General features: G+C 41.9%; 1 protein-coding gene and 2 long non-coding RNA genes across 4 annotated transcripts; all 3 read left to right on the forward strand.

Moving 5' to 3' along the window:
* Nucleotides 1-23628: 23628 nt before the first annotated feature.
* Nucleotides 23629-32049, forward strand: LOC123732917 (uncharacterized). The gene is made up of 3 exons (XR_006763492.1): nucleotides 23629-23854; nucleotides 31377-31430; nucleotides 31818-32049. It is a non-coding gene; the product is annotated as an uncharacterized lncRNA (long non-coding RNA).
* An 8798-nt stretch (nucleotides 32050-40847) lies between these two features.
* On the forward strand, nucleotides 40848-110794 carry LOC106595353 (uncharacterized threonine-rich GPI-anchored glycoprotein PJ4664.02-like). The gene is made up of 16 exons (XM_045712235.1): nucleotides 40848-41077; nucleotides 41872-41930; nucleotides 42159-42292; nucleotides 42405-42727; nucleotides 43656-43714; nucleotides 43943-44082; nucleotides 44194-44462; nucleotides 106268-106326; nucleotides 106555-106688; nucleotides 106800-107122; nucleotides 107919-107977; nucleotides 108206-108339; nucleotides 108452-108774; nucleotides 109604-109662; nucleotides 109885-110018; nucleotides 110299-110794. Exons 3-16 carry the CDS (start codon nucleotides 42181-42183, stop codon nucleotides 110400-110402), a joined length of 2232 nt encoding a protein of 743 aa, XP_045568191.1. The 5' UTR covers nucleotides 40848-41077; nucleotides 41872-41930; nucleotides 42159-42180; the 3' UTR covers nucleotides 110403-110794.
* Nucleotides 88655-94665, forward strand: LOC123732915 (uncharacterized). 2 transcript variants are annotated; one of them, XR_006763490.1, is made up of 3 exons: nucleotides 88655-88795; nucleotides 94170-94223; nucleotides 94577-94665. It is a non-coding gene; the product is annotated as an uncharacterized lncRNA (long non-coding RNA). The 2 variants fall into 2 exon arrangements; XR_006763489.1 differs by lacking the exon at nucleotides 88655-88795 and adding an exon at nucleotides 90659-90774 and having other exon boundaries at nucleotides 94577-94653.
* Nucleotides 110795-137500: the final 26706 nt, after the last annotated feature.

Below are 137500 nucleotides of genomic sequence, written 5' to 3' on the forward strand. Positions count from 1 at the left end.
CTATAGGTAAAGATCTATAGACATTTCACTAGAGGTATAGAACACTAGAACTATAGACATTTCACTAGAGGTATAGAACACTAGACTATAGACATTTCACTAGAGGTATAGAACACTAGAACTATAGACCATTTACTAGAGGTAAAGATCTATAGACCATTCACTAGAGGTAAAGAACTATAGACCATTCACTAGAGGTAAAGAACTATAGAACTATAGACCAATCACTAGATGTATAGATCTATAGACCATTCACTAGAGGTATAGAACTATAGACCATTCACTAGAGGTATAGAACTATAGAACTATAGACCATTCACTAGAGGTATAGAACAATAGACCATTCACTAGAGGTATAGAACTATAGACCATTCACTAGAGGTATAGAACTATAGACCATTCACTAGAACTATAGAACTATAGACCATTCACTAGAGGTATAGAACTATAGAACTATAGACCATTCACTAGATGTATAGAACTATAGACCATTCGCGAGAGGTAAAGATCTATAGACCATTCACTAGAGATAAAGAACTATAGACCATTCACTAGAGGTAAAGAACTATAGACCATTCACTAGAGGTATAGAACTATAGAACTATAGACCATTCACTAGAGGTAAAGAACTATAGAACTATAGACCATTCACTAGAGGTATAGAACTATAGACCATTCACTAGAGGTAAAGATCTATAGACCATTCACTAGAGGTATAGAACTATAGACCATTCACTAGAGGTATAGAACTACAGACCATTCACTAGAGATAGAGAACTATAGACCATTCACTAGAGATAAGGAACTATAGACCATTCACTAGAGGTAAAGAACTATAGACCATTCACTACAGGTAAAATACTATAGACCATTCACTAGAGGTAAAGATCTATAGACCATTCACTAGAACTATAGATCTATAGAACATTCACTAGAGGTATAGAACTATAGACCATTCACTAGAGGTAAAGAACTATAGATCTATAGACCATTCACTAGAGGTAAAGAACTATAGACCATTCACTAGAGGTATAGAACTATAGACCATTCACTAGAACTATAGAACTATAGACCATTCACTAGAGGTATAGAACTATAGAACTATAGACCATTCACTAGATGTATAGAACTATAGACCATTCGCGAGAGGTAAAGATCTATAGACCATTCACTAGAGGTAAAGAACTATAGACCATTCACTAGAGGTATAGAACTATAGAACTATAGACCATTCAGTAGAGGTAAAGAACTATAGAACTATAGACCATTCACTAGAGGTATAGATCTATAGACCATTCACTAGAGGTAAAGAACTATAGACCATTCACTAGAGATAAAGAACTATAGACCATTCACTAGAGGTAAAGAACTATAGACCATTCACTAGAGGTAAAATACTATAGACCATTCACTAGAGGTAAAGATCTATAGACCATTCACTAGAACTATAGATCTATAGAACATTCACTAGAGGTATAGAACAATAGACCATTCACTAGAGGTATAGATCTATAGACCATTCACTAGAGGTAAAGAACTATAGACCATTCACTAGAGATAAAGAACTATAGACCATTCACTAGAGGTAAAGAACTATAGACCATTCACTAGAGGTAAAATACTATAGACCATTCACTAGAGGTAAAGATCTATAGACCATTCACTAGAACTATAGATCTATAGAACATTCACTAGAGGTATAGAACAATAGACCATTCACTAGAGGTATAGAACTATAGACCATTCACTAGAGGTAAAGAACTATAGATCTATAGACCATTCACTAGAGGTAAAGAACTATAGACCATTCACTAGAGGTATAGAACTATAGACCATTCACTAGAGGTATAGAACTATAGACCATTCGCTAGAGGTATAGAACTATAGACCATTTACTAGAGGTGTAGAACGATAGACCATTCCCTAGAGGTATAGAACTATAGACCATTCACTAGAGGTAAAGATCTATAGACCATTCACTAGAGGTATAGAACTATAGACCATTCACTCGAGGTATAGAACTATAGACCATTCACTAGAGGTAAAGAACTATAGACCATTCACTAGAGGTAAAGATCTATAGACCATTCACTAGAACTATAGATATATAAAACATTCACTAGAGGTATAGAACTATAGACCATTCACAAGAGGTAAAGAACTATAGATCTGTAGACCATTCACTAGAGGTAAAGAACTATAGACCATTCACTAGAGGTATAGAACTATAGACCATTCACTAGAGGTATAGAACTATAGACCATTCACTAGAGGTAAAGATCTATAGACATTTCACTGGAGGTATAGAACTATAGACCATTCACTAGAAGTAAAGATCTATAGACCATTCACTAGAGGTAAAGAACTATAGACCATTCACTAGAGGTAAAGAACTATAGAACTATAGAACATTCACTAGATGTATAGATCTATAGACCATTCACTAGAGGTATAGAACTATAGACCATTCACTAGAGGTATAGAACTATAGAACTATAGACCATTCACTAGAGGTATAGAACTATAGACCATTCACTAGAGGTATAGAACTATAGACCATTCACTAGAGGTATAGAACTATAGACCATTCACTAGAGGTATAGAACTATAGACCATTCACTAGAACTATAGAACTATAGACCATTCACTAGAGGTATAGAACTATAGAACTATAGACCATTCACTAGATGTATAGAACTATAGACCATTCGCGAGAGCTAAAGATCTATAGACCATTCACTAGAGATAAAGAACTATAGACCATTCACTAGAGGTAAAGAACTATAGACCATTCACTAGAGGTAAAGAACCATAGACCATTCACTAGAGGTATAGAACTATAGAACTATAGACCATTCACTAGAGGTATAGAACTATAGAACTATAGACCATTCACTATAGGTAAAGAACTATAGAACTATAGACCATTCACTAGAGGTATAGAACTATAGACCATTCACTAGAGGTAAAGATCTATAGACCATTCACTAGAGTTATAGAACTATAGACCATTCACTAGAGGTATAGAACAATAGACCATTCACTAGAGGTATAGAACTATAGACCATTCACTAGAGGTATAGAACTATAGACCATTCACTAGAGGTAAAGAACTATAGATCTGTAGACCATTCACTAGAGGTAAAGAACTATAGACCATTCACTAGAGGTATAGAACTATAGACCATTCACTAGAGGTATAGAACTATAGACCATTCACTAGAGGTAAAGATCTATAGACATTTCACTAGAGGTATAGAACACTAGAACTATAGACCATTCACTAGAGGTAAAGAGCTATAGACCGTTCACTAGAGGTATAGAACTATAGACCGTTCACTAGAGGTAAAGAACTATAGAACTATAGACAATACACTAGAGGTAAAGATCTATAGACCATTCACTAGAGGTAAAGAACTATAGACCATTCACTAGAGTTAAAGAACTATAGAACTATAGACCATTCACTAGAGGTAAAGATCTATAGACCATTCACTAGAGGTATAGAACTATAGACCATTCACTAGAAGTATAGAACTATAGACCATTCACTAGAGGTAAAGAACTATAGAACTATAGACCCTTCACTAGAGGTAAAGATCTATAGACCATTCACTAGAGGTAAAGAACTATAGAACTATAGACCATTCACTAGAGGTAAAGATCTATAGACCATTCACTCGAGGTAAAGATCTATAGAACTATAGACCATTCACTAGAGGTATAGATCTATAGACCATTCACTAGAGGTATAGGACTATAGACCATTCACTAGAGGTAAAGATCTATTGACCATTCACCAGAGGTAAAGATCTATAGAACTATAGAACATTCACGAGAGGTAAAGAACTATAGAACTATAGACCATTCACTAGAGGTAAAGAACTATAGACCATTCACTAGAGGTATAGAACTATAGACCATTCACTAGAGGTAAATATCTATAGATCTATAGACCATTCACTAGAGGTAAAGAACTATAGACCATTCACTAGAGGTAAAGATCTATAGACCATTCACTAGAGGTACAGAACTATAGACCATTCACTAGAGGTATAGAACTATAGACCATTCACTAGAGGTAAAGATCTATAGACATTTCACTGGAGGTATAGAACTATAGACCATTCACTAGAAGTAAAGATCTATAGACCATTCACTAGAGGTAAAGAACTATAGACCATTCACTAGAGGTAAAGAACTATAGAACTATAGAACATTCACTAGATGTATAGATCTATAGACCATTCACTAGAGGTATAGAACTATAGACCATTCACTAGAGGTATAGAACTATAGAACTATAGACCATTCAGTAGAGGTATAGAACTATAGACCATTCACTAGAGGTATAGAACTATAGACCATTCACTAGAGGTATAGAACTATAGACCATTCACTAGAGGTATAGAACTATAGACCATTCACTAGAACTATAGAACTATAGACCATTCACTAGAGGTATAGAACTATAGAACTATAGACCATTCACTAGATGTATAGAACTATAGACCATTCGCGAGAGCTAAAGATCTATAGACCATTCACTAGAGATAAAGAACTATAGACCATTCACTAGAGGTAAAGAACTATAGACCATTCACTAGAGGTAAAGAACCATAGACCATTCACTAGAGGTATAGAACTATAGAACTATAGACCATTCACTAGAGGTATAGAACTATAGAACTATAGACCATTCACTATAGGTAAAGAACTATAGAACTATAGACCATTCACTAGAGGTATAGAACTATAGACCATTCACTAGAGGTAAAGATCTATAGACCATTCACTAGAGTTATAGAACTATAGACCATTCACTAGAGGTATAGAACAATAGACCATTCACTAGAGGTATAGAACTATAGACCATTCACTAGAGGTATAGAACTATAGACCATTCACTAGAGGTAAAGAACTATAGATCTGTAGACCATTCACTAGAGGTAAAGAACTATAGACCATTCACTAGAGGTATAGAACTATAGACCATTCACTAGAGGTATAGAACTATAGACCATTCACTAGAGGTAAAGATCTATAGACATTTCACTAGAGGTATAGAACACTAGAACTATAGACCATTCACTAGAGGTAAAGAGCTATAGACCATTCACTAGAGGTATAGAACTATAGACCGTTCACTAGAGGTAAAGAACTATAGAACTATAGACAATACACTAGAGGTAAAGATCTATAGACCATTCACTAGAGGTAAAGAACTATAGACCATTCACTAGAGTTAAAGAACTATAGAACTATAGACCATTCACTAGAGGTAAAGATCTATAGACCATTCACTAGAGGTATAGAACTATAGACCATTCACTAGAAGTATAGAACTATAGACCATTCACTAGAGGTAAAGAACTATAGAACTATAGACCCTTCACTAGAGGTAAAGATCTATAGACCATTCACTAGAGGTAAAGAACTATAGAACTATAGACCATTCACTAGAGGTAAAGATCTATAGACCATTCACTCGAGGTAAAGATCTATAGAACTATAGACCATTCACTAGAGGTATAGATCTATAGACCATTCACTAGAGGTATAGGACTATAGACCATTCACTAGAGGTAAAGATCTATTGACCATTCACCAGAGGTAAAGATCTATAGAACTATAGAACATTCACGAGAGGTAAAGAACTATAGAACTATAGACCATTCACTAGAGGTAAAGAACTATAGACCATTCACTAGAGGTATAGAACTATAGACCATTCACTAGAGGTAAATATCTATAGATCTATAGACCATTCACTAGAGGTAAAGAACTATAGACCATTCACTAGAGGTAAAGATCTATAGACCATTCACTAGAGGTATAGAACTATAGACCATTCACTAGAGGTATAGAACTATAGACCATTCACTAGAGGTAAATATCTATAGATCTATAGACCATTCACTAGAGGTAAAGAACTATAGACCATTCACTAGAGGTATAGATCTATAGACCATTCACTAGAGGTATAGAACTATAGACCATTTACTGGAGGTATAGATCTATAGACCCTTCACTAGAGGTAAAGAACTATAGAACTATAGACCATTCACTAGAGGTAAAGAACTATAGACCATTCATTAGAGGTATAGAACTATAGACCATTCACTAGAGGTATAGAACTATAGAACTATAGACCATTCACTATAGGTAAAGAACTATAGAACTATAGACCATTCACTAGAGGTATAGAACTATAGACCATTCACTAGAGGTAAAGATCTATAGACCATTCACTAGAGTTATAGAACTATAGACCATTCACTAGAGGTATAGAACAATAGACCATTCACTAGAGGTATAGAACTATAGACCATTCACTAGAGGTATAGAACTATAGACCATTCACTAGAGGTAAAGAACTATAGATCTGTAGACCATTCACTAGAGGTAAAGAACTATAGACCATTCACTAGAGGTATAGAACTATAGACCATTCACTAGAGGTATAGAACTATAGACCATTCACTAGAGGTAAAGATCTATAGACATTTCACTAGAGGTATAGAACACTAGAACTATAGACCATTCACTAGAGGTAAAGAGCTATAGACCATTCACTAGAGGTATAGAACTATAGACCGTTCACTAGAGGTAAAGAACTATAGAACTATAGACAATACACTAGAGGTAAAGATCTATAGACCATTCACTAGAGGTAAAGAACTATAGACCATTCACTAGAGTTAAAGAACTATAGAACTATAGACCATTCACTAGAGGTAAAGATCTATAGACCATTCACTAGAGGTATAGAACTATAGACCATTCACTAGAAGTATAGAACTATAGACCATTCACTAGAGGTAAAGAACTATAGAACTATAGACCCTTCACTAGAGGTAAAGATCTATAGACCATTCACTAGAGGTAAAGAACTATAGAACTATAGACCATTCACTAGAGGTAAAGATCTATAGACCATTCACTCGAGGTAAAGATCTATAGAACTATAGACCATTCACTAGAGGTATAGATCTATAGACCATTCACTAGAGGTATAGGACTATAGACCATTCACTAGAGGTAAAGATCTATTGACCATTCACCAGAGGTAAAGATCTATAGAACTATAGAACATTCACGAGAGGTAAAGAACTATAGAACTATAGACCATTCACTAGAGGTAAAGAACTATAGACCATTCACTAGAGGTATAGAACTATAGACCATTCACTAGAGGTAAATATCTATAGATCTATAGACCATTCACTAGAAGTAAAGAACTATAGACCATTCACTAGAGGTAAAGATCTATAGACCATTCACTAGAGGTATAGAACTATAGACCATTCACTAGAGGTATAGAACTATAGACCATTCACTAGAGGTAAATATCTATAGATCTATAGACCATTCACTAGAGGTAAAGAACTATAGACCATTCACTAGAGGTATAGATCTATAGACCATTCACTAGAGGTATAGAACTATAGACCATTTACTGGAGGTATAGATCTATAGACCCTTCACTAGAGGTAAAGAACTATAGAACTATAGACCATTCACTAGAGGTAAAGAACTATAGACCATTCATTAGAGGTATAGAACTATAGAGCATTCACTAGAGGTATATAACTATAGACCATTCACTAGAGGTATATAACTATAGACCATTCACTAGAGGTATAGAACTATAGACCATTCACTAGAGGTAAAGAACTATAGACCATTCATTAGAGGTATAGAACTATAGACCATTCACTAGAGGTATAGAACTATAGACCATTCATTAGAGGTGTAGAACTATAGACCATTCACTAGAGGTATATAACTATAGACCATTCACTAGAGGTATATAACTATAGACCATTCACTAGAGGTAAAGATCTATAGACCATTCACTAGAGGTATAGAACTATAGACCATTCACTAGAGGTATATAACTATAGACCATTCACTAGAGGTAAAGAACTATAGACCATTCACTAGAGGTATAGAACTATAGACCATTCACTAGAGGTATATAACTATAGACCATTCACTAGAGGTATATAACTATAGGCCATTCACTAGAGGTATATAACTATAGACCATTCATTAGAGGTGTAGAACTATAGACCATTCACTAGAGGTATATAACTATAGACCATTCATTAGAGGTGTAGAACTATAGACCATTCACTAGAGGTATATAACTATAGACCATTCACTAGAGGTATAGAACTATAGACCATTCACTAGAACTATAGACCATTCACTAGAGGTATATAACTATAGACCATTCACTAGAGGTGTAGAACTATAGACCATTCACTAGAGGTATAGAACTATAGACCATTCACTAGAGGTATAGAACTATAGACCATTCACTAGAGGTATAGAACTATAGACCATTCACTAGAACTATAGACCATTCACTAGAGGTATAGAACTATAGACCATTCACTAGAGGTATATAACTATAGACCATTCACTAGAGGTAAAGATCTATAGACCATTCACTAGAGGTAAAGAACTATAGACCATTCACTAGAGGTAAAGATCTATAGACCATTCACTAGAGGTATAGAACTATAGACCCTTCACTAGAGGTATATAACTATAGACCATTCACTAGAGGTATAGAACTATAGACCCTTCACTAGAGGTATATAACTATAGAACATTCACTAGAGGTAAAAAAAAGGGAGGAGACGGAGGGATAAGTATAGCTTTGGGAATGCTGTTCATTTTTTGGTTACGCTCGACAAGGTGGCTAAACAGGATGTGAACAGTTCTGAGATGGTTTTGGGGGAAGTATGTGCCTCTGGGTTACTGGGGAATAGATGCTTGATAATAGCCTGTGTGTTTCCGGGTAAGGTTGGGCCCTGACTGTTTGTGTTGTTAAGAGGATTCTAGAACAGGTCAGTTGGTTTCTTATTGTCACATGAGGATGAGGATTCTAGAACTGTGTTAGAATACCCATACTAAAATACTGAATACTACATACTTAATGAGTATATACTATGTACTATTAGTTCATTAGTGCGGTTAGTATGAGTATTCGAAAACAACTATAGTCAGGGATGGAAAGTGAGCTAGCCCCCTAGCCCGAGGCTACCACCTTTCAGACCAGACTAGTAGATCCACTAACCCGAGGCTACTACCTTTCAGACCAGACTAGTAGATCCACTAGCCCGAGGCTACTACCTTTCAGACCAGAATAGTAGATCCACTAGCCCGAGGCTACTACCTTTCAGACCAGACTAGTAGATCCACTAGCCCGAGGCTACTACCTTTCAGACCAGACTAGTATAAAATGTGCCCATCTAACCAGCTAGTAGTCTGAGGATAGTACACAATAGACCATTTACTAGAGGTAAAGAACTATAGACCATTCACTAGAGGTATAGAACTATAGACCATTCACTGAAGGTATAGAACTATAGACCATTCACTAGAGGTAAAGATCTATAGACCATTCACTAGAACTATAGAACTATAGACCATTCACTAGAGGTATAGAACTATAGACCATTCACTAGAGGTATAGAACTATAGAACTATAGACCATTCACTAGAGGTATAGAACTATAGACCATTCACTAGAGGTATAGAACTATAGACCATTCACTAGAGGTATAGAACTATAGACCATTCACTAGAGGTATAGAACTATAGACCATTCACTAGAACTATAGAACTATAGACCATTCACTAGAGGTATAGAACTATAGAACTATAGACCATTCACTAGATGTATAGAACTATAGACCATTCGCGAGAGCTAAAGATCTATAGACCATTCACTAGAGATAAAGAACTATAGACCATTCACTAGAGGTAAAGAACCATAGACCATTCACTAGAGGTATAGAACTATAGAACTATAGACCATTCACTAGAGGTATAGAACTATAGAACTATAGACCATTCACTATAGGTAAAGAACTATAGAACTATAGACCATTCACTAGAGGTATAGAACTATAGACCATTCACTAGAGGTAAAGATCTATAGACCATTCACTAGAGTTATAGAACTATAGACCATTCACTAGAGGTATAGAACAATAGACCATTCACTAGAGGTATAGAACTATAGACCATTCACTAGAGGTATAGAACTATAGACCATTCACTAGAGGTAAAGAACTATAGATCTGTAGACCATTCACTAGAGGTAAAGAACTATAGACCATTCACTAGAGGTATAGAACTATAGACCATTCACTAGAGGTATAGAACTATAGACCATTCACTAGAAGTATAGAACTATAGACCATTCACTAGAGGTAAAGAACTATAGAACTATAGACCCTTCACTAGAGGTAAAGATCTATAGACCATTCACTAGAGGTAAAGAACTATAGAACTATAGACCATTCACTAGAGGTAAAGATCTATAGACCATTCACTCGAGGTAAAGATCTATAGAACTATAGACCATTCACTAGAGGTATAGATCTATAGACCATTCACTAGAGGTATAGGACTATAGACCATTCACTAGAGGTAAAGATCTATTGACCATTCACCAGAGGTAAAGATCTATAGAACTATAGAACATTCACGAGAGGTAAAGAACTATAGAACTATAGACCATTCACTAGAGGTAAAGAACTATAGACCATTCACTAGAGGTATAGAACTATAGACCATTCACTAGAGGTAAATATCTATAGATCTATAGACCATTCACTAGAGGTAAAGAACTATAGACCATTCACTAGAGGTAAAGATCTATAGACCATTCACTAGAGGTATAGAACTATAGACCATTCACTAGAGGTATAGAACTATAGACCATTCACTAGAGGTAAATATCTATAGATCTATAGACCATTCACTAGAGGTAAAGAACTATAGACCATTCACTAGAGGTATAGATCTATAGACCATTCACTAGAGGTATAGAACTATAGACCATTTACTGGAGGTATAGATCTATAGACCCTTCACTAGAGGTAAAGAACTATAGAACTATAGACCATTCACTAGAGGTAAAGAACTATAGACCATTCATTAGAGGTATAGAACTATAGACCATTCACTAGAGGTATAGAACTATAGACCATTCACTAGAGGTAAAGATCTATAGACATTTCACTAGAGGTATAGAACACTAGAACTATAGACCATTCACTAGAGGTAAAGAGCTATAGACCATTCACTAGAGGTATAGAACTATAGACCGTTCACTAGAGGTAAAGAACTATAGAACTATAGACAATACACTAGAGGTAAAGATCTATAGACCATTCACTAGAGGTAAAGAACTATAGACCATTCACTAGAGTTAAAGAACTATAGAACTATAGACCATTCACTAGAGGTAAAGATCTATAGACCATTCACTAGAGGTATAGAACTATAGACCATTCACTAGAAGTATAGAACTATAGACCATTCACTAGAGGTAAAGAACTATAGAACTATAGACCCTTCACTAGAGGTAAAGATCTATAGACCATTCACTAGAGGTAAAGAACTATAGAACTATAGACCATTCACTAGAGGTAAAGATCTATAGACCATTCACTCGAGGTAAAGATCTATAGAACTATAGACCATTCACTAGAGGTATAGATCTATAGACCATTCACTAGAGGTATAGGACTATAGACCATTCACTAGAGGTAAAGATCTATTGACCATTCACCAGAGGTAAAGATCTATAGAACTATAGAACATTCACTAGAGGTAAAGAACTATAGACCATTCACTAGAGGTATAGAACTATAGACCATTCACTAGAGGTAAATATCTATAGATCTATAGACCATTCACTAGAGGTAAAGAACTATAGACCATTCACTAGAGGTAAAGATCTATAGACCATTCACTAGAGGTATAGAACTATAGACCATTCACTAGAGGTATAGAACTATAGACCATTCACTAGAGGTAAAGATCTATAGACATTTCACTGGAGGTATAGAACTATAGACCATTCACTAGAAGTAAAGATCTATAGACCATTCACTAGAGGTAAAGAACTATAGACCATTCACTAGAGGTAAAGAACTATAGAACTATAGAACATTCACTAGATGTATAGATCTATAGACCATTCACTAGAGGTATAGAACTATAGACCATTCACTAGAGGTATAGAACTATAGAACTATAGACCATTCACTAGAGGTATAGAACTATAGACCATTCACTAGAGGTATAGAACTATAGACCATTCACTAGAGGTATAGAACTATAGACCATTCACTAGAGGTATAGAACTATAGACCATTCACTAGAACTATAGAACTATAGACCATTCACTAGAGGTATAGAACTATAGAACTATAGACCATTCACTAGATGTATAGAACTATAGACCATTCGCGAGAGCTAAAGATCTATAGACCATTCACTAGAGATAAAGAACTATAGACCATTCACTAGAGGTAAAGAACTATAGACCATTCACTAGAGGTAAAGAACCATAGACCATTCACTAGAGGTATAGAACTATAGAACTATAGACCATTCACTAGAGGTATAGAACTATAGAACTATAGACCATTCACTATAGGTAAAGAACTATAGAACTATAGACCATTCACTAGAGGTATAGAACTATAGACCATTCACTAGAGGTAAAGATCTATAGACCATTCACTAGAGTTATAGAACTATAGACCATTCACTAGAGGTATAGAACAATAGAACATTCACTAGAGGTATAGAACTATAGACCATTCACTAGAGGTATAGAACTATAGACCATTCACTAGAGGTAAAGAACTATAGATCTGTAGACCATTCACTAGAGGTAAAGAACTATAGACCATTCACTAGAGGTATAGAACTATAGACCATTCACTAGAGGTATAGAACTATAGACCATTCACTAGAGGTAAAGATCTATAGACATTTCACTAGAGGTATAGAACACTAGAACTATAGACCATTCACTAGAGGTAAAGAGCTATAGACCATTCACTAGAGGTATAGAACTATAGACCGTTCACTAGAGGTAAAGAACTATAGAACTATAGACAATACACTAGAGGTAAAGATCTATAGACCATTCACTAGAGGTAAAGAACTATAGACCATTCACTAGAGTTAAAGAACTATAGAACTATAGACCATTCACTAGAGGTAAAGATCTATAGACCATTCACTAGAGGTATAGAACTATAGACCATTCACTAGAAGTATAGAACTATAGACCATTCACTAGAGGTAAAGAACTATAGAACTATAGACCCTTCACTAGAGGTAAAGATCTATAGACCATTCACTAGAGGTAAAGAACTATAGAACTATAGACCATTCACTAGAGGTAAAGATCTATAGACCATTCACTCGAGGTAAAGATCTATAGAACTATAGACCATTCACTAGAGGTATAGATCTATAGACCATTCACTAGAGGTATAGGACTATAGACCATTCACTAGAGGTAAAGATCTATTGACCATTCACCAGAGGTAAAGATCTATAGAACTATAGAACATTCACGAGAGGTAAAGAACTATAGAACTATAGACCATTCACTAGAGGTAAAGAACTATAGACCATTCACTAGAGGTATAGAACTATAGACCATTCACTAGAGGTAAATATCTATAGATCTATAGACCATTCACTAGAGGTAAAGAACTATAGACCATTCACTAGAGGTAAAGATCTATAGACCATTCACTAGAGGTATAGAACTATAGACCATTCACTAGAGGTATAGAACTATAGACCATTCACTAGAGGTAAATATCTATAGATCTATAGACCATTCACTAGAGGTAAAGAACTATAGACCATTCACTAGAGGTATAGATCTATAGACCATTCACTAGAGGTATAGAACTATAGACCATTTACTGGAGGTATAGATCTATAGACCCTTCACTAGAGGTAAAGAACTATAGAACTATAGACCATTCACTAGAGGTAAAGAACTATAGACCATTCATTAGAGGTATAGAACTATAGACCATTCACTAGAGGTATAGAACTATAGAACTATAGACCATTCACTATAGGTAAAGAACTATAGAACTATAGACCATTCACTAGAGGTATAGAACTATAGACCATTCACTAGAGGTAAAGATCTATAGACCATTCACTAGAGTTATAGAACTATAGACCATTCACTAGAGGTATAGAACAATAGACCATTCACTAGAGGTATAGAACTATAGACCATTCACTAGAGGTATAGAACTATAGACCATTCACTAGAGGTAAAGAACTATAGATCTGTAGACCATTCACTAGAGGTAAAGAACTATAGACCATTCACTAGAGGTATAGAACTATAGACCATTCACTAGAGGTATAGAACTATAGACCATTCACTAGAGGTAAAGATCTATAGACATTTCACTAGAGGTATAGAACACTAGAACTATAGACCATTCACTAGAGGTAAAGAGCTATAGACCATTCACTAGAGGTATAGAACTATAGACCGTTCACTAGAGGTAAAGAACTATAGAACTATAGACAATACACTAGAGGTAAAGATCTATAGACCATTCACTAGAGGTAAAGAACTATAGACCATTCACTAGAGTTAAAGAACTATAGAACTATAGACCATTCACTAGAGGTAAAGATCTATAGACCATTCACTAGAGGTATAGAACTATAGACCATTCACTAGAAGTATAGAACTATAGACCATTCACTAGAGGTAAAGAACTATAGAACTATAGACCCTTCACTAGAGGTAAAGATCTATAGACCATTCACTAGAGGTAAAGAACTATAGAACTATAGACCATTCACTAGAGGTAAAGATCTATAGACCATTCACTCGAGGTAAAGATCTATAGAACTATAGACCATTCACTAGAGGTATAGATCTATAGACCATTCACTAGAGGTATAGGACTATAGACCATTCACTAGAGGTAAAGATCTATTGACCATTCACCAGAGGTAAAGATCTATAGAACTATAGAACATTCACGAGAGGTAAAGAACTATAGAACTATAGACCATTCACTAGAGGTAAAGAACTATAGACCATTCACTAGAGGTATAGAACTATAGACCATTCACTAGAGGTAAATATCTATAGATCTATAGACCATTCACTAGAGGTAAAGAACTATAGACCATTCACTAGAGGTAAAGATCTATAGACCATTCACTAGAGGTATAGAACTATAGACCATTCACTAGAGGTATAGAACTATAGACCATTCACTAGAGGTAAATATCTATAGATCTATAGACCATTCACTAGAGGTAAAGAACTATAGACCATTCACTAGAGGTATAGATCTATAGACCATTCACTAGAGGTATAGAACTATAGACCATTTACTGGAGGTATAGATCTATAGACCCTTCACTAGAGGTAAAGAACTATAGAACTATAGACCATTCACTAGAGGTAAAGAACTATAGACCATTCATTAGAGGTATAGAACTATAGACCATTCACTAGAGGTATATAACTATAGACCATTCACTAGAGGTATATAACTATAGACCATTCACTAGAGGTATAGAACTATAGACCATTCACTAGAGGTAAAGAACTATAGACCATTCATTAGAGGTATAGAACTATAGACCATTCACTAGAGGTATAGAACTATAGACCATTCATTAGAGGTGTAGAACTATAGACCATTCACTAGAGGTATATAACTATAGACCATTCACTAGAGGTATATAACTATAGACCATTCACTAGAGGTAAAGATCTATAGACCATTCACTAGAGGTATAGAACTATAGACCATTCACTAGAGGTATATAACTATAGACCATTCACTAGAGGTAAAGAACTATAGACCATTCACTAGAGGTATAGAACTATAGACCATTCACTAGAGGTATATAACTATAGACCATTCACTAGAGGTATATAACTATAGGCCATTCACTAGAGGTATATAACTATAGACCATTCATTAGAGGTGTAGAACTATAGACCATTCACTAGAGGTATATAACTATAGACCATTCATTAGAGGTGTAGAACTATAGACCATTCACTAGAGGTATATAACTATAGACCATTCACTAGAGGTATAGAACTATAGACCATTCACTAGAACTATAGACCATTCACTAGAGGTATATAACTATAGACCATTCACTAGAGGTGTAGAACTATAGACCATTCACTAGAGGTATAGAACTATAGACCATTCACTAGAGGTATAGAACTATAGACCATTCACTAGAGGTATAGAACTATAGACCATTCACTAGAACTATAGACCATTCACTAGAGGTATAGAACTATAGACCATTCACTAGAGGTATATAACTATAGACCATTCACTAGAGGTAAAGATCTATAGACCATTCACTAGAGGTAAAGAACTATAGACCATTCACTAGAGGTAAAGATCTATAGACCATTCACTAGAGGTATAGAACTATAGACCCTTCACTAGAGGTATATAACTATAGACCATTCACTAGAGGTATAGAACTATAGACCCTTCACTAGAGGTATATAACTATAGAACATTCACTAGAGGTAAAAAAAAGGGTTTCCTCGGGTGGTGGGAGGAGACGGAGGGATAAGTATAGCTTTGGGAATGCTGTTCATTTTTTGGTTACGCTCGACAAGGTGGCTAAACAGGATGTGAACAGTTCTGAGATGGTTTTGGGGGAAGTATGTGCCTCTGGGTTACTGGGGAATAGATGCTTGATAATAGCCTGTGTGTTTCCGGGTAAGGTTGGGCCCTGACTGTTTGTGTTGTTAAGAGGATTCTAGAACAGGTCAGTTGGTTTCTTATTGTCACATGAGGATGAGGATTCTAGAACTGTGTTAGAATACCCATACTAAAATACTGAATACTACATACTTAATGAGTATATACTATGTACTATTAGTTCATTAGTGCGGTTAGTATGAGTATTCGAACACAACTATAGTCAGGGATGGAAAGTGAGCTAGCCCCCTAGCCCGAGGCTACCACCTTTCAGACCAGACTAGTAGATCCACTAACCCGAGGCTACTACCTTTCAGACCAGACTAGTAGATCCACTAGCCCGAGGCTACTACCTTTCAGACCAGAATAGTAGATCCACTAGCCCGAGGCTACTACCTTTCAGACCAGACTAGTAGATCCACTAGCCCGAGGCTACTACCTTTCAGACCAGACTAGTATAAAATGTGCCCATCTAACCAGCTAGTAGTCTGAGGATAGTACACAATAGACCATTTACTAGAGGTAAAGAACTATAGACCATTCACTAGAGGTATAGAACTATAGACCATTCACTGAAGGTATAGAACTATAGACCATTCACTAGAGGTAAAGATCTATAGACCATTCACTAGAGGTAAAGAACTACAGAACTATAGACCATTCACTGAAGGTATAGAACTATAGACCTTTCACTAGAGGTAAAGAACTACAGGCCATTCACTAGAGGTAAAGAACTATAGACCATTCAATGAAGGTATAGAACTATAGACCATTCACTAGAGGTAAAGATCTATAGACCATTCACTAGAGGTAAAGAACTATAGAACTATAGACCATTCACTAGAGGTATAGAACTATAGACCATTCACTAGAGGTATAGATCTATAGACCATTCACTAGATGTATAGAACTATAGACCATTCACTAGAGGTATAGATCTATAGACCATTCACTAGAGGTAAAGAACTATAGACCATTCAATGAAGGTATAGAACTATAGACCATTCACTAGAGGTAAAGATCTATAGACCATTCACTAGAGGTAAAGAACTATAGAACTATAGACCATTCACTAGAGGTATAGAACTATAGACCATTCACTAGAGGTATAGATCTATAGACCATTCACTAGAGGTAAAGATCTATAGACCATTCACTAGAGGTAAAGAACTATAGACCATTCACTAGAGGTATAGAACTATAGACCATTCACTAGAGGTATAGAACTATAGACCATTCACTTGAGGTAAAGATCTATAGACCATTCACTAGAGATAAAGAACTATAGACCATTCACTAGAGGTAAAGAACTATAGAACTATAGACCATTCACTAGATGTATAGAACTATAGACCATTCACTAGAGGTAGAGAACTATAGAACATTCATTAGAGGTAAATATCTAAAGACCATTCACTAGAGGTATAGAACTATAGAACTATAAACCATTCACTAGAGGTACAGAACTATAGAACATTCACTAGAGGTAAATATCTAAAGACCATTCACTAGAGGTAAAGAACTATAGAACATTCACTAGAGGTATAGATCTATATAACTATTGACCATTCACTAGAGGTAAAGAACTATAGAACTATAGACCATTCACTAGAGGTAAAGATCTATTGACCCTTCACTAGAGGTATAGATCTATAGACCATTCACTAGAGGTATAGAACTATAGACCCTTCACTAGAGGTAAAGATCTATAGACCATTCACTAGAGGTATAGAACTATAGACCCTTCACTAGAGGTATAGATCTATAGACCATTCACTAGAGGTATAGAACTATAGACCCTTCACTAGAGGTATAGAACTATAAACCATTCACTAGAGGTAAAAAAAAAGTTTCCTCGGGTGGTGGGAGGAGACGGAGGGATAATTATAGCTTTGGGAATGCTGTTCATTTTTTGTTTACGCTCGACAAGGTGGATAAACAGGATGTGATCAGATCTGAGATGGTTTTGCGGGAAGTATGTGCCTCTGGGTTACTGGGGAATAGATGCTTTATAATAGCCTGTGTGTTTCCGGGTAAGGTTGGGCCCTGACTGTTTGTGTTGTTAAGAGGATTCTAGAACAGGTCGGTTGGTTTCTTATTGTCACATGTGGATTCTAGAACAGGTCAGTTGGTTTCTTACTGTCACATGAGGATTCTAGAACAGGTCAGTTGGTATCTTACTGTCACATGTATGCCGGTGATCTGAGTCAGACCTATTATTTAATATATAAAGTCAGCATAAAAAGAAACGTCCCTTTTTCAGGACCCTGTCTTTCAAAGATAATTCATAAAAATCCAAATAACTTCACAGATCTTCATTGTAAAGGGTTTTAACTGTTTCCCATGCTTGTTCAATGAACCATAAACAATTAATGAACATGTACATGTGGAACGGTCGTTAAGACACTGACATCTTATAGACGGTGGGCATATAAGGTCACAGTTATGAAAACTTAGTACACTAAAGAGGTCTTTCTACTGACTCTCATCTGTGTGAATGTGCCTTAGGCATGCTGCAAGGAGGCATGAGGACTGCACATGTGGCAAGGGCAATAAATTGCAATGTCCGTACTGGAAGACGCCTAAGACAGTGCTACAGGGAGACAGGATGGACAGCTGATCATCCTCCCAGTGGCAGACCACGTGTAACAACACCTGCATAGGATCGGTACATCCGAACATCACACCTGCGGGACAGGTACAGGATGGCAACAACAACTGCCCGAGTTACACCAGCAACGCACAATCCCTCCATCAGTGCTAAGAATGTCCGCAATAAGCTGAGAGAGGCTGGACTGAGGGCTTGTAGGCCTGTTGTAAGGCAGGTCCTCACCAGACATCTCAGGCAACAACGTCGCCTATGGGCACAAACCCACCGTCGCTGGACCAGACAGGACTGGCAAAAATTGCTCTTCACTGACGAGTTGCGGTTTTGTCTCACAAGGGGTGATGGTTGGATTCGCGTTTATCGCCGAAGGAATGAACGTTACACCGAGACCTGTACTCTGGAGCAGGATCGATTTGGAGGTGGAGGGTCCGTCATGGTCTGGGGCGGTGTGTCACGGCATCATCGAACTGAGCTTGTTGTCATTGCAGGCAATCTCAACGCTGTGCGATAAAGGGAAGACATCCTCCTCCCTCATGCGGTACCCTTCCTGCAGGCTCATCATGACATGACCCTCCAGCATGACAATGCCACCAGCCATACTGCTCATTCTGTGCGTGATTTCCTGCAAGACAGGAATGTCAGTGTTCTGCCATGGCCAGCGAAGAGCTCGGATCTCAATCCCATTGAGCACGTCTGGGACCGGTTGGATCGGAGGGTGAGGGCTTGGGAAATTTCCCCCTGAAATGTCCGTGAACTTGCAGGTGCCTTGGTGGAAGAGTGGAGTAACATCTCACAGCAAGAACTGGCAAATCTGGTGTAGTCCATGAGGAGGAGATGCACCGCAGTACTTAATGCAGCTGGTGGCCACACCAGATACTGACTGTTACTTTTGATTTTGACCACACCTTTGTTCAGGGACACATTATTCAATTTCTGTTAGTCACATGTCTGTGGAACTTGTACAGTTTATGTCTCAGTTATTGAATCTTGTTATGTTCATACAAATATTTACACGTTAAGTTTTCTGAAAATAAACGCAGTTGACAGTGAGAGGACGTTTCTTTTTTTGCTGAGTTTACTAAACTAAAATATAAACGCAACATGTAAAGTGTTGGTCCCATGTTTGAAGAGATGAAAAAAATATATTTACATCCCTGTTAGTGAGCATTTCTCCTTTTTCAAGACAATCCATCTACCTGACAGGTGTGGCATATCAAGAAGCTGAATAAACAGCATGATCATTACACAGGTGCACCTTGTGCTGAGGACAATAAAAGGCCACTTTAAAATGTGCAGTTTGGTCACACAAAACAATGCCACAAATGTCTCAAGTTTTGAGGGAGCGTGCAAATTGCATGCTGACTGCAGGAATGTCCACCAGAGCTGTTGCCAGAGAATTGAATGTTCATTTCTCTACCATAAGCCGACTCCAAAGTTATTTTAAAGAAATTGGCAGTAGGTCCAACCGGCATCACAACCGCAGACCACATATAACCATGCCAGCCCAGGACCTCCACATCCAGCTTCGTCACCTGCGGGATCGTCTAATCGGGGAGGGTGGCGTGGTGTACTCTATGGACCATTCATGCTGCTCTATCTGACAGTATAGAGAACTGCAATCATGCTGCTCTATCTGACAGTATAGAGAACTGTAATCATGCTGCTCTATATGACAGTATAGAGAACTGCAATCATGCTGCTCTATCTGACAGTATAGAGAACTGTAATCATGCTGCTCTATCTGACAGTATAGAGAACTGTAATCATGCTGCTCTATCTGACAGTATAGAGAACTGTAATCATGCTGCTCTATCTGACAGTATAGAGAACTGTAATCATGCTGCTCTATCTGACAGTATAGAGAACTGTAATCATGCTGCTCTATCTGACAGTATAGAGAACTGTAATCATGCTGCTGTATCTGACAGTATAGAGAACTGTAATCATGCTGCTCTATCTGACAGTATAGAGAACTGTAATCATGCTCCTCTATCTGCCAGTATAGAGAACTGTAATCATGCTGCTGTATCTGACAGTATAGAGAACTGTAATCATGCTGCTCTATCTGACAGTATAGAGAACTGTAATCATGCTGCTCTATCTGACAGTATAGAGAACTGCAATCATGCTGCTCTATCTGACAGTATAGAGAACTGTAATCATGCTGCTCTATCTGACAGTATAGAGAACTGTAATCATGCTGCTCTATCTGACAGTATAGAGAACTGTAATCATGCTGCTCTATCTGACAGTATAGAGAACTGTAATCATGCTGCTCTATCTGACAGTATAGAGAACTGCAATCATGCTGCTCTATCTGACAGTATAGAGAACTGTAATCATGCTGCTCTATCTGACAGTATAGAGAACTGTAATCATGCTGCTCTATCTGACAGTATAGAGAACTGTAATCATGCTGCTCTATCTGACAGGCTGGGTTTCTGTACAGCACTTTGTTACGTCAGCTGATGTAAGAAGGGCTTTATGAATAAATGTGATTGATCCCTCACTTTGTATTTGTTGTTTGTCTTCATCTGGGTTTGAACAAACATCATAACACTGAGGGTGGGGTTTTTGGTTAACGTCAGGGTTAATGTTGTCTTGTAGGTGGAAACATTGTTTTGAAAAGCATGATTGACGCTCATGAATGGCAGTTGAAAAACGAGTCCAGCAAGGTAGAAACAAATTCCAAGTCTCATTTTCCGTCATCGTACAAAACCCCCCCTCTGCCCAGGAGTTGATCATCTTTAGTTCTCAGAAAGAGAGGTGAAGTTATTGGTGCGTACTTTCTCATCCGAGTAGTCTACAGGTCCTAGCCGACACAACGTCTCTGATATTCTCAGGTAAGAAGCAGCTTCGGTGAATTTGACTGTCATGATTGCTTGTTCAAATTGTATTTATATTTTTCTTCCTATTTCAAGACATTAGTAGTCGTAGACCTAACTATGCAATTGAAATCTCCATCTGTTATTAATGGGATACTATAGGTATAAACCCATAGATGTAGGCTAACTGTTGCCATCTGTTATTAATGGGATGCTATAGGTATAAACCCATAGATGTAGGCTAACTGTTGCCATCTGTTATTAATGGGATGCTATAGGTATAAACCCATAAGTGTAGGTGATTGCTTGACGGGATATTTTTAAAGCGGTGCAGAATTATTGATGTAGCTTCACCAGGGCCAATCCGATTCACAATTTAGAGAGAGAGAGAAAGATGGAGAGAGAGAGAGAGAGAGAGATGGAGAGAGAGATGGAGATGAAAGTGAGGTGTGGACGGCACAGGAGGGGAGAAAGAAACAGGTTGGACTCACTTCCATTTAACATTGTTAAGATAATTACCACACTGAATCAATGACTTTAATAAGATAATTACCACACTGAATCAATGACTTTAAGATAATTACCACACTGAATCAATGACTTTAATAAGATAATTACCACACTGAATCAATGACTTTAAGATAATTACCACACTGAATCAATGACTTTAAGATCATTACCACACTGAATCAATGACTTTAATAAGATAATTACCACACTGAATCAATGACTTTAAGATAATTACCACACTGAATCAATGACTTTAAGATCATTAACACACTGAATCAATGACTTTAATAAGATAATTACCACACTGAATCAATGACTTTAATAAGATCATTACCACACTGAATCAATTACTTTAAGATCATTACCACACTGAATCAATGACTATAAGATCATTACCACACTGAATCAATGACTATAAGATATCTACCACACTGAATCAATGACTATAAGATATCTACCACGCAGAATCAATGAGTTTTGAGGCTGGTTAGGATTTACACCTTTAAAGGCCTTCTCTACACCTTCAGAGGATGGGTCGTGCTTCACAAGCTGACAAGAACTGTTGGCTAGTCTGGTAATTACAAGGCTAGAAAGGGGGATAACTTTTGTTGAAGGTGAACTTGTGTGAACTTTTGCACTAGATAGGGCCACCGTTGTTTTGGGTGAAAGTAAACAACCTTTTGGGAATGTCCAGTCACGTCTTTGATAGTTTGATAATGTTGTTAAAAATAAAAGATACATACTTGATTACTGGTAACCTTAGCAACACTTATTTTTTCTGGGCTCCCAAAGTGCGCGGTGGTTTAGGGCACTGCGTCTCAGTGGTTGAGGCGTCACTACAGACACCCTGGTTCGAATCCTGGCTGGATCACAACCGGCCCGTGATTGGGAGACCCATTCGTCCGGGTTTGGCCGGTGTGATGAAAGAAGGGCTTTATCAATAAATGTGATTGATCCCTCACTTTGTTTTGTGTTGTTTGTTTTCAGCTGGGTTTGAACAAACATCATAACACTGAGGGTGGGGTTAAGGTCAGGGTTAAGGTAGTTTAAGAGTCACTTTTTGATTTTGGTTAGTCGTTTTGCGGGTCTTGTAGGTGGATACATTTTTTTGAAAGGCATGATTGACGCTCATGAATGGCAGTGGAAAAACGAGTCCAGCAAGTTAGAAAAAAATTCCAAGTCTCATTTTCCGTCATCGTACAAAACCCCCCCTCTGCCCAGGAGTTGATCATCTTTAGTTCTCAGAAAGAGAGGTGAAGTTATTGGTGCGTACTTTCTCATCTGAGTAGTCTACAAACTGCAGGTTCTTGCTGAAACAACATCTCTGATATTCTCAGGTAAGAAGCAGCTTCAGTGAATTTGACTGTCATGATTGCTTGTTCAAATTGTATTTATATTTTTCTTCCTATTTCAAGACATTAGTAGTCCTAGACCTAACTATGCAATTGAAATCTCCATCTGTTATTAATGGGATACTATAGGTATAAACCCATAGATGTAGGCTATCTGTTGCCATCTGTTATTAATGGGATGCTATAGGTATAAACCCATAGATGTAGACTAACTGTTGCCATCTGTTATTCATGGGATGCTATAGGTATAAACCCATAGATGTAGGCTAACTGTTGCCATCTGTTATTAATGGGACACAATAGGTATAAACCCATAGATGTAGGCTAACTGTTGCCATCTGTTATTAATGGGATGCTATAGGTATAAACCCATAGATGTAGGCTAACTGTTGCCATCTGTTATTAATGGGATACTATAGGTATAAACCCATAGATGTAGGTTAACTGTTGCCATCTGTTATTAATGGGATGCTATAGGTATAAACCCATAAGTGTAGGTGATTGCTTGACGGGATATTTTTAAAGCGGTGCAGAATTATTGATGTAGCTTCACCAGGACCAATCAGATTCACAATTTAGAGAGAGAGAAAGATGGAGAGAGAGAGAGAGAGAGATGGAGAGAGAGAGAGACAGTTGGAGAGAGAGAGAGAGAGAGAGAGAGAGAGAGAGAGACTGAGAGATGGATATGAAAGTGAGGTGTGGACAGCACAGGAGGTGAGAAAGAAACAGGTTGGACTCACTTCCATTTAACATTGTTAAGATAATTACCACACTGAATCAATGACTTTAAGATAATTACCACACTGAATCAATGACTTTAATAAGATAATTACCACACTGAATCAATGACTTTAAGATCATTACCACACTGAATCAATGAGTTTAAGATCATTACCACACTGAATCAATGACTTTAAGATCATTACCACACTGAATCAATGACTTTAATAAGATAATTACCACACTGAATCAATGACTTTAAGATCATTACCACACTGAATCAATGACTTTAAGATCATTACCACACTGAATCAATGACTTTAAGATCATTACCACACTGAATCAATGACTTTAATAAGATAATTACCACACTGAATCAATGACTTTAAGATAATTACCATACTGAATCAATGACTTTAAGATCATTAACACACTGAATCAATGACTTTAATAAGATAATTACCACACTGAATCAATGACTTTAATAAGATCATTACCACACTGAATCAATTACTTTAAGATCATTACCACACTGAATCAATGACTATAAGATCATTACCACACTGAATCAATGACTATAAGATATCTACCCCACTGAATCAATGACTATAAGATATCTACCACGCAGAATCAATGAGTTTTGAGGCTGGTTAGGATTTACACCTTTAAAGGCCTTCTCTACACCTTCAGAGGATGGGTCGTGCTTCACAAGCTGACAAGAACTGTTGGCTAGTCTGGTAATTACAAGGCTAGAAAGGGGGATAACTTTTGTTGAAGGTGAACTTGTGTGAACTTTTGCACTAGATAGGGCCACCGTTGTTTTGGGTCAAAGTAAACAACCTTTTGGGAATATCCAGTCACGTCTTTGATAGTTTGATAATGTTGTTAAAAATAAAAGATACATACTTGATTACTGGTAACCTTAGCAACACTTATTTTTTCTGGGCTCCCAAAGTGCGCGGTGGTTTAGGGCACTGCGTCTCAGTGGTTGAGGCGTCACTACAGACACCCTGGTTCGAATCCTGGCTGGATCACAACCGGCCCGTGATTGGGAGACCCATTCGTCCGGGTTTGGCCGGTGTGATGAAAGAAGGGCTTTATCAATAAATGTGATTGATCCCTCACTTTGTTTTGTGTTGTTTGTTTTCAGCTGGGTTTGAACAAACATCATAACACTGAGGGTGGGGTTAAGGTCAGGGTTAAGGTCAGGGTTAAGGTAGTTTAAGAGTCACTTTTTGATTTTGGTTAGTCGTTTTGCAGGTCTTGTAGGTGGATACATTTTTTTGAAAGGCATGATTGACGCTCATGAATGGCAGTGGAAAAACGAGTCCAGCAAGTTAGAAAAAAATTCCAAGTCTCATTTTCCGTCATCGTACAAAACCCCCCCTCTGCCCAGGAGTTGATCATCTTTAGTTCTCAGAAAGAGAGGTGAAGTTATTGGTGCGTACTTTCTCATCCGAGTAGTCTACAGGTCCTAGCCGACACAACATCTCTGATATTCTCAGGTAAGAAGCAGCTTCAGTGAATTTGACTGTCATGATTGCTTGTTCAAATTGTATTTATATTTTTCTTCCTATTTCAAGACATTAGTAGTCCTAGACCTAACTATGCAATTGAAATCTCCATCTGTTATTAATGGGATACTATAGGTATAAACCCATAGATGTAGGCTAACTGTTGCCATCTGTTATTAATGGGATGCTATAGGTATAAACCCATAGATGTAGGCTAACTGTTGCCATCTGTTATTAATGGGACACAATAGGTATAAACCCATAGATGTAGGCTAACTGTTGCCATCTGTTATTAATAACCTCTATGGGCTAGGTGGGACGCTAGCGTGCCACCCGTGGTGCACTCCATCAACAGCAGGTGCATTTCAAGAGCGGCAAATTTGAATCCAAATAAATGTCAAAATTCAAATTTTTCAAACATACAACTATTTTACACCCTTTGAAAGATAAACATCTCCTTAATCTAACCACGTTTTACGATTTCAAAAAGGTTTTACGGCGAAAGCATAAATTTAGAGTATGTTAGGACAGTACATTTACAAGAGTTGTGTGTAATGTTTTGTCAAGTCAAAGACAGGGTCACCAAAACCATAAAACCAGCTAAAATGATGCACTAACCTTTTACAATCTCCATCAGATGAGACTCCTAGGACATTATGTTAGACAATGCATGCATTTTTAGTTCTATCAAGTTCATATTTATATCCAAAAACAGCGTTTTACTATGGCATTGATGTTGAGGAAATCGTTTCCCTCCAATAACCGGCAGTCAAGTCAGCGTCACAAATTAAATAATTAAAATTAGAAAACATTGGTAAAATATTATATTGTCATTTAAAGAATTATAGATTTACATCTCTTGAACGCAATTAACTTGCCAGATTTAAAAATAACCTTACTGGGAAATCACACTTTGCAATAATCTGAGCACTGCGCCCAGAAAAATACGCGTTGCGATACAGACTAGACGTCATGTTGGGGAGATCTAAAATCGAAAATACTATGTAAATAATCCATTACCTTTGATTCTCTTCATCAGATGTCACTTCCAGGTATCACAGGTCCATAACGAATGTAGTTTTGTTCAAAAAAGCTCATCATTTATGTCCAAAAATCTCCGTCTTGTTAGCACATGATCTAAGCCAGCCGGACTTCTCGTCATGAACGAGGGGAAAAAATATATTTACGTTCGTTCAAACATGTCAAACGTTGTATAGCATAAATCATTAGGGCCTTTTTTAACCAGAACATGAATAATATTCAAGGTGGACGAATGCATACTCTTTTATAACGTATTGGAACGAGGGTACCCAACATGAACTCGCGCGCCAGGTGTCTAATGGGACATCATCGTTCCATGGCTCTTGTTCGGTCAGATCTCCCTCCAGAAGACTCAAAACACTTTGTAAAGGCTGGTGACATCTAGTGGAAGCAATAGGAAGTGCCAAAATATTCCTAAGCCCCTGTGTTTTTCAATGGGATAGGTTTAAAGTCAATACAACACATCAGGTATCCACTTCCTGTCAGAAAATGTCTCAGGGTTTTGCCTGCCAAATGAGTTCTGTTATACTCACAGACACCATTCAAACAGTTTTAGAAACTTTAGAGTGTTTTCTATCCATATATAATAAGTATATGCATATTCTAGTTACTGGGTAGGATTAGTAACCAGATGAAATCGGGTACATTTTTTTTATCCAGACGTGCAAATGCTGCCCCCTAGCCCTAACAGGTTTTAATGGGATGCTATAGGTATAAACCCATAGATGTAGGCTAACTGTTGCCATCTGTTATTAATGGGATACTATAGGTATAAACCCATAGATGTAGGTTAACTGTTGCCATCTGTTATTAATGGGATACTATAGGTATAAACCCATAGATGTAGGTTAACTGTTGCCATCTGTTATTAATGGGATACTATAGGTATAAACCCATAGATGTAGGTTAACTGTTGCCATCTGTTATTAATGGGATGCTATAGGTATAAACCCATAAGTGTAGGTGATTGCTTGACGGGATATTTTTAAAGCGGTGCAGAATTGTTGATGTAGCTTCACCAGGACCAATCAGATTCACAATTTAGAGAGAGAGAAAGATGGAGAGAGAGAGAGAGAGAGAGAGACAGTTGAGAGAGAGGAGAGTGAGAGAGAGAGAGAGAGAGAGAGAGAGAGAGAGAGAGAGAGAGAGAGAGAGAGAGAGAGAGAGAGAGAGAGAGAGAGAGAGAGAGAGAGAGAGAGAGAGAGAGAGAGAGAGAGAGAGAGAGAGAGAGAGAGAGAGAGAGAGAGAGAGAGAGAGAGAGAGAGAGAGAGAGAGAGAGAGAGAGAGAGAGAGAGAGAGATGAAAGGGAGGTGTCGTCGGCCCAGGAGGGGAGAAAGAAACAGGTTGGACTCACTTCCATTTAACATTGTTAAGATAATTACCACACTGAATCAATGACTTTAATAAGATAATTACCACACTGAATCAATGACTTTAAGATCATTACCACACTGAATCAATTACTATAAGATAATTACCACACTGAATCAATGACTTTAATAAGATAATTACCACACTGAATCAATGACTTTAATATCATTACCACACTGAATCAATGACTTTAAGATCATTACCACACTGAATCAATGACTTTAAGATAACTACCACGCAGAATCAATGAGTTTTGAGGCTGGTTAGGATATACACCTTTGGGGGTTTTAGGCTGGGTTTCTTTATATGCACTTTGTGACGTCTGCTGATGTAAAAAGGGCTTTATAAATAAATGTGATTGATCCCTCACTTTGTTTATTGTTGTTTGTTTTCAGCTGGGTTTGTACTAACATCATAACACTGAGGGTGTTTTTTTTTTTGGTTAAGGTCAGGGTTAAGGTGGTCTAAGAGTCACTTTTTTGATTTTGGTTAGTCGTTTTGCGCGTCTTGTAGATGGGATACATTGTTTTGAAAGGCGTGATTGACGCTCATGAATGGCAGTTGGAAAAACGAGTCCAGCAAGTTAGAAACAAATTCCAAATCTCATTTCCCGTCATCGTCTGGTAATTACAAGGCTAGAAAGGGGGATAACTTTTGTTGAAGGAATTGTGTGAACTTTTGCACTAGATAGGGCCACCGATGTTTTGGGTCAAAGTAAACAACCTTTTGGGAATGTCCAGTCCCGTCTTTGATAGTTTGATAATGTTGTTAAAAATAAAAGATACATACTTGATTACTGGTAACCTTAGCAACACTTTTTTAAATTTATTCTGGGCTCCCGAGTGGCGCGGTGGTTTAGGGCACTGCGTCTCAGTGGTTGAGGCGTCACTACAGACACCCTGGTTCGAATCCAGGCTGGATCACAACCGGCCCGTGAGTGGGAGTCCCACTCGTCCGAGTTTGGCCGGTGTCGGCCTTCATTGTAAATAATATTTTATTCATAACTGACTTGCCTAATTAAATAAAGGTTTCATTAAAATAAACTGTATATAGGGAATAGGGTGCCTAAGCAGTGCACTATAATGTATATAGGGAATAGGGTGCCTAAGTAGTGTACTATACTTGTAGAAGGTTAAATAAATGATCGTAATAATAATGATAATGATAATAATGAGATTAATAATAATTACAATAATAATAATAACGATAATAACAATGATGATATCAATAATGATAATAATGATGTAATAATAATAATGATGATGATAATAATAATAATAATGATATTAATAATGATGATAATAATAATAATATTAATAATAATGATAATAATGATAATAATGATGATAATAATAATGATGATAACAATAATGATAATGATGATAACAATAATGATAATAATGATGATGATAATAATAATGATAATGATAACAATCATGATCATCATTATTATTATTAATATTATTATGATAATGATATTGATAATAATGATAATAATAATGATAATAATAATGATAATGATAATAATAATAATGATAATAATGATAATAATGATAATAATAATGATGATAATAATTATAATGATAATAATAATGATGATGATGATGATAATAATGATAATGATAATAATAATGATAATTATAATAATAATGATTACGATAATGATCATGATCATCATCATTATTGTTAAAATTATTTTGATAATGATATTGATAATAATTAATAATAATAATTAATCATAATTATAATAATAATAATAATATTAATAATAATAATCACGATAATGATAATGATAATAAAAATGATAATAATCATGATAATAATCATGATAATGATAATAATGATAATAATAATAATGATGATAATGATGATAATGATAATAATAATGATAATAACGATGATAATAATAATAATGATGATGATAATGATGAAACGAATTATAATAATAACGATAATGATAATAACAATGATGATATCAATAATAACAATAATACTAATAATTATGTAATAATAATAATAATAATGATGATGATGATAATAATAATAATGGTATTAATAATGATGATAATAATAATAATAATAATGACAATAATAATAGTGATGATAATAATAATAATGATGATAATAATATTAATGATAATAATAATGATGATGATAATAATTAATAATTATGATAATAATAATCATGATAATAATCATGATAATAATAATAATGATAATGATGATGATGGTGATGAATAAATATTAAGAAGAATGATAATAAGAATGATTATAATAATAATGATGATAATAATAATAATGATAATAACGATAATGATAATATTAATAATAGTGATGATAACAATAATAATAATGATAATAATGATGATGATAATAATAATAATAATGATGATAGAAATAATAATAATACTGATAATAATAATGAAGATAATGATAACGATGATAATAATGATAATAATATTAATATTAATAATAGCAATAATAATAATGTTAATAATAGTGATGATAACAATATTAATAATGACAATAATAATAATAATAATGATAATAATAATGATAATAGAAATAATAATAATACTATTAATAATAATACAGTAATCTACAGTGAAAGCAAAGCAGAGGGCTGAAGACATTGGAAGCAGGCTGAAAAGACACCTACTGGTAAACACATAAGGGATACCGTTAATACAACTGGAAGTATTATGGGATTGCTTTTTTGAATATCAATGAACATCATATGATTTTGGAATATTGACTAATCTCTAATTAATGTCGGTCAATGACATCATCCTTCAACAGCTGTTAATGGAAGATCCAATGGGGTTCATTTATGATTGATGTTGTGTGGTTCACCTCTACAGAGACATAAAAGGACATGGATATGAAGCCTCTGATGATTCTCCTCCTGCTAGCAGGTAATACACTGTGTGTGTGTGTGTGTATGTGTGTGTGTGTGTGTGTGTGTGTGTGTGTGTGTGTGTGTGTGTGTGTGTGTGTGTGTGTGTGTGTGTGGTGTGTGTGTGTGTGGTGTGTGTGTGTGTGTGTGTGTGTTTATGTTCCTTAGTGGTTAACCTTTCATTAGGTTAAACACGTTCTATATGTCTTGAGGGGATGCACAGCCTCATTCTACCACTACAAGCCAGAAAAAAGGGTTATGTCTTTATCAGCCTATAGATGTTAATTTCATACCCCTGTTGTTGCAGCAAACTTGTTGTGTATTAAAAAAAAAAATTTAAACTACAAAAGTTTGTAAATTTCCTATTTAAAATGTCAGGTTAATGTTGTTACCATCATTTATTCAGCAGGAGCTGTCACCACCAACACTCCTGCAGCAGCTGCTACCAACAACACTCCTGCAGCAGCTGTTACCACCACAACTCCTGCAGCAGCTGTCACCACCACCACTCCTGCAGCAGCTGTCACGACCACCACTCCTGCAGCAGCTGTCACGACCACCACTCCTGCAGCAGCTGTCACCACCACCACTCCTGCAGCAGCTGTCACCACCACCACTCCTGCAGCAGATGTTACCACCACAACTCCTGTAGCAGCTGTCACGACCACCACTCCTGCAGCAGCTGTCACGACCACCACTCCTGCAGCAGCTGTCACCACCACCACTCCTGCAGCAGCTGTCACCACCACCACTCCTGCAGCAGATGTTACCACCACCACTCCTGCAGCAGCTGTTACCACCACAACTCCTGCAGCAGCTGTTACCACCACCACTCCTGCAGCAGCTGTTACCACCACCACTCCTGCAGCAGCTGTTACCACCACAACTCCTGCAGCAGCTGTCACCACCACCACTCCTGCAGCAGCTGTCACGACCACCACTCCTGCAGCAGCTGTCACGACCACCACTCCTGCAGCAGCTGTCACCACCACCACTCCTGCAGCAGCTGTCACCACCACCACTCCTGCAGCAGATGTTACCACCACAACTCCTGCAGCAGCTGTCACGACCACCACTCCTGCAGCAGCTGTCACGACCACCACTCCTGCAGCAGCTGTCACGACCACCACTCCTGCAGCAGCTGTCACGACCACCACTCCTGCAGCAGCTGTCACCACCACCACCACTCCTGCAGCAGCTGTCACCACCACCACTCCTGCAGCAGCTGTCACCACCACCACTCCTGCAGCAGATGTCACCACCACCACTCCTGCAGCAGCTGTTACCACCACAACTCCTGCAGCAGCTGTTACCACCACCACTCCTGCAGCAGCTGTTACCACCACCACTCCTGCAGCAGCTGTTACCACCACAACTCCTGCAGCAGCTGTCACCACCACCACTCCTGCAGCAGCTGTCACGACCACCACTCCTGCAGCAGCTGTCACGACCACCACTCCTGCAGCAGCTGTCACCACCACCACTCCTGCAGCAGCTGTCACCACCACCACTCCTGCAGCAGATGTTACCACCACAACTCCTGCAGCAGCTGTCACGACCACCACTCCTGCAGCAGCTGTCACGACCACCATTCCTGCAGCAGCTGTCACCACCACCACTACTGCAGCAGCTGTCACCACCACCACTCCTGCAGCAGATGTTACCACCACCACTCCTGCAGCAGCTGTTACCACCACAACTCCTGCAGCAGCTGTTACCACCACAACTCCTGCAGCAGCTGTTACCACCACCACTCCTGCAGCAGCTGTTACCACCACCACTCCTGCAGCAGCTGTTACCACCACAACTCCTGCAGCAGCTGTCACCACCACCACTCCTGCAGCAGCTGTTACCACCACCATTCCTGCAGCAGCTGTTACAACCACCACTCCTGCAGCAGCTGTCACCACCACCACTCCTGCAGCAGCTGTCTCCACCACAACTCCTGCAGCAGCTGTTACCACCACCACTCCTGCAGCAGCTGTTACCACCACCACCCCTGCAGCAGCTGTCACCACCACCACTCCTGCAGCAGCTGTCACCACCACCACTCCTGCAGCAGCTGTCACCACCACCACTCCTGCAGCAGCTGTCACCACCACCACTCCTGCAGCAGCTGTCAGCACCACCACTCCTGCAGCAGCTGTTACCACCACCACTCCTGCAGCAGCCGTCACCACCACCACTCCTGCAGCAGCTGTCACCACCACCACTCCTGCTGCAGCTGTTACCACCACCACTAATGTAGCAGCTGTTACCACCACCATTCCTGCAGCAGCAGTCACCACCACCACTACTGCAGCAGCTGTTACCACAACCACTCCCACAGCAGCTGTCACCACCACCACTCCTGTAGCAGCTGTTACCACCACCACTCCTGCAGCAGCTGTCACCACGACCACTCCTGTAGCAGCTGTCACCACCACCACTCCTGCAGCAGCTGTTACCACAACCACTCCTGCATCAGCTGTCACCACCACCACTCCTGCAGCAGCTGTCACCACCACCACTCCTGCAGCAGCTGTCACCACGACCTCTCCTGTAGCAGCTGTCACCACCACCACTCCTGCAGCAGCTGTTACCACCACCACTCCTGCAGCAGCTGTCACCACCACCACTCCTGCAGCAGCTGTCACCACCACCACTCCTGCAGCAGCTGTTACCACCACAACTCCTGCAGCAGCTGTTACCACCACCACTCCTGCAGCAGCTGTCACCACCACCACTCCTGCAGCAGCTGTCACCACCACCACCCCTGCAGCAGCTGTCACCACCACCACTCCTGCAGCAGCTGTTACCACAACCACTCCTGCAGCAACTGTCACCACCACCACTCCTGCAGCAGCTGTCACCACCACCACTCCTGCAGCAGCTGTTACCACCACAACTCCTGCAGCAGCTGTTACCACCACCACTCCTGCAGCAGCTGTCACCACCACCACTCCTGCAGCAGCTGTCACCACCACCACCCCTGCAGCAGCTGTCACCACCACCACTCCTGCAGCAGCTGTTACCACCACAACTCCTGCAGCAGCTTATACCACCACCACTCCTGCAGCAGCTGTCACCACCACCACTCCTGCAGCAGCTGTCACAACCACCACTGCGCCAGCAGCTGTTACCACAACCACTCCTGCAGCAGCTGTTACCACCCCCACTCTTGCAGCAGCTGTCACCACCACCACTCCTGTAGCAGCTGTCACCACCACCACTCCTGCAGCAGCTGTTACCACCACCACTCCTGTAGCAGCTGTTACCACCACCACTCCTGTAGCAGCTGTCACCACCACCACTCCTGCAGCAGCTGTTACCACAACCACTCCTGTTGCAGCTGTTACCACCACAACTCCTGCAGCAGCTGTCACCACCACCACTCCTACAGCAGCTGTTACCACCACCACTCCTGCAGCAGCTGTTACCACCACCACTCCTGCTGCAGCTGTCACCACCACCCGGCACTCCTGCAGCAGCTGTCACCACCACCACTCCTGCAGCAGCTGGTACCACCACCACTCCTGTTGCAGCTGTTACCACCACCATTCCTGCAGCAGCTGTTACCACCACAACTCCTGCAGCAGCTGTGACCACCACCACTCCTGCAGCAGCTGTTACCACCACCACTCCTGCAGCAGCTGTTACCACCACCACTCCTGCTGCAGCTGTCACCACCACCACTCCTGCAGCAGCTGTCACCACCACTACTCCTGCAGCAGCTGTCACCACCACCACTCCTGCAGCAGCTGTCACCACCACTACTCCTGCAGCAGCTGTTACCACCACCACTCCTGCAGCAGCTGTTACCACCACCACTCCTGTAGCAGCTGTCACCACCACCACTCCTGCAGCAGCTGTTACCACCACCACTCCTGTTGCAGCTGTTACCACCACCACTCCTGCAGCAGCTGTCACCACCACCACTCCTACAGCAGCTGTTACCACCACCACTCCTGCAGCAGCTGTTACCACCACCACTCCTGCTGCAGCTGTCACCACCACCACTCCTGCAGCAGCTGTCACCACAACTCCTGCAGCAGCTGTCACCACCACCACTCCTGCAGCAGCTGGTACCACCACCACTCCTGTTGCAGCTGTTACCACCACCACTCCTGCAGCAGCTGTTACCACCACAACTCCTGCAGCAGCTGTCACCACCACCACTCCTGCAGCAGCTGTTACCACCACCACTCCTGCAGCAGCTGTTACCACCACCACTCCTGCTGCAGCTGTCACCACCACCACTCCTGCAGCAGCTGTCACCACCACTACTCCTGCAGCAGCTGTCACCACCACCACTCCTGCAGCAGCTGTCACCACCACTACTCCTGCAGCAGCTGTTACCACCACCACTCCTGCAGCAGCTGTTACCACCACCACTCCTGTAGCAGCTGTCACCACCACCACTCCTGCAGCAGCTGTTTCCACCACCACTCCTGCAGCAGCTGTTACCACCACCACTCCTGCAGCAGCTGTTACCACCACCACTCCTGCAGCAGCTGTCACCACCACCACTCCTGCAGCAGCTGTCACCACCACCACTCATGCAGCAGCTGTCACCACCACCACTCCGGCAGCAGCTGTTACCACCACCACTCCTGCAGCAGCTGTTACCACCACCACTCCTGCAGCAGCTGTCACCACCACTATTCCTGCAGCAGCTGTCACTCCCACTACTCCTGCAGCAGCTGTCACCACCACTAGTCCTGCAGCAGCTGTCACCACCACTACTCCTGCAGCAGCTGTCACCACCACCACTCCTGCTGCAGCTGTCACCACCACTACTCCTGCGGCAGCTGTCACCACCACCACTCCGGCAGCAGCTGTTACCACCACCACTTCTGCAGCAGCTGTTACCACCACCACTCCGGCAGCAGCTGTTACCACCACCACTCCTGCAGCAGCTGTCACCACCACCACTCCTGCAGCAGCTGTCATCACCACCATTCCTGCAGCAGCTGTCACCACCACCACTCCTGCAGCAGCTGTTACCACCATCACTCCTGCAGCAGCTGTCACCACCACTACTCCTGCAGCAGCTGTCACCACCACTACTCCTGCAGCAGCTGTTACCACCACTACTCCTGCAGCAGCTGTCACCACCACTACTCCTGCAGCAGCTGTCACCACCACCACTCCTGCTGCAGCTGTCACCACCACTACTCCTGCAGCAGCTGTCACCACCACCACTCCGGCAGCAGCTGTTACCACCACCACTTCTGCAGCAGCTGTTACCACCACCACTCCTGCAGCAGCTGTGACCACCACCACTCCTGCAGCAGCTGTCACCACCACTACTCCTGCAGCAGCTGTTACCACCACCACTCCTGCAGCAGCTGTCACAACCACCACTCCTGCAGCAGCTGTCACCACCACCACTCCTGCAGCAGCTGTCACCACCACCACTCCTGCAGCAGCTGTCACAACCACCACTCCTGCAGCAGCTGTCACCACCACTACTCCTGCAGCAGCTGTTACCACCACCACTCCTGCAGCAGCTGTCACAACCACCACTCCTGCAGCAGCTGTCACCACCACCACTCCTGCAGCAGCTGTCACAACCACCACTCCTGCAGCAGCTGTCACAACCACCACTCCTGCAGCAGATGTCACCACCACCACTCCTCCATCAGCTGTCACCACCACCACTCCTCCATCAGCTGTCACCACCACCACCTCCACTCCTGCTGTCGCATCAACTGACCCTCCATCTTCTAGTGAAGGAACCCTGGGTCTTCGGTTCAGTCTCGACCAGCCATTCAACTCAAATCTTTCCAACCCGTCCTCTTCAGAGTTCAAGACTCTGGCTTTCAAAGTGCAATCTGACGTAAGTATCAGTGCATTTTCATGCCAGCGTAGGTAGGAAATTATTTCTGGTAGCTCAGATTGATCTGGAAATTCTCAGACTGAAACTTAATTGGGAGGAAGGCTGTTTGACACACGTTTTATTTTTGTATGACAAACCGTTTTTGGGGGGGAAATCGTAGGGCAGCGCTCTAAGGCACTGCATCTCAGTGCTAGAGGCGTCACTACAGACCCTGGTTCGATTCCAGGCTGTATCACAGTGGTCTAAGGCACTGCATCTCAGTGCTAGAGGCGTCACTACAGACGCTGGTTCGATTCCAGGCTGTATCACAACCGGCACTGATTGGGAGTCCCATAGGGCGGTGCACAATTGTCCCAGTGTCGTCCTGGTTAGGGTTTGGTTGGGGGGGTAGGCCATCAATGTAAATAAGAATTTGTTCTTAACTGACTTACCTAGTTAAATAAAGGTTCAATACATAAATGTAAGTGTCCCTTTTAGACTTGTACAATCCTCCTGTAAACCCCTTATCATCAGTGAGCCTGTACATGCCTCCTGTAAACCCCTATCATCAGTGAGCCTGTACATGCCATGTCGTAAAAAGGGTACTATTGAGAGGTCTATTTACTATGAAAGAATTAAACCAAAGCTTCTGTTAATGCCGTCAAGGGCCCTGTTTTCATTGAACCTTTGATCATCCTATCTTTCAACGCAGGTGAACAAGGCTTATGCTGGGACCCCAGGCTTCAATCGTTCTATTGTCAACTCATTCAGGTAAGTGTATGAATTCTCATTACTGATTGACTAGGTTTCTGTTCTACCTTATGTTATTTGTACTACTACACTGATATTGATTACTGCATTGTTGGGTTTAAAGCTTGCTAGAAAAGGCATTTCACTGCACTTGGGCACATGACATTAAAACTTTGACGATTCTGGTGATGATGATTTCTGAGGGTTGTCCATTTCATCTCCTTCTCCTGAGTAGCAGTGGATCTGTAGTTACTGACATGACCCTCGTGTACGACAAGCAGTCTTCGGTTCCCAGCTCAAGCAGCGCACAGACAATTCTCACCAACAGTTCCACCTCCCTGAACATTCTACCAGGCAGCATCAGTGTTGGTAAGTATTCATCTCCAGAGGCGGACTGGCCATCTGGCATTTTGGGCAAATGACCAGATGGGCTGGTCCATTTTCAGTCCAGTGGCCCTGTCTAACGTGTTTTTTTTGCAGCTGTTGCCTCAACCACTCCTGCAGCAGCTGTTACCACCACCACTCCTGCAGCAGCTGTCACCACCACCACTCCTGCAGCAGCTGTCACCATCACCACTCCTGCAGCAGCTGTTACCACCACCACTCCTGCAGCAGCTGTCACCACCACCACTCCTGCAGCAGCTGCTATCACCACCACTCCTGCAGCAGCTGTTACCACCACCACTCCTGCAGCAGCTGTTACCACCACCACTCCTGCAGCAGCTGTCACCACCACCACTCCTGCAGCAGCTGCTATCACCACCACTCCTGCAGCAGCTGTCACCACCACCACTGCTGCAGCAGCTGTCACCACCACCGCTCCTGCAGCAGCTGTCACCACCACCGCTCCTGCAGCAGCTGTCACCACCACCACTCCTGCAGCAGCTGTCACTACCACCACTCCTGCAGCAGCTGTCACCACCAACGCTCCAGCAGCAGCTGTCACCACCACTGCTCCTGCAGCAGCTGTCACCACCACCGCTCCTGCAGCAGCTGTCACTACCACCACTCCTGCAGCAGCTGTTACCACCACCACTCCTGCAGCAGCAGTCACCACCACCACTACTGCAGCAGCTGTCACCACCACCACTCCTGCAGCAGCTGTTTCCACCACCACTCCTGTAGCAGCTGTCACCACCACCATTCCTGCAGCAGCTGTTACCACCACCACTCCTGTTGCAGCTGTTACCACCACCACTCCTGCAGCAGCTGTCACCACCACCACTCCTGCAGCAGCTGGTACCACCACAACTCCTGTTGCAGCTGTTACCACCACCACTCCTGCAGCAGCTGTTACCACCACACCTCCTGCAGCAGCTGTCACCACCACCACTCCTGCAGCAGCTGTTACCACCACCATTCCTGCAGCAGCTGTTACCACCACCACTCCTGCTGCAGCTGTCACCACCACCACTCCTGCAGCAGCTGTCACCACCACTACTCCTGCAGCAGCTGTCACCACCACCACTCCTGCAGCAGCTGTCACCACCACTACTCCTGCAGCAGCTGTTACCACCACCACTCCTGCAGCAGCTGTTACCACCACCACTCCTGTAGCAACTGTCACCACCACCACTCCTGCAGCAGCTGTTACCACCACCACTCCTGTTGCAGCTGTTACCACCACAACTCCTGCAGCAGCTGTCACCACCACCACTCCTACAGCAGCTGTTACCACCACCACTCCTGCAGCAGCTGTTACCACCACCACTCCTGCTGCAGCTGTCACCACCACCACTCCTGCAGCAGCTGTCACCACAACTCCTGCAGCAGCTGTCACCACCACCACTCCTGCAGCAGCTGGTACCACCACCACTCCTGTTGCAGCTGTTACCACCACCACTCCTGCAGCAGCTGTTACCACCACAACTCCTGCAGCAGCTGTCACCACCACCATTCCTGCAGCAGCTGTTACCACAACCACTCCTGCAGCAGCTGTTACCACCACCACTCCTGCTGCAGCTGTCACCACCACCACTCCTGCAGCAGCTGTCACCACCACTCCTGCAGCAGCTGTCACCACCACCACTCCTGCAGCAGCTGTCACCACCACTACTCTCGCAGCAGCTGTTACCACCACCACTCCTGCAGCAGCTGTCACCACCACCACTCCTGCAGCAGCTGTTTCCACCACCACTCCTGCAGCAGCTGTTACCACCACCACTCCTGCAGCAGCTGTTACCACCACCACTCCTGCAGCAGCTGTTACCACCACCACTCCTGCAGCAGCTGTTACCACCATCACTCCTGCAGCAGCTGTCACCACCACCACTCCTGCAGCAGCTGTTACCACCACAACTCCTGCAGCAGCTGTCACCACCACACCTGCAGCAGCTGTCACCACCACTACTCCTGCAGCAGCTGTCACCACCACTACTCCTGCAGCAGCTGTCACCACCACCACTCCTGCAGCAGCTGTCACCACCACTACTCCTGCAGCAGCTGTCACCACCACTACTCCTGCAGCAGCTGTCACCACCACCATTCCTGCAGCAGCTGTCACCACCACTACTCCTGCAGCAGCTGTCACCACCACCACTCCTGCAGCAGCTGTCACCACCACTACTCCTGCAGCAGCTGTCACCACCACTACTCCTGCAGCAGCTGTCACCACCACCACTCCTGCAGCAGCTGTCACCACCACCACTCCTGCAGCAGCTGTCACCACCACTACTCCTGCAGCAGCTGTCACCACCACTACTCCTGCAGCAGCTGTCACCACCACTACTCCTGCAGCAGCTGTTACCACCACCACTCCTGCAGCAGCTGTCACAACCACCACTCCTGGAGCAGCTGTCACCACCACCACTCCTGCAGCAGCTGTCACAACCACCACTCCTGCAGCAGCTGTCACCACCACCACTCCTGCAGCAGCTGTCACCACCACCACTCCTGCAGCAGCTGTCACAACCACCACTACTGCAGCAGCTGTCACAACCACCACTCCTGCAGCAGCTGTTACCACCTCCACTCCTGTTGTTGCATCAACTGACCCTCCATCTTCTAGTGAAGGAATCCTGAGTCTTCGGTTCAGTCTCGACCAGCCGTTCAACTCAAATCTTTCCAACCGGTCATCTTCAGAGTTCAAGACTCTGTCTGCCAACGTGGTCACTAATGTAAGTATCAGGGTAATTCCATGCCAGCGTAGGTGGAAAACATTTTTGGTAGCTCAGATTGTTCTGGCAATTCTCACACAGAAACCTCCTTGGGAGGAAGGCTGTTTGACACTTGTTTTACTTTTTACGACAATCCATTTTTGGGACAATCATAGGGCAGCGGTCTAAGGCACTGCATCTCAGTGCTAGAGGCGTCACTACAGACCCTGGTTCGATTCCGGGCTGTATCACAGCGGTCTAAGGCACTGCATCTCAGTGCTAGAGGCGCCACTACAGACCCTGGTTCGATTCCAGTCTACATCACAGTGGTCTAAGGCACTGCATCTCAATGCTAGAGGAGTCACTACAGACCCTGGTTCGATTCCAGGCTGTATCGTAACCGGCCCTGATTGGGAGTCCCATAGGGCGGTGCACAATTGGCCCAGCGTCGTCCTGGTTAGGGTTTGGTTGGGGGGGTAGGCCATCAATGTAAATAAGAGTTTGTTCTTAAAACTGACTTGCCTAGTTAAATAAAGGTTACATTCATAAATGTAAGTGTCCCTTTTAGACTTGTACAATCCTCCTGTAAAACCCTATCATCAGTGAGCCTGTACAAGCCTCCTGTAAACCCCTATCATCAGTGAGCCGTACATGCCTCCTGTAAACCCCTATCATCAGTGAGCCGTACATGCCAAGTCAAAAAGGATACTATTGAGAGGTCTATTTACTATGAAAGAATTAAACCAAAGCTTCTGTTAATGCCGTCAAGGGCCCTGTTTTCATTGAACCTTTGATCATCCTATCTTTCAACGCAGGTGAACAAGGCTTATGCTGGGACCCCAGGCTTCAATCGTTCTATTGTCAACTCATTCAGGTAAGTGTATGAATTCTCATTACTGATTGACTAGGTTTCTGTTCTACCTTGTGTTATTTGTACTACTACATTGATATTGATTACTGCATTGTTGGGTTTAATGCTTGCAAGAAAAGCCATTTCACTGCACTTGGGCACATGACATTAAAACTTGAAAACTTTGACGATTCTGGTGATGATGATGATGATTTCTGAGGGTTGTCCATTTTCTCTCCTTCTCCTGAGTAGGAATGGATCTGTAGTTACCGACATGACCCTCGTGTTCGACAAGCAGTCTTCGGTTCCCAGCTCAAGCAGCGCACAGACAATTCTCACCAACAGTTCCACCTCCCTGAACATTCTACCAGGCAGCATCAGGGTTGGTAAGTATTCATCTCCAGAGGCGGACTGGCCATCTGGCATTTTGGGCAAATGACCAGATGGGCTGGTCCATTTTCATTCCAGTGGCCCTGTTTAATGTGTTTTTTTTTGCAGATGTTGCCACAACCACTCCTGCAGCAGCTGTTACCACCACCACTCCTGCAGCAGCTGTTACCACCACCACTCCTGCAGCAGCTGTCACCACCACCACTCCTGCAGCAGCTGTCACAACCACCACTCCTGCAGCAGCTGTCACAACCACCACTCCTGCAGCAGCTGTTACCACCTCCACTCCTGCTGTCGCATCAACTGACCCTCCATCTTCTAGTGAAGGAATCCTGAGTCTTCGGTTCAGTCTCGACCAGCCGTTCAACTCAAATCTTTCCAACCGGTCATCTTCAGAGTTCAAGACTCTGTCTGCCAACGTGGTCTCTAACGTAAGTATCAGGGTAATTCCATGCCAGCGTTGGTGGAAAACATTTCTGGTAGCTCAGATTCTCACACAGAAACTTCATTGGGAGGAAGGCTGTTTGACACTTGTTTTACTTTTTACGACAATCCATTTTTGGGACAATCATAGGGCAGCGGTCTAAGGCACTGCATCTCAGTGCTAGAGGCGTCACTACAGACCCTGGTTCGATTCCGGGCTGTATCACAGCGGTCTAAGGCACTGCATCTCAGTGCTAGAGGCGCCACTACAGACCCTGGTTCGATTCCAGTCTACATCACAGTGGTCTAAGGCACTGCATCTCAATGCTAGAGGAGTCACTACAGACCCTGGTTCGATTCCAGGCTGTATCGTAACCGGCCCTGATTGGGAGTCCCATAGGGCGGTGCACAATTGGCCCAGCGTCGTCCTGGTTAGGGTTTGGTTGGGGGGGTAGGCCATCAATGTAAATAAGAGTTTGTTCTTAACTGACTTGCCTAGTTAAATAAAGGTTACATTCATAAATGTAAGTGTCCCTTTTAGACTTGTACAATCCTCCTGTAAAACCCTATCATCAGTGAGCCTGTACATGCCTCCTGTAAAACCCTATCATCAGTGAGCCGTACATTCCTCCTGTAAACCCCTATCATCAGTGAGCCGTACATGCCTCCTGTAAAACCCTATCATCAGTGAGCCGTACATGCCTCCTGTAAACCCCTATCATCAGTGAGCCGTACATGCCTCCTGTAAAACCCTATCATCAGTGAGCCGTACATGCCTCCTGTAAAACCCTATCATCAGTGAGCCGTACATGCCAAGTCAAAAAGGATACTATTGAGAGGTCTATTTACTTTGAAAGAATTCAACCAAAGCTTCTGTTAATGCCGTCAAGGGCCCTGTTTTCATTGAACCTTTGATCATCCTATCTTTCAACGCAGGTGAACAAGGTTTATGCTAAGACCCCAGGCTTCCGTCGTTCCATTGTCAACTCATTCAGGTAAGTGTATGAATTCTCATTACTGATTGACTAGGTTTCTGTTCTACCTTGTGTTATTTGTACTACTACATTGATATTGATTACTGCATTGTTGGGTTTAATGCTTGCAAGAAAAGGCATTTCACTGCACTTGGGCACATGACATTAAAACTTGAAAACTTTGACGATTCTGGTGATGATGATGATGATTTCTGAGGGTTGTCCATTTTCTCTCCTTCTCCTGAGTAGGAATGGGAGTGGATCTGTAATTACCGACATGACCCTCGTGTTCGACAAGCAGTCTTCGGTTGCCAGCTCAAGCAACGCACAGACAATTCTCACCAACAGTTCCACCTCCCTGAACATTCTACCAGGCAGTATCAGGGATGGTAAGTATTCATCTCCAGAGGCGGACTGGCCATCTGGCATTTTGGGTAAATGACCAGATGGGCTGGTCCATTTTCATTCCAGTGGCCCTGTCTAATGTGTTTTTTTTGCAGATGTTGCCACAACCACTCCTGCAGCAGCTGTTACCACCACCACTCCTGCAGCAGCTGTTACCACCACCACTCCTGCAGCAGCTGTCACCACCACCACTCCTGCAGCAGCTGTTACCACCACCACTCCTGCTGTCGCATCAACTGACCCTCCATCTTCTAGTGAAGGAATCCTGAGTCTTCGGTTCAGTCTCAACCAGACGTTCAACTCAGATCTTTCCAACCCGTCCTCTTCAGCATTCAAGACTCTGTCTGCCAACGTGGTCACTAACGTAAGTATCAGGGCAATTCCATGCCAGCGTTGGTGGAAAACATTTCTGGTAGCTCAGATTGTTCTGGCAATTCTCACACAGAAACCTCCTTGGGAGGAAGGCTGTTTGACACTTGTTTTACTTTTTACGACAATCCATTTTTGGGACAATCATAGGGCAGCGGTCTAAGGCACTGCATCTCAGTGCTAGAGGCGTCACTACAGACCCTGGTTCGATTCCGGGCTGTATCACAGCGGTCTAAGGCACTGCATCTCAGTGCTAGAGGCGCCACTACAGACCCTGGTTCGATTCCAGTCTATATCACAGCGGTCTAAGGCACTGCATCTCAGTGCTAGAGGCGTCACTACAGACGCTGGTTCGATTCCAGGCTGTATCGTAACCGGCCCTGATTGGGAGTCCCATAGGGCGGTGCACAATTGGCCCAGCGTCGTCCTGGTTAGGGTTTGGTTGGGGGGGGTAGGCCGTCAATGTAAATAAGAGTTTGTTCTTAACTGACTTGCTTAGTTAAATAAAGGTTACATACATAAATGTAAGTGTCCCTTTTAGACTTGTACAATCCTCCTGTAAACCCCTATCATCAGTGAGCCTGTACATGCCTCCTGTAAACCCCTATCATCAGTGAGCCGTACATGCCTCCTGTAAACCCCTATCATCAGTGAGCCGTACATGCCTCCTGTAAAACCCTATCATCAGTGAGCCGTACATGCCAAGTCAAAAAGGATACTATTGAGAGGTCTATTTACTATGAAAGAATTAAACCAAAGCTTCTGTTAATGCCGTCAAGGGCCCTGTTTTCATTGAACCTTTGATCATTCTATCTTTCAACGCAGGTGAACAAGGTTTATGTTAAGACCCCAGGCTTCCGTCGTTCCATTGTCAACTCATTCAGGTAAGTGTATGAATTCTCATTACTGATTGACTAGGTTTCTGTTCTACCTTATGTTATTTGTACTACTACATTGATATTGATCACTGCATTGTTGGGTTTAATGCTTGCAAGAAAAGGCATTTCACTGCACTTGGGCACATGACATTAAAACTTGAAAACTTTGACGATTCTGGTGATGATGATGATGATTTCTGAGGGTTGTCCATTTTCTCTCCTTCTCCTGAGTAGGAGAGGATCTGTAGTTACCGACATGACCCTCGTGTTCGACAAGCAGTCTTCGGTTCCCAGCTCAAGCAGCGCACAGGCAATTCTCACCAACAGTTCCACCTCCCTGAACATTCTACCAGGCAGTATCAGTGTTGGTAAGTATTCATCTCCAGGGGCGGACTGGCCATCTGGCATTTTGGGCAAATTATCATGTTTTTTTCGGGGGGTAAAAATGATAATTATCTGGCTAATAATTTGGGGGAAAATGAGCCAATATGTTAAAAATGCCAGGGCCAATTTCTGGTCCCAGTCCGCCCCTGTTTCACTGTCACCATACACATCTATAAGAGCAAAGTCAACATTTGAACAGAAACATGAAAAGACAATCCACTTTTGTAATTAACTGAACAATTTCTCTGTTTTTCCTACTTTTTCAGGGTCATCAACCACATCAGGAAGTGCTCCCCAACCCACTGCCTTCTCTCTGGCTGCCTTGCCTCTCAGTTTGGCTCTGTTAATGGTACAGCTGCTGTCTAGCTAATAGCCTGGGGCATAGCTGCTGTGGCTCTGATAGCTGCTAGGCTAGCTAATAGCCTGGGGCATAGCTGCTGTGGCTCTGCTAGCTGCTGGCTAACCAATAGCCTGGGACATAGCTGCTCTGGCATTGGTTTAACCAATCAACGGTTTCCCAGCTCTCATAGATACAGCCTTAAAGCTAGAATCCTTAGTTGCTACACCCATTTTTTGACTTATAAATTAATTATATCTACCCATTGATTCTAGAAGAATATAACATATGAATGCCTCATGAGTTTAGCTCAACTGTCGTACCCCATCAGAACCCAAAATATAAGCTTGTTTTACTCCAATGTTTCTAAACAATGCAAACAAACACTGTATAGCTTTAAAACATTATTAAAACTATAATTCTGATATCATGGATGGTCAGTCCTGGCAACCATAGCTCCTCTATGAATTTGAGAGTGGTCACATTTGTATTACCAAAAACAGAGAGCAGGTGTGAATTTGTTATTGTTTCAGTTAAGGATTCTAGCTTTAATATGAATTACCTGCTTAAGCATGAGAGTACACAACACATTTTAACCGTGTTAGTTGGCAAAATTATATATGTATTTTAGGTACATTCCCCTACATACAAACAAAAACAAAACTAAATGTACTTTTTGATGTCATGTATGATATTTGTGAAATACTTTAAGAATTCTCATAGTTTTTGTTCATTAATATTTATATTTATAGTATTATTAATAAAGGGATATTATTATTATTATTATTATTATTACTACTATTATTTTAAGTTACTATTATTATAATAATTATTATTATTACTATTATTTCAAGTTACTATTATTTAACACTTATAGGCTCTCACAGACATCAATTCATGATGTATTCACACTTGCACACTATTTATCAGTCAAATTTTTATACTGAAAATAACTAAAAGAAACAACAACTTTCCTATTGTACAATTTTTAATTTTTTAATTTTTAAATGTTTTATTTGATCATAGTTCCCTCTTTAATTATTAACTATATTTAAATTTAAATTTACCAGGACCGGGATGATATTTACTTTGAGTTATTTTGGGCATATCACCAAAAATGTGGACCACTACAATGTTTTAAAACTGTTGAAGAGCCTCGCCTGGTTTGTACTTGTCTTGTTATTATTAAATCTAATATATTACGTAACACTCAAGAATGTAGATATGACATTTCTTTCATTAGCGCTGGAATATAATGACATGTCAAAATCATTCTAGGGGTAAATCTCAATATTTTGGTCTAATATCTTTCTAGGGCTACATCTCAATAGTGTGGTCTAATATCCTTCTAGGGGTACATCTCAATAGTCTAGTTTTGTTTCCTCATTGCGGTGCATCTCAATAGTCGAACTAGACTGCCAAATTAAAATGCTCACTAGCAGTTCCACCTGACCCAAATCTAGTGGCAGCATTAATAAGACAGACAACGTACTATTGAGAATCCCCTACACAACACTAGATACTATTGAGACTCACCCCTACACAACACTAGATACTATTGACACTCACCCCTAGACTACACTAGAGACTATTGATACTCACCCCTGGACTACACCAGATACTATTGACACTCACCCCTAGACTACACTAGATACTATTGACACTCACCCCTAGACTACACTAGATACGATTGAGACTCACATATAGACTACACTAGACTATTGAGACTGATAAGAGAATTATCTAATGAAGGTAAATGAATCAATAATCCATTATGAATTAGTAGTTATGTAGCAAAGATACTAAACTGTAAGTCATTGTACTGAACGTTAGTCCCATCAAGTTTAGAAATGGGTGTGTGAGATACCGGGAGTAGCCTTCAAGGTTCTCCTAATCTATGGGGAAAGGAACAGACAGTGCTGGAACAGTGGTGGGAGGTCAAGGAAGAGATACTGTTCACCTACTGTCTGTGCGTATGTGTGTGCATAGGCTTTCTACTGTTGGTGTGGAGGTGTGTGCGTAAGCGGAGAGAGAAGATAAAATGAACATCTTTGGGCATGTTGGGTAGAACGTTCTCCGAATAAACTGCACAGACTTTTGCAGAAAGCTGAGTCCTTGCCTAATAATTAACCTAGTGTCTTACAAACCCTGGGGATTAGTCAAGGCTTATTGATTGTTAATTATTCATTAGGATAGAACATTTCTTTGACAATTGGTCCCTACGAGCTCGGATCTCAATATCTGCCTCTGTCGGTCCGGGAAGACACCGAAACCGTGCACGGGCGGATGAAATATCCGTAGATCAAAGACCTGGCCCCTTGCTGAGGGTTCTTTACAGGCCGGTGGCAAACTGGTATGCGACAGAGGCGGTGACGAGATTTTACCAACATTGAAACCTCAGCTGCAAATAACAAGGTCAGTGCGCTTTATTCAGTTTTTTGGGGATAGCACCTGTATGATTACATTAAATGATGAATGAGTGATCATTAAATGATGAAAAGCAATTGATGTGAAAGTGAAAGGCAAAAGCGATTGATGTGGAAGTGAAAGGCGGGAGCGATTAGAGGATTTTAATGTACTTTGGGTGTTAGACGCTGGAAATATCCGGACGGAGTTTATAACTGGTGACCTGTCTTTATAAGTTTGGGTAGAGAAAAATGTTTTAAAAGCAACCAAGTATTCTATATTTCCTAGAGGAAATTACCAGTAGGTAAGAGATGCACATAGAAGTAAATTGAATCAGAGTTTTGAAAAGCACACACATAGAATAAAAAAATATATAATTATTTGCGTTTGAGATAGATATATTGATCAGTCAAAAGTTGCAAGAAACGACAAGAAAATAAGTATAACTTATAGTCGATATCGTGTGAGATATAAATAATATGTCAGGATCCATACGAATAATTATTCTAAAATTCTAGGTTAATGATAATAGCGGTAAACAGCACACACATAGAGATCAATAGCAAGTAGACACAGATTGTAATTGAATCAGAGTTTTAAAAAAGCACATAGAATAAGAAGATAATTCAGGATTCATACTAATACTCCTTCTAAAATTCTAGATTGTGAGCAGGAGCAGAATACCTACGATAGTAATTTAATGAACATGAGTAGTAAATCCTCTCAGACGGAGAGGACTCCCACGTCAACCACAGAGACACCACCTAAGCCCAAATTGTACCCCTCCCTGGTAGACCAGGGGTGGCGGAAAACCCAGATAACGAGGTGGCGGTAGGGAGACAGAGACAACCACATCAAGTGCCGCCCGTACCGTTACCCCCTCCCCCATATGCTGGTCCTCAGGGGAGCCGAGGGAGGTAGAGAGGAAGAGATACAGAGAGGAGAACAGGATTTAGCAAACTTATTGAGAAAAGTGGATGGAGACAGTCAAAAGAAAGGGGGAGATAGATGCTTTAACGATAACAAACCGGGTCAATTCGCTAGAGATTGTGAGGCACCGTGTAAACACTGCAATAAAGCAGGTCATAATCACGGAGACTGTAAAAAGAGTGAACCGGTTGAGGTAGTGCATCGAACAGTAACTGTCAGGGTGACTGTGTTCAAGAAAAAAAAGAAATGAAAAATTGGATAGGAATAAGGCAAATACATGTTTCAACTGTCAGAAGTCGGGGCATTATGCAAGAGACTCTAAAACACCTTGTGAACATTGTGACCGAGTCGGACACAACTACAGAAATTGTGAAATATAAGCAAAAGCGTTTGCTTAAAATTTGAGGTGCTGATTGTCATTCAACTGTTGGTATGTTTTGCCTGGAAACATACGGTTGTTAGTGGTTGTTTAAGGTATAACCCGAACGTTTTGATAGCTTGTTTAGTTTAAATTGAAAGACAGATTCATTCAAAAATAATAGCGAGGGATTTCGATAAAGTACGTTGTTTGTGGTCTAAATGGCCTGCTTAAAGGATATATAGAGAATGGGAGTTGTATTTGAATGACGGAATCAAGGAAAAGGCAGTTACCTAAATCTAATGAATTATAAGGAGCGGATGGGTAATTGTAACCACCGAAAGGTGTTTATTTTTATGCTAAAAGAGTTGAAAGAAGTATTTTATAAATTTGGCGATATAGATGGTATTTTTAAAAGTCTTGGACATTTCATAAGAGTGAAGCCGAAAGAGAGATAGAGTTGTAACATTGGTTTTAATCTTGCGATAGAGGTAAGGCAGAAAGTTGTTTGAAAAGAGGTCATGTTTTTCCCTTCCGGGTTAAAAGAGGAGAGTTGGTTGTGAGCGCTGGACTATATGTGGCTGGAAGCGATTCTGGTCTGAATAATGGAATCGTAAAAGTTTAGTGATAAATTCTGGTTATTGATTCGTGGTTCAATTGTTTAGTAACACCAGTGAATTGAACAGGAAGTGAATGTAAGCTAACATTATAATCTGTTTCCATTGCATGGAAAAATGTCAAGTCAGTAAAGTGAATTGCAGGTGGAGTTAATTTTATTTTTACAGGGGACGGTGCACATTAAACACAGTTGTGTGTATAATGGCAGGGTATTCCTAGCAAACAGAATGGGCCGGTTTGCAGACAAACTGAAGGGGTTTTAAGGTTTTAAGCAAGCTTGGGTCAAATTAGTCAAATAGTACGTTAAATATGGGGGTTTCATAGATTGGAAGTACAGTATTGTATCCAAGGGTAGTGTATGTTCAATTAAAGTACACAGAACCATCGAGGAAGTTTAAAACGAATGATTAATGATTTGTGGAAGTACAGTAGAGTTATTATTAGGTTTTGTTTGTAGTTAACGTTTGGGTTTCTGAATCGGTGTAGTTTAACCTGTTAGGGCTAGGGGGGCAGTATTGACACGGCTGGATAAAAAACATACCCGATTTAATCTGGTTACCACTCCTACCCAGTAACTAGAATATGCATATACTTATTACATATGGATAGAAAACACCCTAAAGTTTCTAAAACTGTTTGAATGGTGTCTGTGAGTATAACAGAACTCAAATGGCAGGTCAAAACCTGAGAGATTCCTTTACAGGAAGTGGCCTGTCTGACCATTTCTTGAACTTCTTTTCCATCTCTATCTTTTACTAAGGATCTCTGCTCTAACATGACACTTCCTACGTCGTCCATAGGCGCTCAGAGCCCGGGAAAAAACAGAAGGTCGTCATCCCAGCCCCAGGCTGAAACACATTATCGCCTTTCTCAAGTGGCCGATCAAGGGACACTGGGCTTAGGCGCGTGACCCGACCGCCCCCGCCTTTGTGATTTTTTCCTCTGTTTGCCGAAAAGGAGATTCCCTGTCGGAATATTATCGCTTTTCTACGAGAAAAATTGTGTAAAAATTGATTTTAAACAGCGGTTGACATGCTTCGAAGTACGGTAATGGAATATTTAGAATTTTTTTGTCACGAATTGCGCCATGCGCGCGACCCTTCTTTACCATTTCGGATAGTGTCTGGAACGCATGAACAAAACGCCGCTATTCGGATATAACGATGGATTATTTTGGACCAAACCAACATTTGTTATTGAAGTAGCAGTCCTGGGAGTGCATTCTGACGAAGACAACAAAAGGTAATCAAACTTTTATAATAGTAAATATGATTATGGTGAGTGCTAAACTTGCCGGGTGTCTAAATAGCTAGCCCGTGATGCCTGGGCTATGTACTTAGAATATTGCAAAATGTGCTTTCACCAAAAGCTATTTTAAAATCGGACATATCGAGTGCATAGAGGAGGTCTGTATCTATAATTCTTAAAATAATTGTTATGCTTTTTGTGAACGTTTATCGTGAGTAATCTAGTAAAATGTTAGCGAATTCCCGGAAGTTTGCGGGGGTATGCTAGTTCTGAACGTCACATGCTAATGTAAAAAGCTGTTTTTTGATATAAATATGAACTTGATTGAACAAAACATGCATGTATTGTATAACATAATGTCCTAGGGTTGTCATCTGATGAAGATCATCAAAGGTGAGTGCTGCATTTAGCTGTCTTCTGGGTTTTGGTGACATTATATGCTGGCTTGAAAAATGGGTGTCTGATTATTTCTGTCTTGGTACTCTGCTGACATAATCTAATGTTTTGCTTTCGTTGTAAAGCCTTTTTGAAATCGGACAGTGTGGTTAGATTAACGAGAGTCTTGTCTTTAAATAGCTGTAAAATAGTCATATGTTTGAGAAATTGAAGTAATAGGATTTTTAAGGTTTTGTAAATCGCGCCACAGGCTTAAAGTGGCTGTTACGTAGGTGGGACGAATTCGTCCCGCCTAGCCCAGAGAGGATAAGGAATGATGACCAAATGTTCGTGGTTATTTTATGGAAAAAGGAATGTTTAGCTCTCTTTGGGAAAAATTCCTAGGGACAGGATATCTTAAAGGGGTATACACATATGGCATTTTGAAAGTTTTGTTTCTGAGTTTTAATTAAACACGTGAAATTCTTTTGATAGGGAATGTTCTGGAACCTGGGATACAAAATGTGGATAAAGTTCTGTCACGTCCTGACCAGCAGAGGGTGTTGTTGTGTAGTTTTGATCAGGACGTGGCGAGTATGTCTGTGTATGTGTTCTGGGTGTTGTATTTCTATGTGGGTCTGTGTGGCTCCTGATCAGGGACAGCTGGTGATCGTTGTTCCTGATTGGCAGTCAAATATTTAGGAGAATGTTTGTCACTTGGGTTTGTGGGTGGTTGTGCTAACACTGCTAGTCTTTGGTATGTACGTAGCCTGTTAGCCTGTTGTTAGTCGTTTTTGTTTATTGTTTTTTTTCCCATGGATACTTTGCTCATATATATTAAAAAGATGAGTATGTACATTTCACCTGCTGCAGTTTGGTCTCTTCAACACGGCTGTAATTATTACAGAACCACCCACCTAAACAAGACCAAGGAGAGGAACGCTGAGTACATGGACTATGGTTAGAAATGGACCTGGGAGGAGATCTTGGAGGGAAAAGGCTCCTACACTTGGGAGGAGATCCAGGATGGAAAGGAATCGCCTTCCATGGGGACAGGTGGAAAGAAATAGGGAGGAACGGCGAAAGGCTGGTGAGGACTGGGAACGCTACCGGGGTACACGACTGGCGAGGAAGCCGGAGAGGCACCCCCAAGAAATCTTTTTTTGGGGGGGGCACACGGGTAGTTTGGCTAGGCCAAGGAAGAGCCATAAGCCAGCTACCCGTGATTATGTGGAGGAGCGTATGGAGTGAAGGGCGCCGTGTTTTGCTGAGGTGCGCACTATCTCACCCATACGCACGGTCCACAATGTAGGCAGACTCATTCAATATACAGTTAGTCACATTCAGTTCTCCGTGCCATTCCAGCCCCTCGCAGATGCCGTGCTAGAGTGGGCATCCAGCCTGGTAGGAGGATGCCTGCGCAGCGCATCTGGTTGCCGGTACGCCTCCTAGGACCAGGCTACCCTACTCCAGCTCTACGCACGGCAACCATCAGGCCCCTGCACAGCCCAGTTCGCCCTGTACCAGCACCCCGCTCGTACAGGGCTGCTAGTTCCATCCAGCCAGGACGGGTTGTGCAGGCGGTGCGGTCAAGGCCACCTGTGCGCCTCCATGGCCCAGTCTTTCCGGTTCCCGCCTCTCGTGCTATCCCGGAAGTGAGTACCTCCAGTATGGCACGACCAGTACCAGCAACCCGGACCAAGCTTCCCATGAGTTGGCCTAGTCCTATTCAGCCTGTTCCCGCTCCTCACACTAGCCCTAGGGTGCATGTCTTCAGCCTGGTACCACCTCTACCAGCCCCACGCGCCAGGCTTCCAGTGCGTCGGCCCAGCCTCAAGAGCCCGGCACCAGTGTGCAGTCCAGAGTATCCGGCACCAGTGTGCAGTCCAGAGTATCCGGCACCAGTGTGCAGTCCAGAGTATCCGGCACCAGTGTGCAGTCCAGAGTATCCGGCACCAGTGTGCAGTCCAGAGTATCCGGCAACAGTGTCTAGTCCGGAACCGAGGGAGACTGCCTGCGACCCGGAACCAAAGGGGTCTGCCTGTGACCCGGAACCACAGGGGTCTGCCTGCGACCCGGAATCGAGGGAGTCTGCCTATGACCCAGAACTGAATGTGACTAACTGTATATTGAATGAGTCTGCCTACAGCGTGGAAATGAGGGAACCTGCCCACGATCCACAACGGATTGAGTCTGTCTACAACCCGGACCCCAATGAGTCTGCCTACAACCTGGAGGGCAGGAGGCCGGAACCAGAGCCACCTCCAGGATAGGTGGGTTGGGGAGGGAGGGTGTAGCACAGTGCCGTCGTTGATGGCAGCCACCCTGCCTTCCCTCCCTTATTGTTTAGGGGGTATTTGTATTTGTTTTTGTTGTGGTTTTGGGGGATTTTGTGGTTTCTTTTTTAGGTGCATTAGGGGTATGCACCTTTAGGGGGGGGGTACTGTCACGTCCTGACCAGCAGAGGGTGTTGTTGTGTAGTTTTGGTCAGGACGTGGCAGAGTATGTCTGTATGTGTTCTGGGTGTTGTATTTCTATGTGGGTCTGTGTGGCTCCCGATCAGGGACAGCTGGTGATCGTTGTTCCTGATTGGGAGTCAAATATTTAGGAGTATGTTTGTCACTTGGGTTTGTGGGTGGTTGTGCTAACACTGCTAGTCTTTGGTATGTACTTAGCCTGTTAGTCGTTTTTGTTTATTGTTTTTTTCCCGTGGATACTTTGCTCATATATATTAACCTCTCTAGGGAAGGTGGGACGAAATCGTCCCACCTACGTAACAGCCAGTGGAATCCTGTGGCGCGATATTCAAATACCTTAGAAATGCTATTACTTTAATTTCTCAAATATATGACTATTTTACACCATTTTAAAGACAACTCTCGTTAATCTAACCACACTGTCCGATTTCAAAAAGGCTTTACAACGAAAGCAAAACGTTAGATTATGTCAGCAGAGTACCCAGCCAGAAATAATCAGACACCCATTTTTCAAGCTAGCATATAATGTCACATAAACCCAAACCACAGCTAAATGCAGCACTAACCTTTGATGATCTTCATCAGATGACACTTCTAGGACATTATGTTATACAATACATGCATGTTTTGTTCAATCAAGTTCATATTTATATCAAAAACCAGCTTTTTACATTAGCATGTGACGTTCAGAACTAGCATACCCACCGCAAACTTACGGTGAATTTACTAAATTACTCACGATAAATGTTCACAAAAAACATAATTATTTTAAGAATTATAGATACAGAACTCCTTTATGCAATCCCTATGTTCGATTTTAAAATAGCTTTTCGGCAAAAGTACATTTTGCAATATTCTGAGTAGATAGCCCAGCCATCACGGGCTAGCTAATTTGACACCCACCAAGTTTGGCCCTCACCAAACTCCGATTTACTATTAGAAAAATTTGATTACCTTTGCTGTTCTTCGTCAGAATGTACTCCCAGGACTTCTACTTCAATAACAAATGTTGGTTTGGTTCAAAATAATCCATAGTTATCCTGTTATGGCTAGGGGGCAGTATTTTCACGGCTGGATAAAAAACATACCCGATTTAATCTGGTTACCACTCCTACCCAGTAACTAGAATATGCATATACTTATTACATATGGATAGAAAACACTCCAAAGTTTCTAAAACTGTTTGAATGGTGTCTGTGAGTATAACAGAACTCATTTGGCAGGCAAAAACCTGACAAGGTTTCAGGCAGGAAGTGGCCTGTCTGACAAGGTGTCGTTCTTCTTGTCTCTGTTTATTGAAGAGTGAGGATCTTAGCTGTCCCGTGACACTTCCTACGGCTGCCATAGGGTCTCAGAAGGCGGTAAAAAGCTGAATCGTGGCTTTGCAGGCTCTGGCTGAAACAAAGTAGCGCGTTTGGGTAGTGGCTGGTTACAGTACTGTGAGACTCAGGCTCGTGCCCGCGTCGACCAAAAGCTTTGTTTACTTTCCTCAGTTTAGCTAAAAGGAGATTCCTGGTCGGAATATTATCGCTTTTTACGAGAAAAATGGCATAAAAATGGATTTTAAACAGCGGTTGACATGCTTCGAAGTACGGTAATGGAATATTTAGATTTTTTTGTCACGAATTGCGCCATGCGCACGACCCTGATTTACCATTTCAGATAGTGTCTGGGACGCACGAACAAAACGCCGCTATTCGGATATAACGATGGATTATTTTGGACCAAACCAACATTTGTTATTGAAGTAGCAGTCCTGGGAGTGCATTCTGACGAAGACAACAAAAGGTAATGAAACTTTTATAATAGTAAAGCTGATATTGGTGAGTGCTAAACTTGCCGGGTGTCTAAATAGCTAGCCTGTGATGCCTGGGCTATGTACTTAGAATATTGCAAAATGTGCTTTCACCAAAAAGCTATTTTAAAATCGGACATATCGAGTGCATAGAGGAGGTCTGTATCTATAATTCTTAAAATAATTATGCTTTTTGTGAACGTTTATCGTGAGTAATTTAGTAAATTGTTAGCGAATTCCCCGGAAGTTTGCGGGGGGTATGCTAGTTCTGAACGTCACATGCTAATGTAAAAAGCTGGTTTTTGATATAAATATGAACTTGATTGAACAAAACATGCATGTATTGTATAACATAATGTCCTAGGGTTGTCATCTGATGAAGATCATCAATGGTTAGTGTTGCATTTAGCTGTCTTCTAGGTTTTTGTGACATTATATGCTAGCTTGAAAAATGGGTGTCTGATTATTTCTGGCTGGGTACTCTGCTGACATAATCTAATGTTTTGCTTTCGTTGTAAAGCCTTTTTGAAATCGGACAGTGTGGTTAGATAAAGGAGAGTCTTATCTTTAAAATGCTGTGAAATAGTCATATGTTTGAAAAATGGAAGTTTTTGTATTTTAGGAGTTTGTATTTCGCGCCACGCCCATCATTGGATAATGGAGCAGGTGTTCCGCTAGCTGAACGTCTAGATGTAAGAGGTTAAGTTCAAATATCCTCTGTTTTGTTCGTGCGTTCAAGACACTATCCAAAGGGTGACGAAGGGTGACGCGCCCGACGCGTTTCGTGACAAAAAAATTCTAAATATTCCATTACCGTACTTCGAAGCATGTCAACCGCTGTTTAAAATCAATTTTTATGCGATTTTTCTCGTAAAAAAGCGATAATATTCCGACCGGGAAACCCTGTTTATGTTCAAAGACGAAAAAATAAAAACATTGTGTCGCCTTGTGCACGCGCCTCAGTCTCATTGTTCTCTGATCGACCATTATCCAAATGCGCTACTGTTTTTCAGCCAGGGCCTGCAAAGACATCATTCAGCGTTTTGCCGCCTTCTGAGAGCCTATGGGAGCCGTAGGAAGTGTCACATTACATTAGAGATCCTCAGTTTTCAATAAAGAGAGTGTAGAAGCCCAAGAAATGGTCAGAGAGGCCACTTCCTGTAAGGAATCTTCTCAGGTTTTTGCCTGCCATATGAGTTATGTTATACTCACAGACACCATTCAAACAGTTTTAGAAACTTTAGGGTGATTTCTATCCAAAGCCAATAATTATATGCATATTCTAGTTTCTGGGCAGTAGTAATAACCAGATTAAATCGGGTATGTTTTTTATCCGGCCGTGCAAATACTGCCCCCTACCCTAGAGAGGTTAATTCATGGAGAGACTATCGGCTCCATTGGCATGGATTTTAGTTTTGATTTTAAGTTATATTTGGTAAATTCGCTAGGAAAAGAGAATTATAATTTTGTTGAAAGTAGTTGTTAAATCTTAAAGACGATAAGACACTTGACAGAGAATTATTACAGGATAGCCAAGGATGAAGGCCCCAGGGAGAATTGGACATGTGGAAAATGAAAGGGGGCATCCTACAAGAGAAGGTCTGACATAAGGATCATTTACTAATCTTACCAAAGACATTGTTTAGAAATGCAGCAATATTGATACATGGGCTGAGCCATGTATCAATAGGGGGGAAGAATGGTAGAGCAGGTGATAGAACAGGCTCGGATAATTACTTAAACCTCCAGACTACACTAGAGACTATTGAGACTCACCTCTAGACTACAGTAGAGACTATTGAGACTCACCCCTAGACTAAACCAGACTATTGAGACTCACCTCTAGACTACACTAGAGACTATTTACTATTTCTTGAATTGTTTAACACTTTTTTTTATTTACTACATGATTCCATATGTATTATTTCATAGTGTTGATGACTTCACTATAATTTAACATTGGAGAAAACGCCCATGACATGCTGTTCAGCATGTACACTGAGCTGCAGACACAGAAGATAAGAATCCCTGCTGAGATGCACACTAACCTCATGATCCTCCACTCATACATACTGGTTAAGGTAGAACTACACTACCCAGCATCCTCTACCGCTATACCACTACACTACCCAGCATCCTCTACCACTACACTACCCAGCATCCTCTACCGCTCTACCACTACACTACCCAGCATCCTCTACCTCTCTACCACTACACTACCCAGCATCCTCTACTGCTCTACCACTACACTACCCAGCATCCTCTACCGCTATAACACTACACTACCCAGCATCCTCTACTGCTATACCATCACACTACCCAGCATCCTCTACTGCTCTACCACTACCCAGCATCCTCTACTGCTATACCACTACACCACCAAGCATCCTCTACTGCTCTACGACTACCCAGCATCCTCTATTGCTATACCACTGCACTACCCAGCATCCTCTACTGCTATACAACTACACTACCCAACATCCTTTACTACTATACCACTACACTACCCAGCAACCTCTACTGCCATACCACTACACTACCAGGCATCCTCTACTGCTCTACCACTACACTACCCAGCATCCTCTACCGCTATACCACTACACTACCCAGCATTCTCTACTGCTCTACCACTACACTACCCAGCATTCTCTATTCCTGTACCACTACCCAGCATCCTCTACTGCTATACCACTACCCAGAATCTTCTACTCCTGTACCACTACCCAGCATCCTCTACTGCTCTACCACTACACTACCCAGCATCCTCTACTGTTATACCTTTACCCAGCATCCTCTACAGCAATACCACTACCCGGCATCCTCTACTGCTATACCAGAACCCAGCATCCTCTACTGCTATACCACTATCCAGCATCCTCTACTGCTATATCACTACACATCCCAACATCCACTTCTGCTATAGCACTACAATACCCAGCATCCTCTACTAATATCCCACTACACAGCATCCTCTACTGCTATAACACTACCCAGCAATATCCACTCAGTTAGAACTACACTCCTGGGGGCCAGATGATGATACCTGATGCTGTGATTATGGATTGATTGATTTATTGACTGGTTGATGTATTGATTGGTTGATGGATTGATGTATTGACTAATTGATGTATTGACTGGTTGATCTATTGACTGATTGATGGATAGGTTGATTGATGTATTGGTTGATGTAAAGGTTGCTTGATTGATGTATTTGTTTATGTATTGGTTGACTGATTGACATATTGGTTGATTGATGTATTGGTTGATTGATTGACATATTGGTTGATTGATGTATTGGTTGGTTAGTTGATTATTGATTGGTTGATGGATGTATTGATTGATGTATTGGTTGGTTGATTAATGTATTGGTTGGTTGATGTATTGGTTGATTTATGTATTGGTTGATTTATGTATTGGTTGGTTGATTGATGGATTGGTTGATATTTTGGTTGATGTATTGGTTGGGTGATGTATTGGTTGGTTGGTTGAACTATTGTTTGAGGTATTGATTGATGCATTGGTTGATATACTTATTAATTGATGTATTGATTGTTGTATTGTTTGGTGATTGGTTGAGTGATGAATTAGCTGAATTATGTATTGGTTGGTTGATGTGTTGATTGGTTGATTGATGTATTGGTTGGTTGACTTATTACGTTATGTATTGGTTGATGTATTGGTTAACCTCTCTAGGGGAGGTGGGAAGAAATCGTCCCACACTATTCAACAGCCAGTGAAAAATCAGAGCGCCACATTTAACCTGTTATGGCTAGGGGGCAGTATTTTCACGGCTGGATAAAAAACGTACCCGATTTAATCTGGTTACTACTCCTGCCCAGTAACTAGAATATGCATATAATTATTGGCTTTGGATAGAAAACACCCTAAAGTTTCTAAAACTGTTTGAATGGTGTCTGTGAGTATAACAGAACTCATATGGCAGGCAAAAACCTGAGAACATTTCATGCAGGAAGTGGCCTGTCTGACAAGGTGTCGTTCTTCTTGTCTCTGTTTATTGAAGAGTGAGGATCTTAGCTGTCCCGTGACACTTCCTACAGCTGCCATAGGTTCTCAGAAGGCGGCAAAAAGCGGAATCGTGGCTTTGCAGGCTCTGGCTGAAACAAAGTAGCGCGTTTGGGTAGTGGCTGGTTACAGTACTGTGAGACTCAGGCTCGTGCCCGCGTCGACCGAAAGCTTTGTTTTCTTTCCTCTGTTTAGCTAAATGGACATTCCCGGTCGGAATATTATCGCTTTTTACGAGAAAAATGGCATAAAAATGGATTTTAAACAGCGGTTGACATGCTTCGAAGTACGGTAATGGAATATTTAGATTTTTTTTGTCACGAATTGCGCCATGCGCACGACCCTGATTTACCATTTCAGATAGTGTCTGGGACGCACGAACAAAACGCCGCTATTCGGATATAACGATGGATTATTTTGGACCAAACCAACATTTGTTATTGAAGTAGCAGTCCTGGGAGTGCATTCTGACGAAGACAACAAAAGGTAATCAAACTTTTATAATAGTAAATCTGATATTGGTGAGTGCTAAACTTGCCGGGTGTCTAAATAGCTAGCCTGTGATGGCTGGGCTATGTACTTAGAATATTGCAAAATGTGCTTTCACCAAAAAGCTATTTTAAAATCGGACATATCGAGTGCATAGAGGAGTTCTGTATCTATAATTCTTAAAATAATTGTTATGCTTTTTGTGAACGTTTATCGTGAGTAATTTAGTAAATTGTTAGCAAATTCCCCAGAAGTTTGCGGGGGTATGCTAGTTCTGAACGTCACATGCTAATGTAAAAAGCTGTTTTTTGATATAAATATGAACTTGATTGAACAAAACATGCATGTATTGTATAACATAATGTCCTAGGTGTGTCATCTGATGAAGATCATCAAAGGTTAGTGCTGCATTTAGCTGTCTTCTGGGTTTTTGTGACATTATATGCTAGCTTGAAAAATGGGTGTCTGATTATTTCTGGCTTGGTACTCTGCTGACATAATCTAATGTTTTGCTTTCGTTGTAAAGCCTTTTTGAAATCGGACAGTGTGGTTAGATTAACGAGAGTCTTGTCTTTAAATAGCTGTAAAATAGTCATATGTTTGAGAAATTGAAGTAATAGGATTTTTAAGGTTTTGAAAATCGCGCCACAGGCTTAAAGTGGCTGTTACGTAGGTGGGACGAATTCGTCCCGCCTAGCCCAGAGAGGATAAGGAATGATGACCAAATGTTCGTGGTTATTTTATGGAAAAAGGAATGTTTAGCTCTCTTTGGGAAAAATTCCTAGGGACAGGATATCTTAAAGGGGTATACACATACGGCATTTTGAAAGTTTTGTTTCTGAGTTTTAATTAAACACGTGAAATTCTTTTGATAGGGAATGTTCTGGAACCTGGGATACAAAATGTGGATAAAGTTCTGTCACGTCCTGACCAGCAGAGGGTGTTGTTGTGTAGTTTTGATCAGGACGTGGCGAGTATGTCTGTGTATGTGTTCTGGGTGTGGTATTTCTATGTGGGTCTGTGTGGCTCCTGATCAGGGACAGCTGGTGATCGTTGTTCCTGATTGGCAGTGAAATATTTAGGAGAATGTTTGTCACTTGGGTTTGTGGGTGGTTGTGCTAACACTGCTAGTCTTTGGTATGTACGTAGCCTGTTAGCCTGTTGTTAGTCGTTTTTGTTTATTGTTCTTTTTCCCATGGATACTTTGCTCATATATATTAAAAAGATGAGTATGTACATTTCACCTGCTGCAGTTTGGTCTCTTCAACACGGCTGTAATTATTACAGAACCACCCACCTAAACAAGACCAAGGAGAGGAACGCTGAGTACATGGACTATGGTGAGAAATGGACCTAGGAGGAGATCTTGGAGGAAAAGGCTCCTACACTTGGGAGGAGATCCAGGATGGAAAGGATCGCCTTCCATGGGGACAGGTGGAAAGAAATAGGGAGGAATGGCGAAAGGCTGGTGAGGACTGGGAACGCTACCGGGGTACACGACTGGCGAGGAAGCCGGAGAGGCACCCCCAATAAATCTTTTGGGGGGCACATGGGTAGTTTGGCTAGGCCAAGGAAGAGCCATAAGCCAGCTACCCGTGATTATGTGGAGGAGCGTATGGAGTGAAGGGCGCCGTGTTTTGCTGAGGTGCGCACTATCTCACCCATACGCACGGTCCACAATGTAGGCAGACTCATTCAATATACAGTTAGTCACATTCAGTTCTCCGTGCCATTCCAGCCCCTCGCAGATGCCGTGCTAGAGTGGGCATCCAGCCTGGTAGGAGGATGCCTGCGCAGCGCATCTGGTTGCCGGTACGCCTCCTAGGACCAGGCTACCCTACTCCAGCTCTACGCACGGCAACCATCAGGCCCCTGCACAGCCCAGTTCGCCCTGTACCAGCACCCCGCTCGTACAGGGCTGCTAGTTCCATCCAGCCAGGACGGGTTGTGCAGGCGGTGCGGTCAAGGCCACCTGTGCGCCTCCATGGCCCAGTCTTTCCGGTTCCCGCCTCTCGTGCTATCCCGGAAGTGAGTACCTCCAGTATGGCACGACCAGTACCAGCAACCCGGACCAAGCTTCCCATGAGTTGGCCTAGTCCTATTCAGCCTGTTCCCGCTCCTCACACTAGCCCTAGGGTGCATGTCTTCAGCCTGGTACCACCTCTACCAGCCCCACGCGCCAGGCTTCCAGTGCGTCGGCCCAGCCTCAAGAGCCCGGCACCAGTGTGCAGTCCAGAGTATCCGGCACCAGTGTGCAGTCCAGAGTATCCGGCACCAGTGTGCAGTCCAGAGTATCCGGCACCAGTGTGCAGTCCAGAGTATCCGGCACCAGTGTGCAGTCCAGAGTATCCGGCAACAGTGTCTAGTCCGGAACCGAGGGAGACTGCCTGCGACCCGGAACCAAAGGGGTCTGCCTGCGACCCGGAATCGAGGGAGTCTGCCTATGACCCAGAACTGAATGTGACTAACTGTATATTGAATGAGTCTGCCTACAGCGTGGAAATGAGGGAACCTGCCCACGATCCACAACGGATTGAGTCTGTCTACAACCCGGACCCCAATGAGTCTGCCTACAACCTGGATGGCAGGAGGCCGGAACCAGAGCCACCTCCAGGATAGGTGGGTTGGGGAGGGAGGGTGTAGCACAGTGCCGTCGTTGACGGCAGCCACCCTCCCTTCCCTCCCTTATTGTTTAGGGGGTATTTGTATTTGTTTTTGTTGTGGTTTTGGGGGATTTTGTGGTTTCTTTTTTAGGTGCATTAGGGGTATGCACCTTTAGGGGGGGGGGTACTGTAAAGTCCTGACCAGCAGAGGGTGTTGTTGTGTAGTTTTGGTCAGGACGTGGCAGAGTATGTCTGTGTATGTGTTCTGGGTGTTGTATTTCTATGTGGGTCTGTGTGGCTCCCGATCAGGGACAGCTGGTGATTGTTGTTCCTGATTGGGAGTCAAATATTTAGGAGTATGTTTGTCACTTGGGTTTGTGGGTGGTTGTGCTAACACTGCTAGTCTTTGGTATGTACTTAGCCTGTTAGTCGTTTTTGTTCATTGGTTTTTTCCCGTGGATACTTTGCTCATATATATTAACCTCTCTAGGGAAGGTGGGACGAAATCGTCCCACCTACGTAACAGCCAGTGGAATCCTGTGGCGCGATATTCAAATACCTTAGAAATGCAATTACTTCAATTTCTCAAACATATGACTATTTTACACCATTTTAAAGACAACTCTCGTTAATCTAACCACACTGTCCGATTTCAAAAAGGCTTTACAACGAAAGCAAAAAGTTAGATTATGTCAGCAGAGTACCCAGCCAGAAATAATCAGACACCCATTTTTCAAGCTAGCATATAATGTCACATAAACCCAAACCACAGCTAAATGCAGCACTAACCTTTGATGATCTTCATCAGATGACACTTCTAGGACATTATGTTATACAATACATGCATGTTTTGTTCAATCAAGTTCATATTTATATCAAAAACCAGCTTTTTACATTAGCATGTGACGTTCAGAACTAGCATACCCACCGCAAACTTACGGTGAATTTACTAAATTACTCACGATAAATGTTCACAAAAAACATAATTATTTTAAGAATTATAGATACAGAACTCCTTTATGCAATCCCTATGTTCGATTTTAAAATAGCTTTTCGGCAAAAGTACATTTTGCAATATTCTGAGTAGATAGCCCAGCCATCACGGGCTAGCTAATTTGACACCCACCAAGTTTGGCCCTCACCAAACTCCGATTTACTATTAGAAAAATTTGATTACCTTTGCTGTTCTTCGTCAGAATGTACTCCCAGGACTTCTACTTCAATAACAAATGTTGGTTTGGTTCAAAATAATCCATAGTTATCCTGTTATGGCTAGGGGGCAGTATTTTCACGGCTGGATAAAAAACATACCCGATTTAATCTGGTTACCACTCCTACCCAGTAACTAGAATATGCATACACTTATTACATATGGATAGAAAACACTCCAAAGTTTCTAAAACTGTTTGAATGGTGTCTGTGAGTATAACAGAACTCATTTGGCAGGCAAAAACCTGACAAGGTTTCAGGCAGGAAGTGGCCTGTCTGACAAGGTGTCGTTCTTCTTGTCTCTGTTTATTGAAGAGTGAGGATCTTAGCTGTCCCGTGACACTTCCTACGGCTGCCATAGGGTCTCAGAAGGCGGTAAAAAGCTGAATCGTGGCTTTGCAGGCTCTGGCTGAAACAAAGTAGCGCGTTTGGGTAGTGGCTGGTTACAGTACTGTGAGACTCAGGCTCGTGCCCGCGTCGACCGAAAGCTTTGTTTTCTTTCCTCTGTTTAGCTAAATGGACATTCCCGGTCGGAATATTATCGCTTTTTTACGAGAAAAATGGCATAAAAATGGATTTTAAACAGCGGTTGACATGCTTCGAAGTACGGTAATGGAATATTTAGATTTTTTTTGTCACGAATTGCGCCATGTGCGCGACCCTTCTTTACCATTCGGATAGTGTCTGGGACGCACGAACAAAACGCCGCTATTCGGATATAACGATGGATTATTTTGGACCAAACCAACATTTGTTATTGAAGTAGCAGTCCTGGGAGTGCATTCTGACGAAGACAACAAAAGGTAATGAAACTTTTATAATAGTAAAGCTGATATTGGTGAGTGCTAAACTTGCCGGGTGTCTAAATAGCTAGCCCGTGATGCCTGGGCTATGTACTTAGAATATTGCAAAATGTGATTTCACCAAAAAGCTATTTTAAAATCGGACATATCGAGTGCATAGAGGAGGTCTGTATCTATAATTCTTAAAATAATTGTTATGCTTTTTGTGAACGTTTATCGTGAGTAATTTAGTAAAATTTTAGCGAATTCCCCGGAAGTTTGCGGGGGGGTATGCTAGTTCTGAACGTCACATGCTAATGTAAAAAGCTGGTTTTTGATATAAATATGAACTTGATTGTACAAAACATGCATGTATTGTATAACATAATGTCCTAGGGTTGTCATCTGATGAAGATCATCAATGGTTAGTGTTGCATTTAGCTGTCTTCTAGGTTTTTGTGACATTATATGCTAGCTTGAAAAATGGGTGTCTGATTATTTCTGGCTGGGTACTCTGCTGACATAATCTAATGTTTTGCTTTCGTTGTAAAGCCTTTTTGAAATCGGACAGTGTGGTTAGATAAAGGAGAGTCTTATCTTTAAAATGCTGTGAAATAGTCATATGTTTGAAAAATTGAAGTTTTTGTATTTTAGGAGTTTGTATTTCGCGCCACGCCCATCATTGGATAATGGAGCAGGTGTTCCGCTAGCGGAACGTCTAGATGTAAGAGGTTAAGTTCAAATATCCTCTGTTTTGTTCGTATGCGTTCAAGACACTATCCAAAGGGTGACGAAGGGTGACGCGCCCGACGCGTTTCGTGACAAAAAAATTCTAAATATTCCATTACCGTACTTCGAAGCATGTCAACCGCTGTTTAAAATCAATTTTTATGCGATTTTTCTCGTAAAAAAGCGATAATATTCCGACCCGGGAAACCCTGTTTATGTTCAAAGACGAAAAAATAAAAACATTGTGTCGCCTTGTGCACGCGCCTCAGTCTCATTGTTCTCTGATCGACCATTATCCAAATGCGCTACTGTTTTTCAGCCAGGGCCTGCAAAGACATCATTCAGCGTTTTGCCGCCTTCTGAGAGCCTATGGTAGCCGTTGGAAGTGTCACATTTCATTAGAGATCCTCAGTTTTCAATAAAGAGAGTGTAGAAGCCCAAGAAATGGTCAGAGAGGCCACTTCCTGTAAGGAATCTTCTCAGGTTTTTGCCTGCCATATGAGTTATGTTATACTCACAGACACCATTCAAACAGTTTTAGAAACTTTAGGGTATTTTCTATCCAAAGCCAATAATTATATGCATATTCTAGTTTCTGGGCAGTAGTAATAACCAGATTAAATCGGGTACGTTTTTTATCCGGCCGTGCAAATACTGCCCCCTACCCTAGAGAGGTTAATTCATGGAGAGACTATCGGCTCCATTGGCATGGATTTTAGTTTTGATTTTAAGTTATATTTGGTAAATTCGCTAGGAAAAGAGAATTATAATTTTGTTGAAAGTAGTTGTTAAATCTTAAAGACGATAAGACACTTGACAGAGAATTATTACAGGATAGCCAAGGATGAAAGCCCCAGGGAGAATTGGACATGTGGAAAATGAAAGGGGGCATCCTACAAGAGAAGGTCTGACATAAGGATAATTTACAAATCTTACCAAAGACATTGTTTAGAAATGCAGCAATATTGATACATGGGCTGAGCCATGTATCAATAGGGGGAAGAATGGTAGAGCAGGTGATAGAACAGGCTCGGATAATTACTTAAACCTCCAGACTACACTAGAGACTATTGAGACTCACCTCTAGACTACAGTAGAGACTATTGAGACTCACCCCTAGACTAAACCAGACTATTGAGACTCACCTCTAGACTACACTAGAGACTATTTACTATTTCTTGAATTGTTTAACACTTTTTATTTACTACATGATTCCATATGTATTATTTCATAGTGTTGATGACTTCACTATAATTTAACATTGGAGAAAACGCCCATGACATGCTGTTCAGCATGTACACTGAGCTGCAGACACAGAAGATAAGAATCCCTGCTGAGATGCACACTAACCTCATGATCCTCCACTCATACATACTGGTTAAGGTAGAACTACACTACCCAGCATCCTCTACCGCTATACCACTACACTACCCAGCATCCTCTACCACTACACTACCCAGCATCCTCTACCGCTCTACCACTACACTACCCAGCATCCTCTACCGCTCTACCACTACACTACCCAGCATCCTCTACCGCTCTACCACTACACTACCCAGCATCCTCTACTGCTCTACCACTACACTACCCAGCATCCTCTACCACTATACCACTACACTACCCAGCATCCTCTACTGCTATACCATCACACTACCCAGCATCCTCTACTGCTCTACCACTACCCAGCATCCTCTACTGCTATACCACTACACCACCAAGCATCCTCTACTGCTCTACGACTACCCAGCATCCTCTATTGCTATACCACTGCACTACCCAGCATCCTCTACTGCTATACAACTACACTACCCAACATCCTTTACTACTATACCACTACACTACCCAGCAACCTCTACTGCCATACCACTACACTACCAGGCATCCTCTACTGCTCTACCACTACACTACCCAGCATCCTCTACCGCTATACCACTACACTACCCAGCATTCTCTACTGCTCTACCACTACACTACCCAGCATTCTCTATTCCTGTACCACTACCCAGCATCCTCTACTGCTATACCACTACCCAGAATCTTCTACTCCTGTACCACTACCCAGCATCCTCTACTGCTCTACCACTACACTACCCAGCATCCTCTACTGTTATACCTTTACCCAGCATCCTCTACAGCAATACCACTACCCGGCATCCTCTACTGCTATACCAGAACCCAGCATCCTCTACTGCTATACCACTATCCAGCATCCTCTACTGCTATATCACTACACATCCCAACATCCACTTCTGCTATAGCACTACAATACCCAGCATCCTCTACTAATATCCCACTACACAGCATCCTCTACTGCTATAACACTACCCAGCAATATCCACTCAGTTAGAACTACACTCCTGGGGGCCAGATGATGATACCTGATGCTGTGATTATGGATTGATTGATTTATTGACTGGTTGATGTATTGATTGGTTGATGGATTGATGTATTGACTAATTGATGTATTGACTGGTTGATCTATTGACTGATTGATGGATAGGTTGATTGATGTATTGGTTGATGTAAAGGTTGCTTGATTGATGTATTTGTTTATGTATTGGTTGACTGATTGACATATTGGTTGATTAATGTATTGGTTGGTTGATGTAATGGTTGGTTGATGTATTGGTTGATTTATGTATTGGTTGGTTGATTGATGGATTGTTTGATATTTTGGTTGATGTATTGGTTGGGTGATGTATTGGTTGGTTGGTTGAACTATTGTTTGAGGTATTGATTGATGCATTGGTTGATATACTTATTAATTGATGTATTGATTGTTGTATTGTTTGGTGATTGGTTGAGTGATGAATTAGCTGAATTATGTATTGGTTGGTTGATGTGTTGATTGGTTGATTGATGTATTGGTTGGTTGACTTATTACGTTATGTATTGGTTGATGTATTGGTTAACCTCTCTAGGGGAGGTGGGAAGAAATCGTCCCACACTATTCAACAGCCAGTGAAAAATCAGAGCGCCACATTTAAAACCACAAAATGTCATAATTCTAAGTTCTCAAACATAGTACTATTTTACACCATTTTATAGATACAATTCTCCTGAATCAAACCACGTTGTCTGATTTCCAAAAGGCTTTACAGCGAAAGCAAAACATTACATTATGTTAGGAGAGTACATAGACACAATTAATCACACAGCCATTTTCCAAGCAAGCATATATGTCACATAAACCCAAACCACAGCTAAATGCAGCACTAACCTTTGATGATCTTCATCAGATGACACTCCTAGGACATTATATTATACAATACATGCATGTTTTGTTCAATCAAGTTCATATTTATTTCAAAAAACTGCTTTTTACATTAGCATGTGATGTTCAGAACTAGCGTATCCACCAAAAACTTCCGGTGAATTTACTAAATTACTCATGATAAACGTTGACAAAATACATAACAATTACTTTAAGAATTATAGATACAGAACTCCTTCATGCAATTGCCATGTCCGATTTTAAAATACATTTTCGGCGAAAGCACATTTTGCAATATTCTGAGTACATAGCTCGGCCATCACGGCTAGCTATTTTGACATCCGCCAACTTCGGGGTCAACTAAACTCAGAATTACTATTAGAAAAATTGGATTACCTTTGCTGTTCTTCATCAGAATGCACTCCCAGGACTTCTACTTCAACAACAAATGTTGTTTTGGTTCCAAATAATCCATAGTTATATCCAAATACCTCCGTTTTGTTCGTGCATTCAGGTCACTCTCTGAAGGATAACGTGCGAGCGCTTTTTGAGACAAAAAAATTCAAAATATTCCATTACCTTACTTAGAAGCATGTCAAACGCTGTTTAAAATCAAATTTATGCTATTTTTCTCGTACAATAGCGATAATATTCCAACCGGGCAACGTTGTATTCATTCAAAGACTGAAAGAAAAAAATGGAGAAGTCTCGTGAACGTGCATCTCCAGTCTCACTGTCCCCAGGCTGACCACTTACAAACTCTGCTCCTATACTTTGCCCAGAGACAGCAGACACCCCATTCCACTTTCTGGCGGCTTTAGAGAGCCAATAGAAGCCTTAGAAAGTGTCATGTTACAGCACAGATGCTGTAATTTCAATAGAGATGCAACAGAAGGACAACAAATTGTTGTCACAATTGTTGTTGATTCTCACAGTACTGTAACCAGCCACTACCCAAACTCGCTACTTTTTTTCAACCGGAGCCTGCAAAGCCACGATTCAGCTTTTTGCCGCCTTCTGAGAGCCCATGGGAGCCGTAGGAAGTGTCACGTCACAGCAGAGATCCTCTGTAATGGATAGAGATAATCAAGAAGGGCAAGAAATTGTCAGACAGGGCACTTCCTGCATGGAATCTTCTCAGGTTTTGGCCTGCCATATGAGTTCTGTTATACTCACAGACACCATTCAAACAGTTTTAGAAACTTTAGAGTGTTTTCTATCCAAATCTACTAATTATATGCATATTCTAGTTTCTGGGCAGGAGTAGTAACCAGATTAAATCGGGTACGTTTTTTATCCAGCCGTGAAAATACTGCCCTCTATCCCAAAGAAGTTATGTGAGGAATTAGCTGATTGATGTAGTGGTTGATTGATGTATTGGATGGTTGATTGATGTATTGGTTGGTTGATTTATTAATTTATGTATTGGTTGATGTACTGGTTGGTTGATGTATTGATTGATGTGTTGGTTGATTGGTTGATGTATTGGTTGATGTATTGGTTGGTTGATTTATAGTTGGTTGATTAATGTGTTGATTGGTGTGTTGATTGATAGATGTATTGATTGGTTGATGGACGTATTGGTTTATTGATGTGTTGGTTGATTGATGGATGATTTGGTTGGTTGATTTATTAATTTATGTATTGGTTGATTGATGTATTGGTTGATGTATTGGTTGATGGATTGGTTTGTTGATTGATGTATTGGTTGATTGATGTATTGGTTGATTGATGTATTGGTTAATGTATTGGTTGGTTGATTGATGTATTGGTTAATGTATTGGTTGGTTGATTAATGTATTGGTTGGTTGATGTATTGGTGGGTTAGTTGATTATTGATTGGTTGATTGATGTATTGATTGATGAATTGGATGGTTGATTGATGTATATGTAATGATTTGGTTGGTTGATGTATTGGTTGTTTGATGTATTGGTTGATGTATTGATTGATGTAATTGTTGAAGTATTTATTAACTCATGTATTGATTGTTGTATTGGTTGATGTATTGTTTGAGTGATGAATTAGCTGATTGATGTATTGGTTGGTTAATGCATTGGTTGGATGGTTGATGTATTGTTTGGTTAACCTCTATGGGCTAGGTGGGACGCTAGCGTGCCACCCGTGGTGCACTCCATCAACAGCAGGTGCATTTCAAGAGCGGCAAATTTGAATCCAAATAAATGTCAAAATTCAAATTTTTCAAACATACAACTATTTTACACCCTTTGAAAGATAAACATCTCCTTAATCTAACCACGTTTTATGATTTCAAAAAGGTTTTACGGCGAAAGCATAAATTTAGAGTATGTTAGGACAGTACATTTACAAGAGTTGTGTGTAATGTTTTGTCAAGTCAAAGACAGGGTCACCAAAACCATAAAACCAGCTAAAATGATGCACTAACCTTTTACAATCTCCATCAGATGACACTCCTAGGACATTATGTTAGACAATGCATGCATTTTTAGTTCTATCAAGTTCATATTTATATCCAAAAACAGCGTTTTACTATGGCATTGATGTTGAGGAAATCGTTTCCCTCCAATAACCGGCAGTCAAGTCAGCGTCACAAATTAAATAATTAAAATGAGAAAACATTGGTAAAATATTATATTGTCATTTAAAGAATTATAGATTTACATCTCTTGAACGCAATCAACTTGCCAGATTTAAAAATAACCTTACTGGGAAATCACACTTTGCAATAATCTGAGCACTGCGCCCAGAAAAATACGCGTTGCGATACAGACTAGACGTCATGTTGGGGAGATCTAAAATCGAAAATACTATGTAAATAATCCATTACCTTTGATTCTCTTCATCAGATGTCACTTCCAGGTATCACAGGTCCATAACGAATGTAGTTTTGTTCAAAAAAGCTCATCATTTATGTCCAAAAATCTCCGTCTTGTTAGCACATGATCTAAGCCAGCCGGACTTCTCGTCATGAAAGAGGGGAAAAAATATATTTACGTTCGTTCAAACATGTCAAACGTTGTATAGCATAAATCATTAGGGCCTTTTTAACCAGAACATGAATAATATTCAAGGTGGACGAATATACTCTTTTATAACGTATTGGAACGAGGGTACCCAACATGAACTCGCGCGCCAGGTGTCTAATGGGACATCATCGTTCCATGGCTCTTGTTCGGTCAGATCTCCCTCCAGAAGACTCAAAACACTTTGTAAAGGCTGGTGACATCTAGTGGAAGCAATAGGAAGTGCCAAAATATTCCTCAGCCCCTGTGTTTTTCAATGGGATAGGTTTAAAGGCAATACAACACATCAGGTATCCACTTCCTGTCAGAAAATGTCTCAGGGTTTTGCCTGCCAAATGAGTTCTGTTATACTCACAGACACCATTCAAACAGTTTTAGAAAATTTAGGGTGTTTTCTATCCATATATAATAAGTATATGCATATTCTAGTTACTGGGTAGGATTAGTAACCAGATTAAATCATGTACATTTTTTTTATCCAGACGTGCAAATGCTGCCCCCTAGCCCTAACAGGTTAATGCATTGGTTGGATGGTTGATGTATTGGTTGGTTGATGTATTTGTTGATTTATGTATTGGTTGGTTGATTGATGCACTGGTTGATGTTGTTATTAATATATGTATTGATTTCTTTATTGGTTGATGTATTGTTTGAGTGATGAATTAGCTGATTGATGTATTGGATGGTTGAGGTGTTGGTTGATGTATTGATTGGTTGATGTATTGGTTGATATTTTGTTTGGTTGATGTATTGGTTTGTTGATTGATGCATTGGTTGTTTGATGTATTTGCTGATTGGTTGATTGATGTATTGGTTGGGTGATTTATGTATTGGTTGATTGACATATTGTTTGATTGATGTATTGGTGGGTTACTTGATTATTGATTGGTTGATTGACGTATTGATTGATGTATTGGTTGGTTGGTTGATATATTGGTTGGTTGATTGATGTATTGGTTGGTTGATGTATTAATTGATGTATTTGTTGGTTGATGTGTTGGTTGGTTGATTGATGTATTGGTTGATGTATTGGTTGATTGATTGATGTATTGGTTGGTTGATTGATGTATTGGTTAATGTATTGGTTGGTTGATTAATGTATTGGTTGGTTGATGTATTGGTGGGTTAGTTGATTATTGATTGGTTGATTGATGTATTGATTGATGAATTGGATGGTTGATTGATGTATATGTAATGATTTGGTTGGTTGATGTATTGGTTGTTTGATGTATTGGTTGATGTATTGATTGATGTAATTGTTGAAGTATTTATTAACTCGTGTATTGATTGTTGTATTGGTTGATGTATTGTTTGAGTGATGAATTAGCTGATTGATGTATTGGTTGGTTAACCTGTTGGGTCTAGGGGGCAGCATTTGCACGTCTGGATAAAAAAAATGTACCCGATTTAATCTGGTTACTAATCCTACCCAGTAACTAGAATATGCATATACTTATTATATATGGATAGAAAACACTCTAAAGTTTCCAAAACTGTTTGAATGGTGTCTGTGAGTATAACAGAACTCATTTGGCAGGCAAAACCCTGAGACATTTTCTGACAGGAAGTGGATACCTGATGTGTTGTATTGACTTTAAACCTCTCCCATTGAAAAACACAGGGGTTTAGGAATATTTTGGCACTTCCTATTGCTTCCACTAGATGTCACCAGCCTTTACAAAGTGTTTTGAGTCTTCTGGAGGGAGATCTGACCGAACAAGAGCCATGGAACGGTGATGTCCCATTAGACACCTGGCGCGCTACTTCATGTTGGGTACCCTCGTTCCAATACGTTATAAAGGCTATGCATTCGTCCACCTTGAATATTATTCATGTTCTGGTTAAAAAGGCCCTAATGATTTATGCTATACAACGTTTGACATGTTTGAACGAACGAAATATATTTTTCCCCTCGTTCATGACGAGAAGTCCGGCTGGCTTACATCATGTGCTAACGAGACGGAGATTTTGGACATAAATGATGAGCTTTTTGAACAAAACTACATTCGTTATGGACCTGTGATACCTGGAAGTGACATCTGATGAAGAGAATCAAAGGTAATGGATTATTTACATAGTATTTTCGATTTTAGATCTCCCCAACATGACGTCTAGTCTGTATCGCAAGCGTATTTTTCTGGGCACAGTGCTCAGATTATTGCAAAGTGTGATTTCCCAGTAAGGTTATTTTTAAATCTGGCAAGTTGATTGCGTTCAAAAGATGTAAATCTATAATTCTTTAAATGACAATATAATATTTTACCAATGTTTTCTAATTTTAATTATTTAATTTGTGACGCTGACTTGACTGCCGGTTATTGGAGGAAACGATTTCCTCAACATCAATGCCATAGTAAAACGCTGTTTTTGTATATAAATATGAACTTGATAGAACTAAAAATGCATGCATTGTCTAACATAATGTCCTAGGAGTGTCATCTGATGGAGATTGTAAAAGGTTAGTGTATCATTTTAGCTGGTTTTATGGTTTTGGTGACCCTGTCTTTGACTTGACAAAACATTACACACAACTCTTGTAAATGTACTGTCCTAACATACTCTAAATTTATGCTTTCGCCGTAAAACCTTTTTGAAATCGTAAAACGTGGTTAGATTAAGGAGATGTTTATCTTTCAAATGGTGTAACATAGTTGTATTTTTGAAAAATTTGAATTTTGACATTTATTTGGATTCAAATTTGCCGCTCTTGAAATGCACCTGCTGTTGATGGAGTGCACCACAGGTGGCACGCTAGCGTCCCACCTAGCCCCAAGAGGTTAATGCATTGGTTGGATGGTTGATGTATTGTTTGGTTAACCTCTATGGGCTAGGTGGGCCGCTAGCGTGCCACCCGTGGTGCACTCCATCAACAGCAGGTGCATTTCAAGAGCGGCAAATTTGAATCCAAATAAATGTCAAAATTCAAATTTTTCAAACATACAACTATTTTACACCCTTTGAAAGATAAACATCTCCTTAATCTAACCACGTTTTATGATTTCAAAAAGGTTTTACGGCGAAAGCATAAATTTAGAGTATGTTAGGACAGTACATTTACAAGAGTTGTGTGTAATGTTTTGTCAAGTCAAAGACAGGGTCACCAAAACCATAAAACCAGCTAAAATGATGCACTAACCTTTTACAATCTCCATCAGATGACACTCCTAGGACATTATGTTAGACAATGCATGCATTTTTAGTTCTATCAAGTTCATATTTATATCCAAAAACAGCGTTTTACTATGGCATTGATGTTGAGGAAATCGTTTCCTCCAATAACCGGCAGTCAAGTCAGCGTCACAAATTAAATAATTAAAATGAGAAAACATTGGTAAAATATTATATTGTCATTTAAAGAATTATAGATTTACATCTCTTGAACGCAATCAACTTGCCAGATTTAAAAATAACCTTACTGGGAAATCACACTTTGCAATAATCTGAGCACTGCGCCCAGAAAAATACGGCGTTGCGATACAGACTAGACGTCATGTTGGGGAGATCTAAAATCGAAAATACTATGTAAATAATCCATTACCTTTGATTCTCTTCATCAGATGTCACTTCCAGGTATCACAGGTCCATAACGAATGTAGTTTTGTTCAAAAAAGCTCATCATTTATGTCCAAAAATCTCCGTCTTGTTAGCACATGATCTAAGCCAGCCGGACTTCTCGTCATGAAAGAGGGGAAAAAAATATATTTACGTTCGTTCAAACATGTCAAACGTTGTATAGCATAAATCATTAGGGCCTTTTTAACCAGAACATGAATAATATTCAAGGTGGACGAATATACTCTTTATAACGTATTGGAACGAGGGTACCCAACATGAACTCGCGCGCCAGGTGTCTAATGGGACATCATCGTTCCATGGCTCTTGTTCGGTCAGATCTCCCTCCAGAAGACTCAAAACACTTTGTAAAGGCTGGTGACATCTAGTGGAAGCAATAGGAAGTGCCAAAATATTCCTCAGCCCCTGTGTTTTTCAATGGGATAGGTTTAAAGGCAATACAACACATCAGGTATCCACTTCCTGTCAGAAAATGTCTCAGGGTTTTGCCTGCCAAATGAGTTCTGTTATACACAGACACCATTCAAACAGTTTTAGAAAATGTAGGGTGTTTTCTATCCATATATAATAAGTATATGCATATTCTAGTTACTGGGTAGGATTAGTAACCAGATTAAATCATGTACATTTTTTTTATCCAGACGTGCAAATGCTGCCCCCTAGCCCTAACAGGTTAATGCATTGGTTGGATGGTTGATGTATTGGTTGGTTGATGTATTTGTTGATTTATGTATTGGTTGGTTGATTGATGCACTGGTTGATGTTGTTATTAATATATGTATTGATTTCTTTATTGGTTGATGTATTGTTTGAGTGATGAATTAGCTGATTGATGTATTGGATGGTTGAGGTGTTGGTTGATGTATTGATTGGTTGATGTATTGGTTGATATTTTGTTTGGTTGATGTATTGGTTTGTTGATTGATGCATTGGTTGTTTGATGTATTTGCTGATTGGTTGATTGATGTATTGGTTGGGTGATTTATGTATTGGTTGATTGACATATTGTTTGATTGATGTATTGGTGGGTTACTTGATTATTGATTGGTTGATTGATGTATTGATTGATGTATTGGTTGGTTGGTTGATATATTGGTTGGTTGATTGATGTATTGGTTGGTTGATGTATTAATTGATGTATTTGTTGGTTGATGTGTTGGTTGGTTGATTGATGTATTGGTTGATGTATTGGTTGATTGATTGATGTATTGGTTGGTTGATGTATTAATTGATGTATTGGTTGGTTGATGTGTTGGTTGGTTGATTGATGTATTGGTTGATTGATTGATGTATTGGATGGTTGAGGTGTTGGTTAATGTATTGGTTGATGTATTGGTTGATGTTTTGGTTGATTGATGTATTGGTTGGGTGATTTATGTATTGGTTGATTGATGTATTGGTTGGCTGATGTATTGGTTGGTTGATTGATGTATATGTTTATGTATTGGTTGGTTGATATATGCATTGGTTGGTTGGTTGATGCATTGGTTGATTGATGTATTGGTTTGTTGATTGATGCATTGGTTGGTTGGTTGGTTGGTTGGTTGGTTGGTATATTGGTTGATTTATGTATTGGTTGGCTGATGTATTGGTTTGTTGATTGATGCAATGGTTGTGTCATGACTGTCCTGATCAGGTTAGGGTACAGGAGACCACCACCCTACAGATTATCTCCCAAACCCCCAACAGAGGAGGAGAGATCTAGAGGTCTGAAGATGTGGGAGTTTTATGACCCCTCACGCCCATAATAAACCTTAGGCCACAGAGAAATTCCTTTGTCCTCACAATGGAGAACTGGCCTCAGAACATTAACCATGCAATAAAGGGACTTTGGAACAATGGTTTCCGTCAGCCACAACGGTGGTCATGACGAGAGGTGGAATATGAAAATGTATGTAACTTTTGTATTGTTATTAAAGGTTAAGAGATGACGTTATTATGAAAACATTGTACCTTTAAGAGTTTTCCCAGTATATGCCTGATGTTTATACATTGTAAGTTGTGTGGAAAATATCCAAATCAAAGAGAATGTTTTGGTAAAGATGAGATGTGAAGGTAGTGTCTAAAATAGGATTTTAGTCAAATCTAGGCCTTGCCCCTTAACTTGGTCCGCCCAGAGAATTGCCCTAAAGGCGGTTACGCCCACTTCTGACCTGAGGGTATAAGACAGGAGAGTGAAGAATTAACATAGGAGACTAAGTGACCCCAAGCTGCAGCGAAGGTCTAACAAAGTCAACGAACCCCAAAACAAAACACAAGGTTGAAGACAAAGAAATCTTTTTCTATACGAGCTACGGACGAGTAGCTGTGTCTAAGCGGGTGAATTCAAGCCGAACCACCCAGCCTCCACTCTCCATTGAATCGTGGTATCTACACCGTTCAAGCCCTAAGCTGTGAGCTCTGAGCTACAGAGCTGTCTGTCCTCAGAAGACCCCTTTCAGATCAAGGGCGATGGATCAGACCACTAAGCCAAGAAGGACACTGACATCGTGAGGACAATCAGAGAGTTGCGCCCGGAGAAGTGCGTCATTGAGAAGCCTAAACGACCCACGCGGAGCTTCCCACCTGAGACCTCCAACACGTAATTACATCATTATATTCTGACCCATAAGAGCGGCAGTTCGGGGCAAGGCTAGGTTTAAATAAGCATGGCTGACAAATGAACCCAAATGTATATTTCTCTCGTGTACTTTCTTGGTTTCTCTCTCTTTTAAATCCCCATTTTGGGTAACACGTGCCATAGTGTGTTGGCCCGTTATACTAAGTCCTAATCAATAGCTAGACTGTGTTTTGTGTATGTGTATTTTTATCATCATTTTTAGCTTGCTAGTAAATAAATAATCAACTAAGATTGGTGTGGTAAACTCATTGGTGTAGCCCGGGTTCGTGCAGATTCCCCGGATTATGCGACGTTCAGACATGAGACAAGAGGTTGATTAATTTAGCGACTGTTGTAAAATCGATATTCTGATATCCTTTGAGTTAATTTGGGAAATAGAAACTCAATCAAAATAATTTTCCCATGGTGCCCCAGGTTAATGAGTTAATAATTGCTTGATTCATTGCTTAATTCATTTTATTTTATCACGCAATTATAAACCGTTAATCATTCGATGAGCAACAGTCATCACATTAACTAATACAACGTCACGACAGTTGGTTGATGTGTTGTTTGGTTGGTTGATGTATTGATTGATGGATTGGTTGATTGATTGATGTATTGGTTAATGTATTGGTTGGTTGATTGATGTATTGGTTTATTCATGTATTGGTTGGTTGATGTATTGATTGGTTGATTGATGAATTGGTTGGTTGATGTTTTGGTTGGTTGATTGATGTATTGGTTGTTTGATGTATTGGTGGGTTAGTTGATTATTGATTTGTTGGTTGATGTATTGGTTGGTTGATGTATTGGATGGTTGATTGATGTATATGTTGATGAATTGGTTGGTTGATGCATTGGTTGGTTGGTTGATGTATTGGTTGTTTGATGTATTGGTTGAGGTATTGATTGATGCAATTGTTGAAGTATTTATTAATTCATGTATTGATTGTTGTATTGTTTGGTGTATTGGTTGAGTGATGAATTAGCTGATTGATGTATTGATTGATTGATGTATTGGTTGGTTGATTGATTTATTGGTTGGTTGATTGATGTATTGGATGGTTGAGGTGTTGGTTGATATTTTGGTTGGTTGATGTATTGGTTTGGTGATTTATATATTTGTTGATTGATGTATTGGTTGGCTGATGTATTGGTTGGTTGATTGATGTATTGATTGATATATTGGTTGGTTTATTGATGTATTGGTTGGATAATGTATTGGTTGGTTGATTGATATATTGGTTGATGGATTGGATGGTTGATTGATGTATTGGTTGGTTGCTTGATGTATTGTTGGATGATTTGGTTGGTTGGTTGATGTATTGGTGGGTTGATGTGTTGATGTATTGGTTGATTGATGTGTTGGTTGATGTATTTGTTGATGGATTATTTGGTTGGTTGGTTGGTTTATGTATTCATTGATGTATTGGTTGATGAATTGGTTGATTTATTAATTGGCTGGTTTATTGATGGATTTGTTGATGTATTGGTTATTGTATTGGATGGTTGATGCATTGGTTGGTTGGTTGATGTATTGGTTGATCTATTGGTTGATGTATTGATTCATGCATTTGTTGAAGTATTTATTGATTGATGTATTGTTTAGTGTATTGGTTGAGTGAAGAATTAGCTGATTAATGTATTGGTTGCTTGATGTGTTGATTTATTGATTGATGTATTGGTTTGTTGATTTATTACATTATGTATTGGTTGATGTATTGTTTCAGTGATGAATTAGCTGATTGATGTATTGGTTTATTGATGTATTGGTTGGTTGATTGATGTATATGTTGATGTATTGGTTGGTTGATGCATTGGTTGGTTGGTTGATGTATTGGTTGATGTATTGGATGATGTATTGGTTGGTTGATGTATTGGTTGGTTGGTTGACCTATTGGTTGATGTATTGATTGATGCATTTGTTGAAGTATTTATTAATTCATGTATTGATTGATGTATTGTTTTGTGTATTGGTTGAGTGATGAATTAGCTGATTGATGTATTGGTTGATTGATGTATTGGTTGATTGATGTATTGGTTGGTTGATTGATGTATTCGTTTGTTGTTTGATGTATTGGTTAGTTGATGTATTGGTTGGTTGGTTGATGTATTGGTGATGTACTGGTTGATGCATTGGTTGATGTATTGGTTGGTTGGTTGATTGATTGATTGATGTATTAATTGATGTATTGCTTGATGTAAATGTTGGTTGATTGATGTATTGTTTGGTTAATGTGTTGATTGGTTGATTGATGTTTTAGTTGATTGATGTGTTGGTTGATGGATGTATTGGTTGATGTATTAGTGGGTTGTTCATGTATTGGTTGATTGATGTATTGATTGATTGATGTATTGGTTGGTTGATTGATGTATTGGTTGATTGATGTATTGGTTTGTTGATTTAAAAATGAATGTATTGGTTCATGCATTTGTTGAAGTATTTATTGATTGATGTATTGTTTGGTGTATTGGTTGAGTGAAGAATTAGCTGATTAATGTATTGGTTGGTTGATGTGTTGATTCATGTATTGGTTGATTGGTTTATGTATTGATTGATTGATGTATTGAAGTTTTGATAGATTTTTTTTCAGATCCATGTGAGGAGAGGGAAGCATCTAAAAAATGCTTGCATGCTCTTCAGAGTTTCCAACAACGTCAGCAAATTCCTCTCCCGTGAGTAACACACACACACACACACACACACACACACACACACACACACACACACACACACACACAGGAGCACACAATATGTGTTGTTATATGTGTTGTTAGGCAAACACACACACTGTTCCAGCTACCTGCAGCCTGATACAGGTAAACACACACACTGTTCCAGCTACCTGCAGCCTGATACAGGTGAACACACACACTGTTCCAGCTACCTGCAGCCTGATACAGGTAAACACACACACTGTTCCAGCTCCCTGCACCTGATACAGGTATACACACACACTGTTCCAGCTACCTGCAGCCTGATACAGGTAAACACACACACTGTTCCAGCTACCTGCAGCCTGATACAGGTAAACACACACACTGTTCCAGCTACCTGCAGCCTGATACAGGTAAACACACACACTGTTCCAGCTACCTGCAGCCTGATACAGGTAAACACACACACTGTTCCAGCTACCTGCAGCCTGATACAGGTAAACACACACACTGTTCCAGCTACCTGCAGCCTGACCAATCGGAGCACTGACACAGGTACACACACCACATGTGTGTAAGTATGTGTGAATATTAAATGTGGGGTGGTGGAAGGAGGTGGGAGGGAGGTGGGGGTGGTGGATGGAGGGGGGGATGGAGGGTTTGTGATAGGAGTGGGAGGGAGGGAGGGGTTGAGCCTATGAGGTGGTGGGAGGAGACGGAGGGATGAGGACAGTTTTGGGAATGCTGTTTATCTTTTGTTCCGCCCAACAAGGTGGCTAAACAGGATGTGAACAGTTCTGAGATGGTTTTGCGGGAAGTATGTGCCTCTGGGTTACTGGGGAATAGATGCTTTATAATAGCCTGTGTGTTTCCGGGTAAGGTTGGGTCCTGACTGTTTGTGTTGTTAAGAGGATTCTAGAACAGGTCGGTTGTTTTCTTACTGTCACATGAGGATTCTAGAACAGGTCAGTTGGTTTCTTATTGTCACATGAGGATTCTAGAACTGGTCAGTTGGTTTCTTACTGTCACATGAGGATTCAAGAACAGGTCAGTTGGTTTCTTACTGTCACATGAGGATTCTAGAACAGGTCAGTTGGTTTCTTACTGTCACATGAGGATTCTAGAACAGGTCAGTTGGTTTCTTACTGTCACATGAGGATTCTAGAACAGGTCGGTTGGTTTCTTACTGTCACATGAGGACTATTTCTGTCAAATAAAGAGCTTTTGTGGGGAAAAACTCATTCTGATTGGCTGGGCCTGGCTGCCAAGTGGGTAGGCCTATGCCCTCCCAGACCCACCCATGGCCACACCACTGCCAAGTCATGTGACAGCCATATATTAGGGCCTAATGAATATTTAAATTGACTGATTTCCTTCTACAAAGGTTATTCAGTGTTTTTTATTGGCTTCCAAAGTTACGAATATTAATTCGAGGAATAAACCGTGTTAGAATACCCACACTAAAATATTGTATACTACATATTTAATGAGTATATGATGAGTATATACTATGTACTATTAGTTCATTAGTGCGGTTAGTATGAGTATTCGAACACAACTACAGTCAGGGATGGAAAGTGAGCTAGCCCACCAGCCCGAGGCTACTACCTTTCAGACCAGACTAGTGGATCTACTAGACCAAGGCTTCTACCTTTCAGACAAGAATAGTATAAAATGTGCCGTTCTAACCAGCTAGTCTGAGGATAGTACTCTATAGACCATTTACTAGAGGTATAGAACTATAGACCATTCACTAGAGGTAAAGATCTATAGACCATTCACTAGAGGTAAAGATCTATAGACCATTCACTAGAGGTAAAGAACTATAGAACATTCACTAGAGGTAAAGAACTATAGACCATTCACTAGAGGTATAGAACTATGGAACTATAGACCATTCACTAGAGTTAAAGAACTATAGACCATTCACTAGAGGTATAGAACTATGGAACTATAGACCATTCACTAGAGGTATAGAACTATGGAACTATAGACCATTCACTAGAGGTAAAGAACTATAGACCATTCACTACAGGTATAGAACTATAGCCAATTCACTAGATGTAAAGAACTATAGACCATTCACTAGAGGTATAGAACTATAGAACTATAGACCATTCACTAGAGGTAAAGAACTATAGACCATTCACTAGAGGTAAAGAACTATTGACCATTCACTAGAGGTATAGAACTATAGACCATTCAATAGAGGAATAGAACTATAGAGCATTCAATAGAGGAATAGAACTATAGACCATTCACTAGAGGTAAAGAACTATAGACCATTCACTAGAGGTATAGAACTATAGACCATTCACTAGAAGTATAGAACTATAGACCATTCACTAGAGGTAAAGAACTATAGACCATTCACTAGAGGTATAGAACTATAGACCTTTCACTAGAAGTAAAGAACTATAGACCATTCACTAGAGGTATAGAACTATAGACCATTCACTAGAGGTATAGAACTATGGAACTATAGACCATTTACTAGAGGTATAGAACTATGGAACTATAGACCATTCACTAGAGGTAAAGAACTATAGACCATTCACTAGAGGTAAAGATCTATAGAACTATTGACCATTCACTAGAGGTATAGAACATTAGACCATTCACTAGAGGAATAGAACTATAGACCATTCACTAGAGGTATAGAACTATAGACCATTCACTAGAGGTATAGAACTATAGACCATTCACTAGAGGTAAAGAACTATAGACCATTCACTAGAGGTATAGAACTATGGAACTATAGACCATTCACTAGAGGTATAGATCTATAGACCATTCACTAGAGGTATAGAACTATAGACCATTCACTAGAGGTAAAGAACTATAGACCATTCACCAGAGGTATAGAACAATAGACCATTCACTAGAGGTAAAAATCTATAGACCATTCACTAGAGGTATAGAACTATAGACCATTCACTAGAGGTATAGAACTATAGACCATTCACTAGAGGTAAAGAACTATATAACTATTGACCATTCACTAGAGGTATAGAACTATAGAACATTCACCAGAGGTAAAGAACTATAGACCATTCACTAGAGGTATAGAACTACAGACCATTCACTAGAGGAATAGAACTATAGACCATTCACTAGAGGTATAGAACTATAGACCATTCACTAGAGGTAAAGAACTATAGACCATTCACTAGAGGTATAGAACTATAGACCATTCACTAGAGGTATAGAACTATAGACCATTCACTAGAGGTATAGAACTATAGACCATTCACTAGAGGTATAGAACTATAGACCATTCACTAGAGGTATAGAACATTCACTAGAGGTATAGAACTATAGACCATTCACTAGAGGTAAAGAACTATATAACTATTGACCATTCACTAGAGGTAAAGAACTATAGACCATTCACCAGAGGTATAGAACAATAGACCATTCACTAGAGGTAAAAATCTATAGACCATTCACTAGAGGTATAGAACTATAGACCATTCACTAGAGGTATAGAACTAGAGACCATTCACTAGAGGTAAAGAACTATATAACTATTGACCATTCACTAGAGGTATAGAACTATAGAACATTCACCAGAGGTAAAGAACTATAGACCATTCACTAGAGGTATAGAACTATAGACCATTCACTAGAGGTAAAGAACTATAGACCATTCACTAGAGGTATAGAACTATAGACCATTCACTAGAGGTATAGAACTATAGACCATTCACTAGAGGTATAGAACTATAGACCATTCACTAGAGGTATAGAACTATAGACCATTCACTAGAGGTATAGAACTATAGACCATTCACTAGAGGTATAGAACTATAGACCATTCACTAGAGGTATAGAACATTCACTAGAGGTATAGAACTATAGACCATTCACTAGAGGTAAAGAACTATATAACTATTGACCATTCACTGGAGGTATAGAACTATAGAACATTCACCAGAGGTAAAGAACTATAGACCATTCACTAGAGGTATAGAACTACAGACCATTCACTAGAGGAATAGAACTATAGACCATTCACTAGAGGTATAGAACTATAGACCATTCACTAGAGGTAAAGAACTATAGACCATTCACTAGAGGTATAGAACTATAGACCATTCACTAGAGGTATAGAACTATAGACCATTCACTAGAGGTATAGAACTATAGACCATTCACTAGAGGTATAGAACTATAGAACTATAGACCATTCACTAGAGGTATAGAACTATAGACGATTCACTAGAGGAATAGAACAATAGACCATTCACTAGAGGAATAGAACAATAGACCATTCACTAGAGGTAAAGAACTATAGACCATTCACTAGAGGTATAGAACTATAGACCATTCACTAGAGGTATAGAACTATAGACCATTCACTAGAGGTATAGAACTATAGACCATTCACTAGAGGTAAAGAACTATAGACCATTCACTAGAGGTATAGAACTATGGAACTATAGACCATTCACTAGAGGTATAGAACTACAGACCATTCACTAGAGGAATAGAACTATAGACCATTCACTAGAGGTATAGAACTATAGACCATTCACTAGAGGTAAAGAACTATAGACCATTCACTAGAGGTATAGAACTATAGACCATTCACTAGAGGTATAGAACTATAGACCATTCACTAGAGGTATAGAACTATAGACCATTCACTAGAGGTATAGAACTATAGAACTATAGACCATTCACTAGAGGTATAGAACTATAGACGATTCACTAGAGGAATAGAACAATAGACCATTCACTAGAGGAATAGAACAATAGACCATTCACTAGAGGTAAAGAACTATAGACCATTCACTAGAGGTATAGAACTATAGACCATTCACTAGAGGTATAGAACTATAGACCATTCACTAGAGGTATAGAACTATAGACCATTCACTAGAGGTAAAGAACTATAGACCATTCACTAGAGGTATAGAACTATGGAACTATAGACCATTCACTAGAGGTATAGAACTATGGAACTATAGACCATTCACTAGAGGTATAGATCTATAGACCATTCACTAGAGGTAAAGATCTATAGACCATTCACTAGAGGTAAAGAACTATAGACCATTCACTAGAGGTAAAAATCTATAGACCATTCACTAGAGGTATAGAACTATAGACCATTCAGTAGAGGTAAAAAACTATAGACCATTCACTAGAGGTATAGAACAATAGACCATTCACTAGAGGTATAGAACTATAGACCATTCACTAGAGGTATAGAACTATAGACCATTCACTAGAGGTATAGAACTATAGAACTATAGACCATTCACTAGAGGTATAGAACTATAAACCATTCACTAGAGGTATAGAACTATAGACCATTCACTAGAGGAATAGAACTATAGACCATTCACTAGAGGTAAAGAACTATAGACCATTCACTAGAGGTATAGAACTATGGAACTATAGACCATTCACTAGAGGTATAGAACTATGGAACTATAGACCATTCACTAGAGGTATAGATCTATAGACCATTCACTAGAGGTAAAGATCTATAGACCATTCACTAGAGGTAAAGAACTATAGACCATTCACTAGAGGTAAAAATCTATAGACCATTCACTAGAGGTATAGAACTATAGACCATTCAGTAGAGGTAAAGAACTATAGACCATTCACCAGAGGTAAAGAACTATAGAACTATAGACCATTCACTAGAGGTATAGAACAATAGACCATTCACTAGAGGTAAAAATCTATAGACCATTCACTAGAGGTATAGAACTATAGACCATTCACTAGAGGTATAGAACTATAGACCATTCACGAGAGGTAAAGAACTATATAACTATTGACCATTCACTAGAGGTATAGAACTATAGACCATTCACTACAGGTATATAACTATAGAACATTCACCAGAGGTAAAGAACTATAGCACTATAGAAAATTCATTCCATGGCCAGCGAAGAGCCCAGATCTCAATCCCATTGAGCACGTCTGGGACCTGTTGGATCGGACTAGGGCCATTCCCCCCCAGAAATGTCAGTGAACTTGCAGGTGCCTAGGTGAAAGAGTGGGCTAACATCTCACAGCAAGAACTGGCAATTCTGGTGCAGTACATGAGGAGGAGATGCACTGCAGTACTTAAAGCAGCTGGTGGCCACACCAGATACTGACTGTTACTTTTGATTTTGACCACACCTTTGTTTAGGGACATATTATTCCATTTCTGTTAGTCACATGTCTGTGAAACTTTTTCAGTTTATGTCTCAGTTGTTGAATCTTATGTTCATACAAATATTTACTCTATGGACCATTCACTAGAGGTTTAGTATAGAGAACTGTAATCATGTTGCTCTATCTGACAGTATAGAGAACTGTAATCATGCTGCTCTATCTGACAGTATAGAGAACTGTAATCATGCTGCTCTATCTGACAGTATAGAGAACTGTAATCATGCTGCTCTATCTGACAGTATAGAGAACTGTAATCATGCTGCTCTATCTGACAGTATAGAGAACTGTAATCATGCTGCTCTATCTGACAGTATAGAGAACTGTAATCATGCTGCTCTATCTGACAGTATAGAGAACTGTAATCATGCTCCTCTATCTGACAGTATAGAGAACTGTAATCATGCTGCTCTATCTGACAGTATAGAGAACTGTAATCATGCTGCTCTATCTGACTGTATAGATGTGATTTTCAACTGCATTTGATGTCAGAGTTGTTAGAGGGACAATAGAGCCCTGAGTACCAGGCTATTAGGACCTGATGGAGGGACAATAGAGCCCTGAGTACCAGGCCATTAGGACCTGATGGAGGGACAATAGAGCCCTGAGAACCAGGCCATTAGGACCTGATGGAGGGACAATAGAACCTTGAGTACCAGGCTATTAGGACCTGATGGAGGGACAATAGAGCCCTGAGTACCAGGCCATTAGGACCTGATGGAGGGACAATAGAGCCCTGAGTACCAGGCCATTAGGACTGTGAGTTGGGTTGGTGAGTTGGGTACCAGGACATTAGGACCTGATGGTCGTTAGTGAGTTGGGTACCAGGACATTAGGACCTGATGGTCGTTAGTGAGTTGGGTAGCAGGACATTAGGACCTGATGGTCGTTAGTGAGTTGGGTACCAGGCCATTAGGACCTAATGGTCGTTAGTGAGTTGGGTACCAAGACATTAGGTTTTTACTAGCCACTGTGCTTCTACAGCTGCATTGCTTGCTGTGTGGGGTTTTAGGCTGGGTTTCTGTACAGCACTTTGTGACGTCAGCTGATGTAAGAAGGGCTTTATGAATAAATGTGATTGATCCCTCACTTTGTATTTGTTGTTTGTCTTCATCTGGGTTTGAACAAACATCATAACACTGAGGGTGGGGTTTTTGGTTAAGGTGGTCTAAGAGTCACTTTTTGATTTTTGTTAGTCGTTTTGCGGGTCTTGTAGGTGGAAACATTTTTTTGAAAGGCGTGATTGACGCTCATAGATGGCAGTGGAAAAACGAGTCCAGCAAGTTAGAAAAAAATTCCAAGTCTCATTTTCCGTCATCGTACAAAACCCCCTCTGCCCAGGAGTTGATCATCTTTAGTTCTCAGAAAGAGAGGTGAAGTTATTGGTGCGTACTTTCTCATCTGAGTAGTCTACAAACTGCAGGTTCTTGCTGAAACAACATCTCTGATATTCTCAGGTAAGAAGTAGCTTCAGTGAATTTGATTGTCATGATTGCTTGTTCAAATTGTATTTATATTTTTCTTCCTATTTCAAGACATTAGTAGTCCTAGACCTAACTATGCAATTGAAATCTCCATCTGTTATTAATGGGATGCTATAGGTATAAACCCATAGATGTAGGCTAACTGTTGCCATCTGTTATTAATGGGATGCTATAGGTATAAACCCATAGATGTAGGCTAACTGTTGCCATCTGTTATTAATGGGATGCTATAGGTATAAACCCATAAGTGTAGGTGATTGCTTGACGGGATATTTTTAAAGCGGTGCAGAATTATTGATGTAGCTTCACCAGGGCCAATCCGATTCACAATTTAGAGAGAGAGAGAAAGATGGAGAGAGAGAGAGAGAGAGAGATGGAGAGAGAGATGGAGATGAAAGTGAGGTGTGGACGGCACAGGAGGGGAGAAAGAAACAGGTTGGACTCACTTCCATTTAACATTGTTAAGATAATTACCACACTGAATCAATGACTTTAATAAGATAATTACCACACTGAATCAATGACTTTAAGATAATTACCACACTGAATCAATGACTTTAATAAGATAATTACCACACTGAATCAATGACTTTAAGATAATTACCACACTGAATCAATGACTTTAAGATCATTACCACACTGAATCAATGACTTTAATAAGATAATTACCACACTGAATCAATGACTTTAAGATAATTACCACACTGAATCAATGACTTTAAGATCATTAACACACTGAATCAATGACTTTAAGATAATTACCACACTGAATCAATGACTTTAAGATCATTACCACACTGAATCAATGACTTTAATAAGATAATTACCACACTGAATCAATGACTTTAAGATAATTACCACACTGAATCAATGACTTTAAGATCATTAACACACTGAATCAATGACTTTAATAAGATAATTACCACACTGAATCAATGACTTTAATAAGATCATTACCACACTGAATCAATTACTTTAAGATCATTACCACACTGAATCAATGACTATAAGATCATTACCACACTGAATCAATGACTATAAGATATCTACCACACTGAATCAATGACTATAAGATATCTACCACGCAGAATCAATGAGTTTTGAGGCTGGTTAGGATTTACACCTTTAAAGGCCTTCTCTACACCTTCAGAGGATGGGTCGTGCTTCACAAGCTGACAAGAACTGTTGGCTAGTCTGGTAATTACAAGGCTAGAAAGGGGGATAACTTTTGTTGAAGGTGAACTTGTGTGAACTTTTGCACTAGATAGGGCCACCGTTGTTTTGGGTCAAAGTAAACAACCTTTTGGGAATGTCCAGTCACGTCTTTGATAGTTTGATAATGATGTTAAAAATAAAAGATACATACTTGATTACTGGTAACCTTAGCAACACTTATTTTTTTCTGGGCTCCCAAAGTGCGCGGTGGTTTAGGGCACTGCGTCTCAGTGGTTGAGGCGTCACTACAGACACCCTGGTTCGAATCCTGGCTGGATCACAACCGGCCCGTGATTGGGAGACCCATTCGTCCGGGTTTGGCCGGTGTGATGAAAGAAGGGCTTTATCAATAAATGTGATTGATCCCTCACTTTGTTTTGTGTTGTTTGTTTTCAGCTGGGTTTGAACAAACATCATAACACTGAGGGTGGGGTTAAGGTCAGGGTTAAGGTAGTTTAAGAGTCACTTTTTGATTTTGGTTAGTCGTTTTGCAGGTCTTGTAGGTGGATACATTTTTTTGAAAGGCATGATTGACGCTCATGAATGGCAGTGGAAAACGAGTCCAGCAAGTTAGAAAAAAATTCCAAGTCTCATTTTCCGTCATCGTACAAAACCCCCCTCTGCCCAGGAGTTGATCATCTTTAGTTCTCAGAAAGAGAGGTGAAGTTATTGGTGCGTACTTTCTCATCCGAGTAGTCTACAGGTCCTAGCCGACACAACGTCTCTGATATTCTCAGGTAAGAAGCAGCTTCGGTGAATTTGATTGTCATGATTGCTTGTTCAAATTGTATTTATATTTTTCTTCCTATTTCAAGACATTAGTAGTCCTAGACCTAACTATGCAATTGAAATCTCCATCTGTTATTAATGGGATACTATAGGTATAAACCCATAGATGTAGGCTAACTGTTGCCATCTGTTATTAATGGGATGCTATAGGTATAAACCCATAGATGTAGACTAACTGTTGCCATCTGTTATTCATGGGATGCTATAGGTATAAACCCATAGATGTAGGCTAACTGTTGCCATCTGTTATTAATGGGACACAATAGGTATAAACCCATAGATGTAGGCTAACTGTTGCCATCTGTTATTAATGGGATGCTATAGGTATAAACCCATAGATGTAGGCTAACTGTTGCCATCTGTTATTAATGGGATACTATAGGTATAAACCCATAGATGTAGGCTAACTGTTGCCATCTGTTATTAATGGGATACTATAGGTATAAACCCATAGATGTAGGCTAACTGTTGCCATCTGTTATTAATGGGATGCTATAGGTATAAACCCATAGATGTAGACTAACTGTTGCCATCTGTTATTCATGGGATGCTATAGGTATAAACCCATAGATGTAGGCTAACTGTTGCCATCTGTTATTAATGGGACACAATAGGTATAAACCCATAGATGTAGGCTAACTGTTGCCATCTGTTATTAATGGGATGCTATAGGTATAAACCCATAGATGTAGGCTAACTGTTGCCATCTGTTATTAATGGGATACTATAGGTATAAACCCATAGATGTAGGCTAACTGTTGCCATCTGTTATTAATGGGATACTATAGGTATAAACCCATAGATGTAGGTTAACTGTTGCCATCTGTTATTAATGGGATGCTATAGGTATAAACCCATAAGTGTAGGTGATTGCTTGACGGGATATTTTTAAAGCGGTGCAGAATTGTTGATGTAGCTTCACCAGGACCAATCAGATTCACAATTTAGAGAGAGAGAAAGATGGAGAGAGAGAGAGAGAGATGGAGAGAGAGAGAGACAGTTGGAGAGAGAGAGAGAGAGAGAGAGAGAGAGAGAGAGAGAGAGAGAGAGAGAGAGAGAGAGAGAGAGAGAGAGAGAGAGAGAGAGAGAGAGAGAGAGAGAGAGAGATGGAGAGACAGTTGGAGAGAGAGAGAGACAGTTGGAGAGAGAGTGAGAGAGAGAGAGAGAGAGAGAGAGAGAGATGAAAGGGAGGTGTGGTCGGCCCAGGAGGGGAGAAAGAAACAGGTTGGACTCACTTCCACTTCACATTGTTAAGATAATTACCACACTGAATCAATGACTTTAAGATCATTACCACACTGAATCAATTACTATAAGATAATTACCACACTGAATCAATGACTTTAATAAGATAATTACCACACTGAATCAATGACTTTAATAAGATAATTACCACACTGAATCAATGACTTTAAGATCATTACCACACTGAATCAATGACTTTAAGATAACTACCACGCAGAATCAATGAGTTTTGAGGCTGGTTAGGATATACACCTTTGGGGGTTTTAGGCTGGGTTTCTTTATATGTACTTTGTGACGTCTGCTGATGTAAAAAGGGCTTTATAAATAAATGTGATTGATCCCTCACTTTGTTTTTTGTTGTTTGTTTTCAGCTGCGTTTGTACTAACATCATAACACTGAGGGTGGGTTTTTTTTGGTTAAGGTCAGGGTTAAGGTGGTCTAAGAGTCACTTTTTTGATTTTGGTAAGTCGTTTTGCGCGTCTTGTAGATGGGATACATTGTTTTGAAAGGCGTGATTGACGCTCATGAATGGCAGTTGGAAAACGAGTCCAGCAAGTTAGAAAAAAATTCCAAATCTCATTTCCGTCATCGTCTGGTAATTACAAGGCTAGAAAGGGGGATAACTTTTGTTGAAGGAATTGTGTGAACTTTTGCACTAGATAGGGCCACCGATGTTTTGGGTCAAAGTAAACAACCTTTTGGGAATGTCCAGTCCCGTCTTTGATAGTTTGATAATGTTGTTAAAAATAAAAGATACATACTTGATTACTGGTAACCTTAGCAACACTTTTTTAATTTATTCTGGGCTCCCGAGTGGCGCGGTGGTTTAGGCACTGCGTCTCAGTGGTTGAGGCGTCACTACAGACACCCTGGTTCGAATCCAGGCTGGATCACAACCGGCCCGTGAGTGGGAGTCCCACTCGTCCGAGTTTGGCTGGTGTCGGCCTTCATTGTAAATAATATTTTATTCATAACTGACTTGCCTAATTAAATAAAGGTTTCATTAAAATAAACTGTATATAGGGAATAGGGTGCCTAAGCAGTGCACTATAATGTATATAGGGAATAGGGTGCCTAAGTAGTGTACTATACTTGTAGAAGGTTAAATAAATGATCGTAATAATAATGATAATGATAATAATGAGATTAATAATAATTACAATAATAATAATAACGATAATAACAATGATGATATCAATAATGATAATAATGATGTAATAATAATAATGATGATGATAATAATAATAATAATGATATTAATAATGATGATAATAATAATAATATTAATAATAATGATAATAATGATAATAATGATGATAATAATAATGATGATAACAATAATGATAATGATGATAACAATAATGATAATAATGATGATGATAATAATAATGATAATGATAACAATCATGATCATCATTATTATTATTAATATTATTATGATAATGATATTGATAATAATGATAATAATAATGATAATAATAATGATAATGATAATAATAATAATGATAATAATGATAATAATGATAATAATAATGATGATAATAATTATAATGATAATAATAATGATGATGATGATAATAATGATAATGATAATAATAATGATAATTATAATAATAATGATTACGATAATGATCATGATCATCATCATTATTGTTAAAATTATTTTGATAATGATATTGATAATAATTAATAATAATAATTAATCATAATTATAATAATAATAATAATATTAATAATAATAATCACGATAATGATAATGATAATAAAAATGATAATAATCATGATAATAATGATAATAGAAATAATAATAATACTATTAATAATAATACAGTAATCTACAGTGAAAGCAAAGCAGAGGGCTGAAGACATTGGAAGCAGGCTGAAAAGACACCTACTGGTAAACACATAAGGGATACCGTTAATACAACTGGAAGTATTATGAGATTGCTTTTTTGAATATCAACGAACATCATATGATTTTGGAATATTGACTAGTCTCTAATTAATGTTGGTCAATGACATCATCCTTCAACAGCTGTTAATGGAAGATCCAATGGGGTTCATTTATGATTGATGTTGTGTGGTTCACCTCTACAGAGACATAAAAGGACATGGATATGAAGCCTCTGATGATTCTCCTCCTGCTAGCAGGTAATACACTGTGTGTGTGTGTGTGTGTGTGTGTGTGTGTGTGTGTGTGTGTGTGTGTGTGTGTGTGTGTGTGTGTGTGTGTGTGTGTGTGTGTGTGTGTGTGTGTTTGTGTGTGTGCGCGTGTCGTGTGTGTGTGTGTGTGTGTGCGCGTGTCTGTGTGTGTGTGTGTGTGTGAGTGTGTGTGTGTGTGTGTGTGTGTGTTTATGTTCCTTAGAGGTTAACCTTTCATTAGGTTAAACACGTTCTATATGTCTTGAGGGGATGCACAGCCTCATTCTACCACTACAGCCAGAAAAAAAGGGTTATGTCCTTATCAGCCTATAGATGTTAATTTCATACCCCTGTTGTTGCAGCAAACTTGCAAGGAATCACCACCACCACTCCTGCAGCAGCTGCTACCACCAACACCCCTGCAGCAGCTGTCACCACCACCACTCCTGCAGCAGCTGTCACCACCACCACTCCTGCAGCAGCTGTCACCACCACCACTCCTGCAGCAGCTGCTACCACCACCACCCCTGCAGCAGCTGTCACCACCACCACTCCTGCAGCAGCTGTCACCACCACCACTCCTGCAGCAGCTGTCACCACCACCACTCCTGCAGCAGCTGTCACCACCACCACTCCTGCAGCAGCTGCTACCACCACCACCCCTGCAGCAGCTGTCACCACCACCACTCTTGCAGCAGCTGTCACCACCACCACTCCTGCAGCAGTTGTCACCACCACCACTCCTGCAGCAGCTGTCACCACCACCACTCCTGCAGCAGCTGTCACCACCACCACTCCTGCAGCAGCTGTTACAACCACCACTTCTGCAGCAGCTGTCACCACCACCACCCCTGCAGCAGCAGTCACCACCACCACTCCTGCAGCTGCTGTCACCACCACCACTCCTGCAGCAGCTGTCACCACCACCATTCCTGCAGCAGCTGTCACCACCACCACTCCTGCAGCAGCTGTTACCACCACCACTCCTACAGCAGCCGTCACCACCACCACTCCTGCAGCAGCTGTCACCACCACCACTCCTGCAGCAGCTGTCACCACCACATCTCCTGCAGCAGCCGTCACCACCACCACTCCTGCAGCAACTATCACCACCACTACTCCTGCAGCAGCAGTCACCACCACCACTCCTGCAGCAGCTGTCACAACCACCACTCCTGCAGCAGCTGTCACAACCACCACTCCTGCAGCAGCTGTCACCACCACCACTCCTGCAGCAGCTGTTACCACCACAACTCCTGCAGCAGCTGTTATCACCACCATTCCTGCAGCAGCTGTCACCACCACCACTCCTGCAGCAGCTGTCACCACCACCACTCCTGCAGCAGCTGTTACCACCACAACTCCTCCAGCAGCTGTTACCACCACCACTCCTGCAGCAGCTGTCACAACCACCACTCCTGCAGCAGCTGTCACAACCACCACTCCTGCAGCAGCTATCACCACCACTACTCCTGCAGCAGCAGTCACCACCACCACTCCTGCAGCAGCTGTCACAACCACCACTCCTGCAGCAGCTGTCACAACCACCACTCCTGCAGCAGCTGTCACCACCACCACTCCTGCAGCAGCTGTTACCACCACAACTCCTGCAGCAGCTGTTATCACCACCATTCCTGCAGCAGCTGTCACCACCACCACTCCTGCAGCAGCTGTCACCACCACCACTCCTGCAGCAGCTGTTACCACCACAACTCCTACAGCAGCTGTTACCACCACCACTCCTGCAGCAGCTGTCACAACCACCACTCCTGCAGCAGCTGTCACAACCACCACTCCTGCAGCAGCTGTTACCACCACAACTCCTGCAGCAGCTGTTACCACCACCACTCCTGCAGCAGCTGTCACCACCACCACTCCTGCAGCAGCTGTCACCACCACCACTCCTGCAGCAGCTGTCACCACCATCACTCCTGCAGCAGCTGTTACCACCATCACTCCTGCAGCAGCTGTCACCACCACCACTCCTGCAGCAGCTGTCACCACCACCACTCCTGTAGCAGCTGTCACCACCTCCTCTCCTGCATCAGCTGTTACCACCACTCCTGCAGCAGCTGTCACCACCACCACTCCTGCAGCAGCTGTCACCACCACTACTTCTGCAGCAGCTGTCACCACCACCACTCCTGCAGCAGCTGTTACCACCACCACTCCTGTTGCAGCTGTTACCACCACAACTACTGCAGCAGCTGTCACCACCACCACTCCTGCAGCAGCTGTCACCACCACCACTCCTGCAGCAGCTGTCACCACAACTCCTGCAGCAGCTGTCACCACCACCACTCCTGCAGCAGCTGTCACCACCACTACTCCTGCAGCAGCCGTCTCCACCACCAATCCTGCAGCAGCTGTCACCACCACTACTCCTGCAGCAGCCGTCACCACCACCACTCCTGCAGCAGCTGTCACCACCACCACTCCTGCAGCAGCTGTCACCACCACCACTCCTGCAGCAGCTGTCACAACCACCACTCCTGCAGCAGCTGTCACAACCACCACTCCTGCAGCAGCTGTCACAACCACCACTCCTGCAGCAGCTGTCACCACCACCACTCCTGCAGCAGCTGTCACCACCACCATCCCTGCAGCAGCTGTTACCACCACAACTCCTGCAGCAGCTGTTACCACCACCACTCCTGCAGCAGCTGTCACCACCACCACTCCTGCAGCAGCTGTCACAACCACCACTCCTGCAGCAGCTGGCACAACCACCACTCCTGCAGCAGCTGTCACCACCACCACTCCTGCAGCAGCTGTTACCACCACAACTCCTGCAGCAGCTGTTACCACCACCACTCCTGCAGCAGCTGTCACCACCACCACTCCTGCAGCAGCTGTCACCACCACCACTCCTGCAGCAGCTGTTACCACAACCACTCCTGCAGCAGGTGTTACCACCACCATTCCTGCAGCAGCTGTCACCACCACCACTCCTGCAGCAGCTGTCACCACCACCACTCCTGTAGCAGCTGTCACCACCACCACTCCTGCAGCAGCTGTTACCACCACCACTCCTGCAGCAGCTGTCACCACCACCACTCCTGCAGCAGCTGTCACCACCACCACTCCTGCAGCAGCTGTTACCACCACATCTCCTGCAGCAGCTGTTACCACCATCACTCCTGCAGCAGCTGTCACCACCACTACTCCTGCAGCAGCTGTTACCACCACCACTCCTGCAGCAGCTGTCACCACCACCACTCCTGCAGCAGCTGTTACCACCACCACTCCTGCAGCAGCTGTCACCACCACACCTGCAGCAGCTGTCACCACCACTACTCCTGCAGCAGCTGTCACCACCACTACTCCTGCAGCAGCTGTCACCACCACCACTCCTGCAGCAGCTGTCACCACCACCACTCCTGCAGCAGCTGTCACCACCACTACTCCTGCAGCAGCTGTCACCACCACTACTCCTGCAGCAGCTGTCACCACCACCACTCCTGCAGCAGCTGTCACCACCACTACTCCTGCAGCAGCTGTCACCACCACCACTCCTGCAGCAACTGTCACCACCACCACTCCTGCAGCAGCTGTCACCACCACCACTCCTGCAGCAGCTGTTACCACCACCACTCCTGCAGCAGCTGTTATCACCACCACTCCTGCAGCAGCTGTCACCACCACCACTCCTGCAGCAGCTGTCACCACCACCACTCCTGCAGCAGCTGTTACCACCACAACTCCTGCAGCAGCTGTTACCACCACCACTCCTGCAGCAGCTGTCACAACCACCACTCCTGCAGCAGCTGTCACAACCACCACTCCTGCAGCAGCTGTCAACACCACCACTCCTGCAGCAGCTGTTACCACCACAACTCCTGCAGCAGCTGTTACCACCACCACTCCTGCAGCAGCTGTCACCACCACCACTCCTGCAGCAGCTGTCACCACCACCACTCCTGCAGCAGCTGTTACCACCACCACTCCTGCAGCAGCTGTCACCACCACCACTCCTGCAGCAGCTGTTACCACCACCATTCCTGTTGCAGCTATTACCACCACAACTCCTGCAGCAGCTGTCACCACCACCACTCATGCAGCAGCTGTTACCACCACCACTCCTGCAGCAGCTGTTACCACCACCACTCCTGCTGCAGCTGTCACCACCACCACTCCTTCAGCAGCTGTCACCACCACCAATCCTGCAGCAGCTGTCACCACAACTCCTGCAGCAGCTGTCACCACCACCACTCCTGCAGCAGCTGTCACCACCACTACTCCTGCAGCAGCTGTTACCACCACCACTCCTGCAGCAGCTGTCACCACCACCAGTCCTGCAGCAGCTGTTACCACCACCAGTCCTGCAGCAGCTGTTACCACCACCACTCCTGCAGCAGCTGTTACCACCACCACTCCTGCAGCAGCTGTCACCACCACCACTCCTGCAGCAGCTGTCACCACAACTCCTGCAGCAGCTGTCATCACCACCACTCCTGCAGCAGCTGTCACCACCACTACTCCTGCAGCAGCTGTTACCACCACCACTCCTGCAGCAGCTGTTACCACCACCACTCCTGTAGCAGCTCTCACCACCACCACTCCTGCAGCAGCTGTTTCCACCACCACTCCTGCAGCAGCTGTTACCACCACCACTCCTGCAGAAGCTGTTACCACCACCACTCCTGCAGCAGCTGTTACCACCACCACTCCTGCAGCAGCTGTTACCACCATCACTCCTGCAGCAGCTGTCACCACCACTACTCCTGCAGCAGCTGTTACCACCACTACTCCTGCAGCAGCTGTTACCACCACCACTCCTGCAGCAGCTGTCACCACCGCACCTGCAGCAGCTGTCACCACCACACCTGCAGCAGCTGTCACCACCACTACTCCTGCAGCAGCTGTCACCACCACCACTCCTGCAGCAGCTGTCACCACCACCTCTCCTGCAGCAGCTGTCACCACCACTACTCCTGCAGCAGCGGTCACCACCACTACTCCTGCAGCAGCTGTTACCACCACCACTCCTGCAGCAGCTGTTACCACCACCACTCCTGTAGCAGCTCTCACCACCACCACTCCTGCAGCAGCTGTTTCCACCACCACTCCTGCAGCAGCTGTTACCACCACCACTCCTGCAGAAGCTGTTACCACCACCACTCCTGCAGCAGCTGTTACCACCACCACTCCTGCAGCAGCTGTTACCACCATCACTCCTGCAGCAGCTGTCACCACCACTACTCCTGCAGCAGCTGTTACCACCACTACTCTTGCAGCAGCTGTTACCACCACCACTCCTGCAGCAGCTGTCACCACCGCACCTGCAGCAGCTGTCACCACCACACCTGCAGCAGCTGTCACCACCACTACTCGTGCAGCAGCTGTCACCACCACCACTCCTGCAGCAGCTGTCACCACCACCTCTCCTGCAGCAGCTGTCACCACCACTACTCCTGCAGCAGCGGTCACCACCACTACTCCTGCAGCAGCTGTCACCACCACCACTCCTGCAGCAGCTGTCACCACCACTACTCCTGCAGCAGCTGTCACCACCACCACTCCTGCAGCAGCTGTCACCACCACCACTCCTGCAGCAGCAGTTACCACCACCACTCCTGCAGCAGCTGTTACCACCACCACTCCTGCAGCAGCTGTTACCACCACCACTCCTGCTGCAGCTGTCACCACCACAACACCTGCAGCAGCTGTCACCACAACTCCTGCAGCAGCTGTCACCACCACCACTCCTGCAGCAGCTGTCACCACCACTACTCCTGCAGCAGCTGTTACCACCACCACTCCTGCAGCAGCTGTTACCACCACCACTCCTGTAGCAGCTGTCACCACCACCACTCCTGCAGCAGCTGTTTCCACCACCACTCCTGCAGCAGCTGTTACCACCACCACTCCTGCAGCAGCTGTTACCACCAAAACTCCTGCAGCAGCTGTCACCACCACTACTCCTGCAGCAGCTGTCACCACCACCACTCCTGCAGCAGCTGTCACCACCACTACTCCTGCAGCAGCTGTCACCACCACCACTCCTGCAGCAGCTGTCACCATCACCACTCCTGCAGCAGCAGTTACCACCACCACTCCTGCAGCAGCTGTTACCACCACCACTCCTGCAGCAGCTGTTACCACCACTACTCCTGCAGCAGCTGTCACCACCACCACTCCTGCAGCAGCTGTCACCACCACTACTCCTGCAGCAGCTGTTACCACCACCACTCCTGCTGCAGCTGTCACCACCACAACTCCTGCTGCAGCTGTCACCACAACTCCTGCAGCAGCTGTCACCACCACCACTCCTACAGCAGCTGTCACCAACACTACTCCTGCAGCAGCTGTCACCACCACTACTCCTGCAGCAGCTGTTACCACCACCACTCCTGCAGCAGCTGTTACCACCACCACTCCTGCAGCAGCTGTCACCACCACCACTCCTGCAGCAGCTGTCACCACCACTACTCCTGCAGCAGCTGTCACCACCACCACTCCTGCAGCAGCTGTCACCACCACTACTCCTGCAGCAGCTGTCACCACCACCACTCCTGCAGCAGCTGTCACCACCACCACTCCTGCAGCAGCAGTTACCACCACCACTCCTGCAGCAGCTGTTACCACCACCACTCCTGCAGCAGCTGTTACCACCACCACTCCTGTAGCAGCTGTCACCACCACCACTCCTGCAGCAGCTGTTTCCACCACCACTCCTGCAGCAGCTGTTACCACCACCACTCCTGCAGCAGCTGTTACCACCACCACTCCTGCTGCAGCTGTCACCACCACAACTCCTGCAGCAGCTGTCACCACAACTCCTGCAGCAGCTGTCACCACCACCACTCCTGCAGCAGCTGTCACCACCACTACTCCTGCAGCAGCTGTTACCACCATCACTCCTGCAGCAGCTGTTACCACCACCACTCCTGTAGCAGCTGTCACCACCACCACTCCTGCAGCAGCTGTTTCCACCACCACTCCTGCAGCAGCTGTTACCACCACCACTCCTGCAGCAGCTGTCACCACCACCACCACTCCTGCAGCAGCTGTCACCACCACCACTCCTGCAGCAGCTGTCACCACCACTACTCCTGCAGCAGCTGTCACCACCACCACTCCTGCAGCAGCTGTCACCACCACCACTCCTGCAGCAGCTGTTACCACCATCACTCCTGCAGCAGCTGTCACCACCACCACTCCTGCAGCAGCTGTCACAACCACTACTCCTGCAGCAGCTGTCACAACCACCACTCCTGCAGCAGCTGTTACCACCACCACCACCACTCCTGCTGTCGCATCAACTGACCCTCCATCTTCTAGTGAAGGAACCCTGGGTCTTCGGTTCAGTCTCGACCAGCCATTCAACTCAAATCTTTCCAACCCGTCCTCTTCAGAGTTCAAGACTCTGGCTTTCAAAGTGCAATCTGACGTAAGTATCAGTGCATTTTCATGCCAGCGTAGGTAGGAAATTATTTCTGGTAGCTCAGATTGATCTGGAAATTCTCAGACTGAAACTTAATTGGGAGGAAGGCTGTTTGACACACGTTTTATTTTTGTATGACAAACCGTTTTTGGGGGGAAATCGTAGGGCAGCGCTCTAAGGCACTGCATCTCAGTGCTAGAGGCGTCACTACAGACCCTGGTTCGATTCCAGGCTGTATCACAGTGGTCTAAGGCACTGCATCTCAGTGCTAGAGGCGTCACTACAGACGCTGGTTCGATTCCAGGCTGTATCACAACCGGCACTGATTGGGAGTCCCATAGGGCGGTGCACAATTGTCCCAGTGTCGTCCTGGTTAGGGTTTGGTTGGGGGGTAGGCCATCAATGTAAATAAGAATTTGTTCTTAACTGACTTACCTAGTTAAATAAAGGTTCAATACATAAATGTAAGTGTCCCTTTTAGACTTGTACAATCCTCCTGTAAACCCCTTATCATCAGTGAGCCTGTACATGCCTCCTGTAAACCCCTATCATCAGTGAGCCTGTACATGCCATGTCGTAAAAAGGGTACTATTGAGAGGTCTATTTACTATGAAAGAATTAAACCAAAGCTTCTGTTAATGCCGTCAAGGGCCCTGTTTTCATTGAACCTTTGATCATCCTATCTTTCAACGCAGGTGAACAAGGCTTATGCTGGGACCCCAGGCTTCAATCGTTCTATTGTCAACTCATTCAGGTAAGTGTATGAATTCTCATTACTGATTGACTAGGTTTCTGTTCTACCTTATGTTATTTGTACTACTACACTGATATTGATTACTGCATTGTTGGGTTTAAAGCTTGCTAGAAAAGGCATTTCACTGCACTTGGGCACATGACATTAAAACTTTGACGATTCTGGTGATGATGATTTCTGAGGGTTGTCCATTTCATCTCCTTCTCCTGAGTAGCAGTGGATCTGTAGTTACTGACATGACCCTCGTGTACGACAAGCAGTCTTCGGTTCCCAGCTCAAGCAGCGCACAGACAATTCTCACCAACAGTTCCACCTCCCTGAACATTCTACCAGGCAGCATCAGTGTTGGTAAGTATTCATCTCCAGAGGCGGACTGGCCATCTGGCATTTTGGGCAAATGACCAGATGGGCTGGTCCATTTTCAGTCCAGTGGCCCTGTCTAACGTGTTTTTTTTGCAGCTGTTGCCTCAACCACTCCTGCAGCAGCTGTTACCACCACCACTCCTGCAGCAGCTGTCACCACCACCACTCCTGCAGCAGCTGTCACCATCACCACTCCTGCAGCAGCTGTTACCACCACCACTCCTGCAGCAGCTGTCACCACCACCACTCCTGCAGCAGCTGCTATCACCACCACTCCTGCAGCAGCTGTTACCACCACCACTCCTGCAGCAGCTGTTACCACCACCACTCCTGCAGCAGCTGTCACCACCACCACTCCTGCAGCAGCTGCTATCACCACCACTCCTGCAGCAGCTGTCACCACCACCACTGCTGCAGCAGCTGTCACCACCACCGCTCCTGCAGCAGCTGTCACCACCACCGCTCCTGCAGCAGCTGTCACCACCACCACTCCTGCAGCAGCTGTCACTACCACCACTCCTGCAGCAGCTGTCACCACCAACGCTCCAGCAGCAGCTGTCACCACCACTGCTCCTGCAGCAGCTGTCACCACCACCGCTCCTGCAGCAGCTGTCACTACCACCACTCCTGCAGCAGCTGTTACCACCACCACTCCTGCAGCAGCAGTCACCACCACCACTACTGCAGCAGCTGTCACCACCACCACTCCTGCAGCAGCTGTTTCCACCACCACTCCTGTAGCAGCTGTCACCACCACCATTCCTGCAGCAGCTGTTACCACCACCACTCCTGTTGCAGCTGTTACCACCACCACTCCTGCAGCAGCTGTCACCACCACCACTCCTGCAGCAGCTGGTACCACCACAACTCCTGTTGCAGCTGTTACCACCACCACTCCTGCAGCAGCTGTTACCACCACACCTCCTGCAGCAGCTGTCACCACCACCACTCCTGCAGCAGCTGTTACCACCACCATTCCTGCAGCAGCTGTTACCACCACCACTCCTGCTGCAGCTGTCACCACCACCACTCCTGCAGCAGCTGTCACCACCACTACTCCTGCAGCAGCTGTCACCACCACCACTCCTGCAGCAGCTGTCACCACCACTACTCCTGCAGCAGCTGTTACCACCACCACTCCTGCAGCAGCTGTTACCACCACCACTCCTGTAGCAACTGTCACCACCACCACTCCTGCAGCAGCTGTTACCACCACCACTCCTGTTGCAGCTGTTACCACCACAACTCCTGCAGCAGCTGTCACCACCACCACTCCTACAGCAGCTGTTACCACCACCACTCCTGCAGCAGCTGTTACCACCACCACTCCTGCTGCAGCTGTCACCACCACCACTCCTGCAGCAGCTGTCACCACAACTCCTGCAGCAGCTGTCACCACCACCACTCCTGCAGCAGCTGGTACCACCACCACTCCTGTTGCAGCTGTTACCACCACCACTCCTGCAGCAGCTGTTACCACCACAACTCCTGCAGCAGCTGTCACCACCACCATTCCTGCAGCAGCTGTTACCACAACCACTCCTGCAGCAGCTGTTACCACCACCACTCCTGCTGCAGCTGTCACCACCACCACTCCTGCAGCAGCTGTCACCACCACTCCTGCAGCAGCTGTCACCACCACCACTCCTGCAGCAGCTGTCACCACCACTACTCTCGCAGCAGCTGTTACCACCACCACTCCTGCAGCAGCTGTCACCACCACCACTCCTGCAGCAGCTGTTTCCACCACCACTCCTGCAGCAGCTGTTACCACCACCACTCCTGCAGCAGCTGTTACCACCACCACTCCTGCAGCAGCTGTTACCACCACCACTCCTGCAGCAGCTGTTACCACCATCACTCCTGCAGCAGCTGTCACCACCACCACTCCTGCAGCAGCTGTTACCACCACAACTCCTGCAGCAGCTGTCACCACCACACCTGCAGCAGCTGTCACCACCACTACTCCTGCAGCAGCTGTCACCACCACTACTCCTGCAGCAGCTGTCACCACCACCACTCCTGCAGCAGCTGTCACCACCACTACTCCTGCAGCAGCTGTCACCACCACTACTCCTGCAGCAGCTGTCACCACCACCATTCCTGCAGCAGCTGTCACCACCACTACTCCTGCAGCAGCTGTCACCACCACCACTCCTGCAGCAGCTGTCACCACCACTACTCCTGCAGCAGCTGTCACCACCACTACTCCTGCAGCAGCTGTCACCACCACCACTCCTGCAGCAGCTGTCACCACCACCACTCCTGCAGCAGCTGTCACCACCACTACTCCTGCAGCAGCTGTCACCACCACTACTCCTGCAGCAGCTGTCACCACCACTACTCCTGCAGCAGCTGTTACCACCACCACTCCTGCAGCAGCTGTCACAACCACCACTCCTGGAGCAGCTGTCACCACCACCACTCCTGCAGCAGCTGTCACAACCACCACTCCTGCAGCAGCTGTCACCACCACCACTCCTGCAGCAGCTGTCACCACCACCACTCCTGCAGCAGCTGTCACAACCACCACTACTGCAGCAGCTGTCACAACCACCACTCCTGCAGCAGCTGTCACAACCACCACTCCTGCAGCAGCTGTCACAACCAAGACTCCTCCATCAGCTGTCCCCACCACCACCTCCACTCCTGTTGTTGCATCAACTGACCCTCCATCTTCTAGTGAAGGAATCCTGAGTCTTCGGTTCAGTCTCCACCAGCCATTCAACTCAAATCTTTCCAACCGGTCATCTTCAGAGTTCAAGACTCTGTCTGCCAACGTGGTCACTAATGTAAGTATCAGGGTAATTCCATGCCAGCGTAGGTGGAAAACATTTTTGGTAGCTCAGATTGTTCTGGCAATTCTCACACAGAAACCTCCTTGGGAGGAAGGCTGTTTGACACTTGTTTTACTTTTTACGACAATCCATTTTTGGGACAATCATAGGGCAGCGGTCTAAGGCACTGCATCTCAGTGCTAGAGGCGTCACTACAGACCCTGGTTCGATTCCGGGCTGTATCACAGCGGTCTAAGGCACTGCATCTCAGTGCTAGAGGCGCCACTACAGACCCTGGTTCGATTCCAGTCTACATCACAGTGGTCTAAGGCACTGCATCTCAATGCTAGAGGAGTCACTACAGACCCTGGTTCGATTCCAGGCTGTATCGTAACCGGCCCTGATTGGGAGTCCCATAGGGCGGTGCACAATTGGCCCAGCGTCGTCCTGGTTAGGGTTTGGTTGGGGGGGTAGGCCATCAATGTAAATAAGAGTTTGTTCTTAAAACTGACTTGCCTAGTTAAATAAAGGTTACATTCATAAATGTAAGTGTCCCTTTTAGACTTGTACAATCCTCCTGTAAAACCCTATCATCAGTGAGCCTGTACAAGCCTCCTGTAAACCCCTATCATCAGTGAGCCGTACATGCCAAGTCAAAAAGGATACTATTGAGAGGTCTATTTACTATGAAAGAATTAAACCAAAGCTTCTGTTAATGCCGTCAAGGGCCCTGTTTTCATTGAACCTTTGATCATCCTATCTTTCAACGCAGGTGAACAAGGTTTATGCTGGGACCCCAGGCTTCAATCGTTCTATTGTCAACTCATTCAGGTAAGTGTATGAATTCTCATTACTGATTGACTAGGTTTCTGTTCTACCTTGTGTTATTTGTACTACTACATTGATATTGATTACTGCATTGTTGGGTTTAATGCTTGCAAGAAAAGCCATTTCACTGCACTTGGGCACATGACATTAAAACTTGAAAACTTTGACGATTCTGGTGATGATGATGATGATTTCTGAGGGTTGTCCATTTTCTCTCCTTCTCCTGAGTAGGAATGGATCTGTAGTTACCGACATGACCCTCGTGTTCGACAAGCAGTCTTCGGTTCCCAGCTCAAGCAGCGCACAGACAATTCTCACCAACAGTTCCACCTCCCTGAACATTCTACCAGGCAGCATCAGGGTTGGTAAGTATTCATCTCCAGGGCGGACTGGCCATCTGGCATTTTGGGCAAATGACCAGATGGGCTGGTCCATTTTCATTCCAGTGGCCCTGTTTAATGTGTTTTTTTTTGCAGATGTTGCCACAACCACTCCTGCAGCAGCTGTTACCACCACCACTCCTGCAGCAGCTGTTACCACCACCACTCCTGCAGCAGCTGTCACCACCACCACTCCTGCAGCAGCTGTCACAACCACCACTCCTGCAGCAGCTGTCACAACCACCACTCCTGCAGCAGCTGTTACCACCACCACTCCTGCTGTCGCATCAACTGACCCTCCATCTTCTAGTGAAGGAATCCTGAGTCTTCGGTTCAGTCTCAACCAGACGTTCAACTCAAATCTTTCCAACCGGTCATCTTCAGAGTTCAAGACTCTGTCTGCCAACGTGGTCACTAATGTAAGTATCAGGGCAATTCCACGCCAGCGTAGGTGGAAAACATTTTTGGTAGCTCAGATTGTTCTGGCAATTCTCACACAGAAACCTCCTTGGGAGGAAGGCTGTTTGACACTTGTTTTACTTTTTACGACAATCCATTTTTGGGACAATCATAGGGCAGCGGTCTAAGGCACTGCATCTCAGTGCTAGAGGCATCACTACAGACCCTGGTTCCATTCCGGGCTGTATCACAGCGGTCTAAGGCACTGCATCTCAGTGCTAGAGGCGCCACTACAGACCCTGGTTCGATTCCAGTCTATATCACAGCGGTCTAAGGCACTGCATCTCAGTGCTAGAGGCGTCACTACAGACGCTGGTTCGATTCCAGGCTGTATCGTAACCGGCCCTGATTGGGAGTCCCATAGGGCGGTGCACAATTGGCCCAGCGTCGTCCTGGTTAGGGTTTGGTTGGGGGGGTAGGCCATCAATGTAAATAAGAGTTTGTTCTTAAAACTGACTTGCCTAGTTAAATAAAGGTTACATTCATAAATGTAAGTGTCCCTTTTAGACTTGTACAATCCTCCTGTAAAACCCTATCATCAGTGAGCCTGTACAAGCCTCCTGTAAACCCCCTATCATCAGTGAGCCGTACATGCCTCCTGTAAACCCCCTATCATCAGTGAGCCGTACATGCCAAGTCAAAAAGGATACTATTGAGAGGTCTATTTACTATGAAAGAATTAAACCAAAGCTTCTGTTAATGCCGTCAAGGGCCCTGTTTTCATTGAACCTTTGATCATCCTATCTTTCAACGCAGGTGAACAAGGTTTATGCTGGGACGCCAGGATTCAATCGTTCTATTGTCAACTCATTCAGGTAAGTGTATGAATTCTCATTACTGATTGACTAGGTTTCTGTTCTACCTTGTGTTATTTGTACTACTACATTGATATTGATTACTGCATTGTTGGGTTTAATGCTTGCAAGAAAAGCCATTTCACTGCACTTGGGCACATGACATTAAAACTTGAAAACTTTGACGATTCTGGTGATGATGATGATGATTTCTGAGGGTTGTCCATTTTCTCTCCTTCTCCTGAGTAGGAATGGATCTGTAGTTACCGACATGACCCTCGTGTTCGACAAGCAGTCTTCGGTTCCCAGCTCAAGCAGCGCACAGACAATTCTCACCAACAGTTCCACCTCCCTGAACATTCTACCAGGCAGCATCAGGGTTGGTAAGTATTCATCTCCAGGGGCGGACTGGCCATCTGGCATTTTGGGCAAATGACCAGATGGGCTGGTCCATTTTCATTCCAGTGGCCCTGTTTAATGTGTTTTTTTTTGCAGATGTTGCCACAACCACTCCTGCAGCAGCTGTTACCACCACCACTCCTGCAGCAGCTGTTACCACCACCACTCCTGCAGCAGCTGTCACCACCACCACTCCTGCAGCAGCTGTCACAACCACCACTCCTGCAGCAGCTGTCACAACCACCACTCCTGCAGCAGCTGTTACCACCACCACTCCTGCTGTCGCATCAACTGACCCTCCATCTTCTAGTGAAGGAATCCTGAGTCTTCGGTTCAGTCTCAACCAGACGTTCAACTCAGATCTTTCCAACCCGTCCTCTTCAGCATTCAAGACTCTGTCTACCAACGTGGTCACTAACGTAAGTATCAGGGCAATTCCACGCCAGCGTTGGTGGAAAACATTTCTGGTAGCTCAGATTGTTCTGGCAATTCTCACACAGAAACTTCATTGGGAGGAAGGCTGTTTGACACTTGTTTTACTTTTTACGACAATCCATTTTTGGGACAATCATAGGGCAGCGGTCTAAGGCACTGCATCTCAGTGCTAGAGGCGTCACTACAGACCCTGGTTCGATTCCGGGCTGTATCACAGCGGTCTAAGGCACTGCATCTCAGTGCTAGAGGCGCCACTACAGACCCTGGTTCGATTCCAGTCTATATCACAGCGGTCTAAGGCACTGCATCTCAGTGCTAGAGGCGTCACTACAGACGCTGGTTCGATTCCAGGCTGTATCGTAACCGGCCCTGATTGGGAGTCCCATAGGGCGGTGCACAATTGGCCCAGCGTCGTCCTGGTTAGGGTTTGGTTGGGGGGGTAGGCCGTCAATGTAAATAAGAGTTTGTTCTTAACTGACTTGCCTAGTTAAATAAAGGTTACATACATAAATGTAAGTGTCCCTTTTAGACTTGTACAATCCTCCTGTAAACCCCTATCATCAGTGAGCCTGTACATGCCTCCTGTAAACCCCTATCATCAGTGAGCCGTACATGCCTCCTGTAAACCCCTATCATCAGTGAGCCGTATATGCCTCCTGTAAAACCCTATCATCAGTGAGCCGTACATGCCAAGTCAAAAAGGATACTATTGAGAGGTCTATTTACTATGAAAGAATTAAACCAAAGCTTCTGTTAATGCCGTCAAGGGCCCTGTTTTCATTGAACCTTTGATCATCCTATCTTTCAACGCAGGTGAACACGGTTTTTGCTGGGACGGCAGGCTTCCGTCGTTCCATTGTCAACTCATTCAGGTAAGTGTATGAATTCTCATTACTGATTGACTAGGTTTCTGTTCTACCTTGTGTTATTTGTACTACTACATTGATATTGATTACTGCATTGTTGGGTTTAATGCTTGCAAGAAAAGGCATTTCACTGCACTTGGTCACATGACATTAAAACTTGAAAACTTTGACGATTCTGGTGATGATGATTTCTGAGGGTTGTCCATTTTCTCTCCTTCTCCTGAGTAGGAGTGGATCTGTAGTTACCGACATGACCCTCGTGTTCGACAAGCAGTCTTCGGTTCCCAGCTCAAGCAGCGCACAGACAATTCTCACCAACAGTTCCACCTCCCTGAACATTCTACCAGGCAGTATCAGTGTTGGTAAGTATTCATCTCCAGGGGCGGACTGGCCATCTGGCATTTTGGGCAAATGATCATGTTTTTTTCGGGGGGAAAATTATAATTATCTGGCTAATAATTTGGGGGAAAATGAGCCAATATGTTAAAAATGCCAGGGCCAATTTCTGGTCCCAGTCCGCCCCTGTTTCACTGTCACCATACACATCTATAAGAGCAAAGTCAACATTTGAACAGAAACATGAAAAGACAATCCACTTTTGTAATTAACTGAACAATTTCTCTGTTTTTCCTACTTTTTCAGGGTCATCAACCACATCAGGAAGTGCTCCCCAACCCACTGCCTTCTCTCTGGCTGCCTTGCCTCTCAGTTTGGCTCTGTTAATGGTACAGCTGCTGTCTAGCTAATAGCCTGGGGCATAGCTGCTGTGGCTCTGATAGCTGCTAGGCTAGCTAATAGCCTGGGGCATAGCTGCTGTGGCTCTGCTAGCTGCTGGCTAACCAATAGCCTGGGACATAGCTGCTCTGGCATTGGTTTAACCAATCAACGGTTTCCCAGCTCTCATAGATACAGCCTTAAAGCTAGAATCCTTAGTTGCTACACCCATTTTTTGACTTATAAATTAATTATATCTACCCATTGATTCTAGAAGAATATAACATATGAATGCCTCATGAGTTTAGCTCAACTGTCGTACCCCATCAGAACCCAAAATATAAGCTTGTTTTACTCCAATGTTTCTAAACAATGCAAACAAACACTGTATAGCTTTAAAACATTATTAAAACTATAATTCTGATATCATGGATGGTCAGTCCTGGCAACCATAGCTCCTCTATGAATTTGAGAGTGGTCACATTTGTATTACCAAAAACAGAGAGCAGGTGTGAATTTGTTATTGTTTCAGTTAAGGATTCTAGCTTTAATATGAATTACCTGCTTAAGCATGAGAGTACACAACACATTTTAACCGTGTTAGTTGGCAAAATTATATATGTATTTTAGGTACATTCCCCTACATACAAACAAAAACAAAACTAAATGTACTTTTTGATGTCATGTATGATATTTGTGAAATACTTTAAGAATTCTCATAGTTTTTGTTCATTAATATTTATATTTATAGTATTATTAATAAAGGGATATTATTATTATTATTATTATTATTACTACTATTATTTTAAGTTACTATTATTATAATTATTATTATTATTACTATTATTTCAAGTTACTATTATTTAACACTTATAGGCTCTCACAGACATCAATTCATGATGTATTCACACTTGCACACTATTTATCAGTCAAATTTTTATACTGAAAATAACTAAAAGAAACAACAACTTTCCTATTGTACAATTTTTAATTTTTAAATTTTTAAATGTTTTATTTGATCATAGTTCCCTCTTTAATTATTAACTATATTTAAATTTAAATTTACCAGGACCGGGATGATATTTACTTTGAGTTATTTTGGGCATATCACCAAAAATGTGGACCACTACAATGTTTTAAAACTGTTGAAGAGCCTCGCCTGGTTTGTACTTGTCTTGTTATTATTAAATCTAATATATTACGTAACACTCAAGAATGTAGATATGACATTTCTTTCATTAGCGCTGGAATATAATGACATGTCAAAATCATTCTAGGGGTAAATCTCAATATTTTGGTCTAATATCTTTCTAGGGCTACATCTCAATAGTGTGGTCTAATATCCTTCTAGGGGTACATCTCAATAGTCTAGTTTTGTTTCCTCATTGCGGTGCATCTCAATAGTCGAACTAGACTGCCAAATTAAAATGCTCACTAGCAGTTCCACCTGACCCAAATCTAGTGGCAGCATTAGTAAGACAGACAACGTACTATTGAGAATCCCCTACACAACACTAGATACTATTGAGACTCACCCCTACACAACACTAGATACTATTGACACTCACCCCTAGACTACACTAGAGACTATTGACACTCACCCCTGGACTACACCAGATACTATTGACACTCACCCCTAGACTACACTAGATACTATTGACACTCACCCCTAGACTACACTAGATACGAGTGAGACTCACATATAGACTACACTAGACTATTGAGACTGATAAGAGAATTATCTAATGAAGGTAAATGAATCAATAATCCATTATGAATTAGTAGTTATGTAGCAAAGATACTAAACTGTAAGTCATTGTACTGAACGTTAGTCCCATCAAGTTTAGAAATGGGTGTGTGAGATACCGGGAGTAGCCTTCAAGGTTCTCCTAATCTATGGGGAAAGGAACAGACAGTGCTGGAACAGTGGTGGGAGGTCAAGGAAGAGATACTGTTCACCAACTGTCTGTGCGTATGTGTGTGCATAGGCTTTCTACTGTTGGTGTGGAGGTGTGTACGTAAGCGGAGAGAGAAGATAAAATGAACATCTTTGGGCATGTTGGGTAGAACGTTCTCCGAATAAACTGCACAGACTTTTGCAGAAAGCTGAGTCCTTGCCTAATAATTAACCTAGTGTCTTACAAACCCTGGGGATTAGTCAAGGCTTATTGATTGTTAATTATTCATTAGGATAGAACATTTCTTTGACAATTGGTCCTACGAGCTCGGATCTCAATATCTGCCTCTGTCGGTCCGGGAAGACACCGAAACCGTGCACGGGCGGATGAAATATCCGTAGATCAAAGACCTGGCCCCTTGCTGAGGGTTCTTTACAGGCCGGTGGCAAACTGGTATGCGACAGAGGCGGTGACGAGATTTTACCAACATTGAAACCTCAGCTGCAAATAACAAGGTCAGTGCGCTTTATTCAGTTTTTTGGGGATAGCACCTGTATGATTACATTAAATGATGAATGAGTGATCATTAAATGATGAAAAGCAATTGATGTGAAAGTGAAAGGCAAAAGCGATTGATGTGGAAGTGAAAGGCGGGAGCGATTAGAGGATTTTAATGTACTTTGGGTGTTAGACGCTGGAAATATCCGGACGGAGTTTATAACTGGTGACCTGTCTTTATAAGTTTGGGTAGAGAAAAATGTTTTAAAAGCAACCAAGTATTCTATATTTCCTAGAGGAAATTACCAGTAGGTAAGAGATGCACATAGAAGTAAATTGAATCAGAGTTTTGAAAAGCACACACATAGAATAAAAAAATATATAATTATTTGCGTTTGAGATAGATATATTGATCAGTCAAAAGTTGCAAGAAACGACAAGAAAATAAGTATAACTTATAGTCGTATACGTGTGAGATATAAATAATATGTCAGGATCCATACGAATAATTATTCTAAAATTCTAGGTTAATGATAATAGCGGTAAACAGCACACACATAGAGATCAATAGCAAGTAGACACAGATTGTAATTGAATCAGAGTTTTAAAAAAGCACATAGAATAAGAAGATAATTCAGGATTCATACTAATACTCCTTCTAAAATTCTAGATTGTGAGCAGGAGCAGAATACCTACGATAGTAATTTAATGAACATGAGTAGTAAATCCTCTCAGACGGAGAGGACTCCCACGTCTCCCACAGAGACACCACCTAAGCCCAAATTGTACCCCTCCCTGGTAGACCAGGGGGTGGCGGGAAAACCCAGATAACGAGGTGGCGGTAGGGAGACAGAGACAACCACATCAAGTGCCGCCCGTACCGTTACCCCCTCCCCCATATGCTGGTCCTCAGGGAGCCGAGGGAGGTAGAGAGGAAGAGATACAGAGAGGAGAACAGGATTTAGCAAACTTATTGAGAAAAGTGGATGGAGACAGTCAAAAGAAAGGGGGAGATAGATGGTTTAACGATAACAAACCGGGTCAATTCGCTAGAGATTGTGAGGCACCGTGTAAACACTGCAATAAAGCAGGTCATAATCACGGAGACTGTAAAAAGAGTGAACCGGTTGAGGTAGTGCATCGAACAGTAACTGTCAGGGTGACTGTGTTCAAGAAAAAAAAGAAATGAAAAATTGGATAGGAATAAGGCAAATACATGTTTCAACTGTCAGAAGTCGGGGCATTATGCAAGAGACTCTAAAACACCTTGTGAACATTGTGACCGAGTCGGACACAACTACAGAAATTGTGAAATATAAGCAAAAGCGTTTGCTTAAAATTTGAGGTGCTGATTGTCATTCAACTGTTGGTATGTTTTGCCTGGAAACATACGGTTGTTAGTGGTTGTTTAAGGTATAACCCGAACGTTTTGATAGCTTGTTTAGTTTAAATTGAAAGACAGATTCATTCAAAAATAATAGCGAGGGGATTTCGATAAAGTACGTTGTTTGTGGTCTAAATGGCCTGCTTAAAGGATATATAGAGAATGGGAGTTGTATTTGAATGACGGAATCAAGGAAAAGGCAGTTACCTAAATCTAATGAATTATAAGGAGCGGATGGGTAATTGTAACCACCGAAAGGTGTTTATTTTTATGCTAAAAGAGTTGAAAGAAGTATTTTATAAATTTGGCGATATAGATGGTATTTTTAAAAGTCTTGGACATTTCATAAGAGTGAAGCCGAAAGAGAGATAGAGTTGTAACATTGGTTTTAATCTTGCGATAGAGGTAAGGCAGAAAGTTGTTTGAAAAGAGGTCATGTTTTTCCCTTCCGGGTTAAAAGAGGAGAGTTGGTTGTGAGCGCTGGACTATATGTGGCTGGAAGCGATTCTGGTCTGAATAATGGAATCGTAAAAGTTTAGTGATAAATTCTGGTTATTGATTCGTGGTTCGATTGTTTAGTAACACCAGTGAATTGAACAGGAAGTGAACGTAAGCTAACATTATAATCTGTTTCCATTGCATGGAAAAATGTCAAGTCAGTAAAGTGAATTGCAGGTGGAGTTAATTTTATTTTTACAGGGACGGTGCACATTAAACACAGTTGTGTGTATAATGGCAGGGTATTCCTAGCAAACAGAATGGGCCGGTTTGCAGACAAACTGAAGGGGTTTTAAGGTTTTAAGCAAGCTTGGGTCAAATTAGTCAAATAGTACGTTAAATATGGGGGTTTCATAGATTGGAAGTACAGTATTGTATCCAAGGGTAGTGTATGTTCAATTAAAGTACACAGAACCATCGAGGAAGTTTAAAACGAATGATTAATGATTTGTGGAAGTACAGTAGAGTTATTATTAGGTTTTGTTTGTAGTTAACGTTTGGGTTTCTGAATCGGTGTAGTTTAACCTGTTAGGGCTAGGGGGGCAGTATTGACACGGCTGGATAAAAAACATACCCGATTTAATCTGGTTACCACTCCTACCCAGTAACTAGAATATGCATATACTTATTACATATGGATAGAAAACACCCTAAAGTTTCTAAAACTGTTTGAATGGTGTCTGTGAGTATAACAGAACTCAAATGGCAGGTCAAAACCTGAGAGATTCCTTTACAGGAAGTGGCCTGTCTGACCATTTCTTGAACTTCTTTTCCATCTCTATCTTTTACTAAGGATCTCTGCTCTAACGTGACACTTCCTACGTCGTCCATAGGCGCTCAGAGCCCGGGAAAAAACAGAATGTCGTCATCCCAGCCCCAGGCTGAAACACATTATCGCCTTTCTCAAGTGGCCGATCAAGGGACACTGGGCTTAGGCGCGTGACCCGACCGCCCCCGCATTTGTGATTTTTTCCTCTGTTTGCCGAAAAGGAGATTCCCTGTCGGAATATTATCGCTTTTCTACGAGAAAAATTGTGTAAAAATTGATTTTAAACAGCGGTTGACATGCTTCGAAGTACGGTAATGGAATATTTAGAATTTTTTGTCACGAATTGCGCCATGCGCGCGACCCTTCTTTACCATTTCGGATAGTGTCTGGAACGCATGAACAAAACGCCGCTATTCGGATATAACGATGGATTATTTTGGACCAAACCAACATTTGTTATTGAAGTAGCAGTCCTGGGAGTGCATTCTGACGAAGACAACAAAAGGTAATCAAACTTTTATAATAGTAAATATGATTATGGTGAGTGCTAAACTTGCCGGGTGTCTAAATAGCTAGCCCGTGATGCCTGGGCTATGTACTTAGAATATTGCAAAATGTGCTTTCACCAAAAAGCTATTTTAAAATCGGACATATCGAGTGCATAGAGGAGGTCTGTATCTATAATTCTTAAAATAATTGTTATGCTTTTTGTGAACGTTTATCGTGAGTAATCTAGTAAAATGTTAGCGAATTCCCCGGAAGTTTGCGGGGGTATGCTAGTTCTGAACGTCACATGCTAATGTAAAAAGCTGGTTTTTGATATAAATATGAACTTGATTGAACAAAACATGCATGTATTGTATAACATAATGTCCTAGGGTTGTCATCTGATGAAGATCATCAAAGGTGAGTGCTGCATTTAGCTGTCTTCTGGGTTTTGGTGACATTATATGCTGGCTTGAAAAATGGGTGTCTGATTATTTCTGGCTTGGTACTCTGCTGACATAATCTAATGTTTTGCTTTCGTTGTAAAGCCTTTTTGAAATCGGACAGTGTGGTTAGATTAACGAGAGTCTTGTCTTTAAATAGCTGTACAATAGTCATATGTTTGAGAAATTGAAGTAATAGGATTTTTAAGGTTTTGTAAATCGCGCCACAGGCTTAAAGTGGCTGTTACGTAGGTGGGACGAATTCGTCCCGCCTAGCCCAGAGAGGATAAGGAATGATGACCAAATGTTCGTGGTTATTTTATGGAAAAAGGAATGTTTAGCTCTCTTTGGGAAAAATTCCTAGGGACAGGATATCTTAAAGGGGTATACACATATGGCATTTTGAAAGTTTTGTTTCTGAGTTTTAATTAAACACGTGAAATTCTTTTGATAGGGAATGTTCTGGAACCTGGGATACAAAATGTGGATAAAGTTCTGTCACGTCCTGACCAGCAGAGGGTGTTGTTGTGTAGTTTTGATCAGGACGTGGCGAGTATGTCTGTGTATGTGTTCTGGGTGTTGTATTTCTATGTGGGTCTGTGTGGCTCCTGATCAGGGACAGCTGGTGATCGTTGTTCCTGATTGGCAGTCAAATATTTAGGAGAATGTTTGTCACTTGGGTTTGTGGGTGGTTGTGCTAACACTGCTAGTCTTTGGTATGTACGTAGCCTGTTAGCCTGTTGTTAGTCGTTTTTGTTTATTGTTTTTTTTCCCATGGATACTTTGCTCATATATATTAAAAAGATGAGTATGTACATTTCACCTGCTGCAGTTTGGTCTCTTCAACACGGCTGTAATTATTACAGAACCACCCACCTAAACAAGACCAAGGAGAGGAACGCTGAGTACATGGACTATGGTGAGAAATGGACCTGGGAGGAGATCTTGGAGGGAAAAGGCTCCTACACTTGGGAGGAGATCCAGGATGGAAAGGATCGCCTTCCATGGGGACAGGTGGAAAGAAATAGGGAGGAACGGCGAAAGGCTGGTGAGGACTGGGAACGCTACCGGGGTACACGACTGGCGAGGAAGCCGGAGAGGCACCCCCAATAAATATTTTTTTGGGGGGGGCACACGGGTAGTTTGGCTAGGCCAAGGAAGAGCCATAAGCCAGCTACCCGTGATTATGTGGAGGAGCGTATGGAGTGAAGGGCGCCGTGTTTTGCTGAGGTGCGCACTATCTCACCCATACGCACGGTCCACAATGTAGGCAGACTCATTCAATATACAGTTAGTCACATTCAGTTCTCCGTGCCATTCCAGCCCCTCGCAGATGCCGTGCTAGAGTGGGCATCCAGCCTGGTAGGAGGATGCCTGCGCAGCGCATCTGGTTGCCGGTACGCCTCCTAGGACCAGGCTACCCTACTCCAGCTCTACGCACGGCAACCATCAGGCCCCTGCACAGCCCAGTTCGCCCTGTACCAGCACCCCGCTCGTACAGGGCTGCTAGTTCCATCCAGCCAGGACGGGTTGTGCAGGCGGTGCGGTCAAGGCCACCTGTGCGCCTCCATGGCCCAGTCTTTCCGGTTCCCGCCTCTCGTGCTATCCCGGAAGTGAGTACCTCCAGTATGGCACGACCAGTACCAGCAACCCGGACCAAGCTTCCCATGAGTTGGCCTAGTCCTATTCAGCCTGTTCCCGCTCCTCACACTAGCCCTAGGGTGCATGTCTTCAGCCTGGTACCACCTCTACCAGCCCCACGCGCCAGGCTTCCAGTGCGTCGGCCCAGCCTCAAGGGCCCGGCACCAGTGTGCAGTCCAGAGTATCCGGCACCAGTGTGCAGTCCAGAGTATCCGGCACCAGTGTGCAGTCCAGAGTATCCGGCACCAGTGTGCAGTCCAGAGTATCCGGCACCAGTGTGCAGTCCAGAGTATCCGGCAACAGTGTCTAGTCCGGAACCGAGGGAGACTGCCTGCGACCCGGAACCAAAGGGGTCTGCCTGCGACCCGGAACCAAAGGGGTCTGCCTGCGACCCGGAATCGAGGGAGTCTGCCTATGACCCAGAACTGAATGTGACTAACTGTATATTGAATGAGTCTGCCTACAGCGTGGAAATGAGGGAACCTGCCCACGATCCACAACGGATTGAGTCTGTCTACAACCCGGACCCCAATGAGTCTGCCTACAACCTGGAGGGCAGGAGGCCGGAACCAGAGCCACCTCCAGGATAGGTGGGTTGGGGAGGGAGGGTGTAGCACAGTGCCGTCGTTGACGGCAGCCAACCTCCCTTCCCTCCCTTATTGTTTAGGGGGTATTTGTATTTGTTTTTGTTGTGGTTTTGGGGGATTTTGTGGTTTCTTTTTTAGGTGCATTAGGGGTATGCACCTTTAGGGGGGGGGTACTGTAAAGTCCTGACCAGCAGAGGGTGTTGTTGTGTAGTTTTGGTCAGGATGTGGCAGAGTATGTCTGTGTATGTGTTCTGGGTGTTGTATTTCTATGTGGGTCTGTGTGGCTCCCGATCAGGGACAGCTGGTGATCGTTGTTCCTGATTGGGAGTCAAATATTTAGGAGTATGTTTGTCACTTGGGTTTGTGGGTGGTTGTGCTAACACTGCTAGTCTTTGGTATGTACTTAGCCTGTTAGTCGTTTTTGTTTATTGGTTTTTTCCCGTGGATACTTTGCTCATATATATTAACCTCTCTAGGGAAGGTGGGACGAAATCGTCCCACCTACGTAACAGCCAGTGGAATCCTGTGGCGCGATATTCAAATACCTTAGAAATGCTATTACTTCAATTTCTCAAACATATGACTATTTTACACCATTTTAAAGACAACTCTCGTTAATCTAACCACACTGTCCGATTTCAAAAAGGCTTTACAACGAAAGCAAAACGTTAGATTATGTCAGCAGAGTACCCAGCCAGAAATAATCAGACACCCATTTTTCAAGCTAGCATATAATGTCACATAAACCCAAACCACAGCTAAATGCAGCACTAACCTTTGATGATCTTCATCAGATGACACTTCTAGGACATTATGTTATACAATACATGCATGTTTTGTTCAATCAAGTTCATATTTATATCAAAAACCAGCTTTTACATTAGCATGTGACGTTCAGAACTAGCATACCCACCGCAAACTTACGGTGAATTTACTAAATTACTCACGATAAATGTTCACAAAAAACATAATTATTTTAAGAATTATAGATACAGAACTCCTTTATGCAATCCCTATGTTCGATTTTAAAATAGCTTTTCGGCAAAAGTACATTTTGCAATATTCTGAGTAGATAGCCCAGCCATCACGGGCTAGCTAATTTGACACCCACCAAGTTTGGCCCTCACCAAACTCCGATTTACTATTAGAAAAATTTGATTACCTTTGCTGTTCTTCGTCAGAATGTACTCCCAGGACTTCTACTTCAATAACAAATGTTGGTTTGGTTCAAAATAATCCATAGTTATCCTGTTATGGCTAGGGGGCAGTATTTTCACGGCTGGATAAAAAACATACCCGATTTAATCTGGTTACCACTCCTACCCAGTAACTAGAATATGCATATACTTATTACATATGGATAGAAAACACTCCAAAGTTTCTAAAACTGTTTGAATGGTGTCTGTGAGTATAACAGAACTCATTTGGCAGGCAAAAACCTGACAAGGTTTCAGGCAGGAAGTGGCCTGTCTGACAAGGTGTCGTTCTTCTTGTCTCTGTTTATTGAAGAGTGAGGATCTTAGCTGTCCCGTGACACTTCCTACGGCTGCCATAGGGTCTCAGAAGGCGGTAAAAAGCTGAATCGTGGCTTTGCAGGCTCTGGCTGAAACAAAGTAGCGCATTTGGGTAGTGGCTGGTTACAGTACTGTGAGACTCAGGCTCGTGCCCGCGTCGACCAAAAGCTTTGTTTACTTTCCTCAGTTTAGCTAAAAGGAGATTCCTGGTCGGAATATTATCGCTTTTTATGAGAAAAATGGCATAAAAATGGATTTTAAACAGCGGTTGACATGCTTCGAAGTACGGTAATGGAATATTTAGATTTTTTTGTCACGAATTGCGCCATGCGCACGACCCTGATTTACCATTTCAGATAGTGTCTGGGACGCACGAACAAAACGCCGCTATTCGGATATAACGATGGATTATTTTGGACCAAACCAACATTTGTTATTGAAGTAGCAGTCCTGGGAGTGCATTCTGACGAAGACAACAAAAGGTAATGAAACTTTTATAATAGTAAAGCTGATATTGGTGAGTGCTAAACTTGCCGGGTGTCTAAATAGCTAGCCTGTGATGCCTGGGCTATGTACTTAGAATATTGCAAAATGTGCTTTCACCAAAAGCTATTTTAAAATCGGACATATCGAGTGCATAGAGGAGGTCTGTATCTATAATTCTTAAAATAATTGTTATGCTTTTTGTGAACGTTTATCGTGAGTAATTTAGTAAATTGTTAGCGAATTCCCCGGAAGTTTGCGGGGGTATGCTAGTTCTGAACGTCACATGCTAATGTAAAAAGCTGGTTTTTGATATAAATATGAACTTGATTGAACAAAACATGCATGTATTGTATAACATAATGTCCTAGGGTTGTCATCTGATGAAGATCATCAATGGTTAGTGTTGTATTTAGCTGTCTTCTAGGTTTTTGTGACATTATATGCTAGCTTGAAAAATGGGTGTCTGATTATTTCTGGCTGGGTACTCTGCTGACATAATCTAATGTTTTGCTTTCGTTGTAAAGCCTTTTTGAAATCGGACAGTGTGGTTAGATAAAGGAGAGTCTTATCTTTAAAATGCTGTGAAATAGTCATATGTTTGAAAAATTGAAGTTTTTGTATTTTAGGAGTTTGTATTTCGCGCCACGCCCATCATTGGATAATGGAGCAGGTGTTCCGCTAGCGGAACGTCTAGATGTAAGAGGTTAAGTTCAAATATCCTCTGTTTTGTTCGTGCGTTCAAGACACTATCCAAAGGGTGACGAAGGGTGACGCGCCCGACGCGTTTCGTGACAAAAAAATTCTAAATATTCCATTACCGTACTTCGAAGCATGTCAACCGCTGTTTAAAATCAATTTTTATGCGATTTTTCTCGTAAAAAAGCGATAATATTCCGACCGGGAAACCCTGTTTATGTTCAAAGACGAAAAAATAAAAACATTGTGTCGCCTTGTGCACGCGCCTCAGTCTCATTGTTCTCTGATCGACCATTATCCAAATGCGCTACTGTTTTTCAGCCAGGGCCTGCAAAGACATCATTCAGCGTTTTGCCGCCTTCTGAGAGCCTATGGGAGCCGTAGGAAGTGTCACATTACATTAGAGATCCTCAGTTTTCAATAAAGAGAGTGTAGAAGCCCAAGAAATGGTCAGAGAGGCCACTTCCTGTAAGGAATCTTCTCAGGTTTTTGCCTGCCATATGAGTTATGTTATACTCACAGACACCATTCAAACAGTTTTAGAAACTTTAGGGTGATTTCTATCCAAAGCCAATAATTATATGCATATTCTAGTTTCTGGGCAGTAGTAATAACCAGATTAAATCGGGTACGTTTTTTATCCGGCCGTGCAAATACTGCCCCCTACCCTAGAGAGGTTAATTCATGGAGAGACTATCGGCTCCATTGGCATGGATTTTAGTTTTGATTTTAAGTTATATTTGGTAAATTCGCTAGGAAAAGAGAATTATAATTTTGTTGAAAGTAGTTGTTAAATCTTAAAGACGATAAGACACTTGACAGAGAATTATTACAGGATAGCCAAGGATGAAGGCCCCAGGGAGAATTGGACATGTGGAAAATGAAAGGGGGCATCCTACAAGAGAAGGTCTGACATAAGGATAATTTACTAATCTTACCAAAGACATTGTTTAGAAATGCAGCAATATTGATACATGGGCTGAGCCATGTATCAATAGGGGGGAAGAATGGTAGAGCAGGTGATAGAACAGGCTCGGATAATTACTTAAACCTCCAGACTACACTAGAGACTATTGAGACTCACCTCTAGACTACAGTAGAGACTATTGAGACTCACCCCTAGACTAAACCAGACTATTGAGACTCACCTCTAGACTACACTAGAGACTATTTACTATTTCTTGAATTGTTTAACACTTTTTTATTTACTACATGATTCCATATGTATTATTTCATAGTGTTGATGACTTCACTATAATTTAACATTGGAGAAAACGCCCATGACATGCTGTTCAGCATGTACACTGAGCTGCAGACACAGAAGATAAGAATCCCTGCTGAGATGCACACTAACCTCATGATCCTCCACTCATACATACTGGTTAAGGTAGAACTACACTACCCAGCATCCTCTACCGCTATACCACTACACTACCCAGCATCCTCTACCACTACACTACCCAGCATCCTCTACCGCTCTACCACTACACTACCCAGCATCCTCTACCTCTCTACCACTACACTACCCAGCATCCTCTACTGCTCTACCACTACACTACCCAGCATCCTCTACCGCTATACCACTACACTACCCAGCATCCTCTACTGCTATACCATCACACTACCCAGCATCCTCTACTGCTCTACCACTACCCAGCATCCTCTACTGCTATACCACTACACCACCAAGCATCCTCTACTGCTCTACGACTACCCAGCATCCTCTATTGCTATACCACTGCACTACCCAGCATCCTCTACTGCTATACAACTACACTACCCAACATCCTTTACTACTATACCACTACACTACCCAGCATCCTCTACTGCTCTACCACTACACTACCCAGCATCCTCTACCGCTATACCACTACACTACCCAGCATTCTCTACTGCTCTACCACTACACTACCCAGCATTCTCTATTCCTGTACCACTACCCAGCATCCTCTACTGCTATACCACTACCCAGAATCTTCTACTCCTGTACCACTACCCAGCATCCTCTACTGCTCTACCACTACACTACCCAGCATCCTCTACTGTTATACCTTTACCCAGCATCCTCTACAGCAATACCACTACCCGGCATCCTCTACTGCTATACCAGAACCCAGCATCCTCTACTGCTATACCACTATCCAGCATCCTCTACTGCTATATCACTACACATCCCAACATCCACTTCTGCTATAGCACTACAATACCCAGCATCCTCTACTAATATCCCACTACACAGCATCCTCTACTGCTATAACACTACCCAGCAATATCCACTCAGTTAGAACTACACTCCTGGGGGCCAGATGATGATACCTGATGCTGTGATTATGGATTGATTGATTTATTGACTGGTTGATGTATTGATTGGTTGATGGATTGATGTATTGACTAATTGATGTATTGACTGGTTGATCTATTGACTGATTGATGGATAGGTTGATTGATGTATTGGTTGATGTAAAGGTTGCTTGATTGATGTATTTGTTTATGTATTGGTTGACTGATTGACATATTGGTTGATTGATGTATTGGTTGATTGATTGACATATTGGTTGATTGATGTATTGGTTGGTTAGTTGATTATTGATTGGTTGATGGATGTATTGATTGATGTATTGGTTGGTTGATTAATGTATTGGTTGGTTGATGTATTGGTTGATTTATGTATTGGTTGATTTATGTATTGGTTGGTTGATTGATGGATTGGTTGATATTTTGGTTGATGTATTGGTTGGGTGATGTATTGGTTGGTTGGTTGAACTATTGTTTGAGGTATTGATTGATGCATTGGTTGATATACTTATTAATTGATGAATTGATTGTTGTATTGTTTGGTGATTGGTTGAGTGATGAATTAGCTGAATTATGTATTGGTTGGTTGATGTGTTGATTGGTTGATTGGTTGGTTGACTTATTACGTTATGTATTGGTTGATGTATTGGTTAACCTCTCTAGGGGAGGTGGGAAGAAATCGTCCCACACTATTCAACAGCCAGTGAAAAATCAGAGCGCCACATTTAACCTGTTATGGCTAGGGGCAGTATTTTCACGGCTGGATAAAAAACGTACCCGATTTAATCTGGTTACTACTCCGCCCAGTAACTAGAATATGCATATAATTATTGGCTTTGGATAGAAAACACCCTAAAGTTTCTAAAACTGTTTGAATGGTGTCTGTGAGTATAACAGAACTCATATGGCAGGCAAAAACCTGAGAACATTTCATGCAGGAAGTGGCCTGTCTGACAAGGTGTCGTTCTTCTTGTCTCTGTTTATTGAAGAGTGAGGATCTTAGCTGTCCCGTGACACTTCCTACAGCTGCCATAGGTTCTCAGAAGGCGGCAAAAAGCGGAATCGTGGCTTTGCAGGCTCTGGCTGAAACAAAGTAGCGCGTTTGGGTAGTGGCTGGTTACAGTACTGTGAGACTCAGGCGCGTGCCCGCGTCGACCGAAAGCTTTGTTTTCTTTCCTCTGTTTAGCTAAATGGACATTCCCGGTCGGAATATTATCGCTTTTTTACGAGAAAAATGGCATAAAAATGGATTTTAAACAGCGGTTGACATGCTTCGAAGTACGGTAATGGAATATTTAGATTTTTTTTGTCACGAATTGCGCCATGCGCACGACCCTGATTTACCATTCGGATAGTGTCTGGGACGCACGAACAAAACGCCGCTATTCGGATATAACGATGGATTATTTTGGACCAAACCAACATTTGTTATTGAAGTAGCAGTCCTGGGAGTGCATTCTGACGAAGACAACAAAAGGTAATCAAACTTTTATAATAGTAAATCTGATATTGGTGAGTGCTAAACTTGCCGGGTGTCTAAATAGCTAGCCTGTGATGTCTGGGCTATGTACTTAGAATATTGCAAAATGTGCTTTCACCAAAAGCTATTTTAAAATCGGACATATCGAGTGCATAGAGGAGTTCTGTATCTATAATTCTTAAAATAATTGTTATGCTTTTTGTGAACGTTTATCGTGAGTAATTTAGTAAATTGTTAGCAAATTCCCCAGAAGTTTGCGGGGGTATGCTAGTTCTGAACGTCACATGCTAATGTAAAAAGCTGTTTTTTGATATAAATATGAACTTGATTGAACAAAACATGCATGTATTGTATAACATAATGTCCTAGGTGTGTCATCTGATGAAGATCATCAAAGGTTAGTGCTGCATTTAGCTGTCTTCTGGGTTTTTGTGACATTATATGCTAGCTTGAAAAATGGGTGTCTGATTATTTCTGGCTTGGTACTCTGCTGACATAATCTAATGTTTTGCTTTCGCTGTAAAGCCTTTTTGAAATCGGACAGTGTGGTTAGATAAAGGAGAGTCTTGTCTTTAAAATGCTGTGAAATAGTCATATGTTTGAAAAATTGAAGTTTTTGTATTTTTGAGGAATTTGTAATTCGCGCCACGCCTATCATTGGATATTGGAGCAGGTGTTCCGCTAGCGGAACTTCTAGATGTAAGAGGTTAAAACCACAAAATGTCATAATTCTAAGTTCTCAAACATAGGACTATTTTACACCATTTTATAGATACAATTCTCCTGAATCAAACCACGTTGTCTGATTTCCAAAAGGCTTTACAGCGAAAGCAAAACATTACATTATGTTAGGAGAGTACATAGACACAATTAATCACACAGCCATTTTCCAAGCAAGCATATATGTCACATAAACCCAAACCACAGCTAAATGCAGCACTAACCTTTGATGATCTTCATCAGATGACACTCCTAGGACATTATATTATACAATACATGCATGTTTTGTTCAATCAAGTTCATATTTATTTCAAAAAACTGCTTTTTACATTAGCATGTGATGTTCAGAACTAGCGTACCCACCAAAAACTTCCGGTGAATTTACTAAATTACTCATGATAAACGTTGACAAAATACATAACAATTACTTTAAGAATTATAGATACAGAACTCCTTCATGCAATTGCCATGTCCGATTTTAAAATACCTTTTCGGCGAAAGCACATTTTGCAATATTCTGAGTACATAGCTCGGCCATCACGGCTAGCTATTTTGACATCCGCCAACTTCGGGGTCAACTAAACTCAGAATTACTATTAGAAAAATTGGATTACCTTTGCTGTTCTTCATCAGAATGCACTCCCAGGACTTCTACTTCAACAACAAATGTTGTTTTGGTTCCAAATAATCCATAGTTATATCCAAATACCTCCGTTTTGTTCGTGCATTCAGGTCACTCTCTGAAGGATAACGTGCGAGCGCTTTTTGAGACAAAAAAATTCAAAATATTCCATTACCTTACTTAGAAGCATGTCAAACGCTGTTTAAAATCAAATTTATGCTATTTTTCTCGTACAATAGCGATAATATTCCAACCGGGCAACGTTGTATTCATTCAAAGACTGAAAGAAAAAAATGGAGAAGTCTCGTGAACGTGCATCTCCAGTCTCACTGTCCCCAGGCTGACCACTTACAAACTCTGCTCCTATACTTTGCCCAGAGACAGCAGACACCCCATTCCACTTTCTGGCGGCTTTAGAGAGCCAATGGAAGCCTTAGAAAGTGTCATGTTACAGCACAGATGCTGTAATTTCAATAGAGATGCAACAGAAGGACAACAAATTGTCAGACAGGGCACTTCCTGCATGGAATCTTCTCAGGTTTTGGCCTGCCATATGAGTTCTGTTATACTCACAGACACCATTCAAACAGTTTTAGAAACTTTAGAGTGTTTTCTATCCAAATCTACTAATTATATGCATATTCTAGTTTCTGGGCAGGAGTAGTAACCAGATTAAATCGGGTACGTTTTTTATCCGGCCGTGAAAATACTGCCCTCTATCCCAAAGAAGTTATGTGAGGAATTAGCTGATTGATGTAGTGGTTGATTGATGTATTGGTTGATTAATGTACTAGTTGGTTGATTGACGTGTTGGATGGTTGATTGATGTATTGGTTGGTTGATTTATTAATTTATGTATTGGTTGATTGATGTATTGGTTGATTGATGTATTGGTTGGTTGATTTATTAATTTATGTATTGGTTGATTGATGTATTGGTTGATTGATGTATTGGTTGGTTGATTTATTAATTTATGTATTGGTTGATGTACTGGTTGGTTGATTTATAGTTGGTTGATTAATGTATTGGTGGGTTGATGTGTTGATTGGTTGATTCATGTATTGATTGATGTGTTGATTGATTGATAGACGTATTGATTGGTTGATTGATGTATTGATTGATGGATTGGTTTGTTGATTGATGTATTGGTTGATTGATGTATTGGTTGGTTGATTAATGTATTTGTTTATGTATTGGTTGACTGATTGATGTATTGGTTGATTGATGTATTGGTTAATGTATTGGTTGGTTGATTGATGTATTGGTTGGTTGATGTATTGGTGGGTTAGTTGATTATTGATTGGTTGATTGATGTATTGATTGATGAATTGGATGGTTGATTGATGTATATGTAATGAATTGGTTGGTTGATGTATTGGTTGTTTGATGTATTGGTTGATGTATTGATTGATGTAATTGTTGAAGTATTTATTAACTCATGTATTGATTGTTGTATTGGTTGATGTATTGTTTGAGTGATGAATTAGCTGATTGATGTATTGATTGATTGATGTATTGGATGGTTGAGGTGTTGGTTGATGTATTGATTGGTTGATGTATTGGTTGATATTTTGTTTGGTTGATGTATTGGTTTGTTGATTGATGCATTGGTTGTTTGATGTATTTGCTGATTGGTTGATTGATGTATTGGTTGGGTGATTTATGTATTGGTTGATTGACATATTGTTTGATTGATGTATTGGTGGGTTACTTGATTATTGATTGGTTGATTGACGTATTGGTTGATATATTGGTTGGTTGATTGATGTATTGGTTGGTTGATGTATTAATTGATGTATTGGTTGATGTGTTGGTTGGTTGATTGATGTATTGGTTGATGTATTGGTTGATTGGTTGATGTATTGGTTGATTGATTGATGTATTGGATGGTTGAGGTGTTGGTTGATGTTTTGGTTGATTGATGTATTGGTTGGGTGATTTATGTATTGGTTGATTGATGTATTGGTTGGCTGATGTATTGGTTGGTTGATTGATGTATATGTTTATGTATTGGTTGGTTGATATATGCATTGGTTGGTTGGTTGATTGATGTATTGGTTTGTTGATTGATGCATTGGTTGGTTGGTTGGTTGGTATATTGGTTGGTTTATATATGCATTGGTTGGTTGGTTGATGCATTGGTTGATTGATGCATTGGTTAATTGATGTATTTGTTGATTGGTTTATGTATTGGTTGGTTGGTTGGTTGGTTGGTTGGTATATTGGTTGATTTATGTATTGGTTGGCTGATGTATTGGTTTGTTGATTGATGCAATGGTTGTGTCATGACTGTCCTGATCAGGTTAGGGTACAGGAGACCACCACCCTACAGATTATCTCCCAAACCCCCAACAGAGGAGGAGAGATCTAGAGGTCTGAAGATGTGGGGGTTTTATGACCCTTCACGCCCATAATAAACCTTAGGCCACAGAGAAATTCCTTTGTCCTTACAATGGAGAACTGGCCTCAGAACATTAAACATGCAATAAAGGGACTTTGGAACAATGGTTTCCGTCAGCCACAACGGTGGTCATGACGAGAGGTGGAATATGAAAATGTATGTAACTTTTGTATTGTTATTAAAGGTTAAGAGATGACGTTATTATGAAAACATTGTACCTTTAACCTGTTAGGGCTAGGGGGCAGCATTGACACGGCTGGATAAAAAACATACCCGATTTAATCTGGTTACCACTCCTACTCAGTAACTAGAATATGCATATACTTATTACATATGGATAGAAAACACCCTAAATTTTCTAAAACTGTTTGAATGGTGTCTGTGAGTATAACAGAACTCAAATGGCAGGTCAAAACCTGAGAGATTCCTTTACAGGAAGTGGCCTGTCTGACCATTTCTGGAACTTCTTTGCCATCTCTATCATTTACTAAGGATCTCTGCTCTAACGTGACACTTCCCACGTCGTCCATAGGCTCTCATAGCCCGGGAAAAAGAGAATGTCGTCATTCCAGCCCCAGGCTGAAACACATTATCGCCTTTCTCAAGTGGCCCATCAAGAGACACTAGCTTATGCGCGTGACCCCGACCGCCCCGCCTTTGGGATTTTTTCCTCTGTTTGCCGAAAAGGAGATTCCCTGTCGGAATTTTACCGCTTTTCTACGAGAAAAATGACGTAAAAATTGATTTTAAACAGCGGTTGACATGCTTCGACGTACGGCAATTGAATACTTTGAATTTTATTGTCAGGAATTGCGCCAAGCGCGCGACACTTCTTTACTATTTCGGATAGTGTCTGGAACGCATCGAACAAAACGCCGCTATTCGGATATAACGATGGATTATTTTGGACCAAACCAACATTTGTTATTGAAGTAGACGTCCTGGGTGTGCATTCTGACGAAGACAACAAAAGGTAATGACATTTTTATAATAGTAAATATGATTATGGTGAGTGCTAAACTTGCCGGGTGTCTAAATAGCGAGCCCGTGATGCCTGGGCTATATACTTAGAATATTGCAAAATGTGCTTTCACCAAAAAGCTATTTTAAAATCGGACATATCGAGTGCATAGAGGAGGTCTGTATCTATAATTCTTAAAATAATTGTTATGCTTTTTGTGAACGTTTATCGTGAGTAATTTAGTAAAATGTTAGCGAATTCCCCGTAAGTTTGCGGGGGGTATGCTAGTTCTGAACGTCACATGCTAATGTAAAAAGCTGGTTTTTGATATAAATATGAACTTGATTGAACAAAACATGCATGTATTGTATAACATAATGTCCTAGGGTTGTCATCTGATGAAGATCATCAAAGGTGAGTGCTGCATTTAGCTGTCTTCTGGGTTTTGGTGACATTATATGCTGGCTTGAAAAATGGGTGTCTGATTATTTCTGGCTTGGTACTCTGCTGACATAATCTAATGTTTTGCTTTCGTTGTAAAGCCTTTTTGAAATCGGACAGTGTGGTTAGATTAACGAGAGTCTTATCTTTAAATGGCTGTAAAATAGTCATATGTTTGAGAAATTGAAGTAATAGGATTTTGAAGATTTTGAAAATCGCGCCACAGGCTGGCAGTGGATGTTACGTAGGTGGGACGAATTCGTCCCGCCGGTCCCATAGAGGTTAAGAGTTTTCCCAGTATATGCCTGATGTTTATACATTGTACGTTGTGTGGAAAATATCCAAATCAAAGAGAATGTTTTGGTAAAGATGAGATGTGAAGGTAGTGTCTAAAATAGGATTTTAGTCAAATCTAGGCCTTGCCCCTTAACTTGGTCCGCCCAGAGAATTGCCCTAAAGGCGGTTACGCCCACTTCTGACCTGAGGGTATACGACAGGAGAGTGAAGAATTAACATAGGAGACTAAGTGACCCCAAGCTGCAGCGAAGGTCTAACAAAGTCAACGAATCCCAAAACAAAACACAAGGTTGAAGACAAAGAAATCTTTTTCTATACGAGCTATGGACGAGTAGCTGTGTCTAAGCGGGTGAATTCAAGCCGAACCACCCAGCCTCCACTCTCCATTGAATCGTGGTATCTACACCGTTCAAGCCCTAAGCTGTGAGCTCTGAGCTACAGAGCTGTCTGTCCTCAGAAGACCCCTTTCAGATCAAGGGCGATGGATCAGACCACTAAGCCAAGAAGGACACTGACATCGTGAGGACAACCAGAGAGTTGCGCCGGAGAAGTGCGTCATTGAGAAGCCTAAACGACCCACGCGGAGCTTCCCACCTGAGACCTCCAACACGTAATTACATCATTATATGCTGACCCATAACAGCGGCAGTTCGGGGCAAGGTTAGGTTTAAATAAGCATAGCTGACAAATGAACCCAAATGTATATTTCTCTCGTGTACTTTCTTGGTTTCTCTCTCTTTTAAATCCCCATTTTGGGTAACACGTGCCATAGTGTGTTGGCCCGTTATACTAAGTCCTAATCAATAGCTAGACTGTGTTTTGTGTATGTGTATTTTTATCATCATTTTTAGCTTGCTAGTAAATAAATAATCAACTAAGATTGGTGTGGTAAACTCATTGGTGTAGCCCGGGTTCGTGCAGATTCCCGGATTATGCGACGTTCAGACATGAGACAAGAGGTTGATTAATTTAGCAACTGTTGTAAAATCGATATTCTGATATCCTTTGAGTTAATTTGGGAAATAGAAACTCAATCAAAATAATTTTCCCATGGTGCCCCAGGTTAATGAGTTAATAATTGCTTGATTCATTGCTTAATTCATTTTATTTAATCACGCAATTATAAACCGTTAATCATTCGATGAGCAACAGTCATCACATTAACTAATACAACGTCACGACAGTTGGTTGATGTGTTGTTTGGTTGGTTGATGTATTGATTGATGGATTGGTTGATTGATTGATGTATTGGTTAATGTATTGGTTGGTTGATTGATGTATTGGTTTATTCATGTATTGGTTGGTTGATGTATTGGTTGGTTGATTGATGAATTGTTTGGTTGATGTTTTGGTTGGTTGATTGATGTATTGGTTGGTTGATGTATTGGTGGGTTAGTTGATTATTGATTTGTTGGTTGATGTATTGGTTGGTTGATGTATTGGATGGTTGATTGATGTATATGTTGATGAATTGGTTGGTTGATGCATTGGTTGGTTGGTTGATGTATTGGTTGTTTGATGTATTGGTTGAGGTATTGATTGATGCAATTGTTGAAGTATTTATTAATTCATGTATTGATTGTTGTATTGTTTGGTGTATTGGTTGAGTGATGAATTAGCTGATTGATGTATTGATTGATTGATGTATTGGTTGGTTGATTGATTTATTGGTTGGTTGATTGATGTATTGGATGGTTGAGGTGTTGGTTGATATTTTGGTTGGTTGATGTATTGGTTTGGTGATTTATATATTTGTTGATTGATGTATTGGTTGGCTGATGTATTGGTTGGTTGATTGATGTATTGATTGATATATTGGTTGGTTTATTGATGTATTGGTTGGATAATGTATTGGTTGGTTGATTGATATATTGGTTGATGGATTGGATGGTTGATTGATGTATTGGTTGGTTGCTTGATGTATTGTTGGATGATTTGGTTGGTTGGTTGATGTATTGGTGGGTTGATGTGTTGATGTATTGGTTGATTGATGTGTTGGTTGATGTATTTGTTGATGGATTATTTGGTTGGTTGGTTGGTTGGTTTATGTATTCATTGATGTATTGGTTGATGAATTGGTTGATTTATTAATTGGCTGGTTTATTGATGGATTTGTTGATGTATTGGTTAATGTATTGGATGGTTGATGCATTGGTTGGTTGGTTGATGTATTGGTTGATCTATTGGTTGATGTATTGATTCATGCATTTGTTGAAGTATTTATTGATTGATGTATTGTTTAGTGTATTGGTTGAGTGAAGAATTAGCTTATTAATGTATTGGTTGGTTGATGTGTTGATTTATTGATTGATGTATCGGTTTGTTGATTTATTACATTATGTATTGGTTGATGTATTGTTTCAGTGATGAATTAGCTGATTGATGTATTGGTTTATTGATGTATTGGTTGGTTGATTGATGTATATGTTGATGTATTGGTTGGTTGATGCATTGGTTGGTTGGTTGATGTATTGGTTGATGTATTGGATGATGTATTGGTTGGTTGATGTATTGGTTGGTTGGTTGACCTATTGGTTGATGTATTGATTGATGCATTTGTTGAAGTATTTATTAATTCATGTATTGATTGATGTATTGTTTTGTGTATTGGTTGAGTGATGAATTAGCTGATTGATGTATTGGTTGATTGATGTATTGGTTGATTGATGTATTGGTTGGTTGATTGATGTATTCGTTTGTTGTTTGATGTATTGGTTAGTTGATGTATTGGTTGGTTGGTTGATGTATAGGTGATGTACTGGTTGATGCATTGGTTGATGTATTGGTTGGTTGGTTGATTGATTGATTGATGTATTAATTGATGTATTGCTTGATGTAAATGTTGGTTGATTGATGTATTGTTTGGTTAATGTGTTGATTGGTTGATTGATGTTTTAGTTGATTGATGTGTTGGTTGATGGATGTATTGGTTGATGTATTAGTGGGTTGTTCATGTATTGGTTGATTGATGTATTGATTGATTGATGTATTGGTTGGTTGATTGATGTATTGGTTGATTGATGTATTGGTTTGTTGATTTAAAAATGAATGTATTGGTTCATGCATTTGTTGAAGTATTTATTGATTGATGTATTGGTTGAGTGAAGAATTAGCTGATTAATGTATTGGTTGGTTGATGTGTTGATTCATGTATTGGTTGATTGGTTTATGTATTGATTGATTGATGTATTGAAGTTTTGATAGATTTTTTTTCAGATCCATGTGAGGAGAGGGAAGCATCTAAAAAATGCTTGCATGCTCTTCAGAGTTTCCAACAACGTCAGCAAATTCCTCTCCCGTGAGTAACACACACACACACACACACATACACACACACACACACACACACACACACACACACACACACACACACACAATATGTGTTGTTATATGTGTTGTTAGGCAAACACACACACTGTTCCAGCTCCCTGCACCTGATACAGGTATACACACACACTGTTCCAGCTACCTGCAGCCTGATACAGGTAAACACACACACTGTTCCAGCTACCTGCAGCCTGATACAGGTAAACACACACACTGTTCCAGCTACCTGCAGCCTGATACAGGTAAACACACACACTGTTCCAGCTACCTGCAGCCTGATACAGGTAAACACACACACTGTTCCAGCTACCTGCAGCCTGATACAGGTAAACACACACACTGTTCCAGCTACCTGCAGCCTGACCAATCGGAGCACTGACACAGGTACACACACCACATGTGTGTAAGTATGTGTGAATATTAAATGTGGGGTGGTGGAAGGAGGTGGGAGGGAGGTGGGGGTGGTGGATGGAGGGGGGATGGAGGGTTTGTGATAGGAGTGGGAGGGAGGGAGGGGTTGAGCCTATGAGGTGGTGGGAGGAGACGGAGGGATGAGGACAGTTTTGGGAATGCTGTTTATCTTTTGTTCCGCCCAACAAGGTGGCTAAACAGGATGTGAACAGTTCTGAGATGGTTTTGCGGGAAGTATGTGCCTCTGGGTTACTGGGGAATAGATGCTTTATAATAGCCTGTGTGTTTCCGGGTAAGGTTGGGTCCTGACTGTTTGTGTTGTTAAGAGGAATCTAGAACAGGTCGGTTGTTTTCTTACTGTCACATGAGGATTCTAGAACAGGTCAGTTGGTTTCTTATTGTCACATGAGGATTCTAGAACTGGTCAGTTGGTTTCTTACTGTCACATGAGGATTCAAGAACAGGTCAGTTGGTTTCTTACTGTCACATGAGGATTCTAGAACAGGTCAGTTGGTTTCTTACTGTCACATGAGGATTCTAGAACAGGTCAGTTGGTTTCTTACTGTCACATGAGGATTCTAGAACAGGTCGGTTGGTTTCTTACTGTCACATGAGGACTATTTCTGTCAAATAAAGAGCTTTTGTGGGGAAAAACTCATTCTGATTGGCTGGGCCTGGCTGCCAAGTGGGTAGGCCTATGCCCTCCCAGACCCACCCATGGCCACACCACTGCCAAGTCATGTGACAGCCATATATTAGGGCCTAATGAATATTTAAATTGACTGATTTCCTTCTACAAAGGTTATTCAGTGTTTTTTATTGGCTTCCAAAGTTACGAATATTAATTAGAGGAATAAACTGTGTTAGAATACCCACACTAAAATACTGTATACTACATATTTAATGAGTATATGATGAGTATATACTATGTACTATTAGTTCATTAGTGCGGTTAGTATGAGTATTCGAACACAACTACAGTCAGGGATGGAAAGTGAGCTAGCCCACCAGCCCGAGGCTACTACCTTTCAGACCAGACTAGTGGATCTACTAGACCAAGGCTTCTACCTTTCAGACAAGAATAGTATAAAATGTGCCATTCTAACCAGCTAGTCTGAGGATAGTACTCTATAGACCATTTACTAGAGGTATAGAACTATAGACCATTCACTAGAGGTAAAGATCTATAGACCATTCACTAGAGGTAAAGATCTATAGACCATTCACTAGAGGTAAAGATCTATAGACCATTCACTAGAGGTAAAGAACTATAGAACATTCACTAGAGGTAAAGAACTATAGACCATTCACTAGAGGTATAGAACTATGGAACTATAGACCATTCACTAGAGGTAAAGAACTATAGACCATTCACTAGAGGTATAGAACTATGGAACTATAGACCATTCACTAGAGGTATAGAACTATGGAACTATAGACCATTCACTAGAGGTAAAGAACTATAGACCATTCACTACAGGTATAGAACTATAGACCATTCACTAGATGTAAAGAACTATAGACCATTCACTAGAGGTATAGAACTATAGAACTATAGACCATTCACTAGAGGTAAAGAACTATAGACCATTCACTAGAGGTAAAGAACTATTGACCATTCACTAGAGGTATAGAACTATAGACCATTCAATAGAGGAATAGAACTATAGACCATTCACTAGAGGAATAGAACTATAGACCATTCACTAGAGGTAAAGAACTATAGACCATTCACTAGAGGTATAGAACTATAGACCATTCACTAGAAGTATAGAACTATAGACCATTCACTAGAGGTAAAGAACTATAGACCATTCACTAGAGGTATAGAACTATAGACCTTTCACTAGAAGTAAAGAACTATAGACCATTCACTAGAGGTATAGAACTATAGACCATTCACTAGAGGTATAGAACTATGGAACTATAGACCATTCACTAGAGGTATAGAACTATGGAACTATAGACCATTCACTAGAGGTATAGAACTATGGAACTATAGACCATTCACTAGAGGTATAGAACATTAGACCATTCACTAGAGGAATAGAACTATAGACCATTCACTAGAGGTATAGAACTATAGACCATTCACTAGAGGTATAGAACTATAGACCATTCACTAGAGGTATAGAACTATAGACCATTCACTAGAGGTAAAGAACTATAGACCATTCACTAGAGGTATAGAACTATAGACCATTCACTAGAGGTATAGAACTATGGAACTATAGACCATTCACTAGAGGTATAGAACTATGGAACTATAGACCATTCACTAGAGGTATAGACCTATAGACCATTCACTAGAGGTAAAGATCTATAGACCATTCACTAGAGGTAAAGAACTATAGACCATTCACTAGAGGTATAGAACTATAGACCATTCACTAGAGGTAAAGAACTATAGACCATTCACCAGAGGTAAAGAACTATAGAACTATAGACCATTCACTAGAGGTATAGAACAATAGACCATTCACTAGAGGTAAAAATCTATAGACCATTCACTAGAGGTATAGAACTATAGACCATTCACTAGAGGTATAGAACTATAGACCATTCACTAGAGGTATAGAACTATAGACCATTCACTAGAGGTAAAGAACTATATAACTATTGACCATTCACTAGAGGTATAGAACTATAGAACATTCACCAGAGGTAAAGAACTATAGACCATTCACTAGAGGTATAGAACTATAGACCATTCACTAGAGGTATAGAACTATAGACCATTCACTAGAGGAATAGAACTATAGACCATTCACTAGAGGTATAGAACTATAGACCATTCACTAGAGGTAAAGAACTATAGACCATTCACTAGAGGTATAGAACTATAGACCATTCACTAGAGGTATAGAACTATAGACCATTCACTAGAGGTATAGAACTATAGACCATTCACTAGAGGTATAGAACTATAGACCATTCACTAGAGGTATAGAACTATAGACCATTCACTAGAGGTATAGAACTATAGAACTATAGACCATTCACTAGAGGTATAGAACTATAGACCATTCACTAGAGGTATAGAACTATAGACCATTCACTAGAGGTATAGAACTATAGACCATTCACTAGAGGTAAAGAACTATAGACCATTCACTAGAGGTATAGAACTATAGACCATTCACTAGAGGTATAGAACTATAGACCATTCACTAGAGGTAAAGAACTATAGACCATTCACTAGAGGTATAGAACTATGGAACTATAGACCATTCACTAGAGGTATAGAACTATGGAACTATAGACCATTCACTAGA

Source organism: Salmo salar, unplaced genomic scaffold (assembly GCF_905237065.1).
Source record: "Salmo salar unplaced genomic scaffold, Ssal_v3.1, whole genome shotgun sequence".
Classification (NCBI taxonomy): Eukaryota; Metazoa; Chordata; class Actinopteri; order Salmoniformes; family Salmonidae; genus Salmo; species Salmo salar.

Bases quoted from the DNA above. Each gene is read 5' to 3' on its own strand.
- LOC106595353 (XM_045712235.1), top strand. From the start codon at position 42,181: ATGACCCTCGTGTTCGACAAGCAGTCTTCGGTTCCCAGCTCAAGCAGC. The intron at 42,728-43,655 runs GTAAGTATCAGG...CTTTCAACGCAG, and splicing joins CTGCCAACGTGGTCTCTAAC to GTGAACAAGGTTTATGCTAA. The intron at 108,340-108,451 runs GTAAGTATTCAT...TTTTTTTTGCAG, and splicing joins ACCAGGCAGCATCAGGGTTG to ATGTTGCCACAACCACTCCT.